Source organism: Carya illinoinensis, chromosome 4, assembly GCF_018687715.1.
Source record: "Carya illinoinensis cultivar Pawnee chromosome 4, C.illinoinensisPawnee_v1, whole genome shotgun sequence".
In the NCBI taxonomy this organism is placed as follows: Eukaryota; Viridiplantae; Streptophyta; class Magnoliopsida; order Fagales; family Juglandaceae; genus Carya; species Carya illinoinensis.
Genome location: NC_056755.1, coordinates 12138241 through 12282419, shown reverse-complemented (window position 1 = coordinate 12282419; position 144179 = coordinate 12138241). Strand labels below are relative to the sequence as shown.

The window sequence follows — 144179 nt, the reverse complement described above, 5'->3', positions numbered from 1 at the left end:
TGGACCAGATAGCACTGGCCCTAGTTTCTCAGTGGGAGAACCAGGGTTCAATCTCCCTCTCCATTAAAAAATAAAAAGAGAGAGAGAGAGATATATATATAAATTCATTCAAGAATATAGGGTTTTTGCGATCAATTCATTTCCATGCCAATAGATTTTGACACTAAAACTGATTTTTTGCATCCAACTTACACTCATCGAAAGTTTCCGTTGCTAAAGATAATTTTCAGGAAAATGAACAGTCTAGCATCATGTGCATCCAAAATGTGGTCCTTTTTCGTCAATTTTGGCTCTACGTAAAAAATATGCCTCATCATCGTACTGTAAGCGGCAATTCAAATTCGACCCAATTTAAAATTGTAAAATTGCAACAATACATATTGTCGTTTTTGCAACGGTTATTTTCGACACAATAAAATTATAGGGTTTTTGTGACTAAATCATTTTCGTCCCTACAGAAATTGACACTAATACATGATTTTTTGCATCCACCTTAAACTCATCACAAGTTTCTGTCGCTAAAGGTGAGATTGGGACAATGAACAGTTGTTTTTATTTTTGTGGCTACAATTTGGTCCTTTCGCTTCATTTTTAAGTTGATGCAAAAAACTATTTGCACCATATTCATACCGTAAGCGTTGATTTGAATCTGCCACAATATTATAACTGAACAAAGCATTCCCTATTAAATGCCTATCACAAGCCATTGCCCACAGCCCATGTAGTTCATCATAGCTCCACCCAAGACCGTCTAGTGTGCCTCAGCCATGCCCAACCACAAAGTCGTGGCCCAAGTTATGAGTCGCACCTTGAACTCTCTCTAATCTATCTCTTAGTATAGCTCTTTCTCTTTCTTTCCCTTTTATGGCCAATTAGATTTATTTGATTATTTGGTATTGGAATGATGTACATGGGCAGTATACATGATTAGTAGGTTTTATAATTTAGGTAAATGGGAGTGTGAAGTGGAGTGCTGTGAATGGTTGCTATGTGTTGAAGTGTGTTATGTATTGAATTGACTAGTACTGAAGATTGGAAACCATGTATATGATGATGTTTATATCGGTTTGAGATTTGTAAAGATATGTGATTAATTAGTTTTGTTGTGCATTATTGAGTTTAAATGGATGATGAATTGAATATATGTGTTGTATTTATTGTTAATAGGCCTACTGATTGAATATATATATATAGTGATTGTGAAGTGTTGGTATTTAAATGGAGTTGTAAGTAAAGCATGGAGATTGTGAAGTATGGACTTGTGTTGGTTTGTTTTGTATGGATTTTAAATGAACTATAAATTTAGTATGTGTATTTTGTGTTGGGTGTTGCATATTGAGTTTAATTGGATGACAAATTGATATGTGTGTTCTATTCATTGTTGATAGGCTTATTGATTGAGAATAGTATTTGTGAAGTGATGGGGATTAATGGACAGCTTATGATATGATTGCATTAGTTTGTCATTTATTGAGTTAAGTGATAGTGATATATGGACTGAGTATGAGTAGGTGTATGGATTTTAATAGAATTTGCATATTTGTGTTTAAAGCGATATTTCTTACAGAGTAATGCTACATACAGTATTGGAGTGTGCAAATGCCGCGCAATCGTTTTGAAAAATAGTGGGATTCACGATTAAAAAGTTAGTTTTTTTTATGTGGGTCCCTATTAATTCACTTTTTTTTAAAAGACTACGCAGCACTTGCACAATCATGACTGTAAGTATCAGTTCTCTTTCTTGCATTTTATGCTTGTGTGAAGTATATATGATTTATGGTTGTAAGATGGTATAATTTTGGAGATGTACGAATGCTATTGCATAGATTAAAAGTTGTATAAAGATATTTTGAAAGACTGGATAGACTTTTGTATATTAATATGTTGGTTATGATAAACTATGAGGAAGTGATATATTGATTGGGAACTTGTGTAGATGTATAAATGATATTGACATATTTTATGCATGAAATGTGTAGGTTTCAATAACCTATGAAAAATTGAGGTGGTGATTGAAAACTTGTTATGGAGTATGTGTGCTTATGTTGAGTTGTAATTGAGAATATGTATGTATTACCAAGAGGCTTGTAAGTTGGGTAAAGAGTTTGTAAATGTTGGATGGATTGAAGCTTTCAATTTCTTTCTAAACTAATGCTTTCACATATCTGTAGGGCTATTAAAGGGTCTAGTAATCCTTCAATATCTACACTAGTTGTAATTTCCTTTGTGCACTAGTTGTAATCTTTCATCCTAGATAGTTTGAGCACTGAATCACTATGATCTTAGTATATTTGTAATCTCTCTCTGTCTCCTCATTCGGTTGAGCTTGTGATGTAGCTAAAGTATAGTTAAATCACAAACACTTTGATATAGCTAAAGTATAGTTGAATGTGTTTATAATCTGTCTCCCTCCACATTCAGTTGAGTTTCTAGAATGAATGTTTTGCACAAAAAGTCTAATTTTGCCCCAAACATGATGGAAGAACTTGCAATTTTATATAAAATATGCTACCTCAATATGTTTTTGCTACTATTTTTACCTAAATTTTGAAATACGTTCTGGTTGAGACATTGGAAAAGAATATTTTAGTACTAGTACGTTTCGGTATACTATTTCAGGATAAATATTAAATGGATAAATTATATATATATATATATACACACACGCACACATAGAAATTATATTCCAAAATAACATCTTAAAAATATACATAGTGAGAAACTCAAAAATTAAAAACACAACGCTAAATGGAATTGAATAAAGTGGAGAGTTTGTTCACCAAAACACTAAGTTGTCATTACTTCCCAAGCCAACATCAGAACATAATGTTATGGAAACTGATAGTATGACTACCAAATATGCCAATCAAATGTGCCCATTCATATTTTTTAATTTTTTAATTTTTTTCTTAATGATTAAAGAAGTGACTATTAGTAAATTTATATAATTTTTTTAGTTTTTTCTTAATGGTTAAGGATGTTAATTTAAAGAATTCTTAAAGAAAAAAAAGAAAATAAAAAATAAAAAATAAAAAACTCATTTGTACTAATGTGCACATTTGATTGGCACATTTAGTACACACCCTAACATTATCTTAATGTTATATGCAACAAAATGTCAAAAACTTGCATGTAATAAAATGTCAGAAACTTGCACGAAAGAAAAAAAAAATACACAAATGTTAAGGAGAATAAATAAAAATCAAGAGGCGTGATTGCATTGCTTTAAGGCTAATTGGTTTTTAGCCTTTTGGGGGTTTTTAAGAAATTTCACACGGTAATCATGTAATGGGGAAGAAAATGAGGGTAGTTGGGCCATAAAAATACCATTTTATCCCTATTTGTTTAGTTAATTTACAAAAAAACTATTGATTTAACTTTATTCACCTGTTCTTGGTAATTTTGGACTTAAGTCATCATTCTAATTGAAATATTGAAATCCAGTCGAAATGAACCAAAACAAGCTGGAATGGTTGAAATTTGATTTGGTATTTAACAATGACCTACCCCATGCCAGTTACTGTTTCCATACAAAACATTAATCCGGCCATTCTAAGTGAAACGAAATGGATTTCAAAATTTTGGTTCTTACTATTATACCTGGTTTGAGGTTTATCATTTTTGGTTTCCAACATTTCTATGTGTCTTTATAGGGTTTGAATTCCTTCATTGTTGTATGGTAATTGATCTCTCTTGTTATTATAGCTATTACTTAGAGTAGCTGCGACCACAATTTGGAGGGGTTCAAAGGTTACTGTGGCTTAAGGAAGAAATTACTTAACATATGGGGAAGGCTTCAAAAGTTAGGTTCTTTGACAATTAAGCTTGTGATTGTGAATGTGAAAAGTAAGCTTGGTTTGGTAAATGTGCTTTAATTTAATTTCTTTTCTCTATATAGCTGCATAAATGTGCTAGCTAGCTTGTAACGTGCTTTTTTTAACCACTAGTACAGCTCTCCCCATGTGGAAAACTTTGGGGGTAGTCATGGATCTCTACTGAGGTGTGCATTCATCAGCTTTCTATCTTCATTAACTTTAGAATCCAATTACAATTGTTTTACATGGTTTTATGATTCATATCTGCAGATAGCAACATAGTTTATTTATATTTTTTTCCTAAAACGTCTATATATATATATATGTTTATAAGCAACTGTTACGTAAAGGAATCGTATGGTATATATATATTTTGCATGAGGTATATAAGATTGTTGCTAGATAGCTAGCTTGCTACGTAAAATAGTAATGATTATAAAATAGTCATACGATCTTGATCAGTATCATATTTATAATTTTATTTAAAATGATGGTCCACTTCAGCATACTACATATATATATATATATATCAACAAACATTTAATTAATTTAAACCTTGTTATATTAATTTAAAAGAGAAACAAACAAGGCATGCATGTATCATGCATGAGAAAAAAAACCAGAAAAACTGGCAGAATATTTAGCCGATTTCATGTTTTCGGCCGATTTCATATTTAGCCGATTATTTGATCAGATTAAAACAAAAGAAATTGAGATGCTATGGGCTAATTTGGGCCCATCTTTAACCTACTCCATTTACTTCCTCTAAGTGTATTAAAGATATGGGCCAAGTTTTTTTAAGCCATAGAAAAAAGGCTTTTGACCAAATTCATACATTTCTTTTAGTGAAAAATAAGGGCATTTTCAATGACTCATATATAATAAGAGCATTCTTAATGGCTCATTAGGTAAAAGATTTTATAAAATACAAGTTACTACAGTAACCCGCTACATATAATAGATATTGTTCATCCTTCAAATAATTTTTTTATTATTTATACTTCATTTACTCCCTCATTTCCTTTTCCTTTTTTTACATTTCAATACAAATTCTTTTTATTGTTCATCATTTAAAACATCTCTATTTTATTTTTTTCTAAAAAAATCTTGAAAATATTATTTATCCAATTTTTTCATATTTGATTTTATTTTTTATTTTTATTTAACTTATATAATTTTATTTTGTGTTTATATGACTGAATTATATTACATTATATATAATAATATATTGTAAATATAAAAAATATATATGGATATTCAAATTTATTGGTAGAAAGGAAATGTTTAAAAAAATATTATTTAAATGAATAAAGAAAAAATAGATAAATTAATGTATGACCTATTGTAAAAGTCAATATGTAAAATATAAAAAGTAAGTTTTGGTAATGTATTTTAAAGAATATGATGAAAGAACCATTGAGAGTGCTCTAACACAAGCTTGATACAAATATAATATTGGACGTTGAGGTGATTATATTTTCCAAAAGCATAAAGCTGCTATATATGCCGCCTAGATGGTACCATATGGCAAAAAAATTTGTTTTTTATTATGTGATTAAAGAAGTGATTTTAAATGTATTGATATATTTTTTTATTTTTTAAAAATATTTAAATATATTAAAAAATATGAAAAGAAAACTTAAAAAATAAAGGCCTGAGCGGCACGCCAAAATGATGTGTGCATGCATGGGCATATTCACGAGTCCATATGGATCCTCTCTTACAAGAAACCCTTAAATTCATCATATATAGAAAAGAAAGAGAGAAAAATTATTCTCCATTCAAGCAAAAGACCAACAAACTTATAACCCATGTATATTGAAGGATCTTGGAAAATGTGAAAGATCCAAATACAAGCCCCAATCCATGCATTTGCACAATCTAGCAGCTTTAAATTCAATTTCAATTATGAGCTCAAACCTTAGTTGCAAAACCAATGTGCAAGTTTGGGTTAAGCTCATTGCCTGGTCATGATGAAAATCATAATGCAAGCTAGCTAGCTAATTATCATTTTCGTTAGTTTCCAAATCGACGAGGATGATTTGCAGGAAGTAAAGTGAAAGGGTACGCGGCACAATTTTCCATTCAGAACAAGCGCCAACTTCCCAATGAGAAATAGAACCAGAAGAAAAGACGAAGTCTTTTTGAGTTTTCATTTAGCATTGTTGACTTTTGTGTCTTTTTGTAATCCCACACCGGTGGGAAATAAGAAAGAAGCAAATGTTTGGGGTTATAAATAAGAGGCTTAGCCTCTTAGTTTAAGTGCACCAGTTGAAAGCTTATCTAGTAACTTTTGACTTTAGTTAAATTCCTCTATTAACCTTTTGGAAAAGGGGAAGAGGTGTAAAGTTAAAGTTTTACTAGTGAGGTAGCTTTGTAGGTGTGGTGAGGAGAAAAATTATGTGATTGTAACAATTTTTCACATAGTGAATTTTCTTCTCTGGATCTGGTGGTTTTTCTCATGTTTAGGAGTTTCCACGTAAAATCTTGTGTTATTATTATTTCTCTATTTTTCTTGTTACTCCTGCAAAGGGTAGATCCTGGGGGGGTGAATTTGGGAGGTCCAAATTTCTAACAATTGGTATCAGAGCCACTAGGTTCTTTTTGTGGGGTAGAGCTTTGGTGTGGTAGTGTAGATACGTACAGTCTAAGGAGGTTCTGTCTAGGAGATTGGAAATTTTAAGTGTGTCCATTGTGACCCTCCAATCTTTCCTGGGAACTAAATTAGTGAGGTACTATTCATTTCTACAGTAAATTCATCAAAGCAATGTCAGGAAGTAGGCCTTCAAATCTTGTCAAATTTGAAGTGGAGAAATTTGATGGGAGAATCAATTTTGGCTTGTGGCAAGTACAAGTCAAGGATGTCTTGATTCAATCAGGATTATACAAGACCTTGAAGGGCAGACCAACACATGAAGTTAGCACTGGTACTAGTATGACTGGTGAAAGTAGCAGATTTAAAATGAGCGATGAAGATTGGGAGAATCTAGATTTGAGAACAGCAAGTGCAATACGTCTGTGCCTGGCCAAAAATGTTCTTGCAAATGTGCATGGAATATCTACGGCAAAGAAACTCTGGGAAAAACTTGAAGAGTTGTATCAGACAAAGGGCGTCTCAAATCGTGTGTACCTGAAGGAGCAGTTTCATACACTGCGGATGAGTGAAGGTACAACTATTTCAGATCATTTAAGTGTTCTCAATGGCATTGTCGCTGAGCTAGAAGCTATTGGAGTTAAAATTGATGATGAGGATCAAGCCTTGAGACTCATCTGGTCTCTTCCACCTTCCTATGAGCACATGAAACCTATTTTGATACATGGGAAGGAGAAAATAATTTTTTCAAAGGTTACCAGTAAAATATTTTCTTAAGAGAGAAGACTAAGTAGTGAAAGTAATGTTCCACTTGAGAACTTAGCGATGGTAGCAGCTGGAAATGGAAAGATGAAAAACTCCATGAAGAAAAAAGTAGTCTGCTGGGGGTGTGGACAATCTGGGCACGTCAAGAAAAATTGTCCAAGAGCTGGAGCAGGTTCGGCAAGTGGTTCCAAGTCAGTAAATGGAGATACTGATATTGATGCTAATATTGTGTCTCTCTCTATGGAAGATTTTGATCTTTAAAAGGAGACATGTACATCCTCATGGCATGCCGCTAATTCCTAAAGTTGCCATGATAGAGGATGTGTTAATATTAGCGGGTCCACAAGTTTGCACACAGGCATTGGTTTGGCATTGATGCAGGGTGTGTGGTGGAAATTCATGTCGATAGCTGATGAACTTCCAGGAGAGCCAAACGTGGAAGTTACACCATAATTTTCAGCAAGATTGTTTTTCGACATGGGCCGAAGTGAAATGCTTGGAATTGGTTTATTCTGAGTGGGTATGATTTTATGGTAAAGCATGATAGCGGAAGCTATGAAGATCTTCATTGAGGTGAAGTTTGGCTGTGGAACCAGTCAAAGTCACAAGGTGGAGATTGTTGACTTTTGTGTCTTTTTGTAATCCCACACCGGTGGGAAATAAGAAAGAAGCAAATGTTTGGGGTTATAAATAAGAGGCTTAGCCTCTTAGTTTAAGTGCACCAGTTGAAAGCTTATCTAGTAACTTTTGACTTTAGTTAAATTCCTCTATTAACCTTTTGTAAAAGGGGAAGAGGTGTAAAGTTAAAGTTTTACTAGTGAGGTAGCTTTGTAGGTGTGGTGAGGAGAAAAATTGTGTGATTGTAACAATTTTTCACATAGTGAATTTTCTTTTCTGGGTCTGGTGGTTTTTCTCCTGTTTAGGAGTTTCTACGTAAAATCTTGTGTTATTATTATTTCTCTATTTTTCTTGTTACTCCTGCAAAGGGTAAATCCTAGGGGGGGTGAATTTGAGAGGTCCAAATTCCCAACAAGCATTTTCACGAAAATATAGCTAATCATAAACAGCAATGTGTAAGATAGGAGAAAAGCGTACCTTAAATTAAGTATTGCACTAATGTGTAAAATAGCATCGTACGTACTCTTCTACCTGCATGTTGAAACAAAACTTCCAAGCACCGTTACGTTTTTCTTTTCTTTTCTTTTTTCTGAAGTACCTTATATGAAGATAAGTGATTGTATATTGTTATGAATCCTTCCTCACTAATACAGTACTACTTAATGTCAATAAGAAATAGTGTAGAAATGATGGAATCGAAGATACTCATACGACTCAATAGTTTTAGATAATACAAGGGGTATTCAAGGTATTCAAAACCTCCATGACATAACAACAAAAACCTTTAGAAAAGTCTGAAATGCTAAATCCCTTCTCAAGCATGGGTTTTAACAACCTCTAATGAAAATTATCAACTAGCCCTGCGCTACTATAGTCTTTAACATAAAGTAAAACTACATCATATCAAACAAAAGAATTACATCTTAAACATAAATAGAACCTAGGTCGTTTGGCAAAAGAGAAATTGCACCGTTTTTACTCCAATCAACCCGATGTCTTCTTTAAGATTAGTAAATGGTATCGTCTGCAAAGTGATAAAGTCTCCTTCCCTCCTCTAGCTGGGTTCCTAACAAACCCCCCTCTTAAAGCACCTTGTCCACAAAGGACTGTAATACTTCAACACTTCCCTAGAATTATTTAGTGGAAGGTTCTCAAAAACCACAACACTCTTAACAACAACAAGATAATCGAAATTTGGCTCCTCACAATTATCAATTAATGAAGTCAATGCAATCCCCCCAATGGTCCATTCTTTAATCGGAGCAGCCAAATTCCCAACCGATGATATCAACCCAGTTTTCCCATCTTGAAGGAGAGCTCCAGCAAAGTAACCCAATGCATAGCAGTAGCTAGAATCAAAGTTAATTGGCAAACCACATCTCCCTTCGTACCCGAAAAAAAGTGGGATTTTCCTTTTAATTGTCTTTTATATGCACATTATTGTTTCCTCTTCTCCAACTCAATCTCAGCCCTTTGAATAAGAATTTTCTTGGTTTCAATTTTAGCAACCTAGACATTTCCATGAGGATCTCTTTCAAGCATCAATTGTTCCTATATTGCTTGAGGTAAAAGGTCAAAAAACTGTGAGATTGATTTGTCAATTTCTTTTCCCACAACCACGTTCATCCACAATATCTTGGGCCAAAATCTCATTCAGTTCTGCGATAAGATGTTGCACCTTGGGAATAAAATAAATCAGTCCTTCATGAATAAGAATAACTCCATAGTTATAACCAAGTTCTGCATGTTTACAGAGAACATCTCCCTCAACTTGTCCAGTTGCACTAAGCCAAAGATCAAGCTGATTGTATTCCACATTGATCACCATAGTCCTCCCATCAGCATGAGTAAGTTTTGTAATTTCTCCAATAGCTTCTTTTTCTCTGCATGGCACAACAAGAAAGTTAACATGGTATTGTTTGGTAGAACTTACACCTAAAGATGTTGGAATTTCCTTGAACAGAAGCCCATTTGTACGTTGCCATGGCCATGAGGTTTTGTCTGAATTCTGTATTTGTTACGGGGTTCAACTGCAAGCCTGGCATCATTATCATCCAAGCATGCGAACTTATCCTGTTTTAAAAGTTTTCCTTGCATAGGTTCCATTCCAAAATATGAATTTGATTCTAAAAGCTCTATGGTGCCTGCATGTGTGTCATCTTCAAAAGAAATTTCAATAGGGTAAATTGATGGAAAATATCCGAAAGTCCTAAATGATTCTAATGACATAATAAAATTGGAAAGTAATAGGAACCTGGTCTTGGAGGACATATGAGAAATGTCAGGATTTTTTCCAAACATTTTATCGAACAACTCCCCAACAACATATTCCTGCCTTGTTCCTTCGATTAACACAATAACTATATGTCCATTTTCCTTAAGTCACTCTTCAACAAATTCAAAAAATCCACCTCGACTCTCCAAATAGAATGTGGATTTGGAATCACACAACAATCCACATCTCAACTTACAAAGTTGCATACATGTCAAAGAAATCATTGTATCTACCCATAAGCTTAACCATTCCAACTCTATTTTCCACACTTTCGACCTCCACTTATGCAGCATTAATGGCCCTTTAAGCTTCTTCAACGATAGTGTCAAAACCAAAAGATTTGTCTATGACAGCAATGTCATTATCAATTATCTTTGAAATCCTAGCAGCTGCCACTTGAAGGTCACTTTTCTCAATTGCCTTGAAAAATAAATCTACTCTCTTCTGGGTTCCATCACCCCCAATAATATACACCTAATTTAGTTCCTAGTCCTCATTGTTTCCAACTGTCTTGTTGGTATCATGGCCTCCTCGTGAAATTCAAAGGTAGATGGAGATCAAGGAAGGTGAGAGGAAGACCCACTGGAAACACTATATTAGAATTAACTCATGGTTGAAAATTAATTTAAGAGAAAATTGTATGTCACCAAAATGAGTGGCAATTGTGGTTGTGCCGTCGGGGAGCTTGACTAAGTGATTAACATGAGTGATATTGTGTGTAAAAAAATTGGAGTTACAAACCATATGGTTTGTGGCCCCAGTGTCGAGAATCCATTGTGCAGATTGAGTATTTATGCTCTTATGTGTTAAGAAACAAAGACTTTTATCAGACATGGTGGGAGAATCTGAATGGAGAGTTTGAACTTGGTTTGCTGCTGCAGTCATGTTGTTGATGGTGAAGGATGGTTGGAGTAAGGCAAGAAGTTTGCTATACTGCTCCTGAGTAATAGGTGAGCCATTATGGATCTGCTCCTACTCAAGAGAAACAATGTTAGCAATAGATTTGGATTTGGGGCCATTTTTACGGTTTGGAGGATAACCATTCAACCAATAACATTTGTTTTTGGTATGGCCTGGAATGCGACAATGATAGCAGATTGGAAGGTTTAAATTAGCCTTGAAACATCACTTAAGAGAATGCCCAAAAATATTGCCGTGACAGCAGTATAAACGATCCTTGCGTGAGGACCGTGGATCTGGTCCCCGTGTGGCCATCACAACTGGTGCTGGTACAAAGTGGAGTTGCCGACGTCTCTCTTCTTGTTGAATAAGAGAAAAAACACGGTTTAAAGATGGAAGTGGGTCAAATAGAAGAATTTGAGCATGTATGGCATCATAAGAATCCTGCAGTCCCATTAAGAACTGCATGACCTTGTGACGATGATGGTACTCCATGAGAGTCTTGACAAATCCATACATCGAGTTCATCTCAATAACCTTTAAGTTTATTGTAGTAAATACTCATAGAATCAACATCCTGAATTAAGGAGGAAATGGCCTTCGTGAGCTGGAAGATGCTAGGAGCATTTTGTATAGAGAAGTGTTCATGGAGATCACTCCATATGTCGGCTACTGAGATCTAACCATCGAGAAATCCAAGCTTATTTTTTATGTTCAAAGCTATATGAATGGAGCGAGCCCAGGAACCAACAGAGAGCAAGCATTCTCATCAGGGTGAATGAAATACGGACTAATTGGGTGATGAGGATTGTTCTCAGATTTGGGGTTATTAGGGTTGGGCATGGCGGAATGAGTTGGAGAGCTTGGAGGAGATTGGCTCATGAGTCAATGACGTCGTGGCTATGGGTTTTTGTGGTCTTCTTCTACGCATGAGGTATGAATTTCCAAGAACAGAGAGTTTGAGGAATGAAAAAAAAAAAATATTCGAAGACTTCTAAGAATGGACAAGGAAATCGATTTCAAAAATTGGATTTTTTGGGAACGGATAAAGGATTGTAGAGAAGTTGGCGGTCAAGGGCAAACGAGGATGGTGAGTATCAGAGATCCTGAAATTCGCCACCACCAGGATCATATGCCCTCTCTCTCGCGCATGCCAAAGTGCACCCAAATAACAAATTATCATCATCTCTCACTCTCTTCTGCCTCCCACTAACTCAGTCTTGCAACTGAATGAAGGTGTGTTTGACGACTAATTTTTCTTGAAGCAGCACATCCCCATCGAAATGAACACCATCCCAGGTCCCGCTTCTTAATTAAGTCTGGGATCCTTTACGAAGATAGATCTGTGGAAGACCACGAAAGTTTATTTCATAGGTGATGTCTCCTGAGTATTGATCTTGAACACTCTTCCAAGAATTCAAAAATCAGTTCTAGTTTTGAGATTTCTCTCCTAGGTTGACAGTGGCGAAATCTTCTCGTGGCTTCAAGGAACTACTACAAGCAGAGAGATAGGAACATTCTCCCTCTTCAATCAAACATCATTTTTTTTCTTCATGCACTATCGAATTTTGTGTTTCTTCTGCTAAATCTGCAGCTACTTCCTTCCCTTATTTGAATTTTTCTAAGCCATTCGTCACTCCTCATGTCTAGAATGAGATACTCATCTTCAAATATCATCGTCTCTATCAACGTAACATCATCTTCCAAAAGAACCTCTCCCTACCATAATTTTTGTTGCTCTAATGGGTATATATTTCTTCCATACGCATACTCAATGTTCAACTTTAGAATGGTATAGGATGGTTCCACCAAAATCTTTAAACTTTTACCATTCACAGACTTCACTATGAGAACCCTTTCTCCAAGCTCTCTAAATTTTTCATCATAAAGTAAGTGCAAGATAATCGTTTTGGAAACAAGTTTGTCGATCTGCATTACTCAAGTCAGCCATGAGAATCGGTCGCTCTAGATACCACTTGTTATGGATCCTTCCTCACTAATACAGTATTACTTAATGTCAATAAAAAATAGAGTAGAAATTATGCAAGATACTCATGAGATTCAATAGTTTCAGATAATAAATACAAGGGGTATTCAGGATACCCAAAACCTACATGAGAGAATAGCAAAAACCTTCAGAAAATTCTAGAATGGTAAACCCCTTCTCAAGCGTGGGTTTTAACATCCAATAAAAATTACCAACTAGCCCTACACTACTATAGTCTTTAATATAAAGTAAAACTACATCGTATCAAATAAAAGAACTACATCTTAAACACAAGTAAAAACTAGGCCATTTGGCAAAAGAGCAACTGCACCGTTTTTACTCCAGCCAACCCAACGTAGTCTTTAAGATTATTAAATGGTGTCGTCTGCAAAGTGATAAACCCTCCTTCCCTCCTCTAACTGGGTTCCTAACATATATGTTATAGATGATGGATCGTCATTACCTAGGTTGGTGTAGCATGAATATGTGAGTCGTAGTTTGGATAATAAGATGAGATAAAATGATTTTAGATAAAAGTTAAATAAAATATTATTTTTTTAATATTTTTATTATTTTAAAATTTAAAAAATTTGAATTATTTATTACATTTTGTGTAAAAATTTAGAAAAATTATAATAATAATATGAGATGAAATGAAATATTTTATGTATCTAAACTAAGCCTGATTTGGTTGGTAGTGAAATAGACATACTTAAGTAGAGTTAAACTTGGAGAAAGAGGGAAAAAAAATGCTGCTTGCAAATCTGTTCACTTGGAGTGGAAAATAGAAGGATCATCTCAGATCTTGAATATATCAGATTATTGAATATATTAGATTAATTGATTGGAATATGCTTTTAATTGATTTGTAATGTGCTACGTACTGAACCCAGATTTGGAGTAGGTAAGAAAGAAATTTGAATATAGAACACCCGAAATGGATAACAGGGGTCCTTGCTCTGTTTTTTTTTTTTTTTTTTTTCCCTCCTCCAAGCTCGTCTTTGATCTTCGGTGGAAACACGTATTGATTTGAACGCAATACCTATTACATTTTTTGCTCAGATCTTAATGGTTGAAGTCCAATAAACTGATTCAAAACATATTTTAGAGGAAAATGCTACTCTTCCCGCTAGGGTACCCTGCTGAGATTTTTTTTTAATTTTTTATTTAGTGAATAAGAAAATATTTTTTAATGATATTGTGAATATTTTTATTTAGAAGTATTAAAAAAATATATTTATAAAAAAGTAAAATATATATATCTCTCTATAATAATAAGCGTCTATCGCGCTTCTACAAAAATGAACAGTGAATTGTTGCATTCCGTTTCTTTCTTCCGTTTTTATTATATAGTTACTTTTTTAACCTTTTGTTTTCTTCCTTTGTGTCCGTTTATATAAGGATGTTTTAGTCTTTCGTGAGACTGTGTCAGTGATATTCAGAAGAATTTCAGACCAGACAAATCTTTCATTCTCAGCTTCATATTCCTCCCAAGTTCTCTCTCTAAACTCAGACCCATCCTCTATTCTCTCCCTCTATCTCACGACTCTCGATTTCTCTTCGTCTTGCTGAAACCCAAAACACCAAAACTGTGAAATTTTAAAATTTTTGAGATTTGCTTGGTTGGCTGCTAATGGGAGGGGTAGAGATAGGCTTCTGGAGAGATTTCAGAGTGAAAACAACCTATCCCAGTACGAGCAACCTCAGGAGGGCGGCTCCAAGGTTCAGAACACTGTCAACGTCAATAACAATAACACTGTCGACGTCAACCTCAGGATGAAAATGGACGAAGAGATTTACGGACTTAACCATGGCAGAGGTCTCTTGGGTCCCCTAAGAAAGCCCTCTCCAGACACCATCTCCGTGAAGAACGACTCCAACGCTGATGTTGGAATTTTCTAACCAGTCGCTTTCCCACCAGCAGTTGCAAATGCAAGCCAGTCAAGTAAGCTTTTATTTATTGTGCTTTCTTAGCATTACGGGTAGCTTGTTTATTCAGAACTTAAAAGCTTACAAATCTATCAATTGTTGATGGGATCTATATTACTACCGACAGTTTCAGCAGTTCAGGGACCAACAAATGTTGAAGCATCATGGTTCGGCGGCTTGGGATGCACAATTGAAAGCGACTGCACGATACCAACAGCGGCAGACCCAGCATATGGTACTAAACTGGGGTAGAAACAGCGAGTTCGTTGGAGGCCGAAACGGTCGTCCTCTAGGTTTGTCAGCATCTGCATGGCCCCCTCTGCAGCCGGCTTAGCAAAAGCACCCGCAGCAGCGTCAGCAAAATGGCTCTGGCATGAGAGCTGTATTTTCTTGGAAATCCTGGTGGTAAAAAGGAATGCGCCGGTACCGGTGTGTTCTTGCTTCGTCGCGTTGATTGTCCATCTAAACAGTAGTGTGTAGAGACGTGCAGGGCCTTGATTTCAACTGACGGTGGTGCGGGGATCGATGAATTTGCTTTAGTAACGTGACAGGGACATATGGCATCATAGAATTGACCCCATCAACCTAACATTGACGTTTCATCCTCAATCATAAAATATATATTTGTATTTTAAGTAAACAGTATCTTCTATTGATTAAATTATATTTTTAAATCCATATTAAATAGATAAGATATAACTCATTCAATCATTTAAATTTATTAAGCAGATGATTTATTAATTTTTATGTTGTGCGGACTTTTTTGAGGATACTGGTCTTTAATTTCAATGTTAGTAGTTAGGATGGGACGAGTGGTTTTTTTATAATGATGTTACATCAAATTTCATAATGGCAGTATATATATATATATATATATATATTGGCTTGATATTTTATAGGTTAGAGATATATTCCTGTTAATGCCACATGCATTCGATCCACAGTAATCGTCTTTGCTTTCTCATCTAAAATAGTAATTTCAGTACTAAATAATATTCTTATCTCACTCTTATCCTTATCTCGACGTTCCTTTATCACACAATAAATGGTGTTGGCATAGTACTAGACTTAAAAGTAGCACAACTCATTTAAAATATAAAATAATAAATCAATTAACATGTTTTTTTATTGACACACCACATAAAAATATTGACATATTGATCTACTTAAATAAAAAAATATATATTTGTTTTTTGAATTTTTTATTAATATATATAATAAATCCTAAGCTTGGTAAATGGGGGTATGTGGTATATAAATCCTATGTATATATAGCCCCATGGTCGGGAGCTGCACGTAATTTCTCAAACCAATCATGACTCATATCAATCTGGTTTTACCCCGACAATATCTATCCTGCTTGTACACACAAGATATGAATGTTCCTTTGCTTTTGATATTTTCACTATAAAGACTTCTTAAAATAATCCATGATAAGTTTCAAAATAATCCATGATATGTAAAAGCATTATTCTCATGCAAAAAATATGTTACATATAGATATAATAATAGTTATAAAAATATGGAATCATTATCATGATCGATGTTGAATCATTATCATGATCGATGTTGAATTATTGCACTACGTACGTACTGGCCTACCTTATAGGAAACAAACATGAAAAGCGACAAAAATTCATCAAATCAAGTTTTGATTTGACAGGGTGATAGGACGTCTGGATGATTAAGAATAACAGGCACCTTAAAACGGTCTTTATGGCTCATTTGTGTTCACTTCTAACTTGGTCTCGCATAGCTGATTCAGTTTTTGTTTCAGAAGGTACGTATTTCCTTAGTTTTATTTCTTTTTTTATGGTAAGGAAAATCTGCCTACACATAATCTGTCTGTGTATATATATGTATATATATAATACAATTAAAACTTACAATGTCTTTTGTGTCTAAACAGGAATTGTCCTCATCAAGAGATCTAAATATATAAAAGACTCTCTATTGTTCATTTCAAGACCTGTAAGTGCCTTTATATATATATATATATTATATCTCTTTTTGCTGGTCCCTACTTATAATTTTTTTGTGGATCCTTGCTTTGAATGGCAAATTAATTTTGAGAAATATTTTATTCAAGAATTTTGATATGTGATATCGATCTATGCTTTTTATAAGTTCCATTTTCATGGTATTTTTCCATTTCATGTGTTATTTTCTTATCTTCATTTCATTGTTGATTTAAAGTATAAATAATTTGGTTGTATGTATTTTTCAACATATGAATCAACGAAATTGTTTATAGCATTTAAAATGCATCATGGAGGTATGGATTTCACATTAAGCAATTATTATTTATTTATTTAATTTTGGTTGTGTGGAACAGTATCCAACTTTTGGAAGAATCATTTGCTTTGTTAACATAATGAGTAGTGGTAAGCTTGTGTTAATAAGTTATGTAGCATTTGTTTTGAAATAGTAATATTAGTTTTGTAAAAGTTAAGTTTGGAGACTATTTTTTGAAGATTAAAGAAAACAACGGGCGGAGAATATCCCGTATAAAGATTTACCAGAAGAGAAAAAGGATGAACTCCGTAGAAAACGGAGAGAAATATATGCTAAAAAAAGGCATCTAGCAGCGATTCCCTCCAATTAAAAGATTCAACTTCGTTTGATGGTGATCAACTAACTATATCAATTGATGAACGTTCAAATGATGATGTCCAACATATAAACATCATTCAAGACTTTACTGTTCTACAAAAGGTGTCAAAGAGATAACGGATTTTCCATTCTGATATTGACATCGGTGAACTGATTTCATCTCATGAAGTATGTGTTCCTCCTGGTGTAAATCTTTGTGTGGTTGATTCAGAGGCAACTTCATCATTAAACAATGTGACAGATCGTTCAAATTGTCCGAGTCATTCTATGGATTTTCTGACACGTAAATCAGGAAATACATACATAGATGAAACAATTGTCTCTAATCAGTTTCTGATTCAACAGGTTTTCCTGAAATTATTTTGTCATCTTTCGTATTCAAACATCCTTATGTTCTTTTTCATTGAAATTTGGGAACATTCTATTCAAATAGGCTCCATGTGTTGTTCAGGAACAGTCAAGTTTTGAAACAAGTATATCGCCACCTTGTAGGGGTAAGAAACCATTATAATTATATTATTCATTTTTCTGATTCCATTCTCAACTCTTGTCACTCTTCCAGTAGTGTCTTTGATCAAATCATTCAAAAAACAATCGATGAGTTTACACCTATTGTCTTATATTCACTTTTGAACTCAATAGGTGAGGGGCATCGCCGCTCTGCTGGACTTAGGCAATTATTACAAGTCGTACCATCTGAAGCATATTCTTTGCCGTATGTGCCTTGTTGCAGACATTGTAAAGCAAAGCAATTCTATCATGAAACAAACGGATTTTGTTGTGCTGATGGGACAATTTCTTTGGCTACAAATGCCGTTCCTAATCAACTTTATGATCTTTTCACCTCTAACACAGATGAATCTGCGCATTTTAAGACCTATGTTCGGACTTATAATAACAAGTTCGCGTTTACATCCTTTGGAGTTAAATTCGATGAAGACAAAAAAATCTCGGAAATGATTGAGACAAAGCCAATTATACTTGGAACCAAAATAAGAGTTGGTTCTTATAATGGTATTTTTAATAATTAACAATCTTATATTTTCTTTTACATTGTATATACTTGCATTAATTATAATGCCTATTTCTAATGAAGGATTATCTCTATCATCATGTCCGAAAAGTAAATTTATAATCAATTTTATTATTCCTGAGGCAACTTCATTACAAGAGTGGTAATCATTACAAATAAGTCATTATTTGTTTCATACAATTTGAATATTGAAATTTTCATATTTTTATTTCTTATTTTGTATTTGTTTTTATGAATTTTAAGGGCAGCGATTAATGATTTATTACTCAAGAGTATTATTGCAAAAAGGTTGACACACCCATCTACATCTCTATCTTCTGTTGGTATTCGAGAAATAATCAAGAATTGTGATGTTGCTGAATTCATCAAAAGTTTGCAACCCATGGCAGTAAAATCCTATTCTTAGTAACAGATTCAAATATTTATACAATCAATTCTTCTAAAAAATTGTCTCTAATGTAATGCAGAAAACAAAATTTTAGATAAAGGCGAAGATAATTGTGGTTGATTTGCGCCAGATATTTTTTTACATGTCATGTATTGGCTGTAATAAAGGAACTGGATATGATTAAAATGATACATTCCTTTGTTACCATTGCAAACACGAAAGCATTTCCCAACCACGGTATGTATCTTTCAAATCTTTTGTTTGATAATTTATGTAATAGATTTAATGTATAGTTTTTATTGATTCTAACTTAAAATGATATTTCCAACAAATTTATAGCTGCCGAGCATATGTTGAACTCGACGATAGTACAGGAAGACTATCTGCTGTTATGTTTGGTGAAGTTGTAGAAGAAGCATTCGGTTGTTCTGCAGTTGAGCTTATGAATCATACTGGAGATGTACATCTTCTTATTTTCCATTCGCTTTATTGTTGCGAGTAAAAAAATCTATTTCAAAATTTTTAACATATTTAATACATTATCTATAAATACATTGAGGTTTATATTAAAAAAACTTTTAAAAGTAAATTATAACAAAAATCGTTGAAATTGATTTTTATATACTTGTCTATTATGTCAATTTTATTTTTATTTATAAGATGCATAGTAATTTAATTAAAAACATTGCATTCAAAAATTTGTGTTAATGTAGAAGACATAAATTTATAGAATATAAGTTATTTAAATTTTTATTAATTATGCAATTATAATTAAAAATTCCCTTTGCAGGAACATTTGTCATATATAGAAAATCTTGTGGCACAAGTTTCATAGAAAGAATGGAAGATTGAACTTTTTGTAGACCTTGATCGACTCAACCAAAAGCAGTTCAAGAATTTCAATATCGTCTCTATTGATGCTGTACAGGATGACACAAAATGATGGATCAGAATAAAAACATCAAAGGACTCATATATATATATTTTTATCATTTTGTGTTGATTTAGCAGTGAAGGTTGCACATCAGACTTTCAACCATGGTCCATGTCTTTGGGTGCCACAATCTATTATTGTTGTAGAAGACAACTTGTTATGTTCCAATTTCTAAGACATACAGATGTTTTAATACAATTGCTATATTTTTCTTTTATACTATTATTTGCTTTCATGGAAAAGTTTTACATTTATAGTTTGCCTCCACTAGGCAAATGTCCCTTGGACGTTTTAATTCTACTAGTATATATAAAATACACTAACAAAAGCTCCAACAGAAGCTCGCAGTAGAGCCACCCTATTTTAGAGGGGAGACAAAGATAGCATATGTACATGTCAAACTGATGTCAAACAAGTGACAATTTGACAACTACAGGCAGAAGCATGGACTGGACGTCGACGCAAGCCAAAATAAAGTGACTCACCTAATAGTGGTTCTTCTACGGGCAGTCAAGTTGGTGCACACTCTGCTCACCTCCGCTAACGTGGCAGGGCATTTTTATAAATTGGCAAAAAAAACAAAACAAAACAAAACAAGCAATCTGCACTTGAGGGAGAATAAGACGTTTGGGATCGATCCTGTAGCTTGCTTGCCCGCTTGTTTGAACCAGATTGTTTTGACGAAACCAGCTTGTTCTGATGAGTTTTGCTACATACAAATACAGTTGTGCACTAATCTGTATATTAATACTAATTTATTCATACTTAAAATTTAAATTAATACTATTTTCAATAAAATTTACTTTTTGATCAATCACATCACATTGGTACACAGATTAGTGCACAATTATACTTGTAACTATATTTTTTCTTCTGGCATAGTTTTCTGGGTGATGTACTCATACATAGTTGGCGAAGCTTCTAGTATAATTTTGAGAAGAGTGTTCTTGGAGATACAGAGAAATAGAAAAGTAACAGGTTTTTCTTTTTTTTTCTTTGTATTCTTTTCTTTAACATGCCTGTTTTGCATGTTTTCACTCCCTTTTCTCCTCTTTTTTTTTTTTTTAGCAATTTCATATTTTCATAACTAATATATGTTGTAGGCTATAAGTCCTGGTACAAAAGGGTGTAGATGTCGTATGGCAAAACACGAAGCACAAATACAATTTTTTTAAGCAATATTTGGAGGCTTGTTCTCCTGCCCCTTGCCGGAAGTGATCAATTCTCCCTCTTTCTCTTTACTTCGTTTTAATTTTCCTGCTTTCAGCTCGATAGGAACTGTGGGTTTCTCTCAATTGGTATCTGTGCCATGCAAGGTGAAATAGGGCGTAGTGGTGCAGCGTGCAGTGTATTGAGTATAAAAGGTGCAACAAAGGAACTATGTTACCTTGGGAATCTGAGGGGGAGTGCCATGGGGTGAAGGAAGAATGAGCTTATGAGGGAATGGGGAAGGAGGAGAAGGGTTGGGGAAGAAGGGGAAGGGTGGAAACCCCCGGTTTTAATTTGGTCTTCAATTTTGTCTCCCACTAAAAGCAATCCGCACCACTTCATTAAACTCATTCCATATCAACACCGGGTGTGCAAGGGGTGCCCAAATTTGACTACGAATATAGTTTTCCCACCTAACTGATGAGTGTCTGTGCTTTTTTTTTTTTTTTTTTTTTTGCCAATTTCATTGAAACCAGATCGCATCTGTAAATAAATTTACCTTTGATCGAATCCAGGTCTACCATGATCGATTTCCAACATCTACTTCTTTAATTAGAACTCTCAAAACAAACTGGCAAGATTCCCATCCACAAGGCCAAAAATAGTCGATTCAAGAGTCATCCAATTGACTATAATGGGGCATGCATGCTTTTCTATCCTAGTCAGCACCAGAAAGTAGTGGGAAAGATCAGATTAAGAGATACTTGAATAAGAGGCAAATACCGGGCAGCAGATCTTGATCGACTTTTTATGTTCTTGCTTCCTAATCTCAAATATATAGTTGAAGCCAGTAACTTTACCATTTATTTCACACGACATATGATAGGAGGATTGTTTAACTTGTCACTCCTAATCACTTGGCCTGCGTGAACTATTATGCAGCCATTATAGTAAGGGAAAATGCCTCAACAACGAGGGGGAAAGGGAACTAAGAAGGACGAGGCTACAAGGAAGAAGGACGAGGCCGTATACAAGGTAACAGGTCAAGCTTACTTCCCATGATTCCTATGTGCCAAACAGATAAACAATGAAACTACCCAAATTTCTATATTAAAAAAAAAAAAAAAAAAAAAACACTAAAAGTTGAGGGTGGTTGGAGGAAACACATTAGTACATTGTACTATGAAGAATATGACAATTATACAAAAAACTAATGAGGAAAAGAAAAATATTGCAGCACTGAAAGGAAATCGTATCCCTTGCGATGCTACAAGCTCAAGCAGATTTCTCAGCTTCTGCTGCTGCTTCTTCCTCTTGCAACTTCTTCAAGGACGGAGGCGGTCTGACAACAATGCTTTTCTTCCATTTCCGGTCCAACTTTCTTGATAGCCTCTTGTTAATTCCCTCCTCAATCTCTCTTTCCCGTTTAATAGTAAGCATACGAGCAATCTATTATTGATGCCAGCCACCATATCAGCATAATACAAAACTTAAAAAGGTAATTAGCAAGCATAGAGTTAAGTCCAGAAAACAACATTTAGAATTTCACAGGCAGGCGCAGAAACCATTCTCTAAGAGGAAAGCTTATTCAATCAACAAGCTGCAGCTGAGTTGGATGATCTCAAATCAACAACACCCCCCCTACAAACTAGCATGAAGGTTTGCAAGGTTTAAGTAAAACATACTATTGGGTCTACTATCACATCAGGTTTCCTTACATAAGTGCGAAGGCATGCTTTTTATCCATTAAAAACATTGTACACCTGCTTAAATGTTCAGATTATATACACATGAACTTATCTGCAAGAGTAAATCAAACATTCGCCCACCTGTAACATATGCATGATTAGAGGAGTCATTACACATCCAGATGACTCACTACCATTCTCTTGGTAATATATTCACATAATACCAATCTCATTCACTAACTAGTCCTCACCTCCCAATGAAATTCCCAATATATACATGTACACAGATGTATGGTCAACTGTTAGGATTTGAACCCATGCCATAAGACTTCACCATGCAAAGATATTATAGAGATCGCATATAAGACCTATCACATTAATAGTGCATCAACAAAATTAACTGATCCCACCATGAAGTGGCCAAGAGACAGATTCAAACAGAAAACTGAAGCTTCAAGAATTGCATAATTTAACCTGCAACAGATGACCCACGAATTTTAACCTACCTGTGAGAGTAAAAATGTTCATTACAACTATATGAAGCCATAATGCATCGCTAAAGCTTTTTCAGCCAATCACAACTCCTTTTGTTTTTCTTTTCACAATGTGAACTAGAAACATTCAAAAGTAAAACAGTCCAAGTTATCCTATCAAACTTGGGGTTATTACCGATTATTCACTCCCAAATCCTGCCCCCACAACCTAATATTGTCGACTAATTACACTCAAACTAACTAAGAATCCAGAACCTAATTAATTCTCTTTTTGACATAAAAGAACATTTTCAGCTCATTCATCAGAGCTTAATCTAGGCGATTCCTCCTACATGCCATAAACCATATTATTACTGATATCAAAGTCTCCTAAGATCAGTGAAGTAAAGTAACAAACACCACATTTCCCGCAATATCGAAAGCCAATATCATCTTTCACCAAAAAGCATCAATCTATAATAAGTCGAGTCATCTCGTTCTTGCACAACAGCATTTTTACCCTGGTGTATGCATCTGATAGTTAGAAGATTACGAAAGTCCCATAAAAATATAATTGCCCATCTCTTCTCAATTAGCGAATTTGTTCATCGCTAAAAACTTCGATTTACGGGAAACCACACCTATAGAGCCAAAAAGAACCTTATTTTGAAAAAAGAACAAAAAAAAAAGGTTTTAAAATTTCAACAAGGCAAACTCAAACCAAAAAATCCAGTCACCGTTGAGAGGAAATAAGACGGGGACGAAAGGGAAAGTACCCTTTTGCGCATGCGACGGAACTCGCTGGACTTGAACTCGTTGCGGGCGGACTTCTGCAGGCGAAGCATGAGGAGCTCTCCCTTGAGGTCGACCACTTCTTCGTTGATTTCTTCCGTGGTCTTGGCCCTAATTTCATTCATTTCCTCCTCTCGCTTCGCCATCATCACTACCGAGGATGAAGGGTTTCGGAACGATGCCGTCTGAGGAGGCACGCGAATGGTGCTAATGTGCTGGATTTTAGCACCATTGAAGGAGGATTTGAAGATTGGAAAACGAGGTTGCGAAGAGAAGCTGATCGACGAAGAGGAAGCAATTGGGAGGCTCAACATCTTGTTCTTTCTAGCTACGTTCTGTCTGGAGGCTCAACATCCTTTCTGGATAAGGCCTCAATATTTGCTTTTTCCTTCTTACTTTTCTCTCTCTCTCTCTCTTCCCTAATTTTTTTTAATTTTAATTTTTATAATATTTGATTTTCTTGAGAAAAATACGACAATTTTCCACCGCGGACTGAACCATTTTTCCCTTCTTATTTCGAACCTTTATTTGTAGCTCGTTTTTCTTGAGAAATAATTTTTCCGCCTTGCTTAATCATGTATTTTGGTCAATGTAGGAGGTCGTTTTCTCTTCTGAATCCTTTTCTCTTTACTCAGTATCCAACATCAACTTCCTTCCATTTCCTTTGTCAGTAGTTTCAGCTCCTCCATTTCTCCTCCAATTTGGCTAATATAAGAATTTATCTATTGTTGTAAACCATGTTATATTGTATGACCACATTTAGTCGTCGTAATTGACCAAGTTGTAGTCGTCAATTAAGACTTTTATACCCCTATATATGTGGGTGTTTCTAAGTTCAGAATATAAATCAATAAGAATGGCTCTCTATCATTCTCTCTCTATCTTCGAAACTCTCTCTTTTCTCATTCAGTTTATAACACGTTATCAGCACGATTCTCGTGATTTTCCTCCTCTCTCCCAACTCCATTTTCTTCCTCGGAAAAAGTGGAAGTTGGAGGTGAAACTGCAAGCCGAAATATATATTGAACACGGAGAGGGAGAAAACTTTATCCTATTGAATTATGCATCTGCAATTGATTCAAAGTAAATCTAGCTATGCGCAGATTTTCCCGTTGTGATGGAACCCGTGCACTGACCGATCAGATCTGCCGATCGGTTTTGACCCATCCAATACTACCTCGACTGCACCTCCTTTCTTCCTACCGAATCGATCTGCTGACGATCGCAGCCATGGCAAACTATCTGGATTACGATATTTATGACTTGGAGCTGACCGAGGTGCATACCAACTCGGACCTGAGGAAGCTGCTGTCAGCCTGCTGATGAAGATGATTTCCAGCTGAGGTCAATAGAACGGATCTGTGAAACCAGCCTCACACTATGCCCTCAACCTCTAGGAACCACGAGATTTTCAGATCACCGAACGACGTCGTTGCAAATCCACGATCGAGAATGTCTAATTTCAGTGGCGATGAAACGGCAACATTCTTCGGCTTCCTCGGCGTATCAGCGGCCCTTGTTTTCTCCTGTATGGGAAATTCCTATGGGATTTGGAGAGCAGAAGCGGCTTACTCATCACCTGCAGGTCATGGGTCCCACCGGAATCCAACGTTCAGTTCATGAACGGCAGGAGCAGCGTCTAGAAGTTCTCCACGACGCATTCTGCTGACAGTTGACCGTGTCGTTTCTTCTGAATCTGGCAACATCGACGAGGCTCTTCTCACATTCCGTCCGGCGACCTCAAGATGGAGAACCAAAGATCTTGTTTTCTATTTTTAGCGAAGAGGCTCATTGACGAGAACAACGGGGTGGGTCTTGAGGTTTTGCAGGAAGTAAACCATCTTCCAAGGAGGAATTTGCTCAGCCCCTCGTCGACTCAAATTCCCTTCAAGAATCACATCGTGAAGGAACACGACATGAACGGACTCCAGCTAAAGAAAAAAAAAAAAAAAGTATGCAGATCACCATAGCGTTCAATCAAGAAACTCCGGCATGATTCTTGGTTCATGAGTTTTGTCAATTTTGACAGTAGAGGTTTGTCGGCAGCATTTGGACAAAGAAAAAGAAAAAGTCAGCAAATGGGGCGTTTGTTGATGAAAAATAAATAAATAAATAAATTTTTAAATGATAAAAGTCATAAAGGGTTGCTGGAAGAAGCCGCCTATTATGACTTCCACGAAGGACTCAGAACGGCTACCTACTTCGTTTTATTTTTCTCTCTTATAATATTATTATCTTGACAAATGCAGGGTGTAAAAGCTTTTTAGCAGGCGGCTAGCTGGATAAATTAGATTTTTCTTGAAAACTTTAGAACCAAAAGTGGAGTTGGTAACACACGTAAAAAGGCCCTCGTGATTATGTGAGGTGAGCTGGTTTCTATCAGGAAAAGAATTTGGGTCATGAATTCTCTCAAGTCCAAAATAATGGCTGTGAAAGGAAGCATCTTTGAAGAAGTTTGAAAAAGGAGCCAACTTGCTTTTGGTATTATACGGAGTCCACTTATTTTTGGAATTACTACATGAAGCCTTCCTCTGTATACTAAATACGATATTGAATCCAGTTTATTCTCGAGGAGATGAAGGATGAGTTCAATCAACGACAATTTTTTTAATTGGCATAACATGTTTGACTAATAGTTTCTATTAGTTTTCTGACAGGAGTCATGCTTCGTGATCTTTTTCGATCTCAGTAATTTTCACAATACACGAAAGTTCTGATGATACTGAAGATAGTAGTCTTCAACTTCAAGTAAGTTTTTAATATATTATTACTGAGATGAATATTAATGATTATATTCATTATTATTACTTGATAAATTCTATGTTTATTCACATAGTTTATATACAAGTTTTATTTATTTATACTTATTATGAATTATTGATGATATGATTTATCTTAGAATGGAAATTGAGCATTCCTGAAGGATCGCCCTAAATTAATAATTTTATTGAGTATCTTGTAGTTTAAATAAGTGATACTTGTACCAAAAGCTCATTATGATTTATGCACCTGAAGTTGCATAATTGAAATTATGGAAAGAATATATATTTGAATGAACGTCTCGAATGTGCTCCTGAAATAGCAATATCGAGTATGCTCCTGAAGTAGCAATATGAAATGCAAACGTTCACAATATATTCTAAATTTATATCTGGTCTTTCAGTGACTGAGCAAAATAATGAGTTTTTGATAAGAAATCATTAGTCACGTCCTACTAGTTCTACATCATTCCCTGAAGTGAATGATAATGAATTTATATCATTCTATTCCCTGAAGTGAAAAGAATGATGCGTTTCATTTAAAGAAACTAAGAGATTGGACGTGATAATGAATATCTTTTCGGGCCAGAAGCTCGTATTGGAAAAGCTGTAAGCTTTCTCTTTGAGATGATATTATACAATTATTGAATCAAATATTATGATGCATCAAAAGGTGATATGATTCAAAATATTTGTATCATTTATGGTTATCTTGATCATCCAAAATCAATTACGATAAGTCGAATGATTTTCATATGGACGTCCATAAAAGAACCAGAAGATTCTTTTACTATAAAGTCTTACCACCAGAAGTGGAAAGAAAAATTTGCTTGAAGCAAATAAGATGAAATAATTCAACGTTATCTTGATTATCATAAGTGAACCAGAAGTTCAGATGATAATTAAATTATGGATGCAATAAGATAAAAATGTCTCATATTCTAGCTGCTAAAATCTCAGCGAGGACTGAAGTCCTTGAAGAACAATTAAGAAATTCAGCAGTCTAATGAACATAAGACATGTCTAAAGGCATTTGAGACGTATTGATACAAAAGATAGAGCATCTCAAAAGAGAAAAGCACAAATAATTTGGTGCTCCTGAAGAGGCCATACCCACAAAACAAGCAATAAAGTCCATCCAGATTTTCTGTATAAAATTCTCCTATATAAACTCTTGAAGAGTACAAATCTCCTGGAGAGTGCCTCCTGGAGAGGTTTTTCATGAAAATATCTTCCCTTGAAGAGGGACAGGTACCTGAAAATAACGAGATCTCGTTACATTTCATGAATAATGGAGAAATTATGGATAGAAATAAAATCGTTGTCGACAACGTATTTCCATATGAGATGGCAATTGACATTACCTGAAGTAATGATGAAAGTGAATCAAGAATCTTCGAAGAATACGACGTAAAATATTGGCCAATTTTGAAAGAAACAATTCCTGCAGAATTGATTCACTAGTAAAATATGATGCATCGGGACTTATAGTCCAAACACCTAAAGAGGTGATGCTTGTTGAATGTCAGTGGGTATTTATGGAAAGGAAATAAAAATGTGATATATAAATCACGAGTCAGTTTCTCAATTCCTGCAGAATTGATATCACTAAGTAAAATGTGATAAATATGGATTTGAAGTCCAAACACGTAAAGAGGTGATTTTTGTTAAATATCCGTAGATATTTATATACATGATATAAAAAGCCTGAAGCTTTTAATATGAAAATGTGATGTAGAAATCACAAGTTAGTTTCTCAAAGAAACAATATTGATATGATTTTAAAGTGGTTGAAATCATATTGAGATTTTTATTAGCTTGAAAGTTACCGAAAGTTTGGATATGCATGATTAACTGCATATTTATATGGATCATTGGATCATGATATATATATATATATGAAAATCCCTGAAGGATAGAAAATGTCTGAAGCTTCTAATATGAATACATCTGGAAATATGTATTCTATCAAGTTTCAAAGATCCTTATATGATCTAAAGCAATCCAAATGCAAATGGAAACAAGCTATTATTGCAGTTTATATATATGATTTAAATTTCATTGAGGCTCCAGAAGAGCTCATGAAAACTGCACATATTTGAAATACAAATCTAAAACCCTTGCGGCTTCAAGGGGAAGATGGATGATGTTATTAGTCATGAAATACCATCTTTTAATATAATTAGTATTTCAGATTCATATTATGGGTTTGATATGAAGTGTGCATTATTAAAGAAGAAATAAAATGAAGCACACAGAATATCTACCAGAAGATAGAAACACAAATATGAATATTTATGAAATATTATTTTATTATCTTGAAGCAAGAATTACAAAAATTTGAGATACTTTGCCTCATTCTTCAAACGCTCTTGTTATTCAAGAATCTGCATGGCATCCCTATCTAAAGGGGTGGGCAATCGAAAAGAAGATTTAAGCAAGGATTTTAAATTCCTATTCTCTTTCTTTATTGATTCTATCTTCATGTTGGACTCCAGAAGAAGTCGCTGAAGTATAGCAATATTCTCGTGGAGATTGTCAACTCCACAAGTCCTGGATTGCAGTCATTGAGAAAATGCGACAATGAATTATGAGTATCGGGTACCGAGACTCACAAGCTCATAGATAACTTCATTATCTGACCTACGAGTCAGATCATTATATTGCATGATAGCACCTGTGGTAGAAGCAGGAACAGCTGATGAACGAGGTGCAGAATACCTCATATATTGACCCTGAGAAGATTGTTGAGCCATTGCAGAGAGAAATTGCAGGATAAGAATGCAGAAAGAGATTGCAGAGTAAAACTGCAGTATGATTACAGAAAAGTGAAGAAGATGAGATGCGAATGAAGATGAGCTGAATATCTCTTTTATAGAGAAAATTATGATACAGCATCTCTCGTGAAGCAAGAGAAAAGAGATGGAATATAGCTTCATAGCTCTGCGGCGTCTGACAGCACGCCTGACACCTACAGAAGAGTTGAAAATCTGCGATGCTTGTCTGATCTTAAAAGGCTAGCCACCGTTTTTATTAAAAAATGAGGTTAGCGGTTTAATGTTGATGAATTCTCCACTAACTGTGTTATTTACAAGAACTCCAGAAGAGTACAACTCCAGAAGAGTAGTGATGAGCAGAAAGATCCAGTTGTGATTATTTTATCAACATGGATTAAGTCCACAGTTAGTTGAATGTACAGATGCGAGTTATCTTTCAAATACACACAAGAAGATCATTGCAATTCATGAGAAGAAAGTTGAAATTGATATCAAGAAGGTACGGTCAAATAAAAATCTGGAAGATTTATTCACTAAAGCACTACCAACTGCAACGTTTAAGAAGATTATGCAGAACATTGGAATGCGGAGGTTTGAAGACCTGTTATCATGCACTTTTCAGGGGAAGTAATGTCTTGAAGACTTGTGCTGATTGTACTCTTTTTCCTTCGCTAAGGTTTTATCCCACTGGGTTTTCCTTTGCAAGGTTTTAATGAGGCAATCCTAAAGCACTCGGCGATACACATGAATACTATACTCTTTTTCCTTTGCCATTGGTTTTTTCCCACAGGGTTTTTCCTTGGCAAGGTTTTAACGAGGCATATTCTTTAAATATGGTCATCCAAAGGGGAAGTGTTTTAAACCATGTTATATTGTTTGACCACATTTAGTCATCGTAATTGACCAAGTCGTAGTCGTCAATTAAGACTTTTATACCCCTATATATATGGGTGTTTCTAAGTTCAGAATATAAATCAATAAGAATGGCTCTCTATCATTCTCTCTCTATCTTCGAAACTCTCTCTTTTCTCATTCAGTTTATAACATCTATTAGTATTTTTTTAACTTATTTCCTTATTTTCCATCCATAGCACTAAAAAGCACCAATCTACTGTGTACCAACCTCCTACAACCAGCACTCCAGCTACTGATCTATCGAACAGTCAAAGAAACCTACTTAAAAGGGCAGCACGTGAGTTTCACACACGGACGTCATGCGCAGCACCACTAGAATCAGTGCTTCAGATCTGACCACTGCATTTTTTCCTAGTGTGGACCACACGCGCCACCACAATCAGTGAAGGTCCTATGTCAGCGCATGGACACGTCCTCCAGTTGCTACGTTTCTATGTTTCTACTTTCCCTAACCGATAATCAAGATAAAGTGGTTATGGAAGACTCCTACAGCCAGTTTAGACAAACAAGCTGTAGCACACACCATCTCACTGCAACTTTTTAGTCGTAGTTTAATAGTCTATTTATCATACTATTCTAAAACTATTTCAAGCGGATTCCCCTTACTGGGAAATGGGTGAGAACCAGTTTTTTACCCTAGATCCATCTTTTATATTTTCACTAGTATTGTATTTGTTTGTTTTGGGATGATTGTTGGGGACTCTCACCTCATTGAATCTTTTATCATGTAATCCTCAATTTATCTATGAATCTGCTTGCTTAGAAAAAAATATATATATTTTTTAATTTTATATAATAAGTAGGATTTTGATTTTACTGAAAAAATATCTATAAAATCTAATTTTTTTTAAGTTATTAAAGTCCGGCTTTTGGAATTAATCATATTAATGCGAAATTGTGTATTTTTCATATAAATTCGTAGATTTTTTTCCTACTAATTCAGTGTTTTCTTAGATTTTTCCATACTTTTTCTCTCTGGTTGAATTCTTTTAAATTTTCTAGTATTTTAAGTTTCATTATTAATCCATCACAGAGACAAGTATGTACGGTTTGGATAATGATATGAGATGATATAGTTTTAAATATAAATTGAAAGTTGAATAAAATATTATTAAAATATTATTTTTTTAATATTATTATTGTTTTGAGATTTGAAAATTTTGAATTGTTTATTATATATTAGGTAGGAATTTGAGAAAATTGTATTAATGAAATGAGATAAAATATTTTTACTATCCAAACTGGCCTTATAATTCTATCAAATGTTATTAGATCACTTTGCACAAACTAAGATATTCGCAAAAGGGTCTTAATTAAAAAATAATTTTAAAATGTGTAACATATCAAATATATATATATATATATATTGGAAAAACCTCATTAATTAATAAGCCTTTGCTATACAAAGGAAATAAACAATTAGGAAGGTCCTCTATGTCAACTATACAATCTGTTACACTTAAAGCATCATTCCCTAACTTGTGGGCAATTGAATTGCCTTCATGATATATGTGACTACAAAAACAATTCTCATATCTGGCCATGGTTGCTTGAATGTCTAAGATGATCATTCCAAAACAATTTTCGTCCTGTTTCTTCTTTTCGACAGTATTGATAATAATCTTGGAGTCACCTTCTAACATTGTCTTCTTCATTCCTAGTTCAATCCCAAAACTGATTGCCTTAAGTGCTGTTGTTGCCTCTACTAGGAGTGGATATGGAAATGCAACTTGTTTCTTTCTCAAAATTGCCAAAAAAATCTCCTTCCTTGTCTCTTATTGCAACTCCTATCCCTATTTTACACTACTGTGAGTCAATGCCACATTCCATTTTATTTTACAATAAGCTTGAGGTGGACATTCCTAGGTAACCCTCCTATTGTTTGCAGTTAAATTCCAAGCATCCTCTTCTAAGTTTGTGTTAGATAGTTCTATCAGCATATTTTTCACTTTGTGCAACACAGTCTTAGGATCATTAAGAGTGTTCTTAAAAACAAATTCATTCATTCTCCACCATATGTTCCAGAGAATTAGAGTTAGTTCAATCATCTCTTGCTGTTTGAGCTTCTTGAACATGTCCTGCAGGAGATCCTTAAAACTGTTATATGATACATTTGTTTTCTGAACTGTCCTTAAACTTTGGCTTAGAATATCAGTTGCAAAGACACACTCCCAAAGTATATGTTCAGTTGTTTCTTGTTCCCTGAGACACGTAGGACATCTTGAATCTTGCAGGATCTTCTTCTGGCATAAATTGACCTTAGTAGGCAAAATATTTGAACAAGCTTTCCACAAAAAATTCTTGGTTGCTAGAGGTATTGACATCTTCCACATTCTGGTCAATTCTTCTCGAGGGGTAAACTTTTTTTAAGTTTGGCCTTGTTTCCTTTCTTGCAATTCCCTTTGTAAGTGATAAGCACTTTTAACTGTAAACTCTCCCTTTGCATTGCCTCTCCATATCAACTTGTCTTGCTGATCAGATTGACTAATTGGGACTTGAGTTATAAGACCAACTTCTGTGCTATTAAAAACTGCTTGAATTACCTAAGTGTTCCATTCTTTAATATATGGATGAATAAGAGCCTCCACTTTAGCATTTTTCCCCATTATATTATAGCCAGATTGAGGTTTACATAATATAGGTTAAGGCAACCAAGAATCTTTCCAAATTCTGATAGATTTACCATTTCCAATTCTCCACATTGTGCCTTCTTGAAGTAGTTCTCTGGCAGCTAATAAACTTTTCCATATGTAAGATGGGTTGCTTTCAAGTTTAGCTTTGAAAAAATCTGAATGAGGATAATATTTCTGCCCCTAAAACTCTTGATGCCAGAGAATATGGATTTTTTTTATCATCCTCCAACGTTGTTTTGCTAACAAAGCTAGGTTAAAGTTTTCAAATTCTCTAAAATCAAGTCCCCCTATCTCTTTAGACTTTCTCATTTTAGACCAACTTATCCAACTCAACTTCCTCTCTTGGTTTACTTGACCTTGCCAATAACTTCTCATCAAGCTGTTTAACTATTTCAGCAAGCCCGTAGGAAGTTTAAAGACTCCCATTGAATATGTAGAAATGGCTTGTATATCTGACTTAATCAATCTTTCCTTTCATGCTTGTGATAATAACTTCAACTTTCAATTGCTCAATTTCTCACATACTTTGTCTAGTATTGCTTTGAAATTCTTGCTCCTCGATCTGCCTATCAAAGCTGGGAGGCCAGGATATTTATCGTTGGAGCTCGTAATTCTGACCCCTACAATACTTGTGATGATATCCCGTGTAGGTAACTTTGTGTTTTTGCTAAAATAGAGAGAAGATTTTTCTTTATTTAACCTCTGGCCTGATGCAATCTCATATTGACTTATAAGATAAAGCAACCCGCTTCATTCCAAATATGATGCTTTGCAAAATAACAAACTGTCATTTGCAAAAAATAGATGATTTATATGAACTTGTCCTTTGCCTAGTGGTATTCTAGTTATCATTTTTTTTTTCTTCTGCCTTTTTAAGCATTTAACTTAAAAGCTTTAGAACACAAGGTAAATAGATAGGGTGACAGTGGGTCACCCTATCTAATACCTCTAGTTGGATTAAAAGCTAGTTGTGGCGTTCCATTCAATAGTAGAGAATATGAGACTGTAGTAACACAATTGAGAATGAAGGCAATCCATCTCCTATTAAAGCCCATCCTTGCCATCATAGATTCAAGAAAACTCCACTTCAACCTGTCATAGGTCTTGCTCATATCCAACTTGAGAGCCATATATCCAGTTTTTCCCTTCATCTTACACTACATGGAATGCAAGGCTTCAAATGCAACTACTATATTATCAGCAATTAATCTCCTTGGGACAAATGCACTCTAAGTTGGGGAGATGATTTTTGGTATGATGGTCTTCAATCTATTAGCAAGAACTTTGGCCATTACTTTGTATAACACATTACACAAACTAATGAGCCTAAATTCTGTGACAGTTGAAGGATTTTTAGTTTTTGGAATTAAGACTATGAAAGTCTTATTGATAGAACTATCCCACCTATTGGTATTCAAAGCCTTTGTTACTGCTTCACATAGCTCCTTGCCTATGGTATCCCAGTACTGTTGAAAGAATCCAGTTGAAAAGCCATAAGGGCCAAGAGAACCGAAGGGTTTCATATTAAATATTGCTTCTTTTACCTTTGAGAACACAAATTCTGTTGAAAGCATATTGTTCATCTCATCTATGATCAGTTGGCATGTCCTCCACACATTGTTACTGACCTAATGGGTGAGAAGTAGCATACATATTAGTGAAAAATTCTTGAAAGATATGATTGATAGCCTATGGTTTTGTATGAATATGCCCCTTTCCATCATTAATACTGTGTATAGAATTATTCTTCTTTCTATGATCACACATGTGGAAATATTTGGTATTTCGATGCCCATTTTTTAGCCATTTCTGTTTTGATATGTGTTTCCACTTTAAATCTTCTTGCTCCAATTTCAAATTCACATTTCTTTGAATTTTCTTGATTTCCTCTTGGTCAGCTCCTATGTTCCTTTCTTGTAGATGTTTAACTTTGTTGAGCTGTTTTTCAATTGTTTCTTTGGACAAGTGCTTTTGTCTTCTATTCCAGTTAATTAACTGACTTAGTTAATTAACTGACTTTTACATCTGTCTAGTTTGTTTAAGACTTTTGTTATTGTGTGTCTAGTGCTGTTATTTCCATTCCATGCTCTACTAACCATTGCCTTACAGTCATTATTAAGGCTCAAACTCAGTTCATATCTGAAAATGCTGACTTTTCTTCTTACTAAATACGTCTGAGAGATCAGTTTTGTGAGGAAAGGACTATGATTTGAAGAGCATGCTGCTAGAGTGGTTACAGTAATGTCTTGAAAACTATTAATACATTCAGTATTAGCAAGCACTCTATCTAACGTCTCCTTAGTAAATTCACTCTCTTCTCTATTATTAAACCAAGTATGTTTGTTGCCAATATATCCCATGCCATTTAAGTCACTATCTTGTAATTCTCATTTAAAATCCTCCATTTGAGCAAAATGTCTGATATTTCCCCCATGTTTTTCATGTTGATGAAGGATTTCATTAAAATCTCCCATGTATAACCATGGTTTGTAATCTAAAGGTTTTAAAACCCTTAACAATTGCTAGTTTCCTTCCCTTTTAGCAACTACTAGATTGCCATAAAATCCTGTGTGTCCAAACCTTCCTAATTTGTGGATCAGTTACTCTGACTGAAATACGTGAGTATGTGTGAGAGCTAACCTCAATGTCAAAACTAGAATGCCACATCATTGCCAACCCTCCACTACCTCCCTTACTATTCACTGTGAAACTTTTGTCAAATCCTATTTTGTTTCTAATACTTTCAATCCTTTCCCTTGTGCTTTTTGTTTCAATAAAGAAAAGGATTTATGGGTACTTTTGCATCACCATGAAGTGAACCTCTCTAACTGTATGGGGGTTTCCAAGCTCTCGACAGTTCCATGTAAGGCATCTTATTGCTGCTAGTGGGGCTGTTGAGCAGCCTCCACCATAGATTCCTTAGTTATACTCCTTTCAGGATTGAGTCCTTTTTTGAATTTCTTATTTAAACATTGCTTATATTTACTGTCTAACTTCTCATTTTCTCTTTTTCTGCCACTTGGATCATTTGTTCCAATCTCTTCACTCTCCATTTCATTTGGTCTTTGTAAATTAGTAGATCTTACATTTCTTTTCCAACTCAGTTTTTTTGGTGATAAATCCACTGTGTTGGGAGAATGCTATCTCAAATAAACAAGCTAAGTGTCTGATAGTGAGTTGATAATTGATAGTTTGAGTAGCTTGACTACTGAGATTAGTATTCAAATCTCCCTGAACTTTTTTAGTGAATTTTTTCTCAGTCAATACAGCTCTCTTCTAGTTTTTAAGTTGGTCAACTAGTCTGTTATACTCCAATTGAGATATTTGTTTCCCCAACTGCTAGATCAATTTGGTGATGATAGTTTTCTTGAAGATTTAGAAAAGGTACCATGATTGCCTCCTCCTGAGGAATTTTCTCATAATATAAAGTGAAAAGGCCCCTACTATATTGTCCCTTTTCATTTCTTTGAACCTAAGGCTAACTTTTATTTCCCTTGCCCCTATTCTTTTGTCACCATTGCCCATCATTGTGATAGCTGTAGCCCTTAATCACTGTCCATATTGTGATCACCTCTTGTGTTAGTTCTACTCCTTTCCATTGCACAACTCCCATTTACATGTTGAATTATGCCACGCTGAAAATAAAATAAAGGTAATCTTTCGTATTTGAAGTCAACATTGTTTTCCTTCTATTCTAACCAGTTTCCCTTAAGGTAAAGGTTTTATAGTATCCACGTTAACCCTGATTCTTAGGTATTTTTCCCACCCTACCCCATCCTCATCCACATCCATAATTAAGATTTCCCCTATAGATGACCCAATTCTTTCCCCACCTTTATATGTCATAGCTGCTAAGGGCAAATTATGAAGTTAAATCCAAAAAGGCTCATGAGAGAAACTCACCACACTAGGAGGATTATTGATGTCAAAAGGTTGTATACAGACTAAGTTTTTGTCAAAAGTTCTTGGTCTTTCATTGATGACACGTTCTATGTCCACTGCTTTTTGGAATTCCACTAAAAATTTGTGGTGCCCTATCTCATTCAAACTTATAAACCCTTTGGGGTTCCATACTTTTGTCATGCTTTAAAAGCGTTCTTGTTAAGATTCTTTTCCATCAAAATTAAAAGAAGAAGGCATCTCTGTGCTTTGGCAGTAGCTCGTTTTGTTTCTTCTTCTGTTAAGGCTACCACTTCTTTATCTGTTTTAATTAGAGTAAGAGTTTTGCTATATACAAGTAAAGTTACGTACTAATATAGGTATCAATACCGATTCCTTCATATTTAAAATTTAAATTAGCACGGTTTTCAATAAAATCTACTTTTTTATCAATTATATTAAATTGATGTACATATTAATGTACAATTATGTTTACAATTAGATTTTTCCTTAGAGTAAAACCTTTCTAAAGCCTTGCCAATTCATCTGCCATGTCTGTAGCATAAAATTGCTAATCAAAAAAATGTGTTGATTGCAAAAAAAAAAAAACTACCCACTGCCTCACCATTCTAAGAAGTAAAGGACATATTCCTTACCCGACAAGGAAAGGACATACTTCCACAGCTCAATGGAATGAATAACGTTATAATATACTTACGTGTACTTGTATAAAATTATAATGAAATTAGGAAATGATATTCCTACCAATAAAATTCATAGTTAAAGTGTATTGATTGTATTTTTTTTACCCAACAATTAAGAAAATATTTTTTAATAAGTTTATAATTTTTTTTTAAAATTATTTAGAGTTTAAAAAAATATTTGAAAAAACATACACTATCAATGACTTTTCTTGTATGTGGACAATGCTAAATGTGGACCCCAAATATGCATATTAGTATAAATGAGTTTATTTTTATTTTTATTTTCTTTTTTAAGTATTTTTTAAACATTCTTAATCACTAAAAAAATATAAATATAAATTTACTAATAGTAGAGTTGTACACCAAACCAAGAAACCGACCTCCACCAATGAAAACCGATCGTCAGAACCAGTCGAAACCGGCAAAGAATCGATTGGCGGGTGAGTTAAATATATAGAAACCGATATCGGTTGGTTCGGTTTCGGTTTTCCTGTGTGAAAAACCGTTGAACCAGCCAACCGGTTCTTATATATATTTTTTCTTTTTATACATATATAGAAACGACGCTGTTTTAGTTAAATGAGTGAAACGAAGTTGTTTTGGGCTCTTTAAAACTGGAAAAAAAAAAAAAAAAAAGTGAACAACGCCTTTTGGCTTTGTTGTTTCATATTAGGGTAAAACCCCCATTCTCTTTTCTTCCTTGCTGCCACTATCAGTCTCAATGTAGTCTTCGATTCTTTGCACTCGTAGTCTCTCTCTGACCTATGCTCTGTCTCTCTCTCTCTCTCTCTCTCTCTCTCTCTCTCACTCAAATGCTCTATTCTCTCTCATCTCTATATTACCTTGTATATAAGATTCATAAAAATACAACGTTGATTAATGTGCATATAAGATTCCTAACAATCTCTTCAGTGACTCAGCCACCACCTCCTCGCCTCCTCTCTCACAAGGCAGGAAATGGGTTCTCTATGAGTGAGACAAGACTTATTTTTGTTTATTTATTTAATTTTTTTGTTGAGTTTTGTTGGTTGTTTGGTGAATCTGTAAGTGAGTTTTGTGAATTTGATAAAGTGTTTTGTAGATTTGGTTGGTGAAATGGAACGAGGGAACCGATTCTTAAACTGTCGAACCGATCGACGCTGATCGATCGAATTCTGGCCGATTCTCTTTCCCCGTATCGATTGGTTTTAGTCGAGAAGAGTAATTTTTTCATGTGTCAATGGGGTTTGTGTTGGGACCGAAACCAACGCCGATCCCTTCAATGTTTATCTAACTAATAGTCATTTATTTAATTATTAAATATAATAAAAATAAATAAATAAAATAAAAATATATGAATAGAGGCTAGACACATTTTTAATAAACATATTTAAAAATCATTCTATCATTTTCTAATAAAAAATATGGAAATCTGTAATACCATTTTCCGGTGTCACCCGATCAACGAGTCAAAATTTCAAATATTGCGTATTTTATCCAATCGTATCTTATCTTATAATTTTTTTAATTTCTTTTAAATATGGTCTTTTAATTCACTAGAGTTTTCCTCCTTCGTTTTCTTCGTCTCCTCTCTCTCTCGAAAGTCGAAACCCTCATTTCCCTCTCCGGTCGGAACCAAACAAACACCGGAAACCATCCTAACTAACTTCCTGAAGAAAACCCTAAAGATTCCAACGGATAAACTCTGAATGATTCACCGCAACTCCTGGATGGTGCGAGAATCTTTGATTTGAACCGGGTAGAGGATCTGATCATCTGAGTTCAGAAGTCATTGGTATTTTACGCGCGCTAATGGGTGCTGCGGGCTCCAAGCTCGAGAAGGCTCTCGGCGACCAGTTCCCCGAAGGTGAGCGCTACTTCGGCCTCGAGAATTTCGGCAACACTTGCTATTGTAACAGCGTCTTGCAGGTTTGGTTCCGTTACGTCCAATTTCTTAATTATTCGATTTTTTCCTTTTTTCTTTTTCCTTGTATTTAAATTTGTTATCGGGGTTTTAATTTCCGATTAATATTTAAATTTGAAGGTATATGAATTGTGTTGTGTGGAAGATGTTAATTGTCGTTAACTGAGCCTCGATTACTCATGTTTAGTGGGGTTTCATAAATAACCTTTTTGATATATTATTAACTTTATTTTGGGAATTTGACTTCTTGTATGTTTGCTTGTGATTGCTTATTTTTGCGATTGTTGGTGTTACATTTAATTGTGGCTGTGTAGCTGAAATCATCAACTAGTCTAGCAAGGGTATGGTTTGTTGAAGTGGTCATAATAGGCGCCAGTATCATATGGCAGTATGGAGGGTCTGGGTCTGAATGTATGCAACAAACGTTTACTTTGGGAAGTTGTAGTGAAAAAGGAAAGACAGAAAGAAAAGAAACCTTGAAGTTGTTTCAATCTGTAGGAGTAGTATCAAAATGTGTAAATACTTACAGAAGTATCAAAATATCTAAATACTTATAAAAGTATCAAAATGTGTAAATATGCGTTTGCTTTATATTTTCGTTTATTTATTTTTTGCTATTTATTTTGGGCTCTTGTTCCTGTGATCTTGAGCGTTGGCTTGAACTGTGCTTAAGGCACTCACAGAAATTTTCTGGTTTCTTGAAACACAGTCCAAATAAGATGAAAATCATTTGCCTGCACCTTTGTCATCTATGTGGGGTCTTCAGTAAGAAATATTTTAGCTACAAAGAGATTACGTAAAAGTAAACTGACAAACTGACATGGCTTGATGTGATACGTCAAATTGTAAAATTATTTTTATAGTAAAATAGATCTAACGAATCGCATAAAGTCACATTAGTTTGTGAGTTTACTTTTGTGTAATCTCTTTGTAGCTATAGTACTTCTCTATGTTTATTAGTGGTAGTTTCTCTAAGATCTACGTTGTTTTGCCATTTCATGAGTTCTTGAAAGTGTTAGCACAAGCTTGGGGATTGAGATAATATAAGAATTTTATTAATAGTAGTAAGATAGTTTGTGAATAGTAGTGAGATAGTTTGAGTTAATGATTTTTTGGGTTTTAGGAAAAGAGAGAGAAAAAGTCTAATAAAAAATATTATAAAGTTAAAATATTGTTAGAATATAGTTTTTTAATATTATTTTTGTTTGGGGATTTGAAAAAGTTAAATTATTTATTATTTTTTGTTTGAAAGTTTGAGAAATGTGTAATGATTAGTTTGAAAGTATTTGGGAAAGAGATGGGATGAGATAAAATGAGAATTTTGGAATGGAACTTTTTCCAAACAAGCCCTTAATATACGATACAATAAACGTTTACTCAATTTTATTATAGGTAGTAACTTTGTCATTATAAAATTTAGAAATGAAAGGTGAGTAAATATTATGCTTGTCATCCACATAAGTCAATGCACCTCCTTTCTTTAAGCATGAGATCAGTTTCATACAATTTAGGACACAAAGCACTGCATTGTTGAGTTGAGTCCACTACTCTATTTTATTTTATCTTGTATTCTAAGCAATATACCTTATTGTATTTGCTTTGTGCCTCGCTTTCATTATGAGTATTGTTAAGAATATAATACAACTAATTAAATTTACCTCGTCCCATCAGTTTAAATTTTTGGGACAAGTAGTGACTTCACATGGTATTAGAGCATAAGTCTTGTATTCGAACCCTGACTCTATACTCTACTCCATTTAATCAAATATTCAACTTGGTAGGCCACCCATTGAGGGGGAGTCTAGCCCATACGTGAAGGGAAGTGTTAACAAATAATTAAATCTACCTCTTCTTATCAGTTTAAGTTTTTGGGACAAGTGGTACTTTCACAAAGACCATATCTAATTTTTTTCACAATTTAAACTAACTTATGCGAATAATTTTACAATGTGCGATAGCTTTGCACTTCCAAGATGGAGCTATGAGTCAGTTAAAAGGCTGTCGCCACACATTACATGAATTGGAATGATTACACTCTTATGGTGTTCTACATACCACAATTTTTTCATATATGTGTTATGCACAATATCAATGACCTTAATATTTTTTTTTTATAAGTAGAAGTATTATATATTAAAAGGAGTAACCAAATACATTGAATGTATACAAGAAAACTCCTAGCCCATAACAAAGAGCCCCTATTACCCAAAAAAGCCTGTGAAAAACAACACAAAATACACTAATCCCAAAACAACCCAACATACCCAAAAATTACATTGAACCTCAACCCCTTGTTTCTTGTAGAACTAATACCCAAGCCAAACCCCAACCCCAGCCCCAATCCCTTGTGTTTCCCGTCTTCACATGGCCCTCCCTTTAGACTTCCCTCTACTTGAGCTACCTTCCTTAACATCATAGTTGATTGCCCAAAAAAGACGTTGTAACTCCCTTTTTTCTTGAAACTTTTGGTTTCAAGCGCGTGGCTTAGTTCATTGAATTGGTCTTCACATCCTCCATGTGAAATCCCCATGAAAGGCAAAATCTCGTTAACTTTAGGCAGAATCCAATCCACTATTGGAGGAGGAGAGACCAAGGGAGCAACATTATCCTCAGACACATTATCCAACTGCATTCCCAATTCTAGACTTTCCTCAATGTAATGCACCAACAACAAGTCTCATACCTCCTCATCGACTCCATTGTTTCTTTCCATCCCCATTGGAGCTTTTGGGATGACAGCAAGTCCCTTCACTTCTTGTGACCCTATACGTGCCACTTCAGTGGATCCTACATCTCCTTTACCATTTTCCTTCAACTCTGACCTGGGAGCCATAGTTTTTTCGGGCAAGGGTGTAACACCGCCTAACTGTTTATCCTGTGTTACCTAATGCAAATGACATTCCATTACTGCATTCTCTACACCAACACCTGACGTAGACCCCACTTCAAATAACCTATATTTTCTTTTGACCCGCCACGCTCTCCTAGATTTGGTTATAGGGACAGGGCCGAATTCGATCTTCCGTTTTCCTTTATATGAATTTAAAGGATTTGGGCCTATCTTAGTCTTGTTTCTAACAACCCTGTTGCCTCCAGCTGAAAGCATGATTATTTTCGTAGACAAAAAAGCTATCACTGCCTTCAACTCGATAAGTTGGGTTTCCATATCCTTTAGAGATTTTTGCATTACTTCAAGCTGGTTCTGAGCTTGCGTGATCGGCAGACCACTTTCACCGTTCCCCACTCTGAGCCACAAAAGCATGACGCATCTTTAGAGCTGCCGTATATGATCGCCTTGCCACCATGGATGTACTTGGGTCTTTGATGTTCTCATTTTTCTTTTGGTTTTCCTTCCTTGACCCATCAAAGAGCAAATCCACGGCTTTGCGTAATTCCACAGCAAACTTCTCCCAACCCTGTGCTTCGTGCCCTTCAGGAATTACTACAACACTCTGCTGGCCTCCTCCACCATATTCGGTGACAGTTAGATACCAACCATGCTTGTTGGAGCATCGTTGAGCCATGAATTCTCTGTAACCTTCGTGCAAGTGTTTTGTAAAATCTGAATTTCTCCTTGCCTTTAATGTTGCTCCCACCATAGCTACTAGCCCCTCCAAGTTTCTGGCAAAAACTCAAAAGCCTTCGATTCCATCCAAAAATGCACAATTTGATCCATATTGATTCAACTTCAAAAGCAAGGGCTTTCCAAGCTGAAAGGCTTCATTATGTTGAAAAAGGCTACGGGAACAATGATTGCGAAATACCAGTCACAAGAAGGAAACATTGATTGTGAAATGCCCTTTGAGAGGTCGCCGGTGTTCATCGATAAGTTCTATGGAAGCCAACAGGGTCGCCGCTCCTGACAAATCTTGGAAAAAAAAGCCCACCCCCCCCCCCCCTCCCCAACACCACCAAAAAAAAAAAAAAAAGTCGCCGGAGAATAGGCCAACATCGGAGGCCAGCGAAGAGGTTGCTGAGACCCATCGCACTTTTCTTAAGGTAACGTAGACACAAAGACGCCAGTGGCTCCATCAAGAACGCTGGTGTGAAAGCCAGGTAGAGGCGAAGCAAAAAACCTAGGTTGCCGGAAGGATATTCGGCGCCGGATACCCTTCAGTGACGTCGCTGGTGTCCGCCGATCCTAACTGTGTTGGACATGTGTTAGCACTCACCAAACATGTGACGACAGCAGCTCCTCTAGGGTTCTCTCTCTCTCTTAAGCAAACAAAACTATTTTCAGGTTGAAGGCTTGCATCTGCGTCTCCATTAATTTTTTTAAAAAGAATTAATAAGAGAATTTTATTACCAAGAATAGGCATAGCCCAAGTACACATGGAGTATATAAGAGAAAACACCTAAATACACACTAGAAGCTGAAAACAACTAAAGAAATCAAGAAGATTATCTCCATTCAATACAAGAGCCTTAGCCCAAAATCTCAAGGTACTAAAGAAAAACTCTCGAAGTTCTCCCATCGAGCATGCTCTATCTTCAAAGCATCGCCCATTCATCTCTAATAGGGGTGTAATCGGTCTAGTTCAGGATCACGGAACAAAAATTTCAGTCCATCATTTTTCCAGACCAGACCGAATCGATTACTCCTAAGGACTGGACCGGACCATTAGCTGTTGGTCCAATCGGTCCATATGAGCTAGGAACATTTTTTCTTCTTTTCATCTTTTGGTAGATAAATTAATGCAAAAAATTAATTAAATTAGTAAAATCAAGATTAAGTAAGCTCTTTAATGTGGATTATGTAATTAACTCTTTTTTTTTTTTTTGGTTTTGGTAATCAAGAAATTTTATTTATAAGAATAGGCAAAGCCCAAGTACACAGGGAGTATACATGAGAATTACCTAACTAGAGTTTACAACTGATAATAGAAAGTCATGGACATTTAGTTCATTACAAACAATGGCCCCCACCCATGAAAACAATGTTTTAAAGGGAAAGAAAAAAAAAAAAAAAAAAAAAAAAACTTTCAGCTCCTCCATCGTTCTCTCGTGGTTTCCGTTCGAAGCTTCTATCATTTAGCTCTCTCCAAATACACCAACACAGATATATAGGGACCATTTTCCAGATTGCTCCAACTTGTGAGTTACCTCAAAGACCTCTCCAGCTTGCTAGAAAATTCACCAAGCTAAGGGGCATGACCCACGATAATCCAAGTCCTGTAAAAAAAAAATCATCCCACATGGTCTTGGCCACATCACAATGTAGGAATAGATGGTCGACCGATCCACCATCTTTCTCCCACATGCAACACTAGTCTAACACCATTACCCAACATTTACTTAGGTTATCTGTGGTGAGAATTTTGCCCAATGCTGCTGGCCAAACAAAAAAAGTTGCTTTTGAAGGAGGTTTCGTATGCCAAATACTCATTAAAAAATAATTAATTATAATTATATTTATGATGTTAATAGTTACTAACTTAGTACTTTAGTAGAGTATTATCTACATATAATAACATATGTTATCGTATGATTTATCATATGATATATTAGTTAATTGATAACATATATTATTTTACATTTTATATGATCAATGGTGATAGATTAGAAAATATTACATAATTAACTTATACAACTACTTTATAAATAATATTTTATATATTTAAAAAATTTATATGTAAGTGATTTGGTTTGTTTCGGTCCAAAAACACCACACCTTGGGACCGGACCGAAAACTTAATTTTGGAGACACCATGGACCGAGGCCAATTAGGGGTGAATTTGGTCCGGTTCAGTCTGGTCAGTTTTTCCGGTTCAGACCGAAAAATTTTCACCCCTACTCTTCAACCATAAGCACCATATCAAGCACAAAGGAATCATCTTCCATATAGCAGCAATACATTGTCTCCCCGCAAAACCTTTCCAACATGCAAAGAGATCCACCACTTGCTTAGGCATCACCCAAGCAATACCCGTCCCACCAAAAATCTCATTCCACAAAGTCTTAGCCACCTCACAATGAAGAAAAAGATGGTTAACAGATTCACCATTAAAAAAAATTAAGTTCATTTTTTCATTTTTCCATTTATTAAATTTTGCCAGTTTCCAAATTGATATCCTTATTGATATTTCTTTTAATATATCTGTCTATATAATCCTGTGTTTGGACTTTTATATAGCTATTTATATAATTAAAGTATTAGTACATTTTAATATCCTTGGAAGATTCGCACCCAACAGCTTTCAAGTAGACATTCCTACTGTATTTACGCATATCCAAGGTGGTCAACAGGCAATATGAATGTTGTCATATAGACTTGGTGAATACTTGCTATTGACATATGACGTGTTACTGTTAATGATGGGTGGATGGAGAACTTTGATTATTTTTTATGTTCATTTTGTGATGGTACTCCAAAAATGTCATCCTTTTTTTGGTTCTTGTTTGCGCATGCAGGCACTTTATTTTTGCGTCCCATTTCGTGAACAACTGCTAGAGTATTATGCAAATAACAAAAACATTGGTGATGCAGAAGAAAATCTGTTAACATGCTTAGCAGACCTATTTTCGCAGGTAAATATCTAGCTCCTGTACACACGCGCCCGTGCACACACACACACTCTCATGCACAGTAGATATATGGATATCAAAAGGTTTGGTTTTGGGATTGTATGACATTTATCCGTGCTTGTGTGTGACTTTAGCAATAAACCAGTCTAGAGCATTGTTTCTTGAGAATGGTCCAAGAAGTCTCCAATATGTATTGTTTGAAATAGTTGGTCTCAAGACCAATTACCAGTTGGTTTCTTTATGATTTTATATGAATAAATTATCTAAAGGCCTGGCTCAGTTTAAATAGTAAGTCATCAATAACAATAGACTGACATCACAATCGAGGAATCTTTATTGTGTTCGCTTCAAATATTGCGATTTCTTCAATGTTTTCAGATTGCAGGTTTTGGATATCCTCTTCTACCCTAATTGTATTATTTGTTACTGGACTGATGATTTAGAGAGATCAAAGAATATCTTCCACCTATCTTATTTTTGGGTAGACAATCTATCCGTTGATTAGTTCTGCTACATCAGGCACTGTTTGTATATATACTTATACTTCATTGGCAGGTTTTACTGTTGAATCTTTCCTCCTTCTGCGATAGTCTAGCATCTCCTTCATTGTAATATCTATATTTGTAGAACAGATTCCAATGGAGTCTTCTGGGTTATCACTCTATGGTTTTTGTGTGATCATGCATTTGTTAGGTATTTTTGCTTCTCATTTTTTTAGTCTCAACTGCAGTTTAGGAATCCTTGGTCTCTCTTTCTCTTCGGCTTCTCTGGTTCTATTAGGATCTTATCCCCCTTCTCCCTTGTGCAAAACAGGAGTCTCTCTATTGATGCTGTGGCATATAATAGATATCTATATATATATATTTCCTTGTTAATATTTCCGGCCATGATAGTGGGGGCATTAGTTCATTTTTCCCTTTGTGTAGATAAGTTCGCAGAAGAAGAAAACAGGTGTCATTGCTCCAAAGCGTTTTGTACAGAGACTGAAGAAACAAAATGAGCTTTTCCGTAGCTACATGCACCAGGTATGCATATAATTGTACTTTTTTTTCTTTGAGTGAGTATAGGTGGGGAACAGGATCTCATATTCCTTAGAACAGAGAACTTCTTGCTCTTTATAGTGATTCCAAAGGGCTCCAATTGTATTATTGACTAGCCATTTGGAGTATGAGCCCAAATGTGGTTTAAACCTTCCTTGGGTTGTTACAACTTTTGGCTGTCAGGCAGAATTATCTTTGGCTGGGGAAAGTGACAGTTAACAAAATTTAGTCTTTCGTTGACTTAAGAAAATTAAAGGAATTCTTGCCGAGGGCCTGTGCACCCCCGAGATTAGTCAGGACGTTGTTTCCGGACACCCGGTGCCAATCAAAAGAAAAAAGAAAAGAAAATTACAGGAATTTGAGATTTGTTTTCAACCAACTATGACTGAAATAAGTAGAGTAGTAATAAAAACTGTCATCACTTGTTAAGTGCTCGAGGATTGGCTTTGTGAAAATGGATGGGTGCTGTTAGTGCGACTATGCTGGGGATTGTCATTGATACATCAAACTTCTTTATCTTGCTCAAAAGGAAGTGCCTTTGATGCTTCATTCACATTGCTAGGTTATCTCCTCTCCTATTCAATGCAAAAACAAATGTTGGCTAGATGTTTACACAAGTGATCTCCCTCCTATGACAGGGTTTTTTTTTTTCCTGTTACAGAAATGGAAGGATGAATGCGCCCACACACACACACACACATGCATACACACACACTTATGAACAGGCACATACTTCACTAAATCTAGAGTGTGGAGCGTTTCTGAAGATGTCTACTCCCTCTTTTTAATTTCAAGTGCTTATAAAACAAAGTTTCTGGAGAACAGTTTGGACAAGTTTGAGTTGTTTGTATACAGAGCATCCCTTGGGAATAATAGTGTTTGATGTGGTGTATTTGGTAGGAAAGTAAGGCCTGAACCTTTGTAGATTGTGAGAGGACAATATCAGAATTAACAGCCATTTTTTTCAACTCTTTATATTTGTATGGTGGCGCACAATAGCTTCCATTCCTGTAGCTTTCTAGATTTCTTGGAATTGTTTTCTTCATCACCTAGTTGAGTGTTTCCTATTGTATATGCCCTATGTATTTGGGTTTGTGCCCATCTACACTGTGAATAAATGTCCTTAATTATAAAATAAAAAATAAAAAATAGAGCATGCTTGGTGGTGCCCTGTTACAGGAATGACTAGTTGGATTTTCAGCTTTCAGATCTTGGTTTACAATAGTTGCAATCTAATATTAATTGGACTGTGAGGTTCAGATAGCCATCTGAGGATATGGTAAATATAGAATTTGAAGTGTATTTGGGTTGTACACTGGGATCCATCGTGTGTACCTCATAAAGGCTGCTGTTCCTTGAAGTTCACACAAATTTTAGAGAATGAAGAACAGTCTTATTTTCTATTATTTATTATCAAATAGAAGAATAGTCCTCATTGCCACCTTCCCAAAGCCCATTAACACACTAACTTCATACATTGACCCGGAATACCATTTGGCTTCAAAGGCTGACTGTGTACGTACTTTGAATGGTGAAAAATGCGACAGTAGTCGAAGTGATTATGAATCTTTGCATAAATCTAATCTATCTCACAAACTTAGAAATGGCAAAAAGTTTCCATTTAATAAGTGCTAGAAAATTCTTCTCCCAAAAAAAAAAAAAAAAGGTGCTAGAAACTTGCCGTTGTTAAACAAAATAACTGGCAGCCATGTGCAGAAGCTTGATTGTAGATTTTGCATATTGGCAAAAACTATTATCATAAAGTAATTAGAAAAAAAAAAACTATTATCCTAAAGCAAGTTTCTTCTTCCCAGATACTCGAAATGGCATTCGGGGCTTCCATACATGTTTTTCCTATGTAAAGGTTTGCGAATGTAGTCTTGTATAAGCACTTTTAGTTATAATACATTTTAAGCTTCAAGACAATGCTTAATAAATGACAATACACAATATTTCAGAACTAGATGTTCCCTTTTCTTCACAATGGTAGTGGTGCGTCTCTGCTAAATCTTTATTATCAATGATTCAAGTATGATGTTACCTGTATCTTGATTGATGTTCTCCCATTTTTTCTGGTCTAATACAAAATTTATAGGACCAAGTATATCTTCCGTTGTACAGACACATTTTCTCATTTTCTGTAGGATGCCCATGAATTTCTGAATTTTTTGCTGAATGAGCTCGTTGACATATTGGAGAAAGAGGCCCAAGCTGCAAAAAGTGATCCGGAAACATCGTCACCTTCTGATAAAGCTGCAAATGGGCCAAAAAATGTTCAGGCTAATGGTCCTCAAAAAGACCCTTTAGTTACCTGGGTGCACAGAAATTTTCAGGTGACTTCGCTCTGCCATTTCATATATATATATATATATATATGTTTATGCTGTTGAATTGATCATCAACTCATGCAAATGATAGGTTGGGATTCACTGTTTTGGGTATTGGTCCAATTCTTGATATCTAGGCGTTATCTTTCCCTGTTATACCGTAAGAGAGAAAAATGGAGTAGGACATTGATGTGTCTCTGCTGATGTATTTGAGTAACAGGATTTTAGTTCCTCTTAATGCATTGTTTGGCAGTGATGATGTAGATACCTTTTGTTCCTGCGCCTTGTAAAATATTTTTTGTGGATTCTCATAATATATTTTGGCTGTTTGAGTCAGGGAATACTCACCAATGAAACGAGGTGCCTGAGATGTGAGACAGTGACAGCAAGGGATGAAACATTCTTTGACTTGAGCCTTGATATTGAACAGAATAGTTCAATTACAAGCTGTTTGAAAAACTTCAGCTCAACAGAGACATTGAATGCAGAGGACAAATTTTTTTGTGACAAATGCTGTAGGTGGGTAGCTTTTAAAGCTCGATTTTACCTATAAAAAGAGATTTCCATTTCTTCTTATTAGTTTATACAATATTAGCTTTGAATACATGTGATATGGAGAATTTTGAATTAGAGTTTTATCATACTATTGTATATTTTGGCTGCTATTCAGCTAGTCACCAAGTGATTGCTTAAGTCTTAGTTCTGTGATGATTGTAGAAGTGATTATATGTGCACCCAATGCTGAAGCACTCCAAAATGGAATAGCCATCATTATAAAAAAGTTCTATTGATTAGATTTTATGGTACGTGCACATTAATAGTTTTGTATTGACTGCTTATTTATTGCAGTGCCAATAAATTGATGAGTTTCATGAGATTGTTTCACGGGTGAAGAAAGAGACAGATTTTTGTTTTGATAAGTTGAAAATAATGAATCTCTCTTTTTCTGTTACAAATATATCCCCACTGTCACCGCAAAGCTTCATCTCTTCTATATGCTAAACCATCATCCACTTGCTTCTCTGGGTGGGTGATATAGGAAAGATTATATTGGCATCCTATGGCAATGTATTCTTTGATGGCTGTATTATGTAGTGCTTTGTGTATTCCAACTGCTATGTCCTGTGCAGCCACCCACTAGTTCTTCTTGGATGAATTATTTATACCATATTGAGCAATGCTCTACCGTTTTACACTATAAGCTTCTAGAGGTTTTTTGGCAGGAAAAGAGAGGTCAGCCAAAAGAGCTAAGAAACATTGTAAATCCATTCTTTATATTTTAGTTTTGTCCAGTGGTAACTGAAAGTGGACCTCATTATCACATGCAGTTTGCAAGAAGCGCAGAAGAGGATGAAGATAAAGAAGCCACCTCACATATTAGTCATCCATCTGAAGCGTTTTAAATACATTGAGCAGCTGGGTCGCTACAAGAAGCTGTCTTACCGGGTCGTCTTCCCACTTGAGCTGAAGCTGAGCAACACGATGGAAGATGCAGATTCTGAGTATTCCCTGTTTGCAGTAGTTGTCCATGTTGGAAGTGGGCCCAACCATGGGCACTATGTCAGCCTTGTGAAAAGCCATAACCATTGGCTATTTTTTGATGATGAAAATGTGGAGATGATTGATGAGTCTGTTGTGCAGACATTCTTCGGGTCAGCACAGGAATTTTCAAGTAACACAGATCATGGGTACATTTTATTCTATGAGAGTCTGGGAAATGGTAACAAAAGTTAAGAAGAGGGGCGTTGAATTTACCAAAGGTTAGATATTTTAATTATTTGGACTCATTTTCTCCTGTCTTTTTTTTTTTCCCCTATTCCCCCCTTTTTCGACCTATGGGAAGGAGATGTCAAATATCAATGAGATGTTATGGGTTATGAAAAAAATATATACTTAGGTGGTTGCCATGTACAGTGGATGGTGGAAGCACACTGTCCTTTTTTGGTTTTTTCACAATAAGAAGAGAAGAGCAGTGTATATGATGTGAGAGAACTTGAAAGAGAAGTTTGTATTCTTCATGATTGAGATCGCGTTTAATCATCATCATAGAAATGCAATGCGATTGGAACTGCTCGCAACTATTATATAACATTGTTCACTTTTATTTTCCCTTTTATGAGTTATGTTGTTGGAGGCAAACAGTGGTAGTGATATTTGGCCATCACAATACTTACTTCCCAAAGAAGAAAGTGTTGGCCGTAACAGGAAGCTAAGAATTCTAAATGGTTTTGTGCATTTAAGTTTAGGTTATCTTCTATTCTTTCAGTATACTTATTGTTTTTCTTATTTTTGGATTGGGGGCGATCACCCTTGAGTGCTCAGTCTCACGGAGTATAAAAACTGGAAGAAATTCTTAAAATTGCTGACTTCCCAATCTTGGGCCGCCCTAGTGAAGTTCACATTCCACTGGAATAAATCCAAAACCTTTTGATTAGCTTTGCTACTGAAGCTTCTTTCTCATATGCAAGTATGATGAACACTGCAGTCTGCAGGGAATAAGTCCCTAAGAGCTCTATTGCCACACCATGTCATGCCAGAATTTAGTTCTTGAGCCATTTTCCATCACAATGCTAGTATGACGAGCAAAGACTCCCCTCCATAACAGAAAGCCAAGCCCGGATGGGAAAGGAATAGATTTCAGTTTATGTTAAAGCTGAATCAGGAAGGGAAAGGAATGGAAGAATACATGGGAAGGAATTTAGGAGTACTGCCTAAGAAAAGATCTTTTGGTGTGAATTTATTTGGATGCTTTGGCCCTATTTACTGTCCAATTTTATCATGTTTTGATGCTTTAGCCTAAGTCAATATATTTGAATGGTGAATTGAGATTCAGAAACTGTAGCCATTCAAAAGCCCCTAGAAAATTTTTATTCAACCCCTAACCATTCTTGAAACATTTAAAAAGCTAATTGAGTTAAAATACTTATCTCAGATCTGTTTATTCCTCCCTACAAGCTACAGATTTCGATCACTGTATTTTTATTTTATTTTATTTTTTTGGTCCCCTTTTATTTGCTTTGGTTACTTCATATTAGCCCGGTTGCATTATAAGATTGAATTATTCTACAGAGCCATACATGTGATTTGTTATTTCAAAAATAATAATAGCAAAGTCATAAAAAAGTAACGAAAAAACGTAGACAATACCGGTCCAATTTTAACAGAGAATGAACCAGAGGCTTGATAGATTTACTTTGCTGTAGGCCTGTAAATGTGTATATCCTAAAAGAGGCATGCTACACAGTAGTCTCACACCCAACACATTAATATTTTTAAAAATGTAAAATGAAATAGGGTAAAATAGTAAAATTATATTTTTTTAATAGTGTGAAAAAGTGTGAGCTGCTGTGTAGAATTTTTCTATCCTAAAATGCTTCCAGATTGATCAATGTATCATCATCAAAATTAGCCCATCATAAAAAGGTATATGATGACGTATACTGGAATATACCAGCAAACTCCATCCTGTTTAAACAATGGAAATTACATTCCTAGTCTCGAGATTAGGCTTAGTTTGTTTTCACAACCCATATCAATTTATCTTATTTTATTTAATCATTATAATTTTTCTTTTTAAATTCTCACACAAAATAAAATAAATAATTCAACTTTTTCAAATTCTAAAATAAAAATAATATTAAAAAAATATATTCTAATAATATTATATTTAACTTTTAATTTTAATTTTAATTTCAACTCATATCATCTTTTCTATAAAAGCAAACGAGTTCTAAGGGCTTACTAGAACAACAATGGAAGTAGAAGTACAATGTGTATGTGTGGAAGGATTGATTGCTTTGTGTGTGTGTTTTTTTAAAGGCGTTGTTTACTTGGTAAAGATATCTTATAAATTTATAAAACTTATAAATTAATATGACATGCAATCGTACATCAGATTATAAAACTCTTTTCAACTTTATAATAGATCGATGATTTTTGTATGCAAACCTAACCCTCCTATGAATAGAAAAAACGAATCTCACCATTGATGCCGGTTGAAATAGATATATTTTAAAATTCATTATCTTTTTAAAAAGCATACATTCTTTAATTTATATTGAGCATATTATATCTACTAGTCAAGGTGCAACGTGCGATACACGTTTGCTTCGTTGGGTTGTTTACTTGTTTAGTTAAGTTTCAAAAATTTGATAGTAAAAATATTACATAAATATAAACAACAAAATAACTTCTAAATTTTTTTTTTCTTTTGGTGTCATTCTAGCTCAGGGCCATATTGGATAGAACCGATGGAAATAACATTAAAGTTTTTGCATTTTTGTTGGTTGAATATTTTTTGATCTGCAGCAAGTTGAATCATCCATTGTTTTTCTGAAACTTCTGATACCATTTTTTGTATGAATGATAAATGTTACTGTGTTAAATATTTAGTAAAATTAGATGATTAATAAATGTATAAATAATTTATTTTTTTGTTAATGATTTAAAAAAAATTCCTAAATTAATTGAGAGCACCCATCAAAAAAAATATAAAAACTTTTTAGGTGTTAATCTTGGGGACAAATTAATTTTCCTTCAATTATTAACAGTTAATTACATACACAACTTTCATTTTTTTGTCAATTAGTGTATATAAAAAGATATTTTCGCATTGGACGATCACAACGTAACATAACATTCTAACTTGTAGTCCGCTGAAAAAACCTTAAACTTTCACGTACAATATGAAAAATTGTTTAACACAGTTGTTATGTTTGTATTAAATCCGAAATTTGTGTTATGTAAAACATAAAATTTTCTTTACAAGATTTAGGAGATTAATATTTTTTAATAATTTTTAAATAATAAAACTAAAATTTAACGGTGCAATAAAAATGAAAAAATTATGATTTAAGATTGCTAAGAAAAGTGAAAATGTAATACAAGGAGTTGCGATGGGTTACAAATAGCGTTAACAACATTTTTTTAATGTCCTTTTTGTTAAATTATCTTAAATTGTTGTAAGTATTTTAAAAAATATATCAAAATTCTATTTAAAAACTATATCAAATTTCTAATAATAAAAAACAGTATTTTTGCAAGTAATAAAAAACACTTTTTTAAAAAACACAAGTGATAGACGCTTGGTTTTTTAATCTGAACTCAATATAATTGAATAAAAAAGACACCGAGAACATTCATTCATTATAAGACATTTAAAATTAAAACAGTTCAAATTGATATTCACATATATTAAAACAGTTCAAATTGATATTTATTTTTTATTCTTAAAACAAAAGAATGTTCTACATGATTTATATATTTACTTTATAATTTAACTCTTATGATTATAAAAGTAACTTTCTTACCGTCGAAAAGTACAATGATAACAAAATGGTTTTCATATGAATATTTATTTTCTTGTAACGGAGGAATGTTCTCAGTGTCTTTTGTTACCCAATTATAACTGTACATGTATATTAAAACGGTTAAAAATGATATTTACTTAATTTTCTTATAACGGAAGAATGCTCTAAATGTTTTATGTATTTACATTATAATTTAACTTTTTTGATTATAAAGTAAACTTTCTTATACTCAAAAATTTGAAATTTGTTTTACGACCAAAAAAAAGAGTGATCTTTTATTACAAGATAATTGAATTTATTGATCATTAGTTTTAAAAATTCACAAAAAGAGATAGTCAATTTATGAATTAACAACATATAATAAAAACTTTCTTATACTCAAAAATTTGAAATTTGTTTTGCGACCAAAAAAAAGAGTGATCTTTTATTATAAGATAATTGAATTTATTGATCATTAGTTTTAAAAATTCACAAAAAGAGATAGTCCATTTATGAATTAACAACATATAATAAAAACTAAGGTATCAAATCATAGGCAACAAAATAATTATAGAACAAAAATCACAAAAATATTTACACAAAGGTAATGTTACAAAAACTAATTTAACAAAATATTACTAAAATTACAACACTCTCACTAAGGTGTACAAAATAATGCCTAAAATAATTATACTCTATGCAAACAATTAGGAGATGAACAACAGAGCAAATAGAAAATTTGAACACATGACTTCCATGAATAATATACATAAAAAAGAAAAACAATAAAAAACGCATCACTATATTTTTTAGTTTTATGTGCAGATCTTTCATTGAGATCAACATTCTAGCGAAAGCTTTAAAATTCATATTGCAATAAAAAATTAGAGAAAGATATGCCGACTTTAAAATGCATGTTAAGAAATTAAAGCTCCAAAAAAAAAAAACCTTATTAGCTGAAAGAAGAATCTTAACTTTTAAAAAACTAAAGCATATAACTTTTTTTTATTGTTATTTTTTTTGGATACGAGCAAATCTAATCCCTATTTTTATTGCTATGTTTTCATATATTTTTTCTTCATTTAAATTAATATTTTTATTGTTATGTTTTCATTTATTCTAGGTATTTTTTAAATTTTTTTAAAAATATAAAGTAAAAATGATAAATAACAACATTCAATTAATAGAATAAAAAAGAGATTTTATGCATCATTTTACGTCATATCAAATATAAATTTTAATATTATTTTTTATTTTATTTTATTTTTATTAGATTAATTTAACTACTGAATAAGATAATAAGTAAAAATATTTAAAATAAATAAATAAATTATATTTGACCCTAGATGACGTGTAGCAAAAGCATCTCTCATTACACCCACCCGTAGAGTCTAATCTACTTTCCATCATTTCAATCTATAAAAAAAAAAAAATAGCTGTATTTTCAATAAAAGAGTATAGTGATCGACAGTCATAAAATAGTGTAAAAAGTGATAGTGATCGACAGTCATAAAATAGTGTAAAATAGTGATCGACAGTCTGGATTCCACTCATGACCTGCACGCAGTATTTTTTTTTCTAAAAAGTTTCTTTCTTTTAGTTAAAAGTACCGTAAACGCCCCCCCTCTTTGAGAGTCTTCTTCCCTGCCCCCTTATCTGTGTCTCCATTTCTCTCGCTCTCTCTCTCCTCTGGCGCCCCTGCTGTTCTCTCCCCCCCTCCGAGAGTCTACTTTCCTGCCCCCCTTCTGTTCCCTCTCTCTGTTTCTTCTTCCCCGCCCCCCCTTCTTCTCCTCTTACATCTTTTTTGTTTATTTTTTCTTTTTTACCGCTGACCATCGCCACGTTTATCATGCCTGGCTGGTGACAACCACTCTTCCCTCACAGCCTCTCTGTCATTGCCTTTGAAGAAAAGGGTAAATTTCTAAAATTTTATTTTTGAAGGAGTTTTTTTTTTTTTTGGTTTCTTGGTTGCATGTTAAATTTGGTTTTCTTTCTTGCTGGGGTGTTTTTTGAATTTTTTTTTTTTGGTTCATCCCCTTTCTTTTCTGTCGATGGAATCTTAATGTCAAGAGCAGTTTCACGTTTGTTTCACCATCTCGTGTGTATTAAGACACTTTGTTTGAGTTTTTTTTTTCTTTTCTAATGGATATTTTTGAGTTTCTGGGTTGGATCTGTTGTTTGTTGGGTCTCTGTTTGCCTCTGAGATCTATTTTTTTTGTTGGGTCGTGACACTGGGACCGCCAAGCCGTGTGGTAGGGAGGAATTGTGGTTGGGTGTATTTCGTGTGTATTTTTTTTGGTGTATTTCGTCTGCGTGCATTTTTTGGGTGTATTTTTCTTTTTTCTTTTGCAATTGATGTATATTAGGTTTCTATTTTTCACATCTACAGAGCAATTTTTTTTAATCCGATAGTTATTTTTTTCAAAAATTTTGGAACAACTGGGTTTTCTTTTTTCACTCTCACTGCATTTTTTTTTTTTTGTGTTCTCAGCACATACGAACAAATCAGAAGATGGAATTTGTATGATGAGTTTGATTTTTTTGTTGGGTTTACTCTCCTGTAAAAACATATGTGAATACGCAAATATAGTTTTTATCTTCTTTCCATTTTTTTTTGCTGTGATCTATATGCATATCATCTAATTAGATACCGAAACAAATTCATTCATACAATACAATTAATTCTTACAATATTGAGAAAAACAATAAGAACGTACCTACAACTGCTGAGTATCGAGTAACTTCGTTCAGATATATATATATTTTTTAAGTTAGAATACAGAGAGTAGTGAGCAGAAGTGAGTAGAGAGCAGAGCACAACACACGGAATGAAAGAAATATCAACATTTATATTTCAGTTCGATTCAATTTGTCAGATAAAGTGATAAGCATTAACCGTAAAAAAACATTAACATCAAGTCGGCAAAGCAAAACGATACCAAGGACAACGAGCTGAACAATAAAATTAAGGGGTAAAATTGGAAATAAAATAAGAAAAAGCAAATCAGTCAGCAGGAAGGCAAAAAGACTGAAATATCTGTCGGTAAAACAAAAGTAAAATGCAAACTACTGTAATTGCCAAATAAAACTAAGGGTAAAATGGAAAATAAAATATTTATTGTTCCTAATACTGTAGCTTGCGGATTGCCGCTTATACTATCACTATAGATATATTAAAGGTGTTACAACCAAAATAATGACATCTTTTTTGCGATTAGAATCAACTACGTATTAGAGTACTAGCATCAGATTGACTACCCATCAATCAAATTTTGCCTAACATCACACTTCTTGTCTTTTATCTATCTTACTCAAAATCTAATCTTAGAGCATTAGCAATAATCTAGCCAAAGTCATATATAAAATTTAGCTAGAAGTACATGTTTTGCATAAAATCAAAGCTATTCAAAACCCACATTGGATTAGCCAAAATAATAATGTAATATTATTTTTTTAATAATAATTTTTTTAATTTTTTTTTTCATATTTTGTAACTACACTAACCATATGTTAATTAATAAATTAATTTTTACTTAAATTATTGTTTTCCAAATTATTTTTTTTTTGTCAACCTAATTATCAAACAAACACATTTTGCCAACCTTTCTTCTACCCAATAATCATATCTACAATTTTTTAAACCAACAAATACATTTTGTCAACCTTTCTTCTACCCAACAAGTACATCTACAATTTTTTAAACCAACAAACACATTATGTCAACATTTCTTCTACCCAACAATCACATCTACAATTCTTGAAACTAACAAACATTTCCACAAGCTCTTATTCTCTATCCAAAAATCACATCTACAATTCTAAAAACTAACAAACACATTTTGCGAACATGCACAATATCCAACAATCACATCTACAATTCTTGAAACCAACAAACACATTTTGTCAACTTGTTTAGTTTGTAGCTAATAGTCTCGGATTAAGCCCTATAAATAGATCTATCTTCTAACTACTTCCCACTCATCAAAACCCAATCTTTCTTCTCCCAATTCTTCAAATTTTCTTCCCCCAATTTCATATGGATCCCTTTTGGAGTATTGGTCATATTGTATATAACAATTATTCTGATCATGAGTTCAATATGACTAAAGCAATGGCCCTAGAACGAGAATGACGTGTAGCCGAGGGTGCATCTACTTCATGTCATCGTAATCCTCAACATTGTATATTCATCATACATGATTTATTGGAAGGTCATGAATACCTTTGAAATGATTACTTTGCTGAGCCACCAACATATCGCCCAATTTCTTTTAGGAGGAGCTTTTGAATGAGTCGTGATCTATTTTTTCGCATGCATTCTGCAGTTAAAGTTTATGATGATTATTTTGTCTAAAAGAGATACACCAGTGGAAGGCTTGGATTGTCTTCCCTTCAGAATATGACTGCAGTGATTAGGATGCTTGCATATGTGGTAATGGCAAATCTTATGGATGAATATGTCAGAATTGGAGAAAGCACCGCATGGTTGAGTATGAAGAAATTTGTTAAGGCGATCATGTCAATTTTTGGAAGTAAGTACTTAAGTTCTTCAAACAGCAGTGCTATAGCGAGATTATTAGATGTCGGACAAAAGCTTGAGTTTCTAGGAATATTGGATAGCATTAATTGTATGCATTGAAAATTGAAGAACTGTCATTATGCTTAGAAATGTGTTGCCCAGATGACTAACACAAGAGGGGGGGTGAATTGAGTTGTATTAAAAAAAATAACAATTATAAATCAAATATATAATATAAAATATAAATAAAATATGAAATAACAATAAATATAAAGAGTAAGGGTAAGAGAGAAGCAAACTCAGTATGTTAACGAGGTTCGGCCCCACTGCCTACGTCCTCGCCTCAAGCTACCCCTTGAGGATTCCCAAATTCACTATTCAACCTCCTTCAGGTAGAGATAGAAACATATTACACCTTTGAACAACACCGCTACAAAGGATCCGTGTAGAACACCCTCTACACTTGCAATCACCTTACACGTGGTGATTCAACTATTCCCCGTGTAAAATACTTTCTACACACACAAGGGTTATACACACCCTTTTTCTGATACAAGAGCTGATAGTGGGTAGGTTATCAGAAAACACTCCTCAATGAGTGAAATAAGAACAATACAGTGCAAACTATATCTCTCAAAATGAACAAGGATTAAGGCTCAATGCTTAGAGAAGAGAGAATGAAAACTTTGAATGAATGTTGTATGCTCTTGGTGTTGTAAATGTGAAGCTCTCAAATGATCTATTTATAGGCATATGAGACTTCATATTCAAATTTAAAAAGATTCACATGTCAAAGACAACATCATTCACTTTTTCAAAAAATTCAAATAAAAGGTTCTTCTTTTTCAATTGTCAAAGACAACATCATTCACTTTTTCAAAAAAATAAAACCTAATCTTTTACTTTTGGCATATGACAAAATGAGCACACTTTTCTTTACAAAAAATTCAAACCTAATCTTTTACTTTTTGTATATGACAAAATGAGCACACTTTACTTTTCAAAATTTTCAAACAAAATCATCTACCTTTTGTATAAGTCTAAAAAAGCATCAATCACTTTTGAAAATATTCAAATAAAACATGCACATGTGAAAGATGACAATCAATCATCTTTAATATTTTCAAAGTTTAACCCTTTAATCAAGGCATGCACATGTAAAAGATGACAATCAATCATCTTTCAAAATTTTCAAATTTAATTTTCAAAAATATTCATGTACATGTTGAAAATGTATTTTAATGTTTTATGATAAAATATTAATTTTGAGCATTAATCCTAATTTCGAATTTTGAAGAGATTTACAACATTACTCTATAATTTTAATGTGAACTTGTTCCCTTCTTGCTCATGCTTGTTTTCTTGATGTGCTTGACTCCATTGTGTAGACAACTTGAACTTGAGACTTCTTTATTCTTTGAATTCATTTGTTATCATCAAAATCCATGTGTAAATATATAATTACACAAAACTTGAAATCTTGGGTTCAACAAAATGTATGTACTCCAGTCACGTAAATGAACTAAATATTATTTTGGAGGTTGTTGCATCTTACGATCTTTGGATATAACATATATATATATTTTTTTTGCTTGGGTCTCATAACGACATCATCATACTCGATCGATCTTCTATTTTTGTTACGTTGGCCGAAGGTCGTACTCCTCCGTGCAACTACATAATCAATGGTCACAAATATACAATGCGATCTTCTCTTACTGATGGTATATATCCTTTGTGGACAACATTAGTGAAAATAATTTCTACTCCATAAGAAAAAAAGAAAAAATATTTCGCTGCTTTCCAAGAGTCTACAAGGAAAAATGTGGAGCGTGCCTTTGGAATACTCCAATGTAGATTTACAATTATGCGTGGACTTACTAGGTATTTCTAGCTTGAAGTTCTAAAAGACATTATGTACGTATGTATTATCTTGCACAATATGATTGTTGAAGATAAACATCATCTATATCTTGAGGATGACCAATTCATTTACGAACCAATGGATGATACACCAAATGAGCTAATTTCAAGAGATAATATACTTTTAAGAAATTGTAATTTTTAAGGAGTCAGACAACTTGAATACCAACTAGACAGCTATGTATAAAATTGTCTAGCCTCCAGCCATGAGCATATAGTAATCGTAATAAAACTTTCCAGCTAGAGAGTGAGCAATGAGGAGTAGATTATAGAAATTGGCGGTAGAACTTGTAAATTTCCAAGACGTAAACACAGATTATGTAAACACACAGATTATAGCAATTGGAGTAGCTATTTCCAATATAAGAACTAATATATAATATGTATATAGGTACAGGAAAAATGACAATAAGCCGCTAAGAAAAATACACATAATCTCTAAAGGCTACTAATATATTATATTTCCAAGGAAAAATGAGTAAGAAAAGCACTAGTATACAATGGGACAACATAGGTAGCGGCAATTAGTAAGCCACTAAGAAGAACTTTGTCATGACAATATAAACATAAAGTCATTCAAGGCCTTACTAACGCGCAATAAGGAAATAGTACAATTTTCTAGTCATTTTGATATGATCCGCTACAAATAGGTAATTTTTAGTTGCCTTCAATCTCTAATGTAGGTTAATAACACTGATGTTGAGGGCAGGGTTACATTAGAAGATGCTTTTGTATATGCTTGTAACCAAGGTGATGAGAAGGTAATACTTATATGAATTAGATAATTTCAAGAAACATGATATATATATTATAAAATTGTGCTCTCATCCTTTTTCAAAGGGAAAAAAATAGTGGTTTGCTGCCCTCTGGTTTTTGTTGCAGAAAACAAAGTTGAGTCAAATTTCTATTTCAGAAAAAAGAAAAAAAAAAGTAAAAAAGAATGACATTTCTGACTAATATCAACTATATAAAATTGTGCTTAATACCACCAAACACCCTTTAAACAAAGTTTAAAAAGCCAAGCAATGGGCCTAAAATGGCCCAGAAACTGTTTCTGGGCCATTTTGGGCCCATAAAATTAGATGTCAAAAAAAGGTTAAAAAACTAGATTAAAAAACAAAGTTACAAGAATAAAAATAATATATACATGATACAAATTTACTAATTTAGAGTAAATGAACTATTGAAGTACTACTACAGATTACTAGTCTATTACCTAATAAACTAATAATAATAACTAAGCTATTACAAAATTTTAGGCTAAATAATTATAAAATTATAAATATAAAAGTGTTCAAGGAACACTGTATCAATATTACAAATCACTAAATACAAAATACGTACAAATAATTCAAATTTCAAAATTTCAAAGATACTGAGAAAGCTGTTTGAGTATTTGACTATGACATTTGGGGCGGCCCGAGCAGGTAGTCTTTTTATTGACTCATTGAGATTTGAGGCTTGAGCTACACATATTCATATTGTACAATAAAAAAATTATATAAATACATCAAAATCAACAAATGGCATACAAATTACAAATTGTACAAACCTATGGGCTATGGCAAATGGCAAATTGGCAATGGTGGGTCTTTTAACATGAAGTTAGACTGCAACGGAGGTAGACGTTGTCCGAGTCGTCTTATGTGTTGTTATAACAATTAATACTAAAATTAATACCAATGAAATTGTAATGAATATAAATAAATCAAAATAATAAAATGAAAACAATAATTACCAAGTGATCCATGTCTAGGTTGATCACCACCCTCCTCCTCATCGGTCTCTTTAAAATCTAAAACATCCGGAATATGAATATCATTTCCCATCGTCCAGCTCTATGTGCATATTAATAGCTCCACAGTTATAGGAGACAATGAACTGTAGAAAGGATTTAATATGCGTCCTCCAGTACTAAAGGTTGACTTTGAGGCAACGTTGCTAATAGAGATGACCAAAATACATCGGGCTATCTCAGAAAAGATGTGATATTTCTTTGTTGCCGCCTTCCACCATCCTAATATATCATAATCATTATCATGTTGAAGAAGATCGCCTGAAAAATAGTTGTCTAACTCCGACTTCACATCTGTAGATTGACGGACTAGTATGAGATTTTGTGAGAGGGTCTTAATCCACACCAATCTACATTTCTTTGTTGCCCTGGTGTCTGGAGGAAGTGTTTAGGTAGGTGTAGGTGTAGTAGATGCAATACCATCCTTAATCATAGTAAACTCATCATACAATTTAATAAGGATATCTCGGGCCATATTACCAATAAGATCAGCCTATGCCTGATCGTGCACAAATCTCAAACGATATACCATGCCATCAATTTTTAGATGGGGATCAAGAATAACAACCATATATAACAAAATATTTAGTCTATTCAAATCTCCACAATACTTGTCATATTTGACCCTCATGGTCAATGCCATCTCCCTCATCTGTAGATTGGAACTCATACACATGTCGTCTGATTCTTCTTTCACCCTACACATTTGTTGACAAAACTCATGGGATGTAGGGCACAAAGAATTAGATAACTTCAACGTGATCCCGTAAAAAAGTCAGATAAAATCAACAAAAGTATAAACTACCTCCCAATCATCATTATTAGGCTTTTATAATCCCTCATGCTCATCAAAGTGTTTGACATATTAAATGTTTTCATCACCTAATAATTAAAAGGCCACCTCCAACATCAAGAAGGTTGAGTTCCATCTGGTAGGAACATTAGTACAAAAACCATTCTTCGATGTTATGCCAGCAGTCTTTGCAACAATCTTAAATTTTTCCAATTTAGAAGGAGAAGATCTTACAAATTTCACAGCCATTTTAACTCGTGCAACTTAGTCATTAACATCTTTCAACCTCTCAGTCACAATTAAATTCAAGATATATGCGGCACATCTAGCATGCAAATATTCACCACCCAAGATTGTGTTATTTATCTCTCTAAGATAAGTTTTCAGATATCCCAAAGCGGTATCATTAGATGAGACATTATCAACCGAAATTGTCAAAACCTGTGCCAACCCTCACTCCTTTATTGCTGCCTCCAAGGCCTTCCCAATTGTCTCACCCTTTTGATTGATTATTTGACAAAACTTAATAATCTTTTGTGAAAGATCTAATCAGAATCAACAAAATGTATAGTCAAAGACATGCAATTTATATTTTGGACGGAAGTCCAAGTATTGGTGGTGATATAAACTACCAAACCCACTAATTGACCCCTCAAAACATTTTTATCTTTTCTCTACATTTTTTTAATATCTTTTACCATAGTATGGCAAGAAGGAAACGTAAATCTAAGTTTCAATTCTTAGATGAGTTTTTGGAACCCTCTCCCTTCCACAAACTAAAAAAGTAGCTTGTCTATGATAATCATATGAGCTAACTTCCTTCTACACTCATCGAGATTATATTTCGTAAACTCCTTCAACATTCGACCCCTATTACTCCCATCCGCCTATTTTTTAGTCCAATATATAGTCTAGATTGACTCTTCTCCTTTAAGGATCTTAATATTAGACTCTTCTTGTATTATTTCTCTAAATTGACCTTTTAACTGAGATGTACCATATTTTCTATAATGACATCAATATATTTTTCCACAATGATTACATTTTGCTTGGGGGTTATTGGGGTCACCACCATATAGTTTGGTAAAGTGAGACCAAATTATGGAAACAAGTTTCTTGCCCTGTGTGGGCTTGGGGGCGGGGCAAGGTGTACTCCCCTTAGGGGTTGAAGAAGGGTTAGGTTCTGAGGTAGGGGTACTGATAGATGCAGGGGTATTGATAGGGGTAAGAGAGTTATTATTGAAATTCCTTTGAGAAGACATTCATGATTTTCAACACAATAAAAAATTAGAAAATCAAGCAAAACAAGACATAAAAAAATCATAATAATACACCAGACATGAAACAATAAGGTAAAGTGCAAAGCCAACACAAGACATACAAAAACGCAATAATACACCAAACAATTAAAAAAAAAAATTCTAGTTCTAAGAGTTTTAAAAGAAAGAACAAAATTTTAGCTAAATGTATTAAAAGAAACAAAAAGAAAAAGTGTCATCAAAGATTTAAAACCATTCTCTTTCTAAAAAAAATAAATCAAAGAACTCTAATGATTTAGGGGTTTCCATTGAAATCCTAAATTGAAATTTTAGGGGTTTCAATTTATTTAAGATTTCGGATTAAACTTCTAAATTGATTTAGGATTAAACTTCTAAATTGATTTAGGGGTTTCAATTTAAGGTTTCGAATTGGAATCCTAAAAATTAAGGTCCAAATCTGAAACTCTTAAATTGAAGTTTCAATTGAAACCCCTAAATCAATTTAGGATTTCGGATTGGAACTCTAAATTGATTTAAGGGTTTCAATTGAAACTCCTAAATAAATTGATTTATGGGTTTCAGATTGCTAAATTGATTTAGGAACCCTAAAAATTAGGGTCCAAATCCAAAATTCCTAAATTGATTTAGGGGTTTCGATTGAAATCCTTGAAACCCCTAAATCAATTTAGGGTTTCGATTGGAACCCTAAATTGATTTAGGGGTTTCAATGGGTTTCAATTTGGGGTTTTGGATTTGGGTCCTAAACTAATTTAAGGTTGCAAATTTGAAAACTTACAAACAACCAACGAAAAAAAATAAAATAAATCAAACAATCGGATGCATAGTGCACACAATCACAATCAACGGACAACAATTCGTTCAAACACATGCACAATCACAATCCACAACACACAAATTCACAATCATTCTCATCCTCCATCTTCGATTCAACCCATCATTCCTCCAATCTCCAATCCAAAACTCCAAAAAAAAAAAAAATGGAGAAATCGAGATCCGGAGTCTTACCTTTGGCACAACAAAACACGGAGCGACGACGAGTCTCAAAGAGTTTTCAAATGTCGTGCGAGAGAGAGAGAAAGAAGAGATCAAGAGAGAAATTAGGAGATAGAGACAGAGAAAGCATGAGAGAGTCTGAGAGATAGAGAGAGACTTCGAAAAGGCTAAAAGGGCCAATGGGGGGTCTCTCGGGGGCATGGGCGGGGGTGGTGCGAACGGGGCGGTGCAGCAAGGTGCGGGGCTCGCTGCCCACCCCTATCCCACCCTAACTTAAGCTTTTTCTCCATTTCAACTTCGAGAGGAGGTGATGCAGTAGGGATAGGTGCCAGAATATTACTACCGCTAAATGCAATAAACTCATCAAAGAATCTTTTAAGGGTTTCCCGTACTCTTACCATAATATGATCCATCCATGACTTTTTGTTCAATGCCAATCTATATATCATGTCATCAATTTTCTATTGGGAGTCAAGAACAATAATCACATATAGGAAAATGTTTAACCTACTCAAATCCCCCTAATACTTGTCATACTTAGTCTAAATGTTCATTGCCATTTCCAGCAGCCTAGTTTGGTCGCCCCCGCACATGTCATATAATTGTTCTTTTACTTTGCGTACTTGTTGATAAAATTCTTTGGATGTAAGGTACAAAGAATTGAAAATGATAGTCGTGACCTCGTAGAGAAACTTACAAAATTTTACAATATCTCAACAACTACCCAATCATCATCATGAGGCTTGCCCAATCCTCTATCATCATTAAAATGATTGACATATTGTATGTCCTCACCTAATAATTTAAAGTCCTTTTAAACTCATCGGTCGTCTTTAACTTCAAGAAGGTTGAGTTCCATCTTGTAAAGACAACAATACACAACCCATTCTTGCATTTAACATCCGCAACCATTACAACAACCTTGAATTTATCAAGCTGTGCTCATTTCTAACCCCTGCAACAGAATCATGAACATTTTTCAAACTGTCGGTCACGAAAAGATTTAAAATATGTGCAACACATCTCACATGTAAATACTCACCACTCATAATTGTTTTATTGTCCTCTCCAAGCCTATTCTTAAGATACACTAAAGTGGTATCATTAGAAGAGGCATTGTCAACTGTTACAGCAACAACCTGCTCTAATCCCCACTCATGTATTGTGGCCTCCAAGGCCTTCCCAATGGTCTCACTCTTTTGATTGGAAATTTGAAAAAACTTAAAATTTGTTTGATTTAATTGCCAATCACAATCTACAAAATGTGAAGTCAAGATATATAATTAAAATTTTGGACTAAGGTCCATGTATTGGTCATGACGCAAACTCTCTAACCCCTTAATTGGTTTATCCACAATTCTTTATCTACACCGTGAAGTTTTATAATATATATCCTTCACCATTGTGTGGCGAGAAGGAAAATCAAACCTAGATTTCAAGTACTTAAAATATTCTTGGAAGCCTTCACCCTCCATGTACAAACTAAAAGTATAGCTTATCTACTATCACCATATGAGCTAGATATCTTCCAAACTCCTCCGGATCATGCTTTGTATATCCATTCAAAGTTCCCTTACACCTAGTCACCATTTTTTAAGTCCAATTTCAATTCTAGATTGACTCTTTTCTTATAAAGAACATCTAATTAGACTCTTTTTGTACTGTTCTTCTAAATTGACATTTAATTGGAATGTACATATCTCCTTTAGAGACGTCCAACACTTTACCACAATGGTTACTGTTTACAACGTGTTTCACACCCTGGCTGGTTCATCGCACCTATGATAGCGACCTGCGAAATAACAACAAGTAAGGGCTCGGGGTGGGTTTGTGACACCTCCAATGCCAAAGTCAGCGTAAAATTTTATGGTAGAGAATTGAGAGAGAAAGAAATGAATGAGCCAAAGAAGAAGAAGAAGAAGATCCCCCTTACCTAAGCTAGGAGGTGGGTTTGTATACCCAGTTGTGGTGGTCCCCTCATTACTACTTTCGAGTTGTTTGTGTATTGTACTAGACGCCATGCCCCTAGCAGGGCAACTACCTGCTACCTCAGTGGCTATGTTGCCGCATTAAATACTGGCGTGTCCTTTTCAGGTATGCTCCTTGTATCAGGTGGTATAATGCGTCCATTATCCTAATTCCTGGACAAATGTGTGGCTCCAACCATCATCATTGCTTATGACTGTCCATGTACAATTAATGTGGCGTGATCTCCTCCAAGGTGTGTGGACAGTGGTACGTGTTGTGTTGTTCTGATGGTCCTTTTATTCCTAACGCATATCTCGCGGGCTAGGCCCAGGTCTTCTTTTATGATTCACGTAGAGTTGGGTTGCGCGCGCCTTAGGAGGGGCCAGAGCCTTCAAGGTTAGGAACTCGCCTGGCCTGCCAAGAGTAAATACCCTTCACAATTACACTTAACTTATGGGTTATTGGAGTCACCCTTTAATTTGGTGAAGTGAGACTACATAATTGAAACTGGTTTCTTATTTGGTGGGCCCATGGGTGTAGGGGTAGGGGTAAGGTCAGGGGTAAGGGTAGTGGTAGGGGGTAGGTAGGGCCATGAGAGTTAGCACTAACTCTAGTGGTTGGATTTGACTTCCTATCCATTCTCGATGACTGACAAAAGCTTGACATGATGGATGGAATGATGCAAAAATCACAATACAATTTCGTAAAATCATACAGTCATCAATGCAAAGGAGTTTCAATATTAAAACCCCTAAAATAAATTGCAAAATTGAATTAGGCGTTTTAGTTTCCTAATATAATTTAGGGGTTTAGATTGAATCCCTAGATACTCAATAACAAACCACACAATCACATAAATCTTCACAGCACACAATTCACAATCCCATCCTCCAACTCTATTAATCAATCACATCCTTCACATCAACACACAATTCGAAATAAACCTAAAAAAATGGCTCTGGATCGAGGATACTTACAAAATGTTGGAGAGGATGCTCGACAATGAGAGAGAGAGAGAGAGAGAGAGAGAGAGAGAGAGAGAGAGAGAGAGAGAGAGAGAGAGAGAGAGAGAGAGAGAGAGAGAGAGAGAGAGAGGGTATAAGAGAGAGGGACGATATTCAGAAAGAGAGATATGGCAAAATGGGAGGGGGGGAGTTTAATGTTTTAGGAAAATAGCGTCGTTTTGGATTTCTCCAATACGATGTCATTTTATTATCAATATATATATTTTTAAATATATATTTTTTGTTGTCAGTATATATTTTTTAAATACATGTGTGTGTGTGTGTATATATATATATGCATGCGGGGTGGGGTAGGGGAAAGGCGAGCGAGGGCCAAGATGCAAGTGGGGTACCTCGCCCCTGCATCTAGCAGACAAGGTCGTCGGGCCGTTAGGCAAGGACAGGGTGGGGCGTGTTGGCAAGGGGTGGGGCTTTGCTACCCTTTCTCCCACGGTGCACCCCTAGAACGAGGATGCCCCTATCCAACCCTCTCATTTGGGGGGGGGGGGGGGGGGGGGGGGCGGGGGGACGGTTTGTGCCCTCAAATCTCATCACCATTTTTCATGCGCAAGTGTCCCTATCCAGATGCTGAGATGCGAATTGACCCCAAGGTTGTTCGCCCCATCTCGCCCACTACTCACCTATGACGAAACACAATAAGAAAACAACAACAAAATCTCAAACTAACCCATATTTTTCACCAAATCCATAGATCTATCCCTAAAATCCACAAATCCATTATCCAACAACAATTACACATAGTTATAAACATAGATTGAAAAAATTCATCTTAAAAAAATCGGTCGGAACCAACTTGGGCCCTATCCCTCGACAACCACAACGGGACCCTTCTCGACCCTGTTAAACAGGGGAAGGAAATAAAAGCATAAAAAGTAAGATGATTGATAAATAGTGTTATCCAAATATGTTGAACTTTTTGGGCTTATCATAGCTAAAAGGTTTGATTAGGGGTGTAAAAATTAACCTGAAAACCATGAAAACCGGACCAGACCGGTGGAATTGGTCCAGTATTGGATTGGTGTGGTCCGGGACTTATTCCCTTAGTTCCAAAACCGGCCGATACTGGTCCGATTCGAGTTCTATACTTTTTAGGATTGGACCAGACAACATAGAACTGGGACCAGACCAGTTTGCTATATTATATATTTTAAATTAATTTATTTTATTATTATTATATATAAGATAATGTTAATATAATTTATAACATAAAATTTTAATCTTAAACATGAAAATTTATTTGATCATATGCTTTAATCATAAAATATATATTAATAATATTTTATGACCTAATAAATTTTCAATATATTCTTTTTGATAAGTACATTAGTAAATTAGTAATACTAATATACATTACTATATAATGTTATTAATTACAATTTACATTTTAGGGCCAAATACTAATAGTCTAATACTATATTACTGTTAGTAATATATTTTAAGTTTATATATAAATTATTATATAAATCATTATACTAAATAATTATATATGAAATAATGATATAGTAATACTAATTATATCACTAACAATCATATAGTTATAATAAATTAAAATCACTATAACAAATACTAATATATAGTTATTCTAATAACTATACCTAATACTAATATATATACTAATACTATTAAAATCGGAAAACCGGACTAGAACAGGTAAAATTGGAGGTACCGGTTTTCAAAAATGCAAAATCAGTGCATACTGGTTTGGTCCTAAATTTTATCTAAAACTAGACTAAATTGGACCGGTTACACCCAAGATCTAGTTTAACTAGGTATTTAAGTGGCCTAGGACTCTTTTGGTATTACAGATAGAAAATGTTCTTTTGTTCTTAATAATTATTGGTATTAAGAACAAGAGTCCAGCTACCCAAAAGCCTTGTTATTTTGCACACCTTGCACACTCGGTGATATGGCATTGTTTTATATTAGAGATGCTTGACATATTCACAGGATAAAGGAAGGAATGGATCACAATTAAGGAGGTAATCGCATGGCATTTCCTCGGGCATAACATTTCTTTCTCTTCTCCTGCACTAAATATCTTTGTAATCTCAGAAGGAAATTTGTTTCCTGGCCTTTCTGAATCGAATCCACAATGTAACTAAGGCTTAAATTCATTCTTCAAAGTTTTTGTTACTTAAGAGTCTAGAATTTATATGGAACCTTAGGTTTTTCTGTACAATAAAAACAGTTTGGATCAGCGTTATTTGCATTGATCAGTTGTAAAAAGTTTCTTCTACGTATACACTAAAACAAAGACCAATTTTAATACACTAAAACAAATCAGAATTTTAATCGACTAAAATAAAGGGGAATAAGGACGCGGGGGGGGGGGGGGGGGGGGGGGGGGGGGGGGAATGGGGGGGTGGCGCCGGGGTTGGTGGGGTGTGGTGAAGTGAAGAATGAAATATGAAATATGTATTTAAGTATAAAGGTAAAAAAGTAAAATAAGTGTTTCAAGTCGCGTGCAAGAACTGGGCTGGTGTTTAGACTCTATAAGAATAAGAGTGGTGCTAGAGTCACCAAGACTATTTATCGACTACGCAGCGAATGCCTTGTTTTTTTTTTCATGACTTTTTTTCGTTCATTTTTTTATATTCTAAAATATATATATATATATATATATATATATATTTAAAAAAAAATTACTTAATCACTAAGTTTGAAAAAAAAAAAAAAAAACATCTAATACCCACTGAATGCAGTGTTTTTTTTATGATTTTTTTTTCTCATTCATTTTTTTATATTCTAAAAGATATATATATTTTAATAAGAGTCTAAGTGGTAATCTGAACCACTAGAACTAAATTCATCATCATCCGAAGATGTAGGAGATCCATGTTCGAGTAAACGAAACAGATCTTCTTGATCAACGGCATTGATTTTTAACTCATTAAGTTTTTTCTTAAAACCTTGTGACTTTTTTGTATACTTATTTGCATAATATCCAGGTTGACCATAATTAAAACATGTTTCCTTTGCAGGGTTTTTTGAAACCTTTTTATGAAATTGTTTCTTTCTTGAAACTGGTTTTAAAACATGTTTTTTGTAAAACTCATCACGGGATTTATTATAGTTCCTGCGAGATTTTGAAAACTTTTTAAAACTTTTTTTATACTATCTGAATGGAGTAATAGGAGGAAGGCTAAATTGTTCACTAAAGTTTCCCATTTCATATTTGCCTTTTTTCTATCATTCATCTGTTGTGCAAGCATTCTTTGATAATTGCACATACTAATACCAAGTTTCTGAATAATACTTATGATATCACCATAAGTATAATTATCATAATTCAGATAACCTGAAATATCAATAAGTGAATCCTTTAAGTATAACATGAGACATAAAAATATCTTTATACCAACGATAATCAGACATTTTATTGCATCGCAAATTATTAAAATAATCAGAAATTCTATTGGTGAATAGGTCTTGCTTTTGTTGGAATTAATCTTTCAGAAAAATCTTTAACATAAGGTAAAAAAACAACATGTTTTTTCCTATGCCAAAAGACATTGGGAAGATCCGAGCAAACTTTAAAAATCAAAATTTTTTGAAAATCTTCAAATTTTGATTTAAGCAATGAATCATGTAATTATCAGAAACACGTTTGAACTTGATTTCTTATTTAAGAAAGTCTAAATGTTTTCTTTTAGCAGAAAGCAAACATACAGATCTTCACTTAAAAAAATTTACTTAATCACTAAGTTCAAAAAAAAAAAAAAAAAAAAACATTCGGTAGAGCATTTCTCATATGGGACTGCTACGCCTACTGCTGGGTGTTACGCCTACCGCTGGGAGCTCTTGTTAGGCTATTTTCTTTTAACATCATTTTTTTACACTTTTTAAAATTTTTAAGAAAAGAAAAATTACAATATTATTAAATAATAATTTCTTAACTACTAAGAAAAGAAAAAAAAAAAAAAGGATCGGTAAGGTCATCGGTATCCCCAGCATTTTCCTTTCTCATAAGAACAAACGTATCGGTCATCCAGTGTAATTATTGATATTCATCGAAACTAAGGGTTCCAAAAACGAAAAGAACAGAAAATAAAGCCCCCGCAGAGAACGGAGTCAGCCGCTGCGTTTTTCCCTCCCAGAAAAGGAAGAGACCAGCGAGCGGGAGTGAGAGCAAGGGAAGCAAGAGAGCGAGATGGCTGTAGCTGGACCAGGGCAGCTGAACGTGGAGGAGTACCCTTCGTGGGGGTCCCGAAGCGTCGACTGTTTCGAGAAATTGGAGCAGATCGGCGAAGGCACCTACGGGTCTGTCCCCTCCACTCAATATTTTTTTATGAGTATCTCCACACATAATTCTCTTCTTGTTGATTTATTTTTTTCTTATTTTCTTGGCTCGTTCTCTTACGCGAGAGAAAGTTTTGCCTTGGTTGTTTTTTAGTTGGAGTCATGGATCCGGCAGTGGTGCTTTTTTGGGTTTGCGGCCCTCGGGTTCTCTTATTTGAAATATGTCACCTGATGATTTTTGTGGATTCTCGGATTTTTATTTGGTGGGTTCATAGTTAATAGTGGAACAAGCTTTTTTTTTTTTTTCTCAAAAAAAAAAAAAAAAAAAAATAGACGAAGAGTTTTCTCGACAAGGTATAATTTTTTTGGTCAGTTCTATAGGCTTGCGAGATCGTATCTTATTTTTCAATTGGGATGCTGTTTGTGGTAAAAACTAGTATGGATAATTGATTCATTGGGGTTTATCTCGTTGTTTGAAGGTTGAAGCCCCCCTTATTTGGAAAAATTGTGGGTTTTTCTTATAAAGAGCTTTAAGCATTCTCGATTTCTCATTTTTGAGCCTCATTGGCTTCCTTTCTGTATAGTTTAAGGTTATGTTTGTTTCATTTATTTGCTTATCAGTTCATTACTTAATAAAACAAAAATATTTGCTTATGACTTTAGCATTCGGGTTTTTTTCCTTTTCGTAGTGGGGTTCTATTAGTTACTACTTAAAGCGATCATTGTTGTTCAATCCCTAATGAATGTAACTACAAATTTTTGTGAAGGCTTTTGCTTCTCTAGGAGGGTTCGGGCATTAAAACTGTAAAGCCATTCGAGTTTTTATTTTTATTTTTATTTTTTTTATTGGCACCGGTTGTCCGAGAACAGCGTCCCAACTAATCCCAGGGGTCATTAGAATTGTTCTTGTTTCCGTTTTTTATGGGATACTAGTGCCTTCCAGATTTTTTTTTTTATAAGTACTAGTGCCTTCCAGATGTAGAGTACAACATATATGAAGTAGTTAGATGGTGCCACATATCTGGAGCACTGCATTGATAATTCTGGCCACACTTGATTTGGACCAGACATAGTGTAATGACCCAGTGTAATAACCTCGAAAAGATTAATAAATTTGAATTTTCCCCTGAATCACTTATATAGCTCAATTTCACCTAGTAAGCAGCCAATGTGAGGCTTAGCACGCATGACTGCCTTTATAACCTAGCTACCATGTGAGTTATTCATATTCTCAATGTGGACTAGGATGTTACATGCCACATTCATATTCTCAATTCATCTTATAGGAAGTAGTTAGATGGTGCCACATTTTTGACGCACAGCTTTGTAAACTGTATCAACAACTGATTATGTTACTGTAAACATGACAGATTCTTTTCGGTTGGTAAGGCAAAGAAAACATTAATGGAGTTGGACACAATACTTGATTATCTCATTTTTCTTTGGAAGATTTTGATAGTAACTTAAATAGCTGTTAGCCTGATATTTGTCGATAAAAAATGGAGATTTGATGATATCTACTGTGAGATGCGACAGGGAAGGCAATTACAGATGTTTCAAGTTTTTCATTTTGTTTCCTAGTTTTTCTTTCTATTGTCTCTACGTGCTAGAGGATCAATTGAATATTTGAGCATGTGTGTTTTTGCAGTCAAGTTTACATGGCCAGAGAAATCAGAACTGGGGAAATTGTTGCTTTGAAAAAGATACGCATGGACAATGAAAAAGAAGGGGTAATTTCTTGTTCCATTTACTATTTCTTCTTCATTTTTGATAAGTACTTACTATTTCTTCGTATCTATGTCAATTATTGCCCACCAAAGAACATATAGGTGTGTGTGCAGTGAAGCATACAGATTCATGATTATTTGAATAATTTGTTGGGCATGTTTTGCTGTATGCAGTTTCCTATAACTGCCATTCGAGAAATTAAAATTTTGAAGAAGCTTCATCATGAAAACGTTATTAAGCTGAAAGAGATTGTGACCTCTCCAGGTACTTTGATTTTCTCAGCTTTGAGGAACTCCATCTTCAATAGATTCTCAGCAAAAATATTAAACTGATTTTGTTGATCCCTTCTCTATTTTGCCTTTGTCTTCAAGGTCCTGAGACAGATGAGCAAGGGAATCAAGGTGAGAGAGCTGTTGTATGCTTTCCAGATAAGTGGGTTCTATTAGTTATTTTTTCTTGCTTGTCATCCCTCTTATTTCCTTATGGTTGTACATGTGGTTAAAGGTGTCCTGGTACCTACATTCTAGAATAGATGGTAATTTCTAACATCATTATATGTTTTTTGGAACTACAGATGGTAATAAGTTTAAGGGAGGCATCTACATGGTTTTTGATTACATGGACCATGACTTGACTGGTCTTGCTGATCGTCCTGGGCTGAGATTTACAGTTCCCCAGATCAAAGTAATTTGTGTTTGAAATTTAAAGGAGTTTATGCGTTTTGTAACCAAACACCTAATGCATAAAAATTTACTGATATATATTTCTTTATCCAGTGTTATATGAAGCAGTTATTGACTGGGCTCCATTATTGTCATGTTAATCAAGTTCTTCATCGGGACATTAAAGGTGATTTCACTGTGTTTTCAGTTAAAATAAAAATATTTTTCCATACTGTTGTTAATTATTATTATTATAATTTTTATTTATTTTTCATTTTTGTGATCGGGGCTGGGCAATATTGGACTAATGCCTTTCTTGCAGGTTCTAATCTTTTGATAGATAATGAGGGAAATTTGAAGCTAGCAGACTTTGGGCTTGCACGATCATTTTCTACTGACCACACTGGGAATCTTACCAATCGTGTTATTACTTTGTGGTATAGGTAAATATTTAATTTCAGTCACTTATAAAAAAAAATTAAATTAAATTCAGTCAGTGAGTGTGATTCTCCCTAAACCGAGCCTGTGATATTTCCAAGATTATCCTCATTTTCCGTTAATTTTTTTGAGCATCCCAATTTCCATTTAGTTGGTTCAGACTGGTATGATTTGGGCAGGCCACCAGAGTTGCTGCTAGGAGCTACAAAGTATGGTCCAGCTGTTGATATGTGGTCTGTTGGTTGCATTTTTGCTGAGCTTTTGAATGGAAAACCGATCTTGCCTGGGAAAAACGAGGTTAGATATGTTCACAGATATATTTTTTATTTTTTTGGGTTCTGATAATTGGTATGCAAGAGTTCTGATGTGCATATGCAGCCTCATTCTGGTTTTGCATTCAGTATTGTTGGTGGTGTAAAATAGGAGTGAATACGACTGTTTTGGATTGCAGCAACCTGCCTTTTCAACTTGAATTTTCCTTTTCTTCCTTTTTCCTTGAGAGAGATGATTTTGGGAGGGATCTAGTTTCAAATCCCCCCAAGTCTAAGGTTCCAACCTCCTTGGGTGCAAACAATCTTTAGGGGCCATCGGACTGGTGGATTTTCCCCTTGAATTACCCAAGGTGCACTTGCAAGAAACTCCTTGTCAAGGGCTTATGCACCCTTAGGATTAGTTGGGATGCTGTTCCCGAACATCTGGTGCCAATCAAAAAAAGGGACCTAGTTTCAAACAGTAATTTATGCTGTGAAAGGTTAAATTCCAGAATATTTCGTCAAAAGTACTCTTTTTTTTTTTTAATTTTATTTTTATTTTTCTATGCCGGGGAACCTCTTCGAGGCAAAGGGCTCTTTGGACCCAACCCTGCAGAGTAAACCCTAGTCCCGTACACATCACCTTCGGAAGTTTCGTGTAGCGAAACTGGTTAAATCGCTGGCTCTTCACCACAGGGTGTGGCCCCAAAGGATTGTTTGCACTCATGAGGTGCTGAACCTTGGATCTTGAAGGGAGTAACACCCTAAGACCAAGGCCTTCACCACTTGGGCCAACCTCTTGAGGTTTAAAATACATATTAGCTTGGGGGTTTATGAGCCTGAGGAAAAGGCTTCTAATAATAGAACGGGGCCATAGGTTCTCCTTGTGTTTGCTCTATTTCCAGTGTACAAGAGAGAGGAAAGAAGTTTTTTGAGAGAGCTGCAAATTTTCCTTTTATGTTGGAACTTTCTTTGTTCAGCTTGGGTTAAATGATTGGTTTTTCCAGTACAAAAGCTATGCTGACAAATCCAAATGACAGTCTAGTTAGAGTGGAGATCTACTCATGCTCCATTACATAATAAATTTTACAGCCCTAAGAGCATTCACATTGGTTTAGGCATATGCATATGCAAAATCACATCTTTTGGAGATCCAATTTACCATACAAGCAAAATTTTCACATTGACTTATGCAAATTTGAGACAAAATAATAATAAAATATTATTATTTTAATTTTTTTTTTTTGCTTTTTTTTTAATAGGATTTGATATTCAAATATGTAAAATATTTAAGTAAAATATTTTTTGGGGAGTGAATGAGTAAAATATGTAGTAAAATATTTAAAGGTAAAATATGTAGAAAGAGAGTGGGAGGAGAGAAAAAGAATGAATAAAATATGTTTTGGAGAGTGAATAGTAGATCTTTAAACATGTAAAGGTACTGTTCATAGTTATGCAAATATTTGAAGATGCATAATCCAATGTAGATGAATTTAGGCTCATATTATGCAAATATGACTTTGCATATGCATATGCATAGACCAATGTGAATGCTCTGCCGCTTACAGAACTTATCTATCCATATCCAGCTAAGCCTCGAGTTGTTTCAAGAAGCTAAACACTCAAGCTGCAGTTAACGATGACTTGATTACAATTAAGTATGAAGTTGGGCTATGCTTACTTTTCTCATTAATAAAGTTCTTCTTTACTGATAAAAAAACAAAACCCAAACCATCTTGTGTACGTGGGCTATGCCTATCTCTTTCGATAATATCGTTTACTTATAAAGAAAAAAAAAAACCAAAATGGTGTATGAAGTTTCTGGTTCATAGACGAAAACTTATTAGAACATTGCAAAATTTTGAGAAACCTTCAAAGAATTGACCGTAGATGAGATTAAATATGATACATTTCATTACACATCTGTGTCTAGTTATTCTGAAATAAATAGTTTTTGATTTATACCTGTTGAAAATAATAATTCACAATTGTTCTAGCCTGAGCAACTGAACAAGATATTTGAGCTTTGTGGATCCCCTGATGAGATCAACTGGCCTGGTGTTTCAAAGATGCCATGGTACAATAATTTCAAGCCATCAAGGCCCATGAAGAGACGTATCAGAGAGGTTTTCAGACAGTAAGTAAACATGGATTTATCTTTTGCATAAAAGAACAATGGTAAAGAAGATATTGGAATACTTAATTTCTAAGTCAAATTTTTGTAATTTTATTTGGTTTACAGTTTTGACCGCCATGCACTAGATTTGCTGGACAGCATGTTAACTCTGAACCCAGATAAGGTAACAATGAATCTGGATTATGACATGATTCTTCCCTCATTATAGTTACTGGTGTTTTAAATATGTACTATTTAATTTTCAATATAATTTTGTACATTTGCTTCAAATATTTGTTTACCACTTTTCATTTTGGGACTTAAAAATCCTTTTTGTACTTTAAATACTTGATCTTTCATATAAACCCATTGAAGCTTTTGGATTTGTTTTGACATATATGGTGAGCATACATTGACAAGTAATATGCAATCTAAACAGATGGAAACATTATTATAGAATCATTTGGCCATTCTATCTTTTCTTTGGGAATGGTCACGAAGTTTTTTGTATTTTATTCATGGGTTGAGCATGCTTATAAAGTAGATATAGGTATAAACCCTAGAGGAAGAATATTAGTACCGGTTCTGCATTCACTAGTACTGGGATAAGGAAGCCAGCTTTTCCTGACATGCTAAATTATATATGTAACACCTCATTATTACCTTTATTGTGCTTCTCGCATCCATGTTTCTCTCTATTAATGAGTAACACCTCACTATTACCTTTATTGTGCTTCTCGCATCCATGTTTCTTTCTCTATTAATGAGTAACACCTCACTATTACCTTTATTGTGCTTCTCGCCTCCCTGTGTTTCCTTCTCTATTAATGATCCCTTGTTTATGTAGAGAATATCTGCTCAGGATGCCCTAGTTGCAGAGTATTTTTGGAATGATCCTTTACCTTGCGACCCCAAGAGGTATGATTCCCATCTTTAAATTATCTCATAGGAGTTCTAAGATAACTTCATACACTTCACTCAAATAAAAAAAAAAAAAATGCAAAGAACAGCCTTGTACCCAATGTATAGGCATTTGTGGTATGCCACCCGTGGCAAACAATTGTTTGTTATATTTTCTCATGCTTGCATGGACATGTCCCTTTGTGCCTGCACGCCTCAAGGAATTTCCAGATTTCTGCTTATCAAAAGCTGTAGGCTCTTTTTTGATAAGTAATATGTTGGACAATGTCTATGTTTGGATCATGTAGCCTGCCCAAGTATGAATCATCGCATGAGTTTCAGACGAAGAAAAAAAGGCAGCAGCAACGTCAAAATGAAGAGACAGCGAAGCGACAGAAGTTGCAGCACCCTCAGCAGCATGCCCGTTTGCCTCCCATTCAACAGCATACTGGGCAAGCTCATCCTTCTCATTGGCATGGGCCTAATCATCCCATCAACAATGCACAGCCTCCCGTGTCTACTGGGCCTAGTCATCACCAATATGGAAGGCCCCGTGGCCCTCCTGGAGGTCCAAATAGGTACCCTCCAAGTGCAAATCAGAGTGGAGGGTATAACCAAAACCGTGGGGCCCAAGTTGGAAGCTACAGTGGTGGGCCATATCCATCGCAAGGACGAGGACCACCGTATGGTGGGAGTGGCATGCCTGCCCCCAGTCAAAGAGGAGCTGCGAGCGGTTATGGAGTTGGCCCGCCAAATTATTCCCAAAGTGGTCAATTTGGAGGTTCAGCTGGTGGTAGAGGTCCAAACCCGTTGGGTGGCAATCGAAATCAACAGTATGGTTGGCAGCAATAACAGTCGAGAGGAGATTTGAACTGAATGGATATGGTTCAGTCGGAATATAGAAACCAGGGTGAAGATGGCCTCGGCTCGTATGCAAGGTAGACCTGATCAACTTTTGTGTGTCTAGAACGCATTTGGTTAGTCATTAATTGTTTCATAAGCTTTTAAATGATGTATATCTTTCTCTTTAGGGAGACTTTCATATTCCCTCGTTGCATTAGTTGCATGAAGCTGTAAAGATGGTGAGAATTATAGAAGTAAATTTGTATGACATTATTTTTCCACCGGGTGTTTTGTCAAGACAATATCAAACTCTGTTTATTCCATTTCTTCATTTAGAATTTCTTTTCCTTCGCAGAGTCCATTTCAGTTTTTACTTTTCAGCAAGATTTCTGTCAGAGATTCTATACTTGCGTAATGGGGAAATAATGAAGGTTGGGGTGGTATTGGTCCGGTAGCCATGAACCCACTAGTCAATATATAATGAAGCTGTCGTTTTTATTTAAAGCCCGATATATTTTTATTTCAACTTATGGTTAATCGTACGGTCAATGTTAATGCTCCCAGTGCATGGTTCCTTTTAGGGAAGAAGCACCACTAGATTGAGAAGTTGGTAATTTGAAAAGGAAAAAAAAAAGTAATAAATATTAGGGACAAGCATTTTGTAAAAAATAAAGTTTCACATTTTTTTTTTATGGTAGGATTTCCTTTTTTTTTTATAAAAGGTATTTGTTTTAATCTCGTACATGTTGAATTTGTATATATCATTATTAAAAAAAGAAGGTAACAATTTATGTCGTGCTTAGGTGTGTACAGTACAGTGTATTTGAATGGGACCAAGCCTACTATTCTAACTTTTATGTTTATTTTATGAAACCCAACAAAACTAGTCAATTTAGCTCGAACTATGTTGATCAGATTAGGTTGAAATACGTGGAATTTCTTGTGCCACAACTGATCCATTCCATTTAAATGGGTGCGCCCACACGTACTCACAAAAGATCAAAGAAAAACGTGTAGACGACAATCCTCTGCCTGACTCTTTCGAGTCTCCATCCAGACAATATAGGGAGTCCACTGAAAGCTCCGAATAGGGAAATTTGTTTTAATTTTTTGTTTTTAAATATTTTTTTAAATTCATTAAAATTTTTAAATAAATAAATAAATAACATAAATTCATTAAAAAATATACGAAATAAAAAAAAAATTATAAAAAGGAGTCGGTGGCCGGTCACCGTCGGTGATCAATGATAGACTAAGCAATTTCCTTCCTCAATGATAGACTTGCTTTATCTAACTTTATGCAGCTTCAGCTATATGATATCAACAACACAAATGAATCAATCAATTCAGCTTGAATTACGGTGAACGAATTAGGTTGAAATACATGGAGAATATGTTCCCCACAATTATTATGCCACGAGCGAACTGCAATATTCAAGCTGATCTCAGCAGTTAATAATTAAAAAGAAGATAAAGGTTATCTGACCGACAGATCATGATCAATCAGCCTGCCTTATATAATTTTGATATATAATATTAGGTTATAATATTAGATATGGAAAATAATAGATAAAAATTTTGAGATGAGATGAGAAGATTTTAGATGAATGATAAAAGTTGAATAAAATATTATTAGAATATTATTTTTTAATATTATTATTATCTTAAAATTAGAAAAAGTTGAGTTATTTATTATATTTTATATATGTAAAAATTTTTAAAAATTATAATAATAAAATGATATGATAATTTTTTCATATCCAAACGCCAATTAATTTTACATTAATATTATATTTTAAATGAGTGACATTTGTGTAAATTAGACGATCATTATTCACAACCTCCAGATCGAAAAGAGAAAAGGATGTCACTCCATTTCATTAATTATAATTACATTGGTACACACGTGCGTACTCACAAAACAACGTCCATTAGAAACACATAACTAAACGTGGAAAATCATGCAGACTTTTACGCTTCTCTTGGTAGCTTAAATTGCTCAATGATAGACTTGCTATCCAATCCCTTGCTTAAAAAGTTTTTTTGGAACTCCAGCACTGTGAATTTCCGGTAAAGACGAGGTTTTTCTGCAGATACTAGTTCTTCCAGTGGTCCAAAGTACTCAGAATCTCCCCGATTCCCCACGTTAAAGAATATCACTACTGAGATTCGAGGCTCCTTGCATGGATTAGCCAAAACACGATGCTCCACGCTTGTGTAATTGTCGTTGGAGATTATCTGCCAAATATATATAGAAATCTAGCTCAAATATATATATATATATATATATATATTTCTTCAAGTTTCAAGAACCGCCCTGCACGACAAAACCTTCAACAAATATGCATGATGTTGTGAATTTAAGTGACAGTTTGCTCAAGAAATTATTAGATCAGTTCATTGATGAAATGAACAAACATGTTTTTGTGACTGAGTTACGGAAAAATGATATATTTACTTGGATGAAGTCGCCAATGTTGATGGTCAAAGCTCCAGGGATGGGTTCCACGTTCACCCACTCATCGCCATGCTTTACTTGCAATCCCGCCACTTGGTTCTGCAACAACACCGTCAACCCGGAATCTGTGTGAGATGTGATCCCCACCGTCAGATCTGGGCGTGGACAGTACGGATAGCAGTGGCCCACGAGCGCTTTACCGCCCAAAAACCCCAGCTCCTTGAACCTTCCAGCCTCCACTCCCAACCCTTCAGACAGTAACTCGAACAAAGCCTCAGCCACCTTTGTTGCATGCGATTCCCATGCAAGCACCTCTTTCCTACAGATCTCCGGGATCTCCTCCTCCTTTGCTCGTACTTTCTCAGGCGACAACCACACCAGGAGGGAGTCATGCCAGGTGGCTGCCTTGGCTCGGTACAAGTCGTTGTTGGTCGCATACATGACGCCCTCCGACTCTTGACGCTTATAGTGCTTGGCCCTCACCTCCTGAGGCTGGTCGTGGAAGGCTCCGATCGCGTTTATCGTTTCGTCGAGGACAGAGACCGGTACGCCATGGTTGATCACTTGGAAGAAGCCCCATGTGGCCGTTGCTTCTTTGATTTCAGCAACAAGTTTCTGTCGTTCGAGGGGGGAGTACTTCAAATGGGCTAGATCGATTACCGGTATGCTTTTTGTGGTGCAAGCTTGAGAGGGTTTCTTGAGATCGGAGATGGTCTCCGGTGGGTGAACGAAGAAGCGGGGGATTGAGATGATGCCGGAGTCGGCGAGTCCCTTGACACCCACCTTGGATTCGTCGAATTCCTTGACTTCTTTCATACGGTCGTAGGTGGAAGTAACACCAGCGGCGACGTCTGCCATGTTCTTCAATTATATGCGTTTGTACGTTTTTCGGTCTGATCCGTTAATAACCGTAGAGTACAACGCTTCTAGCTGAATAATTTTCGTTATGCATCAATGTATGGCCTGCTTATATATATACTAGTGAAGTAAGGGCAACGTGTTGCACGTATAACCAGTTGAGAAAATAAATATTTATAATTTCATATTATCTTATAAAAATATAATTATTATATAGCATTAATGTATGAAATAGAAATATTAATATGATGAAAAATAAATTGACAGTAAGAGAAATCTATGGCCTAAAACATTTTAGTTAACTATAGGTAAAATTTTATTCATGTAAAAAAATGATTTTGTTTCAGTGCCATTTTTGTTAACGGCAAACAGTTTTATTAATTTTTTTTAACCACAATACAAATGACCAATTGCAAATAATTTTTTTTATTAATCTATTTCATTTCTCAAAGACACTATAGGAAATAACAAAAATCAAAAAATTAATTGACTTTACATTCTCACACTTCTCAAAATAAAATATTAATAATGATATATTATATTTTAAAATTATTATGAAATTATAATTTAATTCCTTATGAAAGTTTTTTTATTATACTACCCCAACTATTATTATTATTATTATTATTATTATTGATAGGAAGAAATCTTCATTAATTATAAACTCAAGGAGTTACAAAGAACCCTTGTCAATCCAAACAATTTCGGAGATAGGCATATAGCAATCACATCCTCCCACATCACTACATCATCTACATGTCAAATATAACGAGCTAACCCATGGGCAGCCTCATTATCTAATCTATGGACATGTTGACCAGTACATAAGTTAAACAATTCTCATAAGATTCTTGGTTTCCTGCAGCACATGAAATAAAATAGAAAAAGAAGCAACTGTTTCATCTTGAATAACTACCCTTGATCATCATCAGACAGTTACTCTCAATAACAAACTAAGTAATTCCTCGTTGCAAGCAAAATTGTAACCCTCTTAATAGTTAAAGTCAAATGTGTATGTTATATTTTAGTTATTTAAAGTCAAAGGCACGGGAGCTCATTACACTACAACAAATATGGCTTTTAGTGACAGATTATAAATAGTGACAGTTTCCAAATTATGACTAAAACGTATTTACTGTGACGGTTTGTGAGAACTGTCACTAAATGTTGGGCAAGAATTTTAAAACATTTGGACGTTTCACATAATACGTTCGCACGTCACAATAACGTTCGAATGTTATGTATATTGACGTGCGAACGTAAAAATTTTAGCGCGAACGTTTGAACGTTTAAAACTAATTACGTGCGAATGTTAATATATTAGCGCCAATGTTCGAACGTTAAAGTGATAAGGTTCGAACGTTATATGTTAATTTGCATAAATTAACTATAATATATATTTTTTTAATAGTAAGGTTGAGTAACGTTATTTTAAAAAAAATTAAGAGTAGAAATTAAGCTACACAATACATACATTAAATATTTGTGTCCATTATATATGTCGAAAATAAAAAATAAAATATGATAAATTTTTACAAATCACTTTCAGAACTGCTGGTTTACAAAAGATCGAAATTCCTCAGTCAATGTCTCAACCTTATTGTTTAGCACATCTACATGATGTGCAAGATGTGCGACAGCCTGATCTATATGCGCAATCTATCTATTGATCTGTCAGTCTATATGCGTCTTCATATCTGTCATCATTGCATCAACCCAAGCAGGTCGCACATCCCTAGCAGATGTAACTCCTGGCTGCTGACTAGTACTCGCCGACGGGCGAGTAACATCGGCCCCAGACTTAGTCGGGGGAACAAGATCTGGCGTAGGACCAGACTGACGCCGAGCTGAGCCTCTCCCTTGTCCAATGCTCCGGCAGTGTGTGGTTATGTCGATAGGGCTCATCTGGTTTATCATCATCTCCTCCGCCTGGAGTGGCACTCCCCGGGCTAGTAATAAGCGGCTGATGATGACTCTGTACAGGAGATTATCCGTGGTAACGATGCTGGCCTCGTAACGGATCCGCTCAAATATAACAAGGGGCAAGTCAATGGGCTCACCACATGCTAAGCAAATCAGGAACTGTGCACGAGCCCCACTGAATGTGCTCTTATGTGCCACCGAGTCTACGTTTGTTGCAACAAAAATGTGCAACATGCGAAAGAAAGGCAGCGGCTGATTCTGGCTGAAGGAGTTCAGCCTATCGAGCTTCGTGCGGTCCACGCCAGTGAGGATGTAGAAATCCTGGTCCCGCTCATCATCACCAACCTCAGCAGCAATAGGATCGCCCTCGGGTCGATCTTCTTCATGACTGGGCATAAACTCAACAGGGCCCGAAGATGAAACAGAACCGGCTGGATCTGCCTCGAATATGCCCGAGGAAAATGCAGCTGCTGTGTCACTAGCCTGAGCAGCTGTCGACTCAGGTAGTATACGCGGAATCTAGAGTAAGTCGGCAATAACATCCGCCGAGAACTGAAACTGTACACCGTGTACACTGAGAGTATGGGATGATGCATCGTTAGGCATGGTGGCCATCCCAATGTAAAACTCTCGAACCATTAAGGGGTAAATCTTTCCTCTCAATGTGCATATGGGGCCCCAGCCTCTGGTGACGAAGACGTCTCTCAGCGTCTTTTGCTCCCAGCTGAGCTCATCAAACTCATTAATGAGGATTTCTCGTTCCCCCATAACAGTTCATGCCCCCAGTCAAGCAATGTCCGGATTGCCTCCATCCCTCCCTCGCTTCCATGTCGTCATATACTGAGCAATATCCTAAAAATTAAAAAAAATATATAAGTTATAATAGTTAAAAAAAATGATTAGAATCACAGATACATACATATTATGACATATATGGATTATACAGAAAATTAAAATATCATCCTTATAAATTTACATAATTTTGGCAGTAAAATTTTTAAATAATTTCACTTTTTCAATATCTAAAATAATAATAATAATAAAAAGAAACAATATAAAAATATTTTAATAGGAAACGTTCGAACGTTATTGAAAGTACGTTCGCACGTTAAAATTAAAACTGTCGCGTCCGAATTTACAAAGATGATACGTTCTGACATTTTATCGAACGTATCATTCAAATGTTAGATAAAAACGTACGAATGAGTTCATTACGTCCGAACGTATGATATAAACGTTCCGACATAATGAATTTGAACCGTAATACGTTCGGACGTTCTTACTAGCCGAAGAAGACCAACGGTTTACGTTCGAACATTTTATCCAACGTTCTGTTAAAGCGTTAGATAAAAATGTTCGCACGTAAAAATAATATGTTCGCACGTTACAATTTAACGTGTGAACGTAAAGAATACTAAAGGTCACACGTTCGGATGTTGTGTCGTGACGTCCGAACGTTACGACACGGAATCGCTGAGTCGACTCAGCCATTACCGAAAGCTTCAAAAGGCATGTTTCGAAGCCAAAAACAACCAAAATAAGCATCTACTAACAGTGGGGAATGTTTCTACGGTCCTATTTTATCAATTTACTGCGAATGGTGGCTGGAAATGCAATGAACAATAACCGGCCTACGGTGGGTTTCGAATTTTTGAAACCCACCGATTAAAATGGTACTAAATAGAAGAGGGAGAGGGCACATTACCTTTTAGTGACGATTGCGGTGGCGTATGACGATGGTTGCGGCGGCGTGCGTGGCGGAGAGGAAGAGAGAGTGAGAGTTTTAGTGAATGTTATGGCCTGGAAACCATTGTGCCTGACTTTATATATAGTTAACGTTCGAACATTAATTAATTAACGTTCGAACGTTTCGTCTACATGCGAACGTTATGTATTATACATTCAGACTTAGAATCATACGTGCGAATGTATAACGTATACGTTCGGACGTTATATTAACATGCGAACATATAACGTATAGGTTCGGACGTTAATCAATACGTCCGAACGTTTGAATTATAACATTCGAACGTTTGTTACACTATATATTATATTATATATATTATATAATATATTAATATAATATATATTATATTATCTATATATTACTATATAATATTATACATAATATAACTAGTAGTATATTATATCTATAATATATTTACTATATAATATATTATACTATATTATATAGTTATTATATATAGATAACATACTATATAATACTCATACTATATTATAGACTATAATATAGATAATATATTATATAATACTTATACTATATTATCTAATAACTATATTACTTTAATATAGTTATTAGATATACTATAATATGTACTATTATACTAGTATAATATACAATTTTTCCTATATAATATATTATAATATACTTGTTATAACTATAATATATAATATACTTATTATATTATAGTTATAATATAATATATATTTTATATTATTAGTTAATATAAAGTAATAATATATATATAGTACGTTCTTATATAATACTTATGTTATATATATTATAATTGGTACAAATGATATATTAATTAATATTGTATAATTTATAATTTAATATATAAATATATTATGAGGAATATACTAAATTCTAATATGTAAATAATAATATTTACGTTCGAACCTTCATGTGTAACGTTCGGACGTTATAATAAATTCGGAGGAAAATTTCCCGCTGAAACCAAATGTAAACAGTACGTTCGAACGTTTATCTTAACGTTCGAATGTTATAGTCGAATACGTAGGCTGGAGAATCATACGTGCGAACGTACTGTATAATTGCTGGGCGGGATAATTATATGTTCGAACATTACTGCGTGAACGTTTGCATGAAAAATTAAACGTTCGAACGTTCATTAATGAACATCCGAACGTTAATTGCATAACAAGCAAAATATAAAACTTTCACGCACGGGAAAGCAGATTCATTTATGCTTTCCTCTGTGCGTGTTAGAGTGAGAGACAGAGAAAGCTTTAGAGAGAGGGAGCTGAGAAGTGGAAACAGACGGAGAGACAGAGAGAGTTTTAGAGAGAGGGAGAGAAGAAGTTGAGGGTTATAGTGAGAGAGAGTTTGCAAATGTATAGTTTTAAGCATTAAGGTAAAAAAAAATCTCATTTTTTATTTGTAATTTACATGATAGTTGTCAATGTTTTTTATATATATATTTAACTAACTAGTATTGTGTATTTTTTGAAGGATCATTTGTTGTGAATTATTGAAAATTAGTGATTTTTGAAGAGGAATTTCTTTAAAGCATAAGGTATATATACTAAACTCTATTGTTACATTTTATTGTGGATTTAATTTGTGATATGAATTGTGTTGTTTGAATGAATTAAAATGAAAAATTATTGTTATTGAATATGTTTATTCTTAATGTGATAATGTTTTAGTATAGTGTATGTTTTTGAATAATAATTATTTGTAAATTTATGTGTCTATTTTAGTAATATGAGAGAGATTAAAGAATATATATAACAATTGCGTGGAAAATAAATAGTGATTATTTGTGTAAAAATAAAAATAAATAGTATATAATTTATAATAACGATAATTATAAATTATAATATTACGATTAAAACTATTATCTATATAATTAGTTAAATAAACAATATAATAAATTAGATATATTACTAAGTATCAATTATAAGGCATAACTATATAGTATATATAGGGAAATTCGTATTACTAAAATTATAATATAAATAAGTATTTATATTATATATTAACAATTATTAATATATAATTATTATAAAATAATAATTCCTAAAAATCTAATAGCTCAATAATAATAAATATTTTACCTAATAATATATACTATAGTGTTATTAGTATCAATCCCTAATAATAATTATCATGTAATGTATAGTATTAAAGAAGGATTCATAAGAAATAGATAAGTAATTATAATAATAATTACTTATTTAATAATTATAATTATTATAATAATTATAATAATTTTGGCAATAATAGTAATAATTATATAATAACTTATAACAATTAAGTGTTATCAATATATAGTATAACTAGTAATTATAATCTAATTTACTATATATTATATTAAATACAAAATAAATAAGTAAAAATTGTTATTTTATGCTATATAATAACAAATAAAATATAAGTGTTATCAGTAACTTATAATGGTAATTATAAGATATTTTATAGTAGTGTTATATATTATATAGCTGATAATAAGTATAATTTGTTATTATGAATTATATAAGTTTACAAATAATTTCTAAGTGTTATCAATCATTAATAATATAAATATTATTAGTACATTGGGATAATTCAAACAATGTGCGCTAAATTATTTGTAAACTGTTTTGTTAGATATTGTATAACATTGCATAAATAATCTTAGACCCGTTTGGGAATTAGTGTATATTTAGGTGTACATTAATTCCTGAATTGTCCAGTGTGGACAGTTTGAGATTATATTATCTGTATTGCACATAAACGTTATTCCTACTTTGAACGTTTAGTATGAAGTTTCGGTGTCTTCCTCATCTGTTCTTCGGGTATACTGTTCTTAGGGTCATAATCCCTATATGTGAACAGGTATACTTGGAGAACTATGGGGAAGTGCTGCCGAAATTTTTACTAACGTTCAAAGTAGTAGAGTGACGGGACTTGTGCAATATGGAGAATATAACCTCGAATGGGATAGGACCAACTACCTTGAGAAAGAGTACTTTGAACATGATGTATCATGACATGCATGTGTATTTAACTCTTATACGTGTTACTAAAAAATTAGATGTTTTTAGAAATGGATAAAAGTTGGATGTGTCTATGCGATAGACTTGGAAAAGATTACATACCCTATGCGCGTGGAGTAAGGGCCTTCATTGATTTTGCAAAGATCTCTGCTGATAGTCGTGGTTACATTAAGTGTCCATGTCGAGGTTGTAAAAATTTGTGTGTGATAGGATTAGATGAAGCTGAAAGTCATATATTTGTGAACGGTATGGATTTGGGGTATACTCGATGGGTACTGCATGGTGAGCCGTATGCAGAATCAGCGGATGACTTATTCAGTCAGCGGAAAAATTTGCGGCATGTGGATGATGATTATGAGCGAGATGAGATGGAGGAGATGTTGAGTGACATTGGAGCTGAGATGTTTATGGATGAGGTTGACGAAAATGGCTCAAGTGGGTGACGGAATGATTCAGATAATTTTCTAGAAATGTGGGAAGATGCAAAGCGCGAGCTTTATCCAGGCTGTACAAAACATTCTAAAATGTCGTTTATTGTGCAGTTGCTTCACATAAAGTCATTGTGTGGAATGTCAACCAAAGCAATTAACATGGTATTAGACTTATTTAACGAAGTGCTTCCCGAAGGATCTGTATTGCCGAAGAACTTTTATGAAGCGAAACAGTTGAGAAAGGGATTAGGGTTTGAGTATAAGTCCATACATGCATGCAAGAATGATTGTGTTTTATTTTGGAATGAGAACGAGGAGAAACAATCATGTCCGGTATGCGGAGAGTCGAGGTGGAAGGATAAGAAAAGCGTGCCAGTTAAAGTATTGCGATATTTCTCATTGAAACCCCGGTTGCAAAGATTATACATGTGTAAGAAAATAGCTCACGATATGAAGTGGCACAGAGAAAAGAGTTCAAAATGATGGATTTATGAGGCACCCTGCTGACTCACTTTCATGGCAATCTTTCGATAATCAGTATCCAGAGTTTGGGATAGAAGCAAGGAACGTGTGCCTCGGACTCACAACTGATGGATTCAACCCTTTTGGAAATATGAGTACAAGTTATAGCACTTGGCCTGTAGTGTTGATTCCGTACAATCTTCCACCATGGAGGTGCATGAATGTGCCCAACTTTTTGTTAATTTTACTTATCCCCGGCCCGAGATCACTTGAGAATGACATTGACGTATATTTGCAGCCGTTGATTGAAGAGTTGAAAGAGTTATGGGAAGCAGACGTCAGAACTTATGATGCATCCACATCAACAACTTTTCAGATGCAAGCTGCGGTAATGTGGACGATAAATGACTTTCCGGCATATGGGAATCTTTCCGGCTGGAGTACTAAAGGAAAGTTAGTGTGTCCGACGTGTAATAAAGAAACTACTAGTGAGTGGTTAAAATATTCTCAAAAGTTGTGTTTCATGGGTCATCGACGTTATCTACCAACAAATCATGCATGGAGAACAGAATCCGCTAAATTTGATGGGCGAGTAGAAGATAGAATTACGCCAAATGAGTTGTCTGGGGAAGAGATCCTGGAACAATTGGTACATGTGGCAGCGAACAATTTTGGCAAAGGTCGGGGAAAGAACAAGAGAAAACGAGGCGTAACAGAATTGAATTGGACAAAGCGTAGTATTTTTTTTGAGTTGCCGTATTGGTCGTTCTACATGTTGCGACATAGTTTGGATGTAATGCATATTAAGAAGAATATTTGTGATAATATACTGGATACATTGATGAGCATTAATAAAAAGACGAAAGATACGATTAAGACAAAGAAAGATCTTGAGAGAATGGAAATTAAACATAATTTGCATTTACGAGTGGAGGGTGAAAGGGTGGTCATGCCGCATGCATGTTTTACAATGACAAGGGAGGAGAGGATGGACTTCTGCAAATGGTTGCAAGGTGTGAAGTTGCCAGATGGTTATGCTTCAAATATCAGTAGATATGTAAGCCACAATGACTGGAAAATTGGCGGATTAAAAAGTCATGACTGTCACGTATTTTTACAGAAGTTATTACCGGTGGAAATTCGTGGGAAGCTAACATCTGCTGTACGTGTTACCATAATTGAACTGTGTATGTTTTTTAAGGATTTGTGTGCTCGGGTAGTGAATCGAGATATGCTGCAGAAACTGGAAGAAGACATTGCTACTATACTATGTAAATTTGAGCAAATCTTTCCACTGTCATTTTTTGATGTCTTGGTTCATTTAGCAATACATTTACCCCGGAAGATCATGTTGGGTGGACCGGTACAGTTTCGTTGGATGTATCCAGTTGAAAGATATTTAGGTTGACTGAAGTGCACTATTAGGAATAAATCCAGAGCTGAGGGTTCAATAGTAGAGGCCTATATACACGATGAATGGTTAACATTTTGCTCTTTATATCTTTGTGGTGTTGAGACACGATTTGTTCGTCAAGAACGAAATCCTGATCTTGCTGCTCCGCCTCCTCGTGAGCTATCAGTGTTTTCTCAGAATGTACGACCTTTGGGTGCACAAACGGGTTACGATTTACTTGATATAGAGTTGGATAAAGTTCGGTGGTATGTGCTAAATAATTGTCAGGAGATTGATCACTATCTCAGGTATGTCATTGTACAAGGTTTAAATAATTCTAAAGATAATGAGGTTAACTTTAACTATTGTTATGTAAAATAATATGATAAATTATACTATACAGTGAGCACATGGACAAACTTAAGATGGAAGGTGTCGAGGATATAGTGGCAAGACACGAGTCAGAATTTTCTGGATGGTTTGAACAACGTGTATGAACTAAACTCTATAAGATATGTTACATGATGAAAGTTTTAACTCTAGTTAATATTTAATAAATGACATTATTTAAATTGTTAGATATTGGAACAAGGTTCTCGTGATCCCGGATCAGTCTCTTTTGAATTGTATGCATTGGCCCGTGGTCCATCAAATAGAGTACTTCGATACACTGCATGCACAGTTCGAGATTATAGATTCCATACTCTGAACCGTGAACGTAATAGAAAAACTCAAAACTGTGGTATCTTGGTCGAGGGGAGTCATGGAACAGATGATATTGATTATTATGGTGTTATTCATGATATTATCGGATTGAAATATCTGGGTGGGTCTATAACATATGTCTTTAAATGTGATTGGTAAGATATAGGCAGTGGTCGGGATTCGATATATAGGGATAATCATTTTACGAGTGTCAATACTGCATCTAAATGGTACAAAGATGATCCATTCGTACTGGCTTGTCAAGCTACTCAAATCTATTACTTGATTGATCTAATGAAAAGTGCTGATGAAGATAGTGGAGAGATAACTTGGCGAGTTGTACAAAAATTTGTCCCTCTAAATATATATGAAGTAGGAACGAGTATAGATTACGATAATAGCGGAGATGAAGATGACACTCCAAATGTAGAGGCCTACCAGGAAGATAGAGGAGGGGGTATTAACTTATTTGTTGACCTCGGTGCACTCGAGTTGCTCCCCTTATGTAGAGATGACGTTCCACTCATCCATCTTGACCCGTCTTCATTAAATTATCATTCAATTGAAGAAAGTAAGAAAAGTACAGAAGAAGAGTCAGAAGAAGAAGACGAACAAGAATCCGGGGGGGGAAGTGGATAAGGATGACGAAGAAGAGCTTGATGATGATGACGAAGATGTTATACAGAGAGATTCTAAAACAAACATGGAAATACATCTGAAGATGAAGACTAAAAGTACTAAAAAGTTTATTCATATACAACCATTATAGAATTTTATAATAAATATAAATTTATTCTAATAATATTTTTTTGTTATATATAATCATTTCCAAGTATGCCGCCAAAAAGATAAAGGAGAAATGTGCCTCCTCCACCGAGTTCAAGTCCTGAACCCATTGAGGACTCCCCACCTGAGGAGTCCGTTCCCGAAGATGAAGTTAACATTACAGAGAACGATGCACAGTCGACACCTACCGGTAAGGAATGTTTACGTTAATACTATATATAATCAAGAGGTTTGTTTCAATAAATAATATATATAACCTTCAAAATTATACTATCATCTATTAGTTGATGCATCTGCTCATCGCGGTCGTGGCTATACACGCGGGATCTCACTTGAGAAAAATCGAAGGCATGGTAAACTGAAAATCACAATTCCTAATAATTCCATTGGAGGAGTGAATGATAGTGCAGCAGTGCTTTCCTCCTATATTGGCACAGTAGTTCGAGCTTACGCTCCATTTTATGTGCGCTCCTGGAGAGATGTGCCGAATGAGATTAAGGAACATATTCGGAGTCGTGTGCTGGTGAGTTTACTTATTATATCATTTTTTTCACCTACATTAGTTTATCATATTTTTAACGTAATTAATTTATAATTAGGATGAATTTGACCTCGACTTTGGTCGTAGCGAGGATTTGAGAACTGTGAATGAGTTAATGGCTACACTATTCCAACGTCACAAGGGACGATGTCATGACTATTTCAAGAAATTTAAGACGTTTGAAGAGGCTGCACAGTGCCCTTTCCAGCAGATGAAATTAGACGACTGGATAAAGTGTTATGATCTTTTTGCCTCTAGAATATTAGGTATTCTAGATTTATTTTCTATAATTATTTACATTTATATTTGTTGTTTATATTATATGTATGTACATATATTACAATTAACGGTGGGAATTATTTTTATAGCACTTAAGTTCTACAAATGCAAATAATAGATCTGCTCTGACTATTCATCATCGTGCTGGTTCAAGATCATTCCATCGTGTTGCTAAAAAAATGATAATTAATAAACGCAATAATTCATATTTTTTCTTATTATTCTCTTGTATAAGTACTAACATTGTCTTTTTCAAATTGCTAATGTCGTTTTCTTAGAAACGTGATGATCCTAAAAACTTTTCCCTCATTCATGTCTATGCTGCTGCTCACACTAATGAACATAGTGAGCGAATGGATTCTGCAGCTGCAATTAATTATGTAAGCGGTGTTCCTTTTGTTAAATAAATTATGTAACATGTGATTAAATTATTTTTTATTTGTATTTCTTTTAATATGTTACTTATTGTGTGTTTTGATCTTTCAAACTGCAGGAAAAAATGATGGAGATGCAGTCAGCTTCTGGGGAATTCTCTCCTAGTGACTTGGACATTTTTACACAGGTGCTTGGGCCCAACTCTAGTATGGCAAGAGGTTTGGGATGATCTTTCAAGCATTCCGATTCATCTTTCTCAACCTCATCGACATCACAAATTAATAATCTTACTAAAGATTTAGAAGCTGCACGACGCGAGAATGAGTATATGAGGTCTAGACAGCAAGAGTTTGAGTTCCTCTTAGAGCGACAGTCTCATTTAGAGACGCGTTTGCAGGACCGACAAAGAGAACAGGAGGAAAGAATCCGTAGTGAGATCTAAGAGCAAGTGCAGCGGGAGATGATGCTGCAAATGGAGCGTGTTATGTCATTGCAACAGAATCGTGCTGGGCGGGAGATGAATTTTATTTGTGTATTACGTTTTTAACATCTAATTTGAAAACAGTTTCAAACAATGTTGGTTGTGAAATATGTACTGTAATATGAAACAATTGGTTTGTTTATTAAGTGGATGAGTTTAGCATTTCTGATATGTACGTTCGAATGTAAATAAAATACGTTTCAACAGTATTACACGTTCGAAAATACGTTCAAACGTAACCATATAAAATAGTAACAAAACGTTCGAATGTTTAAACCCAAGTTAAAAAAACGTTCGAATGTCAAAAAAGTTTAACGTTCCAAACATCCGAACGCACACTTTACGTTCGAACTCTACTCTCTTAACATTCGAATTAACATCCGAACGTTATGATACAAACGTTCAGACATTATTTCATTTTCGTTGGATTCGAGATTCGAACGTAACGTTCGCACGATTAAACGTTTGAACGTTTACATTATACGTTCGAACTATAATCAACAAACGTTACCTTTTCTCGTTCGGATGTCAGCTGGTCTTTTTTATGTTCAAAAATAATATTTTACCTTCGAACGTAATTTTCTGTGACAGATTCTAACCGTCACAGAAAATGATACGTTCGAACGTTATTTCAAACGGCACATCCCCAACCGTCACTAAAAATATGTTTAGTGACGCTTGTACAGTAAACTGTCACCAAATGTAATCCATAACGCATATTACGTGACAGTGGTGGTGATGGTCAGAAACCATTACCAAATATATTTTGTGACGTTTTTTTCATTTCTTGTGATAGTTTCATCTGTCACTAAAACCTATTTTTGTTGTAGTGCTACAAGAGAATTGGTTTTTTGAGACAAAAAATTTGGTCTCAAAAAATCTGAATTTCATCCCTAAAAATTTTTGGAGATGAAAATTTTTTGTCTCTATTTTTTTTCAGAAAGTCCGTCTCAGAAAATTTTTGGAGATAAAAATTGATTTTCGTCTCCAAAAAGTACTTTTATGGATGAAATTAGGCGGAACCAGTCGAAATCGTTCAAACGAAAATTTGTTTTTGAGACAAAAAAATGTTGTCTTAGAATCAAGTTCGAATGAAAAAAATCCTGTTCGAACAACATGAAATATTAATTCGAACCAGTAACCATATCTGACTAAGGCTGTTCGAACCAACACATTTTAAGTGACTTTTGTTTGAACAAAAATATTAACTGTTCGAACAGACAATCTATTATGAAAATCTTCTGTTTGAACGGAGTTTTGAAAAATAACATTATTCGAATGAGTATTTAATTGTTCGAATGAACGCACGGATTGTTTTTTCCAATACGTTCAAATGGATTTTTTTTTTGTTTGAATGGATATGTTTTTGTTCGAATATATGCATAAATGATAATTTACCATTCGAACGGGTTATTTGAAGTTCGAATGGTATTGATCAAATAAAATGAAATTTAATTAAAAAGAACATACTAATACAAATTGTAATCTATATACATCAATTGTTCAAATGTTTACAAACATTATAAATAAAGGCAATTAAAAAAATTAATGAATTATGATTGTGGTGGTAGTGGTGGCTTAGGATTTTGGGACATTATTGACTGAAATTGTTCAAACATTTTTTGGTTATTTAATTGTAGCATCTCTTCTAATCTTGCCTCTAAATTTGCTGCTTGATCTAATTGGGTCCGCAACTCTTTTTTCTTTGACCTCAATCGTTCTATCTCAATTGTAGGTTCCTCTAGCCTCTTGGTCTTGTCGTCATTCGATCTGACAGTGTTTTTAAGAGATATCATCTTGTCCTACAAAAAGAAAAACATTAAAATTAGTATAAGTAACAAAAATATATTTAGATAATAGAATTAATAAACTTAAACTTACAAAAATATATTTACCCACTTTCCTTACTTTCTCTATGCAGACATCTATCGTAATGCCTCTAACTCGGCGCTGGTTTACAATAGCTATATATACAAAAATTAAAACATATATTTTAATTAAATTATTTTATTTAAAAGATATACAGTGATAAAATACCTTGTTTTGGTTCTAGTGATGTTTGCAGGTGAATCACACGAGGAGTTAGTAAGTGGTGGGGATGGCTCACATATTCTTTTGCGTTTAGGAGGCATATCTGTTTAAAATTATAATAAATGTATAAAATGAAGTATTAATCTATTTAATTAGAATACTTAAATATTTTTAATTATACATTATAATTATTTAATTAAATATTGTATAAGTATATTCCATCATGTTAATCATCTTAATTAGAATACTTAAATATTTTCAAATATTTAAGTATAATTTTTAATTAATTCTTTTATAATTATATTTTAACTAATTAATATATTTAATTAGAGTACATAAATATTTTCAATAATTCATTATAATTATTTAATTAAATATTTTATAAGAGTATTTAGAGTATTAATTTATTTAATTAGAGCACTTAAATATTTTCAAATATTTAATTATAATTTTTTAATTAATTATTTTATAATTAAATAATTAATATATTTAATTAGAGTACTTAAATATTTTCAATAATTCATTATAATTACTGAATTAAATATTTTATAAGAATATTTAGAGTATTAATCTATTTAATTAGAGAACTTAAATATTTTCACTAATACATTATAATTCTTTAATTAAATAATGTATAATTATATTTTAAGTATTAATCTATTTAATTACAGTACTTAAATATTTACAATTATACATTATAATTGCATTTTATAATTACATTATAAATATCTATTTAATTGGTACTATTCGAACAAACACTCAAACTGTTCGAAGGGAATTCTGGTCAAGTCAGATTCCGTTCGAACGGAGAAAATTCAATTTGAATGGTATTCAGAATGTTTGAATGGGACCAAGTCATAAACTAGTCACGAAACAGAGCAAAAAATTGAACCACAAAATACAATTTTCACATACACTGCAGCATCTTTCAATACAATACATTGAAAACTATATGATTATCCCTAAATATGATTATTAAATAATTTAGAAAACTATAAAACTTACTTCTAATTTTTGCAATCCAATAAAAATATCAATCCACAATACCTATATATGCATAAAACACATTAAACCGTTGTTCTATCCCAACAAATAGATGCAACAAATATCAAGATACTTGTAAACGAAAATCGGAATGAAAAATAACAAAAAAAACCATATTACCTCTCGTCCTTATCTTTTCTCTCTTAAGAATCTCTTATCTCTCACTTGTTTCAAGCTCTCTCTCTCCACAACACTCTCTCAAGGCCTCTCTCATGCTCTCTCTCCCTTTTTCAAACTTCAATCCGAGTGAAAATGAAGTGAAATGATCGGGGTTAATAATATGTAAATTTAGGTTTGAACTGATATTTTAGCAGTTTGAATGCAAAAATTCAAAAAACCACTAATTTTTCCCACAATATTTTCCCGTTCGAACTAATAACATAAGCGTTCGAACAAAAAAAAATAGAATATTTTCCAGCATATACCGATAATTTGGCGCGAATTTTCCCTCCAAACAAAAAAAATTCGTTTGAACATACTTTATCTCTATTCGAACTAGTTTATATTCGTTCGAACAGATAATTCTAGAAATATATAAATATACACATAATATTTTCAATATTATTATTAGTATATGCAAAAATTATATACACTATATAATACTAAGTGTCACTAATAGCATAATACTAAGTTTCTTACCTGTCTATAATATTAAGTATTACTAATAGTATAATATTTTATTTAGTATCACTAATAGTGTTATACTTATAACTAGTATCACTATAAGTATAATACTAAGTGATATTATAGTATAGATAGCATAAATATATGAAAACTAATAGTATTATAATACTTTATAATATATTCTAAGTACTTGATTTATTCTAATATACAAACTAAATATATTAGGTATATGTATTTTATACTTATATTTAATGCAATGTTTTACTATATACTTAGTATATTACTTTATAATGCAATGCTTTATACAATACTATTTTATACTCATCTAATGCATAATATATATACTAGTTACTTACAATATATATAAGTAACTAATTAAATACTCTATACTATATAATATAGATATCTAATATATATTATATATATACTATATTATATATACTAGTCCAGAAATTTTTTATTAGTACTAATATTAGTATTATATACTAGTATTAGTAATATAAAACGTATTGTTTTACCTCTTGTACTTATATATATATATATATATATATTATGAATTATTATATAATTCATTCGAACTTATACCCTTTCCGTTCGAACTTATACCATTTCCATTCGAACAAAATTATGTTATATATGCTGCGATACAATTTCTTCTCCGACCCTATTTTGTTGTTTTGGGGCCAAATGACACAAAAGTAATCGGTAGAAATGATGGGGTTTTACTCCTAAATCATTTCTACCGATTAAAATCTTGGATTATGGTGAAAAACTAGTTTGTAGATTTGGGACTAAGTCGACTCAGCCATGTCTGTTTGACTCAGTTCCATTCAAATGAACCTAAATTCCATTTGAATGAAATTCAAGACCATTCGAATGGAATTTATTGTCATTCGAATGGAATAGAAGTTCATTTGAATGACTTTAAATTCTATTCGAATGGACTTTAACGTCATTCGAATGAAATTTTCGGCTATTCAAATTGAATTTTAATCATTCGAACTAAAGATGATATTTGGCAGCCCTTATTGTTATTTATATTGAGGGACTTCATTCAACAAATCATGGAGAAGTTTAAGGACCTGGAAGGACGCTTACATACCTTACGGGAGGATTTTGATTTACTTAATAAATAGATATTGTTAGTTATTATTTTACTTTTTTTTTTGTTGTATAGAACGTCTAACTCTTTTTGGGATGTAATTAATATATGGTTTTTATTTTTAGTGTTTGCTAACCTCTTTATTGTTAATTATATTTTATTCTCATTATACTTAATGTTCACGATAATTGAAAAAATGACACTATCTTTAAAATCATATTTATTTAACTAAAATATTTTTAAATTAATTACATAAAATTAATTTATGAATTCGTAAATATTTTAATTCATTGTAAATCATAATATATAATATATAGACATTTTTATTTACTTTGAAACTGATAAAAAATTAATATAAAAAATATGTATTATTACAATTTTAACAATATATCTTTTCAATTAAATAATACCGTTCGAACAAGGTAATACTCATTCGAACTAATTATTTTGCATTAGAATAGATTAATTATCTGTTTGAATTAAATTTTATTAGTTTGAACGGTTTAGATTTTTGGAGACGATCTAATTCGTCTCAGAATCTCTGGTTTGAACTAATATGTATTAATTCGAACGGATTTATAAGGTTCTCCATGTTTTGAGATGAAATTTAAATTTTGTCTCTGAAAAGTAGTTTTAGGGACGAAAATTATTTCGTCCCTAACAAATTTCATCCCTAAAAATTAAATTTCTTGTAGTGGCTAGACCAAAGACTTCCGACAAGCACAAACCATATACGATAGCACGTGGACCCATTGTTTGAAATACAAGGCAAGCTGCTGTTTTTCCAGGTCATAGAGACTAGTGACTTAGTTTAGTACTATCAGAGGCAGTACTACATTCTCGAATTCCTCATTGTATTTACTACCTAGTGGCTGCGTATATTTATACACTTTACAAGAGAATTAAATCAGTTACAACGGTATAAAAAATAACAAAAATGTAAACCTATTCTAGAATATTCTATGACTTAGGTAAAATAGAAGATATTTTGCTAATACGCCCCCTCGAGTTTAGTGGGGTATTTACAACAGTGAGACTCATTCCAAAACTAATAAATCTATTTGAAACAAGTGGTTTAGTGAGTATATAAGCTAGCTGATCCTTGGATGAACAAAAAGAAACTTTGAGAGTATTTGCAACTACTCTATCACATACAAAATGATAGTCTATATCCATGTTTTTTGTTCTAAAATGGTAGACTAGATTTGCTGAAAGATATGTTGCCCAGATGATGTCACACACCATAGAATTGGTGGTTGTGAGAGGAAGATGCCAAGTTTTCGAAGCATAGTTTGGAGCCAAATGAACTCAATAGCTGTAGAGGCAAGGGACTTGTACTCTTCTTCAGTGCTGGATCTGGCCATTGTCTTTTGTTTCTTAGAGTTCCAAGCAATAAGATGCTGACCAAGAAACATGCAGGACCCACCAGTAGATCGTCTGTAATCGTGGCAACCTGCCAAATCAGCATCTGTATAGGCCTGAAGAGTGAACTTGGAGACTAATTTAAAAAATAGTCCATGGTTGAGTGTGGTCTTGAGGTATCGAAGGATTCTTTTTTAACAGCAGACCAATGAGGCACTTTACGAAAGCGCATAAACTAACATACTTTGTTCACAATAAAAGCTATGTCAAGCTGAGTCATGGACATATATTGTAATCCACCTACAATATTCTAAATAAGGTAGGATCACGAAATTCAAGAGCATCAAACTGAGACAGCATAAGAGAAATTACCATAGGAGATGACATAGGTTAGGCATTAAGCATATTGCTTTGGGTCATCAAATCCTTAATATACTTTCTTTGAGATAAGAAAATGCCAGAATCTGAATAATCAATTTCAATCCCAAGAAAGTATGACAATCTACCAAGGTCTTTGACAAGAAAAGCATTGGCTAGTTTAGATATGAGAGAATCGATGGCTTCAAGTTTAGATGATGTAATGACCATATCATCAACATAAATCAACTGAAAAATATGTAAGTCACCATTATTCAAAATAAACAAGAAGGGATTTGCTTGCGAAGCAGAGAAGCCATACCCAGTAAGCCAAGTACTTAACTGTGCAAACCAAGCTTGGGGAGCCTGTTTAAGGCCATGAATGGCCTTGTTGAGTTTATGCACATAATGTGAAAACTTAAGATTGATAAAGCCTTGAGGCTACTGCATGAAAATTGTGTCAGTCAGATAATAATGTAAAAATACATTTTGAATATCAATTTGGCATAAAGGCCAACCATGTTAACTGCAATAGAGAGAATCAGTAGAATAGTAGTCGATTTAACGACTAGACTGAACGTATCACCATGGTCTAAGCTAAACTGTTGGTGGTAGCCCTTGGCTACTAATTGAGCTTTTCTTCTAGCAAAAGACCCATCAGAGTTCAACTTAGTTTTATATACCCAAAGATAGCCAACAAAGTTAAAGGAAGGATGAGGAGATACTAGAGTCCATGTATTCGTACTAATCAAAGCATTAAATTCATGAGACATAGCATCATACCAATTAGGGTACTTAGAGGCAACGGTGAAGATGGAGGGTTCATCTAGAACCACCACGGTGGTGCTAAGACAGTGATGCTACGGGTAAGAGACCATACCATCGGCAGTGTGTCGAGGATGCAAAGAGTTGGTGTGACTCCAAGTGATGATAGGAGATTGAGGAGGAATTAGAGAGGTAGAGAGAGGCCTATTTGTGTGGGGATTCGGTTGGGAAGGAGATGAGATAGGGAGAGAATTCATGGTGGCGACTGGAGATGAGTTAGGGTTTTTTGAGGAGACAGGGGAAGAAATCGAAGATGAGATAGGTTTTTATGAGGTAACAGGACGTGGTGAGATAATAGGGGAGGGCTGATGAGCAGATCGTGGGCCTAGACTTGGGCCTGGGCCGAGAATAGAAGAATGAAAAAGAGGAAGAAAAATGTGAGTTTGGGCTTGGACCGTGGAATTGGTGCTGGACTTATCAGTGGAGTAGGAATAGAAGCCTCATCAAAGAGGACATCTCTTGAGATGTAGATGCATTTGGAGATGGGTTCAAAACATTTGTAGCCCTTATGGGTGGGACTGTAGCCCAGAAAAATACAAGAAATTGATCATAATTTAATTTGTGTTTGTTATAAGGACAAAGGTTGGGCCAACATTGACACTCAAAGACTTTTAGAAAGGTGTAGTCCGGATCTCTATTATAGACTTTGAAGTGTGGGGATTTGTTGTTTAAGATTTTTGAAGGAAGCAAATTAATTAAATAAACAGATGTTTCAAAGGCTTCAACCCAAAAGGAGAGGGAAAGAGAAGAATGGGCTAGTAGAGCAAGCTCAATTTCTACAATATGTCAATGTTTTCGTTCTACTAGTCCATTTTGTTAATGGGCATACGGACATGAGAATTGGTGATTAATACTAAGTTTGATGCATTGTGAGGTCATGGGCTTATATTCGACCGCACCATCAGTTTGAAAAGTAAGTAATTTAGTATTGAAAAGCTGTTCAATAAATGATAGAAAGGTAGTGAAAATTTGTTGAACATTGGATTTTAATTTTAATGGGAAGAACCATGTGTAACGAGTGAAATTATCTATAAAAGAAACATAGTAGCTATAGCCATTGTTGGAAATAACACGAGATGGGCCCCACAAAGAAGCACTAACTATCTGTAAGGGCCGAGTAGAATTAGGCCCATGTGATACATATGGAAGCTGATGGCTCTTCACAAGAGGACACGTAGAGCATTTTGAAGTAGAGTGTTTTGGTAAAACAGGCAAACAACTGGAGTGCACCACTTTGGAGATAGTTTCGAGTGATGGGTAGCCAAGGCGTTGATGCCATTAGGAAAAAGAAGTTCACTAGCCAAAATGAGTGGAGACTAAGGAAGAGGACGATGAGTTTATTGCTAGAGGGAACACATAAAGCCCATTACGGGTGGGTCCGGTGAGGAGGCATTTCCCTATTTGAGTGTCCTTCACAATGAAATGGGTGGCATGAAACTCAAAGAAACTTGAGTTATGAAGACAAAATTGAAGAACAGAGACAAGGTTTTTAGAGATATCAGGTACATGAAAAAGATAACGTAATTGAAAGAAAAAAGAGTTTAATATAAGAGATGTATTCTGAATGGGGAGGCACGATCCATTACCGATGCGTACTATGTCCTTACCAGAGTAGGGTTCACTGGATATGTTGAGTTGCTGAGATCATGGGTAAGGTGGTGGGTGCCACCAGAGTCAGGGTACCAAGTTAGGTCAGAGTAGGAGTTGGATGTGGTAAACTGGGCAGCGAATGATTGAGAGTCAATGTATGAGCTGGGTGTGGTAAAATGGGCAGAGAGGACTGTGGAGGGTCTAGTTGGTATGAGTGGTCAAATCTATGATGACACTGTAGGGCAACATGGCCTTGTTTTTGGAAAACTTGACATGTTGGTTGTTGGATACCAGGTGTTTAAGGAAAGGAACTAGAAGGAGAGCGACCACCACCACACCCAGTAAATCTTCCTCTACTTTGGCCCTATCGACAACCGCGAGAGGGACCATGACCTATCTGATCATGGCCTCCGTAAGATCTATAGTTAGCAGAAAACTTAGAATGTGATTTGAGGGAATGAGAGAGTCGACTTTCATGAATCAAAAGTAATTGATAGAATTCATTTGAAGAAAGGGAGTCAGATTTAGTGGTAATGGAGGTTATGAATGACTCGTAAGCTGGTCCAAGACCAACGAGCAAGTGGGTAACAAATTCCTTGTATGGAAATTGGTTGCTAGTGGCAGCAAGTGTATCATTAAGATGGCAAACCTTGCCAAAGTAGTCAGAGATTGAGTTGAAAACGGACTTGGAACTCCTTTGCTTGAGAGTGTGAAGCAAAAATAGTATGAAGAGAGTCCTCGAGAGCACGAGTAGTAGTTGCTGTAAAATATGACCAACAATTGAATCAGAGAAGGAGGAGAAGAGAACACTGAGTACAAGCTGGTCAGTTCTTGTCCAGGTAAGAAATTTTGGGTTTGTTTTGGGAGGAGTCTCTGTTCCAGAGGTTAGGAATCGGTTAGGGCAAGGAATGGTTCCATCTACATATCCATAGTGACCTTGTCCTCTAAGGTATGTAGAGATCTGAACCTTCCAAAGGAGAAAATTTTCAGTTGTGAGTTTAATGGTGATTACGTGTGAGAATGAAAAATAATGGAGGAAGGTGGCTGTAGAAGGGAGGAAGAAACATGCGTAGCAATGGATCAAGGAGACTATTAGTCGAGTAACTCTGATACCATGTTAGAGGCACTGCATTCCTAAATTTCTTATTGTATTTACTATGTAGTGGCTATGTATATTTATACACTTTACAAGAGAATCAAATCAGTTACAAGGGTATCAAAAATAATAGAAATGTAAACCTATTCTAGAATATTTTATGACTTAGGTAAAACAAAAGATATTGTGCTAATAAGTACGTCTGCAACAACCTCACTTTAACTTCTAATCAAGTTATAATTTTATTTGTACACCTATGCATTGTCAATTTCTCGTGCTTACTTTAAGTCCATCCTTCATTGTAAAACCTTCATTTCGATATTAATATAGAATCATTCTACTTATTATCTCTACACATTACACACTACACATAGTTTATTTTTATTTTTTATATTTCTTATAACAAATATGTGGTGTATGGATGATAAGTAAAACAACTCAATTAATTTAACAATACTAAAATAAAATAAAAAATAATATTAAAATATGTAAAGTATATAGTGTGGGATTAAAATATGTAAAATATGTAAAATAATAACAAAATGATGCCCAACATAAATTTTATTTTCTGAAGAAATATTTTATTTCATTAAAATTTTACGAAGAATTATTCATCAATTTGCAAGAAAAAAAAAAGATTATAGGCTATTTGTGATAAAAATTGTACATGGACTAAGTTTTGAACACCCCCCCCCCCCCCCCCCCCAATTTTATCCCTCTATTTTTCTCGTTGTCCAATTTTCTCCTTCTAATTGGTTTGTTTTATTCGAATTTTAACATTTTGTCTCTATTTGACTGGGGATTTCTGATTTGGGTCTTATCGATTTCATCCAAATCTGACTGAGTATAGTCTTAGTTCTTCTCGATGATTTGGTTCTTAGAGGACTGAACTGACTCCTCATTTGTTGGCTTTTACATAATAGAATAGATATACAGTATGGTGATGTGATGTGTTATCAGGATGAGCAAGTGTGTTAGCAGGTTGATAGGAGGGGAGCAAGCTTGAGTTCAGCGATGTTATTCCCTTGAATAATTTCAGAGCACACACACAAATCTTCTCTCACGTTCTCGACTCCCTCCCTCCTAAATTCTCTCTCTCAACCCAGACCCCCTTCTCTCTCCCTCTTTGTTTCTCCGTTTCTCCCGTCTCTTGGTCGCCACCACCCACAAAGTACTGTCCAAACTTCACTGCCAGCCACCAACTAATAGCCATGGGACTGCCTTGCACCACCTAGGGTTTCTAAGTCATCTTTTAATCGTGAGCAAGAGTGAGAAAATCTACAACAATGGGGAGGTACAGGAACCGTATCAGAAGCTGCAACCCTCGTCATGATCCTAGAGACGACCGTGTGCCCCTCCTCTCAGCCTGACAAACACCAAAATCACAAATAGAAGCCCTTCGACAACAACAATGCCGACGAAGATGAGGAGCATCCCCTAAACAAAGACAGCGATTGTGTGTAGATTTTTTATTTATTTCATTTCTCTATTTTTTGGATTTTTCTTCTCCAATTTTTCTTTGTTGGATGGAAATTTGGTTATTGGATTTCTGTTTGTCAAAATGGAGCTTTTTTTTGTTGGGTTTCTCGATTGGTTGGATGTGAAATTTTTTGTTCTTTCTTCTAGGTGTGGTTTTAGATTTTTTTGTCTCATTTCTTTTCTCTCGATGGGATTTGAATCTGAACGGCAGCCTAAGATTTTTTTTTTTTTTTTCCCTTCTATCGTGTTGTTAATCTAGATCTAAGTTGAAGAACAGGTTCAACACGGTAAGAATAAATCTTCCATAACATTGAGGTTGGCAACTTGCTACGGTGGTTTATTGTGGTGTGCTTGAGGCCTGGAGGTTTATGGTTTTTGCCATGAGAATACGTTAAAGGACCAAACAGGGAGAAAATGAGAAAGTGAGGGATTAAAAAGGAAAAAAAATGGCGATTTATTTTTTTTTCTCCCCCACGCGGCACTCAATAGAGTTATATATATATTAAACTAAGAAATAGATGTGAGTTACTAAATGTATGTAGTACGTTTGATTATAAAGTTATTTTATTATTATAAAATAGATCTATAACATCATATATAGTTATGTCAATTTATGAATTTACGAAATTTATTAATGAGAAATTCTACTCGTAGGCCGGTTTGGGCACATACACCACACACTTTAATGATGTGGCAAACCCGGTTTATTTGAAAACGGTCTAATCCCAAAAGAGAATCGAGTTCCTCTGCTCCCCCCTCCCCTCCCTCCTCCTCTGTGAGTTTCTTTGCTCTCCCCCCTTCTTCTTCCGAATTCTTCTTTTCCCCTCTTAAAACCGATTCATTTTTCTCTTCTCGTCGACTCTGCTCTCCTTCGTCGGATTAAGCGAGAACATTCGCTGCAAAGAGAAGCCGTGCAAACCCAGTGACAATAAAGTCGCAATCTCAGACTGAAAAAATAGAATAGCAATCGGTGGAAGAAACAGAAAGAAAAATTAAATGAAACACAGAGGAAAATATGGAATCCGGTCAAAAACAAAACAGAAGGAAATTCTAATCGAAAGAGTGAAAAATATCCCAGTGTTGAAGGGATTCCAACAAGTAAAGGGATTTAAAAATGCTGATGACCGCACTAGATCTAACACGTAATCATCACTCTAGGCAACTTTTTCCAGTTTTTAACTCCTTGGTGTGCTTTCCCTTGCTTTGATTTGTTAATTTTTTTTTTTAAATTCTAGGGGCTTGTATTCTCCTAGATCGTATTTTTTTGGTTTAGAGAGTTTTTATAACCGCTGCTTCATCAAAGCAAACATGCCATTTGACTTTCCTTGGTCGATTGGAGTTCTGTGAAAGACTGTAGAGACGTACTGCAACACCGTCGGAGGGGTACTGAATCGTGGAAACGTGGGGAGGAGAAATTCAAATCAGATGCTTTGTGGAAAAAGTGAAAACGTGGGAAGTAGAGAATCAGAAAGAAGAGAAAACAATTATGCTACATACCACCGGGGCGTAACCCCGCCGCGTCCCCGTGAATGACGTGGCAACTGCCACGTCAGCCGAAAAAAAAAAAAAAAAAAAAAAAAAAAAAAAAAAAAAAAAAAAAGAGAAAAAGGCTGAAGAAAGCAGAGAACGCGGGATTAGACATTTTTGAGGTAAGTTTGAAGAGAAGTGGGGAGAGGCCAAACCGGAAGCTCCCATCGCCGAACCGGAAGCTCCCATCGCCGAACCGGAAGCTCCCATCGCCGACAAGCTGAACCCTTCATTCATCTGTGCAGTCATCTGTATTTGTGAATAAGTAAGAGAACGGTGAAGAAAACTGTGCAGGATCTGAAAACCCCAAGCTCGCAGACGTTGCCGAGGAGGTTGAACTGCTTTTTAGCCTGTTGTTTCATCTGCATTTGTGGGTAAGAGAACGGTTTTAACTGGTTTTTAGTTGTTGTTACACATTTTCTGGTTTAACAGGATAGTATCAACTGCATAATATTCTTTCTAAGCTCTTTCAAACTAGATATACCAATCATTCTTCGGATAAAAGGCCAAAAAAAAAAAAAGGTTAATGTTTTGAGTATTTTTTCCTGCAAGGTCCATCATGGTACAATGCTACTACAATCCAGGATAAGTAAGAACATCGTATAAAAGTAGATACATATTCGTGCACTTGTATGAATGGCATCTCCAAGTTTTAAAAATTAAGTATACCCACAAGGAAAATTCCGACTTAATTAATTAATTATTTATTTTGATTAAGTTAGTTTTCTTTAGTCCAAAAAACAATTTGGAAAGATTAAACTTGATAGCATCAGTTATTTTAACGAGACTTGATTTTGAATCGATGTATTAATCTTAAAAAATTCTATTTAAAATTTCCTCTAAATTTGTAATCGAGGATTGTTTGATTTGTATCCCGGTAATGATATATATGGAAGCTCCTTGCAGATTGCTTGTGTGCAATCGATTGTAGAAATGCACATTCTCTGTCTATCTATCCATGAACTTAATTTCTTGCTTTTCATGCTATCAAATATGAAATTGAAGGCCATTCATAGTCATTTTTCGCTTTAATTTTTTATTTTGTTAACCTGTTTCGAGTATTTATAGATGAATAATGAGAGGGATAAGCTCGAAATATGTCAGGTTTGCGTAAGTCTTTTGTAAAAAACCTATTTGAATCTTGTATATATATATATATATAATTTTTTTTTTTGAATAATTGAATCTTGTATATTTGAAGATTGTATATATCATTATTCAGTAAACTGCACTTTAACCGGGGATGTATCTAGCATTATTGTTAGGCTTTTCCTTAGAATTTGTAATGAAATTGAGGGTCACAGAAGTTTGAGGCTCTGTTATTAATTTGTAACGTTTTTGAGGCTCTGTAATGAATTTGACAGTTGTGGCTCATATCAAATGAGAGGTATTTTGGTGAACACCAGTATCTAGACTACTGAATTGGCAAACCAACAATAACCTTTTGTTCGTATCATGAAAACATACATCAAAAGATGAGAAAGGAAAATAATTACCACTTGGATATTTAACAATATGTTCATCAACATCAACACTTGGAAGGCTGAAGCCTGCTCTAGTCAAAAGATTACCTGCATCCCGCACCTAAACAAGATAATCTGAGAATGTCCAATAGGGCCTGTAATTGACATATATTTCTCATTTTATGTTTCTTACTCTATTATTTTGAAATAGAATTCTCAAAATAAAAATAAAAAATTATCAGCATTTTTTGCTGGAGTGGGTTATGATAAATTTTGAGCATTTTTTTTAGAGTGGGTTATGATAAATTGAGCATTTTTTTTAGAGTGGGTTATGATAAATGTTGAGAATTTTTTTTAGAGTGGGTTATGATAAATTGAGTATTTTTTTTAGAGTGGGTTATGATAAATTTTGAGCATTGGTAAGACTAGTGAGTTAAGACTGGGAGAGCTGGGGTTTGTACTGGTGAGTTAGTACTGAACGCGTATTAATTAGTTAAGAAAGTTTTGATTTGGCCCCTAGTAACTATGAAGAATCTAAGCAAGTACAAATAACCTAAATAGCATTCAAAGTTCATTTGATTAAATGCCTTTAAAAAGCATTCAAAGTTCATATTTATGTTGAATTACTTAATCCTGGTTGTAGTTCTATTATATTTTCTCAGCATGGGAAACGAGAAAGAACAGCCAACTACATGTCCATCATCTAGCTCAAATCCTCCATCGGAGGTATGTATGTTATATAATTGTGCACTTCAATAACATTGGTACTGTTGATATTTCTTGTTTGAAAATATATAAATAACTTTATCTAATAATGTTAGGCCATACCATCAACCACGCAAAACATTCCACCTTACATGGCTGGTTACTTTGGACCAGTGCCTACGTGGTCACCAACTTTTCTACCATATCCGGCTGGTAACCAATATCCAATCAACATACAGGTAGTGATAACTTGTAGCGGATTTTTTCTTAATAAGTTGTCTTTTTTGCAACTATTACAAAAATAAGGTGCCTTAATTGCAGAATGTGGTATTGATGAGCTTTGGTTAATTTGTTGCAGAATTCTGGTTACGGATTTCAAGGAATCATGGAACCTCCGACTCCTATCAGTAATACAAGCTCTGCCACGAGCAAGATATTTGGTTCAGAACCCGATAATAGAGCTGATGGTGTGGAATCTGAAGCGCCTTGTGGATCTCCTATAGTTGAACAGCGTACTGAGGAACAACCAAATCATACGGAATCTAATAGTGGCAGTCCCTTGAAATCTCAAAATGTCGAAGTGGTTGATGATGATACGATTGAGGAGCCAAAGTCGGGAATGGAGTTTAATTCCCTTGAAGAGCTATTATGTTATTATAAGGAGTACGGTAAGAAATGCGGGTTTGGGGTGATGACAAAACGGACTGATAGGGGAGAAGATGACTCTGTTAGATACGTCACTCTTTGTTGTGCCCGAGGTGGGAAGGCCCGGAATAGGACGTTGAATGTTGCCAAGCCACGTCCAACAGGAAAGACAGAATGTAAGGCAAGGATTAATGCCTTAAAGCAAGATGGAGTGCTGAGGTTGACGACTGTTCATAATATCCATAACCATGGCCTCAGTCCGAAGAAATCTCGCTTCTTTCGATGTAATAGAGAAGTTAGTGAGGCCGTAAAAAGGGTCCTAGATACGAATGATCAAGCTGGCATCCGAGCGAGTAAGAGTTATGGATCTCTCGTTGTTGGAGCGGGTGGATTCGAGAATCTCCCCTTTCTCGAAAAGGATTGTCGCAATTATATTGACAAGGCAAGACATCTACGACTTGGCGCCGGTGGTGCTGGAGCGCTTCGACAGTATTTCTTACGGATGCAATATAAAAATCCTGAATTTTTTTATATGATGGACATAGATGATGACGGGAGGTTAAAGAACGTCTTTTGGTCAGACCCCCGTAGTAGAGCAGCGTACCAATATTTCGGCGATGTGGTGACATTCGACACCACATACCTAACAAATCGATATGGGATGCCCTTTGCACCATTTGTTGGTGTAAACCACCATGGGCAGTCAATTCTGTTGGGAGCCGGCTTGATTTCTAGTGAGGATACCGAGACATTTGTGTGGTTATTTGAGACATGGTTGCAATGCATGGATGGTATCGCTCCGAAAGCAATTATCACTGATCAAGATAGAGCGATGAAAAATGCAATCGCTCTTGTCTTTCCAAATACCCGGCACAGATTTTGTCTTTGGCATATACTGAAGAAAGTTCCCGAGAAACTTGGCTCATATGGTTCCTACAAAACTGGGATGAAAAGTGCCTTGATGAAATGTGTATATGACACCCAACGTGTTGATGAGTTTGAAAAGTGTTGGGATGAGTTGATTACCACTTACAACTTGCATGAGAATGCGTGGTTGCAGAGCCTTTACGTTGAGCGTGAACATTGGGTACCGGCATATTTGAAGGAGTGTTTTTGGGCTGGAATGAGTACAACGCAGCGAAGCGAGAGCCTGAATGCATTCTTTGACGGTTATGTACATTCTAGGACAAACTTAAAGGAGTTTGTAGACCAATTTGATAACGCGTTGAAAAAGAAGATTGAGAAAGAAAATCTCGCAGACTTCCAGTCATTTAATGTCACAATCCCCCTCATATCTCGATCTCCGATTGAAAAGAGGTTCCAAGAGTTGTACACGATGCTGAAGTTCAAGGAAGTTCAGCAGCAAATCAACGGCATCATTGACTTGAATCCGAAGTTACATAAAAGTGATGGTGCATTAAAGACATATATGGTTGAGGATGAAGTAGCTTTGGAGGAGTTCACTAAGTTGGTTCGGCATTTTGTGGACTTTAGTGAGGATGATGCAGTTGCAAAGTGCTCTTGTGGTTTATTTGAGATGAGAGGGATATTGTGTCGGCACATCTTGGCTGTATTCAGGTGTAACGATATTAGACATTTGCCGGAAATATACATTGTAGATCGATGGAGGAAGGATATTAAAAGGCGATACACATTAATCCACAGTAGCTATGATGAAGGGGACCAACGGCCCGATGCTAATAGATATTCAAGTCTTTTAAGTATTTGTTATCAGATGATTACTCATGCAGCTGGTTCGAGAAAGCATACTGAGGATGCGAGAAGTAAGTTAACTGCCATGATTGAGCTGTATCGTGCCAATGAAGAACCCCCATCTTTCACTCAACTTGGTTCTAATGTGGATCCTACGGCAAATGACACTACCGTCGGATGTTCTGGAGAAGTACACAGTCCACGGGTTGTGCGAGGTAAAGACAGACCTCCATCTCTAAGGAGAGCATCCAGGATGGAGATAGATATGCGGAAAGCAAAAGCAAAGACAAAGAAACAACCGGCAAAGGGGAAGCGTAAAGAGGTGAAAATATTTTAGGTTATTCGAGTCTTCCAGTCATTATTATTAAATATAAGTTCACTAATAATGTTTATATGTTTGTTAATTAGCGGGATGGAGAAGATACCCAGTCCGTGGATAAAGGAGATACACCTGTTGCGAAAGTATGCAGGAGTTTATTTGGCCCTTCTGAGATCGATCTCTCCAATGTTGGACACATGCAGGTATATTAATTAGTAATTATTTATTAATAAGTTTATAGGCGCGGCTGTATATTTACCATTGATTTCTATTAGGCTATTCCAAGAGGTGTGGGTATAGACATTAGTACAACACAGGCCCAAGAAATAGTGATGCAGAGTCAAGAAAGCGTAAGTGGATTTGTGAACTTCATACCCGAGTTCTCTATATTAATATTTATTAGTACGCTTAATAAATATGTTTGCAATTATTTACAGATGCAAGTTGAGTTGGATGGATCACAATATGGCATCAACTTTGGGTTGGACGACACACAACCGTTGCAATGAGAATATTGTAGATTTGTATTGAATATTTGTATTGAATATTTGTATTTGGATTTAATCTATTTTGGTATATTCCAAGTTTAGAGTTCTCTATGCTATTGGCAATTTTTTATTGCAGCTTGTTTGTCAAGTTATTAATTATATGTTGGATGGTACAAAAATATATGTTGGATATTCCACTTGTGTAAGCTGGAGGGAAGAAGTTAGTACATTACGTTGGTGTTGGTGCAGGTGGCAGGATGAAGTTTTTCTGTTCCCTTACACCTGCAGCAGGAAGGATATTAAGTATTTTTCTAAGGTTTTGTTCTTTAATGCCATTTATGGGAGTGATCTAAAGTATTAAGATTGGTCAAGTTTGTACTTTATCATCTAATTCTCAGCTTTGGGTTGCAGCTTTGGTTTCGAGATTAATTATTAATAATATTTCTTTTGCCTCTTAATTTATTGAAGACCAATTTTTGAAACTTTTTATTTCTCACATTCAAGTAGGAAGAATGTGTTCTGGATTATTAACTTTAGGAGATGTAGAATGTGGTGCACAGGTTTTCAGAATGTGTTGGTATATTTTATTGTTCACTTTTCCCTCTATCATTTGCACGTAAAAGAGGCAAGAGTGTTGGATACCATGGGCAGTCAATATTGAGTGGGACTGGGATGAGCCTATATTCGCTCAGATTTTGTCTTTGGGGTGGGAATGGTTCATTTTGGCTTTATTTGCAAAGGAATGGGGAACGCTAATTGTGTTAATTGTGTATTTATGTGCATTTGTTAATTACCTTTCTCGAGTACGTGCACTGATTTGGTTCTGCAGCACAAATCAATTCTGACTAACAGACACTAAAATGGGAGTTATTTACATGCAGCAGTTTTTTAAGGGACAGTGAGGTACACCTGATCTCGCAGACTTCAAAGAACCTTGCAAGATACCTATAATTTCCAATGAAAAATATAACAAATAATGATCAATATAATGCTGTACAGTTTCCAATATAAATAACCTTTCCCTCCATCAATTTCATTCCAACCAAGCATTTGTACCAAAAAGAACATCTTCTATTCTTTGCCACAGAAACAAGTACCCAGCAGTCTTAAATTACATTCATCACCTCAGAGTTACATAACAAGGATTTCTATTCCACCAAAATATACAACACTAGTTAACAACAATCCCCCATTCACTTATATAACACAAGGTAAAATGCATGTACAAATACAAAACAACAGTAAATCCAAAATAGCGTGCACAACCCCCTTCTTCTAGCTTCTTGTGCATTAAGCACCAATTCCTTTTGCGTAACCTCGTCGCTTTTATTGGACAGCACCATGCTTACCCTCTCGAGGCGATCCACTATCTTATGTAGCTCAATCTTCCTCTTTTCCAGCATCTGAAGTATGTTCTCTACGTCTTTCTCTTTCTTTAACAGTTCATCAATTCTTTCTTGTTGTTGTAGCTCAATCACTTCATTACCATCCAACCACTTGAAGAACTTACAATATGGTAAGCCCTGCTCAAAATATACATATATTAGAAAAGAGGAACTGTACAGTTTATTCATGCTCATTAAGCACCAAAATATATTAGGCAACTTGTGTTATTGTAGTTACCTGGGTATTATACTTTGCACACCCTAAGAAGGGTCTTCTTGGATTTTTTGTAGTAGTTGACCATTTCAATGTGGCTTCCAACTCGCAGAAGCACAATTCTTTTTCCAAACGTAGTTTGGGAAAAGATGATGAAGATATTGATGAAGATGATTTTGACATTCTAAGATGAACCCCCATAAAACAATTGAATAACAGTTGAATAATGATGGAATAATTATGTAAGAACGGGAAGTTTTGATAGATTAATGAAGAGCAGCAAGTTTACAAAGTATTATTGATAATAAAATTAGTCTTAAATTTTCAACTTTTTTTAATGAAGGGAAGTTAATGAAAGAGGATTATAGTTCTACATCATTGCGATAAAAAAAGAACCTGCTATGAGCACTAATGTAGACCAATTTAATATACACATTGTCAAAATTATTGTACATTTACATAACCAAGAACCTACTTGGTTGTTGAACAAAGTTGTTTTTTTTGGTAAAAATTGTTGTACATCTCACCAACAACTGAACGACCATTCAAGTGCACATTTATAATTGAGATTCAATAATCACTAAACAGGAAAACTAAGGATAAACAATCCAATCAACAACCTTGCAGCCTTGAAGTGCAACTAAGGAAAAACCAACAACTGAATTACATTCAAGTGCACATTTACCTAACCTCGAATTGTTAGTAAACGTAATTCGATTCAAGGTAGAGTTATGACACTTTAATATAGGAACACTAATTGCCTAAAGCCTGAGAATCGAAATGAAGATATAATATTAATAATATAGGAACACTTTAATATAGGAACACTTCAATCGGTTTACCTAATGTTGAAGGCAGTACACCATCGTAAAAGTCACAATGTGGTGCAGCTATGATACTTGATAGCCAAACCGTATCTCTATTAACTGTCTCTATTCTTAGATTATAGAATATTCACTACTCTTAATTCCTTCACTTCTTTATTTTTTTTGGACTAATGTAACGTCATTTTCTCCAAATTTTCCAAGCAGCCTGTAGCCCTAAGTATTAGAAGCACTCATCTCAAACAGAACAGAGAACCGAGATAATATTCACTAAAATTACTATGAACAAACCATAAAAACACAAACATTAGACTCATCAGCAATCAAACCCAAACGAGCAGAAAATAAATAAATAGAGCTACAACCAACCATTTAAAACTACAGCAGCTTATAAAATCTCAATCCGCCAATAATACCCAAAACTCATCAGCAATCAAACCCAACCGAGAAGAAAATAAATATATAGAAAAACGTTAAAACAAACCAAAACCATTTGAAAGAAATGCAAATGGTCGTGCCTTATAAGATCTCCAGCCCAGATTCGTGCCTTGAGGGTCGTGGGTTCGTGTCCTGTCACGGCCTCAGGGGTTTGCGTGTCACGGCCTCATCTCTCTGGGAGGACGACGGGGAGAGGGAGGGCGAGTGGGTTTTAGGGTTCGTGTGGGTTAGGGTTCGGTTCGGTTAGGGTTTGTTTGGTTTAGATTGGGACGATGAGAAAGGAGAGATTAGAGGGAGATGAGAGGGTTAGGGTTCGGTTCGGTTAGGGTTTGTGTGGGTTAGCTTAGAGGGAGATGAGAGGGTTCGGTTCGGTTAGGGTTTGTGTGGATCAGAGGGAGATGAGAGGGTTAGAGTTCGTGTGAGATGGAGATGAGGGTTAGGGCTTGTGTGGATCAGAGGGAGATGAGAGGGTTAGGGTTCGCATTCGTGGGAGATGAGAGGGACGAGAGAGATGGGTGAGAGGGACGAGAGAGAAGAGAGAGATGAGAGAAAGCCGAGACCCCGGGAATGTTTAGATTTAGATCTGTGCACTCAATGTAAACGGCGTCGTTTACATTATGTTGCCACGTAGGCAACGGGGACGCAACGGGGACGCACCCCGGGAACGTTTAGAATTTTCGAATGAACACACGTTTTACTGTAGAGAGAGAAAAAAATAAAAAAAATAAAGCCACGTCACTGGTGTGTGGTGTTGGAGACTTGAGGGGCAGATGAGTAGACTTTCTCTTTATTAATAGTTGTAGCAAAATCTTTGCACGGAAGAAGACATAAAATGGTGCAAGAAGAAATAAAATTTTGTACTGTTCATACTAAAAATTGGAAGAGTTGTTGATCACCTACTAAATTATATAATTTTCAAGTCATTATACTCGTCATAACACGCTTTAACGTGTTCAAGTCATTATATAATTTTCAAGCTTTGAAAATAGGGATAAAATAAATTTTAAAACAAAAAAAAAAAAGAAAACCAAAAAAAAAAAAAAACGTATCAAAGTCAAAAGTCGGAATTCCGGCACCGATCGAAAATCCGACTACCGAGAGGAATCGGGATTCCGATTCCGAACGGAATTCGGAATTCGGAATTCCGTCCGAACGGAATCGAACTCCGATTCCTCTCGAAATCGGAATCGGAGCTCGATTTCGACTCCGACAAAAGTCGGAGTCGGAAGTCGAAATTCCGATTCCGACTCCGTCGGAATCGGAGCACAGCCCTAACCTACTGATCTCAAAAAGTGAACCGGTGAGAATAATAAGTTGTTAAAATATAAAATATATAATAAAATTTACTGTTCCTTTCCTCTTATTTAATCTTTGTAATAAGTGTTGATTTTATATAAAATTAAATTAAAAGTTTTGAGTTCGAGTTTACGATTCTACAGTCTATCCTCATTTAATTACATATTTTAAATATTTAACCCACTTGTTAGTTTAAACGTTTAGAACAAGTGACATTTCAAGAATCCTTATATATAATCAAAGTGGAAGTGTAATGCATGCACACTAGCTAGCTAAATACACTTGAGGGAATTAATTTCTTTATTAATTAGTGGTAGTGTTAACTAAGAACATTTATCAAATTTGAGTACCAGAAGTTATACTCCTCAAAATAATTATAATCTTTTTATCATTTTCTGATATTAAAATAATTTATTATTTCTTTATCAATTATTTGATACCAAAGAAATAATAAAAGGATGATGAATATATATATATATATATAGACGATGAAAAGCATTTTTCAACTATAATAAATGGTGACATAAAGTTCCCTCTTCCCACATAATTTCACGTGCTTAATATTAAAAGAACACGAGATTATTAATAATGTAGTATGAGTTTTGTTATATATAAGTAGAGTTACGAATTAATTTATGTATTAATATTAATTTATTTATTATTAAAATTTAAATTAATATTATTTTTAATAAAATTTATTTTTTGATCAATTATAATATATTAATACATAGATTAATATATAATTATATTTATAATTATATTTTTCCATATATTATATAGTGGCAACGCGTGAATCGAGCGCAGAAATTGCTTCTTTATTCTCTGCTATTGCGTACTAATCTTTCCGCTGCATGCATTATTAATTCCTATATAAATATATTATATATATATATATATAAGTGTTCTAAATATGTTCCGTACTCTGTATATGCGTCTCAATAATCGCGTCTCTGACACTTTAATTACAAAAACAGCACGTTATAAGGCTGCTCATAAACGGACACAAGGACAGAAATCACCTGTTGGATGTAGTTTTTACTTTTTCCAAGTCTAGGCCGCTCGGTGTGATTACGTACGTAGGGTTTTTATTCAAAGTTAGGTTGCATATGAGGAATAATGAGGTTGCAAATTCATTCTGACGCATGTTGATAGGTGTGCAGCATATAATATAGATTCGTGTTAAGATTAGATCTTGTAATGCCTCGATCAAATCTCAACGTTAGATCAGATCTTGTAATGCCTCGATCAAATCTCAAATACGGTAGTCTAACCGGTTCGATTTTGAATATATTTTAAAATTTTATTAGTATATACTAATTTATTTATATATGGTTACAATATATGATCAAATGTATAGAAATATATTTATATAAAAATATATATTATAATTTATTATACTATAAAATGTATTTATCATTAATATATATAGTTTATGTTAATAACATATGATCAAATGTTCTTGTTTAAGATTAAAATTTTATGTTATAAAATTAAATTTTTTAATAATAATGTTATATTAAACCTTATATTAATTTTACGTTATTAGATTATTATTATACATGAACAATAGGATTTCAAGATTTGTTGCTATATTATTTAGTAATTTAATATATAATATAAAATTATTTTATATATAATTATATATATTATATATATAAATGATATAAAAACTATTTTATATAATATATATATGAATCGGTCTAGTGTTAAAATAAAAAAAAAAAAGAAAAAATATAAGAACTGTGTAATTGATGTAGGGATAAAGGAGTGATATAACACGAAAATCAAGTGGGTGGGGAGTGGCCCAGAACTGCATCTGTGAAATGAACGACGCTTGGGAAACAGCTACCTTCCATCTGATCACAAAGGGTGCAAGATCGATCCGTGCTAGTACTTTGCCCAGCAATAACTCGAGTCTCGAGACTTTCAGGTACTTAGGAGGCCGGGAAGAATATGAGTTTTGCTATATATATATATAAAAAAAATTGTGCATTAATTATATATTAATATTAATTTATTCATATTTAAAATTTAAATTAATATTATTTTTAATAAAATTTAATTTTTGACCAATCACATCATATTGATACATAAATTAATACAATATTTGTAACTATAATTTTTTAAAAAATATTATTATCTGGACAATGCTAGGTTCAAGAAAAGTGTTCCTATATTGTACTGATATTGTAAATTATATTTTTTTATTATTTCTTTTTAATTTCTTTTTAAAAAAATTTAAAAATTAAAATTCACAAACTCATTAAAAAATACTTTTTTAATCATTAAATTTTAAAAAAAAAAATCCGTTAGTTTTGGGGCATCCGTACCATTGTCGGTGGCCAAGCATTTTCCTTGTTATTTTGCTGAGCAATGTTATATACAATCGTGAAATTATAAATACCGCGCAATCGTTTAGAAAAAGAGTAGGGTCCATAATTAAAAAGTCAGTTTTTTTTATGTGGGTCTTATATTAATTTATTTTTTTTAAAACGATTGCATACCGCTTACATAACTACGATTATAAATATCATTTCTCTATTTTGCTACGAAAGTCTCAGCTGAGCTTTGGTCCCCGTGACTCCCCTGTCTATTATTAAAGTGTGTCCTAACTGAGGGTCTGAATCATCCGTTTCTTACTCACGTAGAGCATTTCAAAACCCAACATGCTGGTCCCGTACTTGTTACGTAGGAAATTCAAGCCTAGCTACCTCACTACGTACACAATGTGGATAGGATGTGTATACCTGAAATAAACGGGTTTAGATCATTACAGTGGACCAAAAAAACCAACAGCCCAGTAGACCATATTAAATATTGTAACATTCGCATATTATGTTTATATTTTTTTTTAAATGAGTAATGTATATCTACCTACAGTTTTTTTTTTTTTAAAAAATAAAGACAATCATAAAAAGTAGTTTTTTAAATAGATTTAATTTTTAAAAAAAATTAAAATAATATTTACAATCTTAAGATATATAAATCTAAAAAAAATAAAATTTACCCATCATTAAAATTTGATAAATGATACTTGCAGTCGTTAGTATGCAAACACCAGCCATTCATTTTTTAAAAAATAAATAAATACTAAATTTATATGAAAAAAATTAACTTTTTAATAATAAATCTTTTTTTAAATAATTATATAATCTTTACGATTGTATATAGCAGTCATTAGGGCTCTAAACGAACAGAGCCGCTCATAAACAATTCAAGATCGACTCATATAAATTTGACTCGAATTCGGTTCATTTAATAAATGAGTTGATCGTGAACACTAATATTGGTTCGAATATTAAACGAGTAAAACTCATTCGATTCGGTTTAGGCTCGTGAACAATATTCGTCTTCCTGTGTTTCCTGTGAACAATCTTTGATTCGATTCAATTCGGTTTATGAGTAACACCTCACTATTACCTTTATTGTGCTTCTCGCCTCCCTGTGTTTCCTTCTCTATTAATGATCCCTTATTTATGTAGAGAATATCTGCTCAGGATGCCCTAGTCGCAGAGTATTTTTGGAATGATCCTTTACCTTGCGACCCCAAGAGGTATGATTCCCATCTTTAAATTATCTCATAGGAGTTCTAAGATAACTTCATACATTTCACTCAAATAAAAAATAATAATAATGCAAAGAACAGCCTTGTACCCAAATGTATAGGCATTTGTGATATGCCACCCGTGGCAAACAATTGTTTGTTATCTTTTCTCATGCTTGCATGGACATGTCCCTTTGTGCCTGCACGCCTCAAGGAATTTCCAGATTTCTGCTTATCAAACAGCTGTAGGCTCTTTTTTGATAAGTAATATGTTGGACAATGTCTATGTTTGGATCATGTAGCCTGCCCAAGTATGAATCATCACATGAGTTTCAGACGAAGAAAAAAAGGCAGCAGCAACGTCAAAATGAAGAGACAGCGAAGCGACAGAAGTTGCAGCACCCTCAGCAGCATGCCCGTTTGCCTCCCATTCAACAGCATACTGGGCAAGCTCATCCTTCTCATTGGCATGGGCCTAATCATCCCATCAACAATGCACAGCCTCCCGTGTCTACTGGGCCTAGTCATCACCAATATGGAAGGCCCCGTGGCCCTCCTGGAGGTCCAAATAGGTACCCTCCAAGTGCAAATCAGAGTGGAGGGTATAACCAAAACCGTGGGGCCCAAGTTGGAAGCTACAGTGGTGGGCCATATCCATCGCAAGGACGAGGACCACCTTATGGTGGGAGTGGCATGCCTACCCCCAGTCAAAGAGGAGCTGCGAGCGGTTATGGAGTTGGCCCGCCAAATTATTCCCAAACTGGTCAATTTGGAGGTTCAGCTGGTGGTAGAGGTCCAAACCCGTTGGGTGGCAATCGAAATCAACAGTATGGTTGGCAGCAATAACAGTCGAGAGGAGATTTGAAGTTTGAACTGAATGGATATGGTTCAGTCGGAATATAGAAACCAGGGTGAAGATGGCCTCGGCTCGTATGCAAGGTAGACCTGATCAACTTTTGTGATGTCTAGAACGCATTTGGTTAGTCATTAATTGTTTCATAAGCTTTTAAATGATGTATATCTTTCTCTTTAGGGAGACTTTCATATTCCCTCTTTGCATTAGTTGCATGAAGCTGTAAAGATGGTGAGAATTATAGAAGTAAATTTGTATGACATTATTTTTCCACCGGGTGTTTTGTCAAGACAATATCAAACTCTGTTTATTCCATTTCTTCATTTAGAATTTCTTTTCCTTCGCAGAGTCCATTGCAGTTTTTACTTTTCAGCAAGATCTCTGTCAGAGATTCTATACTTGCGTAATGGGGAAATAATGAAGGTTGGGGTGGTATTGGTCCGGTAGCCATGAACCCACTAGTCAATATATAATGAAGCTGTCGTTTTTATTTAAAGCCCGATATATTTTTATTTCAACTTATGGTTAATCGTACGGTCAATGTTAATGCTCCCCGTGCATATTTCCTTTTAGGGAAGAAGCACCGCTACATTGAGAAGTTGGTAATTTGAAAAGGAAAAAAAAAAGTAATAAATATTAGGGACAAGCATTTTGTAAAAAGGTAGAATATTTCATAAAGAAAAAATAAAGTTTTTCACATTTTTTTTTAATGGTAGGATTTACTTTTTTATAAGTAAAAGGTCTTTGTTTTAATCTCGTACATGTTGAATTTGTATATATCATTATTAAAAAAAGAAGGTAACAATTTATGCCGTGCTTAGGTGTGTACAGTGTATTTGAATGGGACCAAGCCTAATATTCTAACTTTTATGTTTATTCTATTAAACCCAACAAAACTAATCAATTTAGTTCGAACTATATTGATCAGATTAGGTTGAAATACGTGGAACAACTGATCCATTCCATTTAAATGGGTGCGCGCACACGTACTCACAAAAGAACAAAGAAAAACGTGTAGACGACAATCATCTGCCTGACGCTTTTGAGTCTCTATCCAGACAATATTCCTCCGTGGACGGTGCTACTCTCGCATATAGGGAGTCCACTAAAAGTTCCGAATAGGGAAATTTGTTTTAATTTTTTGTTTTTAAATATTTTTTTAATTCATTAAAAAAATTTTAAAAAATAAATAAATAACATAAATTTATTAAAAAAATATTTACTTAATTATTAAGTAAAAATCAAAAAAATTAAAAATTAAAAATTAAAAAAAGGAGTCTATGGTCACCATCGGTGACCGATCACCCTATGTGAACTAAGCAATTTCCTTCCTCAATGACAGACTTGCTTTATCTAACTTTATGCAACTTCATCTATATGACATCCAACAACACAAATGAATCAATCAATTCAGCTTGAATTACGGTGAACGAATTAGGTTCAATATTTTCCATACACTCAGATTATTATTAGATCATGCCTGACGTCGTCCATACTCAATCACGAATGTTGCAAGTGGATATCAAGCTGATCTCAGCAGTTAATAATTAAAAAGAAGATAAAGGTTATCTGACCGACAGATCATGATCAATTAGCCTGCCTTATATAATTTTGACATATAATATTAGGTTATATTAGAGATGGAAAATAAGAGACAAATTTTGATATCAGATGAGAAGATTTTAGATAAATGATAAAAATTGAATAAAATATTATTAAAATATTATTATTATTATTATTATTATTATTTTAAAATTAAAAAAATTAAATTATTTATTATATTTTATATATATATAAATTTTAAAAAATTATAATAATAAAATGATATGAAATTTTTTTCATATCCAAACGTCAATTAATTTTACATTAGAATAATGCTATATACCATATCCCAATCTCACTTACATTCCACTACATATGAACCACTCCATTTTATTAACTATAATTGAATAATGTTATATATCACACTATCATCCTATTTGTATCCCATTATATATGATGTAACGCATTTATCACTATTTAATGATAAAGAAACATATAATAAATGATCATTCAATAGTGATAAATGTGCCACATCAATCATAATGAGATGAAAATATGTATAAAGTTTTCCATAATAATTACATAGATACACAAAACAACGTCCATTAGAAACACATAACTAAACGTAGAAAATCATGCCGACTTTTACGCTTCTCTCGGTAGCTTAAATTGCTCAATGATTGACTTGCTATCCAATCCCTTGCTGTAAAAGTTTTTTTGGAGGTCCTGCACTGTGAATTTCCGGTAAAGACGCGGTTTTTCTGCAGATACTAGTTCTTCCAGCGGTCCAAAGTACTCAGAATCGCCTCGATTCCCCACTTTAAAGAACATCACTATTGAGATTCGAGGCTCCTTGCATGGATTAGCCAAAACACGATGCTCCACGCTTATGTAATTGTCGTTGGAGATTATCTGCCAAATATATATAGAAATCTAGCTCAAATATATATATTTCTTCAAGTTTTAAAAACCGCCCTGCACGACAAACCGGCCTTTAACAAATATGCATGATGTTGTGACTTTAAGTGAGAGTTTGCTCAAGAAATTATTAGATCAGTTCATTGATGAAATGAACAAACATGTTTTTGTGACTGAGTTACGGAAAAATGATATATTTACTTGGATGGAGTCGCCAATGTTGATGGTCAAAGCTCCAGGGATGGGTTTCACGTTCACCCACTCATCGCCATGCTTTACTTGCAATCCCGCCACCTGGTTCTGCAACAACACCGTCAACCCGGAATCTGTGTGAGATGTGATCCCCAACGTCAGATCTGGGCGTGGACAGTACGGATAGCAGTGGCCCACGAGCGCTTTACCGCCCAAAAACCCCAGCTCCTTGAACCTTCCAGCCTCCACTCCCAACCCTTCAGACAGTAACTCGAACAAAGCCTCAGCCACCTTTGTTGCATGCGATTCCCATGCAAGCACCTCTTTCCTACAGATCTCCGGGATTTCCTCCTCCTTTGCTCGTACTTTCTCGGGCGACAACCACACCGCGAGCGAGTCATGCCAGGTGGCTGCCTTGGCTCGGTACAAGTCGTTGTTGGTCGCATACATGACTCCCTGCGAGTCTTGACGCTTATAGTGCTTGGCCCTGACCTCCTGAGGCTGGTCGTGGAAGGCTCTGATCGCGTTTATCGTTTCGTCGAGGACAGAGACCGGTACGCCATGGTTGATCACTTGGAAGAAGCCCCATGTGGCCGTTGCTTCTTTGATTTCAGCAACAAGTTTCTGTCGTTCGAGGGGGGAGTACTTCAAATGGGCTAGATCGATTACCGGTATGCTTTTTGTGGTGCAAGCTTGAGAGGGTTTCTTGAGGTCGGAGATAGTCTCCGGTGGGTGAACGAAGAAGCGGGGGATTGAGGTGATGCCGGAGTCGGCGAGTCCCTTGACACCCACCTTGGATTCGTCGAATTCCTTGACTTCTTTCATACGGTCGTAGGTGGAAGTAACACCAGCGGCGACGTCTGCCATGTTCTTCAATTATATGTGTTGGTACGTTTTTCGGTCTCCGTTAATAACTGTAGAGTACAACGCTTCTAGCTGAATAATTTTCGTTATGCATCAATGTATGGCCTGCTTATATATATACTAGTAAAGCTGTAAGGGCAACGTGTTGCACGTGTAACCAGTTGAGAAAATAAATATTTATAATTTCATATTCTCTTATAAAAATATAATTATTATATAGCATTAATGTATGAAATAGAAATATTAATATGATAAAAAATAAATTGACAATAAGAGAAATATATGGTCTAAAACATTTTAGTTAAAATAGGTAAAATTTTATTCATGTAAAAAAATGACGTCGTTTCAGTGCCATTTTGATTAATTAATGACAAACAGTTTTATTAATTTTTTTTAACCACAATACAAATGATCAATTGCAAATAATTTTATTAAATATTTTTTAAAAAACATTTATTAATCTATTTCATTTCTCAAAGACAGTAGTACTATATAGGAAATAACAAAAAAGAAAAAATTAATTGATTTTACATTCTCACACTTCTCAAAGTAAAATATTAATAATGATATATTATATTTTAAATTTATTATGAAATTATAATTTAATTCCCTATGAAAGTTTTTTATTATACTAACCCACCTATTATTATTATTATTATTATTATTATTATTATTATTATTATTATTATTATTGATAGGAAGAAATCTTCATTATAAACTCAAAGAGTTACAGATTAAGAACCCTTGTCAATCCAAACAATTTGGGAGATAGGCATAGCAATCACATCCTCCCAGGTCACTACATCATCTACATGTCAAATATAACGAGCTAACCCATGGGCGGCCTCATTACCTAATCTATGGACATGTTGAATAGTACATAAGTTAAACCTTCTCATAAGATTCTTGGTTTCTTGCAACACATGAAATAAAACAGAAAAAGAAGCAATTGTTTCATCTTGAATAGCTAGCCTTGATCATCATCAAACAGTCACTATCAAGAACAAGCTGAGTAATCCCCCGTTGCAAGCAGAATTGTAACCCTCTTAATAGTTAAAGTCAAATGTGTATATTGTATATTAGTTATTTATAGAATAAACATATAACATTTCAATTTTAAAAATCTAAACTACAGCACTAAGGCTTTATTTCAATAGTTAAAGTGTTTCATCTCATCTTATTTCATCATCACAATTTTTTCAAATTTTCATACAAAATATAATAAACAATTCAACATTTTCAATTCCTAAAATAATCATAATAATATTAAGAAATAATATTCTAAAAATATTTTATTTAATTTTCATCTCAATTCATCTTAACACATTATTCAAACGGCACATAAGTGTACTTAACTATTCAATTAAAATTTTCAAACTGTTCGTTTTCACTTTTAATAATAATTAGTTTGAAATTAATGCATGGAAGCATAAAAAAAAATGACAATAAAATTAATGCGTGCAATTTAAACTTATGAAATGAAAAAAAAAAAGAAAAAAGAAAAAAGGATGTCGGTTGGTTATTTGTAAGTGTCGAGGAGAAAAAAAAAAAAGTTACAAATTTGTATCATTTTGTAAATTATTTGTAGTTGATGGCAACGTTTGAAAAATTAAAAGGCACGAGAGCTAGACCAAAGACTTCCTACAAGCGCAAACCATATACAATAGCACGTGGATCCATTGTTTGAAATACAAGGCAAACTGCTGCCTTTTCCAGGTCAAAGAGAATAGTGACTTAGTTGATCAGTACTGTTAGATGCAGTACTGCATTCTTGAATTCCTCATTATATTTAGTGGCTGTGTATATTTATACAAAAATATAAGGGTATCAAAAATAACATAAATGTAAACCTATTCTAGAATATTCTGTGACTTAATTAGGTTAAAAAAAAGATATTGTGCTAATACGCCCCCTCGAGTCTAGAGGGATATCTACAACAGTGAGACTCATTCTAAGAATAATAAATCTATCTGAAACAAGTGGTTTAGTGAGTACATAAGCTAACTGATCCTTGGATGAACAAAAAGAAACTTTGAGAGTATTTGCAGTACTCTATCACGTACAAAATGGTAGTATATATCCATGTGTTTTGTTTTGGAATGGTAGACTAGATTTGCTGAAAGATATGTTGTCTCGATGTAGTCACACCATAGAATTGGTGGTTGTGAGAGGAAGATGCCAAGTTCTCGAAGCATAGTTTGGAGCCAAATTAACTCAATAGCTGTAGAGGCAAGGGACTTGTACTCTGCATCAGTGCTGGATCTGGCCACTGTCCTTTGTTTCTTAGAGCTCCAAGAAATAAGATGTTGACCAAGAAACACGTAGGACCCACCAATAGATTGTCTATCATTGTGGCAACATGCCCAATCAACATCTGTATAGGCCTAAAGAGTGAACTTGGAGACTAATTTAAAAAATAGTCAATGGCTGAGTGTGATCTTGAGGTACTGAAGGATCTTTTTAATAGCAAACCAGTGGGGCACTTTAGGATAATGCATAAACTGACATACTTTATTCACAACAAAAGCTATGTTAGGCCGAGTCATGGATAGGTATTGTAATCCACCTACAATACTTCTAAATAAGGTAGGATCACTAAATTTAGGAGCATCAAACTGAGATAGCTTAAGAGAAGTTACCATAGGAGATGTCGTAGGTTTGGCATTAAGCATATTGCTTTGGGTCAGCAAATCCTCAATATACTTTCTTTGGGATAAGAAAATGCCAGAATCTGAATAATCAATTTCAAGCCTGAGAAAGTATGACAATCTAGCAAGGTCTTTGATAGGAAAAACATTGGCTAGTTCAGATATGAGAGAATCGATGGCTTCAAGTTTAGATGATGTAATGACCATATCATCAACATAAATAAACAGAAAAATGTGTAAGTCGCCATTATTCAGAATAAACAAGGAGGGGTCAGCTTGAGAAGCAGAGAAGCCATACCCAGTAAGCAAAGTACTCAATTGTGCAAACCAAGCTCAGGGAGCCTATTTGAGGCCATAAATGGCCTTGTTGAGTTTACACACATAGTATAGAAACTTAGGATTGATAAAGCCTTGAGGCTGCTGCATGAAAATTGTGTCAATCAAAGAACAATGTAAAAATACATTTTCAAGGTCAATTTGATGTAAAAGCCAGCCATGTGTAACTGCAATAGAGAGAATCAGTAGAATAGTAGTCGATTTAACAACTAGACTGAATGTCTCACCATAGTCTAAGCCAAACTGTTGGTGGTAGTCCTTGGCTACTAATCGAGCTTTTCTTCTAGCAAAAGACCCATCAGAGTTCAACTTAGTTTTATATACCCAAAGATAGCCAACAAAGTTAAAGGAAGGATGATGAGTTACTAAAGTCCATGTATTCGTACTAATCAAAATATTAAATTCATAAGACATAGCATCATATTAGTTAGGGTACTTAGAGGCAACGATGAAGATGGAGGGTTCATCTAGAACCACCACGGTGGTGCTGAGACAGTGATGCAATGAGTAAGGGACCGCGCCATCGGTAGTGTGTCGAGGATGCAAAGAGTTGGTGTGACTCCAAGTGATGATAGGAGATTGAGGAGGAATTGGAGAGGTAGAGAGAGGTCTATTTGTGTGGGGATTCGGTTGGGAAGGAGATGAGATAGGGAGAGAAGTCGTGGTGGCGGCTGGAGATGAGTTAGGGTTTTTTGAGGACCAGGGGAAGAAATCGAAGATGAGCTAGGTTTTATGAGGTAACAGGACGTGGTGAGATAATAGGGGAGGGCTGATGAGCAGATCAGTTTGGGCCTGGACCGTGGAAGTGGTGTTGGACTTATCAGTGGAGTAGGAAAAGAAGCCTCATCAAAGAGGACATCTCTTGAGATGTAGATGCATTTGGAGATGGGCTCAAAACATTTGTTGCCCTTATGGGTGGGATTGTAGCCCAGAAAAATACAAGAAATTGATCGGTAATTTAATTTGTGCTTGTTATAAGGAATAAGGTTGGGCCAACATTGACACCCAAAGACTTTTAAAAAGGTGTAGTCCGGATATCTATTATAGACTTTGAAGTGTGGGGATTTATGTTTAAAACTTTTGAATGAAGCAAATTAATTAAATAAACAGATGTTTCAAAGGCTTCAACCTAAAAGGAGAGAGGAAGAGAAGAATGGGTTAGTAAAGCAAGCCCAGTTTCTACAATATGTCGATGTTTTCGTTCTACTAGTCCATTTTGTTGATGAGCATACGGACATAAAAATCGGTGATTAATACCGAGTTTGATACATTGTAAGGTCATGGGCTTAAATTTGACCTCACCATCAGTTTGAAGAGTAAGTAATTTAGTATTGAAAAGTTGTTCGATAAAGGATCGAAAGGTAGTGAAAATTTGCTAAACATCGGATTTTAATTTTAATGGGAAGAACCATGTGTAACGAGTGAAATGATCTATAAAAGAAACATAGTATCTATAGCCATTGTTGGAAATAACAGGAGATGGGCCCCACAAATCAGCACTAACTACCTCTAAGGGCCAAGTAGAATTAGGCCCATGTGATACATATGGAAGCTGATGGCTCTTTACAAGAGGACACGTTGAGCATTTGGAAGTAAAATGTTTTGGTAAAACAGGCAAATAGCTGGAGTGCACCACTTTGGAGATTTTTGAGTGATGGGTAGCCGAGGTGTTGATGCCATTAGGAAAAAGAAGTTCATTCGCCAAAATGAGTGGAGATTGAGGAAGAGGACGATGAGTTTATTGCCGAAGGGAACACATAGAGCCCATTACGGGTGGGTTCGGTGAAGAGGCATTTCCCTATCTAAGTGTCCTTCACAAAGAAATGGGTGGCATGAAACCCAAAGAAACATGAGTTATGAAGACAAAATTGAAGAGCAAAGACAAGGTTTTTGGAGATATCAGGTACATGAAAAAGATTACATAATTGAAAGAAAGAAGAGTTTAAGATAAGAGATGAGTCACTAGTATTCTGAATGGGGAGGCACGATCCATCACCGATGTGTACTGTGTTCTTACCAAAGTAGGGTTCACTAGATATGTTGAGGTTGCTGAGGTCATGGGTCAGGTGATAGGTGGCACCAAAGTCAGGGTACCAGGTTGGGTTGGAGTAGGAGTTGGGTATGGTAAACTGGGCAGAGAAGGACTGAGAGTCAAGGTATGAGCTAGGTGCGATAAAATGGGAAGAGAAGGATTGTGGAGGGTCTAGTTGGTATGAGTGGTCGAATCTGTGATGACATTGTAGGGCAACATGGCCTTGTTTTTGACAAACTTGACAGTTGGTCGTTGGATACCAGGTGTTTAAGGAAAGGAACCAGAGGTGCACCCAATAAATCTTCCTCTGCTTTGGCCTTGTCGACAACCACAAGAGGGACCATGACCTCTCTGATCATGGCCTCTGTAAAAGCTATAGTTAGCAGAAAACTTAGAGTGTGATTTGAGGGAATGAGAGAGTCGACTTTCATGAATCAAAAGTAATTGATAGAATTCATTTGAAGAAAGGGAATAAGATTTAGTGGTAATAGAGGTTATGAATGACTCATAACTAGTCCAAGACCAGTGAGCAAGTGGGTAACAAATTCCTTGTCTGGAAATGGGTTGCCAGTGGCGGCAAGTGTATCAGTAAGATGGCAAACCTTGCCAAAGAAGTTAGAGATTGATTGATCTCCTTTAGACAAATTGGTGTGTTGAAAAAGCACTTGGAATTCCTTTGCTTGAGAATGTGAAGCAAAAATAGTATGAAGAAAGTCCCAAAGAGCACGAGCAGTAGTTGCTGTAAAACATGACCAACAATTGAATCAGAGAGGGAGGAGAAGAGAACATTGAGTACAAGCTAGTCAGTTCTTGTCCAGGTAAGAAATTCTGGATTTTTTTTTTGGAGGAGTTTTGGTTCCAAATGGTAGGAATCGATTAGGGCAAGGAATTATTCCATCTACATATCCATAGAGACCTTGTCCTCTAAGGTATGTAGAGATCTTAACCTTCCAAAGGAGAAAATTCTCAGTTGTGAGTTTAATGGTGACTACGTGTGAGAATGAAGAAATAATGGAGGAAGGTGGCTGTAAGAGGGAGGAAGAAACATGTGTAGCAATGGATCAAGGAGACTACTAGCCAAGCTACTCTGATACCATGTTAGAGGCATTGCATTCCTAAATTTCTCATTGTATTTACTATGTAGTGCCTATGTATATTTATACACTTTACAAGAGAATCAAATCAGTTACAATGGTATCAAAAATAATAGAAATGTAAACCTATTTTAGAATATTCTATGACTTATGTAAAACAAAAGATATTGTGCTAATAAATACGTCTCCAAGAACCTGACTTTAACTTCTAATCAAGTTATAATTTTATTTGTACACTTATGCATTGTCAATTTCTTCGTGCTCACTTTAAGTTCATCGTTCATTATAAAACCTCCATTTCGATATTAAAATAGAATCATTCTACATGTTACACACCACACATATTTTAACTTTTTATTTTTTATTTTTCTTATAACAAATGTGGTATATGGATAATAAGTAGAACAATTCAATTAATTTAACAATACTAAAATAAAATAAAAAAATAATATTAAAATATGTAAAGTATATAGTGTGGGATTAAAATATGTAAAGTATGTAAATTAATAACAAAATGCTGCCCAACATAAATTTTATTTTTTGAAGAAATATTTGATTTCATAAAAATTTTACGAAGAATTAGTCATCAATTTGCAAGGAAAAAAAGACTATAGGCTATTTGTGATAAAAATTTTACATGAACTAAGTTTTGAAAGCCCATACTCAAATGGCCACGTTTTCACCCCCCTTCCCATTTTATCCCTCTATTTTTCTCGTTTTCCATTTTTCTTTTTCTAATTGGTTTGTTTTATTCACATTTCAACATTTTGTCCATGTTTGACTGATTGTGGGGATTTCTGATTTGGGGTCTTATCAATTTCATCCAAATCTAACAAAGTATAGTCTTAGTTCTTCTCTCTCTTTCCTAAGTATGAATGATTTAGATCTTAGAGGACCAAACCGACTTCTCATTTGTTGGCTTTTACATAATAGAATAGATATACAATATGGTGATGTGATGTGTTATCAGGATGAGTAGGTGTGTTGGCAAGTTGATAGGAGGGGAGCAGGCTAGAGTTCTGTGATGTTATTCCCTTGAATAATTTCAACGAAAAGTCTAAATGCAGGAACAACGAAGGTCTCCCCACAAACGGCATCCTACGTGGAGTCAAACACACCATTTTATTTATTCTAAAACGGTGCGTTTGGTTAAAGTTTGATGCCGTGTAAATTACAAATACGAAACGGTGCGTTTGGTATTTCGTAGGGGACACCATGCTCTCCCTCCCCTTCCCTCTCATTCCCAACCCTAACCCTCCCTCCCCTTCCCTGCCTCCTTGAGATCCCGTCCCCAACCCTCACCCTAAACGATGGCAACAAGGTGCGTAATTCACTACTCCACTTTTTATCTTTGCACGAGGTACAGTGAATAAAAGACTAATTTTCATCAGAGGCTGCTTTGTGGAAATGGGGAGGTTGATTTCTCTTTATGAATTTTCCAAAGCAGAATATTCCATGGATAGGCACGAAACCATAATAGCTGATGTTTCTATTTCTTTCCATTCTTACCTGTATTTTTGTTTGGACACGAGTCAATGAATTGCTCTTTTTGGATGTCTACTTGTTTTGCTCTTTAACCATGAACCAGAGAGAGCCGTATATTGATAAAATTAAATGCAAAGGTAGTTATATTGATAAAAATTTTGAAGTCTGTGTCTGTGTTTAGATGCAGAATTTTATAGATTGGCAGGGAGCGAGTGTGCATCTCAAGCATTATCGGCTGGGGCAAGAATGAAAGAAGGTTGCCACATAAATCGTAGTTTACTTACTCATAAATCGTAGTTTACTTACTCTGGGAACCGTTATTCGCAAATTAAGGTAGTCTTCTTCTTTGTTAACAATTTTCTCCTGCAAAATCATTTGCCAGTAGAATTTTCTAACCTATCATCAATTAGGGTGGGTGTGGCTATTTGTTAGTTACTGATCGTGTCTATTTCACTCCGTGTAGAACACTGTTATAAATAGTAAGCTTTAGTGCAGTTCTATATTTGTATTGAGTTGCTATCACAAAAATTGAAGCTTGGTTGCTTCTACCACGATGTTTAGGATGTTGCTTGTAGTGAGAATTCTTTCGAGACATTAATTCTAGAACACAATATCTTGTAATGTTATTGTCTCCAAATATTTTGCTTGTTACTTGTTAGATGCTACACTGTGCACTATGATGAAGATAAATTGTAAAAAATATTGGAAGGGTAGTGACTAGTTTCTCTCTACAGGTAAAATCTAAGCAACCTTAATGCCCTGTGAGAACTACATATTACCTTGTTCATTTATCACTAGTTTGTCAGATGCATAGACACTCAAATCTTGTTCCCACATCATTGGTTCATCTCTCTCTCTCTCTCTCTCTCTCTCTGGATGGGTATTTGTGCACATGTGAGCTATTTTGCTTATTTTTCTGCGTTTCTTGAGTTATTTGGTGATTGACAGATATAGTGGTAATTATATTATTTCTAGCTTCATAATCTCGTAATATGATTGTATGCAGTAAGGGAAGACATGGACACATCAATTACATAGATTCTAAGCTGGAGTTATTTTCGCAATGAGTTCTGCTGCAATGTCCAATATGAAAATTGATTTGCCTTTGTACTAGGGAATTTCTTTGCTTTAACTTGAAAATTGGAAACAAAGAAAAAGCCTCATTGTTTTGCAACTAGACATTAAGCAATTACAAAGCTTACATATGCATGCGTGCAGTTGCCTTATTTTCACTACAATGATAAAGAGTAAAAAGCTTACATTTCGCCTTTATTTGACCAATAATAATACATGTTGTATCTTCTTGCAAACCAGCTGTCATGTTCCAAACCTATAGTCCTATATATTCATCAGGGAAAAGAATTAAGGATGTTATCATCAGTTTCTTCAGCATCACTTGTTAATAGCACATTGAGTACTGTTCCAATATGCAGCTGTGGGAAAGAAGCTGTACTTAGAATATCAAATACTCCAAGAAATCCTGGACGAGCATTCTTTGGATGTCCATTGTACAACAAAGAGGTAAATGCAATTAATTGTACTTGTTTGTTTCTATTTACATATTAATGTTTAGTTAAAAATTGTGACATTTGACATACTTAATTATTGATGTGACACACAAGGGTTACCACATTACAAATATTTCAAGTGGGCAGATAGTAGTGAATACAAAAAGCAAGCTCTTGGAAAGAGAGAAGTAGAAATATTAAGGAAAGATGAAGAACTTAAAAAGAGAGAAGAAGAGATTGACAAGAGGGAGTTGGCACTCCACAACGATGAAGCCCAGCTTCGTAGGCAAGAAGCCAACATGCGGCATGTAACAGCCCGCTAGAAATTTAATTGTGAAATTTCTATTAGTTTTAGGAACCTCGTGAAGACCCCATAAGTTTTCACGAATCCATTAATCGTATAGGTTTTTGTCTAACTACATAGTTAGTGTTATTATTTACTATGGTATCAGAAGTGTGTTTTGATTATTGGAGATAGTTAGAAGTGTTAAAATGTATTATGGTTTGTGCCATTCGACTCAGAGGGTTATTTAAGGTCTTATGGCGCAATAACACTTTTTCATAATTTCGGACGAAACGTCTGTTCAAAACTGTAGATATTATTGGATAAAAATATCTTAAGCTAATTTTGTGGATATTATTGGATAAAAATATTTTAAGCTAATTTCGTGAATATTATTGGGTAAAATATCTTGAGCTGATTTTTATAGATATTATTAGATAAAAATATCTTAAGCTGATTTTTTGGATAGAGATCTCTTGAGCTGATTTTTATAGATATTTTTTAGTAGGAGAAACCTACACTCAACTCTCACTCCAGCCTCATCCTCTTCTATATCTCTTCCATAAGTATCTCCAGCCACCCCCCCACGAAATTATCTCATTTATACTATCCATTAAAAGAATACCAAACACTCTCTCTCGGACAGCTTTTAGGAGTTCTTTTGCACACTCATTTCGAAGCTCTTGTAAATGTTTTATCATAAAGTCTCCTTCATATAAGTTGTTCCTTTTTTAGTCTAGTTTATGTGAATATCTTACTTGTCTCATTTGAAGATCATTTGATCAGTCAAATATTGTGTAAACTATAGACAGGTCATTCTGGGAGATAAACTGAAGAATATGTTATAGTTTGGAGTTTTTGACCAAGCTAATGGATAGATATTGGTCCAAAATTTTTATGGAGCATTGTTAACATGTGTATATGATTATTGGTTGAGGATTTTTACATGATTAAAGGTTTTGATGAAAGATTTTCTTAGATTTAAAAACTTAGAAACTGGAAGAGGAAAAACAGTTTCTGTTTTGAGATAACTCTTTGGTGGTCTAAACCTATTCCAATGACTTTGATAATTTTATTGGAGGATCCTAAGTATCTTATATACATGTTATATTATTATTTTGAAGATATTTGATATTATTTTCAAAGATATGAAATTTTATGCAAAGAGATATTCAAATAAGCCAAAGTATGGATGTTCTCGGCTAAATCTATATTTTGGTTAATTTTTAACCATGTGATCTTGAATTAGAAGCTTATATATGTTTTAGGACATCTTTTTAAACCATGTGATGGTTTAGTTTGAATATCACATCTTTATAAGTCATAGATCAAAAGGTTAATCAAAACAAGTTAGAAACAAAAATCAATGGAAATAGCGTATGGGAATTTCGGCCCTATGGAGTTTTAATAGTTGTGATTAGTTTTAAATTTTTCTAAATTAATATTTGAGTTGAAGATAAAAATCACATGAAGCATGTAAATTTTGGTGACTTTTGGAGTTAGTATGCAAAATCCTTAAGTTATGGGTAAAACGGTCATTTTCCTACATGTAGAGAGTAAAATGGAAATTTTACTCTTTAAGTTAGTATTTTCCATATTTCAAGTTATTAGTGATTTTGGTGCTAACTTTTAGAATCACTAATTACAGTTCTTCGTGATTGCGCTTAAGGTTTTATAAGAAACGCGGAGATCGAGATAAGTTAGCTTTTAACTTACTAGCAGTCTACTGTGTATGTGTGCTAAGTAAAGGAACTACAGTGTATGTATGTGTGTTATCATATATGTCATGCCATGCCAAGTATCACGTAATTGTCTATTATACAGAATTTATTCTGTCATCAATTTTTATCTGTTACATAATATATTTTGTCATGTATTACTGTACCTTACAAGTACGTCATGCTAAGTATGCCATCTATTACATGTATGTCAAGTCATGTAATATTCACTGTTGCAAGTATGTCATATTAAATATATTGTCTATTATATGTTATGACATGTTACGAAATGTTTCTATCTCAAGTTGGTCATGTATTTCAAGTTATATTCAAGTCACGTTATGTTACGTCAAGGCTTCAGTCCTTTCGTATTCCAGTCACGTTTCATCTTGAATACATTCAGTTTCGTGGGGTCCACAACATCTGTGGCACACGAAGTATGGGGTCACAGCAATTGTGACGTGTAGAATACATGGGGTCACAACAACTGTGGAGTATGTATTTACACGTAGAATACATGGGGCCACAACAACTGTGGAGTATGTATTTAACTGCATTGTGATGTGTAGAATACATGGGGCCACAACAACTGTGGAGTATGTATTTACACGTAGAATACATGGGGCCACAACAACTGTGGAGTATGTATTTTTCATGTTAAGTCAAGTTTGTATAGAATACATGGGGCCACAACAACTGTGGAGTATGTATTTTTCATGTTAAGTCAAGTTTGTATAGAATACATGGGGCCACAACAACTGTGGAGTATGTATTTACACGTAGAATACATGGAGCCACAACAACTGTGGAGTATGTATTTTTCATGTTAAGTCAAGTTTCAGAACAAGTTCATGATAAGTCAAGTTTCATATCACGTTCATGTTAAGTCAAGTTTCAAAACAAGTTCATGATAAGTTAAGTTTCATATCATGTTCATGTTAATTCAAGTTTCCGAGCAAGTTCATGCTAAGTCAAGTTTCAGATCAAGTTCATGTCAAGTCAAGTTCAGTTCATGTTTCAATTTAAGTTATGTCAATTATGCTATGTTGTACGCTAAGTTATGCTTTAATTACTTATGAATTTGATTATGCATTTATGCTTTTACTGTAATCCATGCATCATTAGCTTGTGTGGAAGTTTTTTTGTTAACCTACTGAGATTTATAATCAAATCTCACTTTAGTAGTCCCAACTACCATTCCCCTCGAATGGTAGATCTTGTTACAGGACCTGAAGGAGAATCAGGAGCTGATCAACTAGACACAGTTGACTAAGCGACGGTGCGACTTCAATGTTAATATAGTAGTTAACGTAAATTACTACTTGTACGATGGAGTTGCATCTCTAGTACTTTTTGGATCATAACCATTTTGGACTAGTGTTGTGATCTTAGTTGTTCAATGGGTCTTTATGTATGAAGTATGTTTTAAGCATTTGGGATATTTTCAATTTGGTGCATAGTAAAAAAAAAATTATCCACTGCGAATATTGCATAATTGTACATTGTTTGATTCAAACAAGTCATTATTTCTATTAATTGTAGTAGTGCTTGAGAATTCAGATTGGAAGCTGAATTGTTACCCTAGTGGTAATAGTAACAATTTTCATTAGAAGTATTATTGTTCATACCAATGCAGATATAGAATACCTGTTAATAATATGAGAAAGGATATTTAAGATTGATGAATAGTATTCCACATATTTGGAAAATTGGCTGATTAGTATCGGGTACCGAGACTCACAAGCTCGTAGATAAGTTCATTATCTGACTTATTAGTCAGATCATTATTGGATTGCATTATAGCACCTACAGAAGAAGCAGAAACAATTGGTGAACGAGGTGCAGAATACCTCATGTATTGGTAATGAGAATATTGCTGAGCCATTGCAAAGTGAGAAAGCAGAAAGAGATTGCAGAGTAAGAATGCAGAATAATTTCAGAAAAGTGAAGAAGATGAGATGCGAAAGAATATGAACTGAATAATTCTTTTATAGAGAAAATTATGACGAATCATCTCTCATGAAACATTTCTCTACAAGAGACAAGAGCAATGTAGTATCATAGTTACGGTGTCTGACAACTACAGAAGAACAAAGTAGTGTCATAGCTATGCGGCGCCTGACAACTACAGAAAAGTAATGTAGTATCATAGCTGCGGCGCCTGACAACTACAAAAGAGCAAAGTAGTGTCATAGTTATGCGGCGCCTGACAACTACAGAAGTCATATAAAAATCATGCGGATCAGAATTGTCTGGTCTAAAACAAAGGGCCACCGATTTTAAAAAGAGAGAGAGAGAGAGAGAGAGAGAGAGAGAGAGAGGTTAACGGCTTAATTTTGATGAATTCTCTACTAACTATGGTATTTACAAGAACACTTAAAGTATATCGCCTATGTTTTTCTAAAGAAGAGTTTCAGAAGATTATTTACTTGAAGTTTTAGGTTGGAGAGTGTGTCGATACAACTTGGCCAACCTTGTGGAAAGAAGTATAATATAATTGTTGATTAAAGTAAGAGAGTTAAGGAATGACATAATCTCAAAGGCAAATATATACGGGATAGATACCAGATTGGTAAGCAACACATATTCCTTAACTTGTTATTTCTTACTTATTTCAATTTCGAGGACGAAATCTTTTTTTTAGGAGGGGAGATTGTAACAGCCCGCTAGAAATTCAATTGTGAAATTTCTATTAGTTTTAGGAATCTCGTGAAAACCCCATAAGTTTTCACCAATCCATTAATCGTATAGGTTTTTCTCTAACTACATAGTTAGTGTTATTATTTACTATGGTATCAGAAGTGTGTTTTGATTATTGGAGATAGTTAGAAGTGTTAAAATGTATTATGGTTTGTGCCATTAGACTCGTAGGGTCATTAGACTCGTAGGGTTATTTAAGGTCTTATGACACAATAACATTTTTTCATAATTTCGGGCGAAACGTCTGTTCAAAATTGTAGATATTATTGGATAAAAATATCTTAAGCTAATTTTGTGGATATTTTTGGATAAAAATATTTTAAACTAATTTCGTGGATATTATTGGATAAAAATATCTTCAGCTGATTTTTATAGATATTATTAGATAAAAATATCTTAAGCTGATTTTTTAGATAGAGATATCTTGAGCTGATTTTTATAGATATTTTTGAGTAGGAGAAACCTACACTCAACTCTCACTCCAGCCTCATCCTCTTCTATATCTCTTCCATAAGTATCTCCAGCCACCCCCCCACGAAATTATCTCATTTATACTTTCCATTAAAAGAATACCAAACACTCTCTCTCAGACAGCTTTTAGGAGTTCTTTTGATCACTCATTTCAAAACTTTTTTAAGTGTTTTATCATAAAGTCTCTTTCATATAAGTTGTTCCTTTTTTAGTCTAGTTTACGTGGATATCTTATTTGTCTCATTTGAAGATCATTTGGTTAGTCAAATATTGTGTAAACTATAGAGAGGTCATTCTGGGAGATAAACTAAAGAATATATTATAGTTTGGAGTTTTTGACCAAGCTAATGGATAGATATTGGTCCAAAATTTTTATGGAGTATTTTTAACATGTGTATATGATTATTGGTTGAGGCTTTTTACATGATTAAAGGTTTTGATGAAATATTTTCTTAGATTTAGAAACTTAGAAACTGGAAGAGGAAAAACAGTTTATGTTTTGAGAAAGTTTAACTCTTTGGTAGTCTAAACCTATTCCAATGAATTTGATAATTTTATTAGAGGATCCTAAGCATCTTATATACATGTTATATTATTATTTTGAAGATATTTGATGTTATTTTCAAAGATATGAAATTTTATGCAAAGAGATATTCAAATAAGCCAAAGTGCGGACGTTCTTGGCTAAATTTATGTTTTGGTTAATTTTTAACCATGTGATCTTGAATTAGAAGCTTATACATGTTTTAGGACATCTTTTTAAACCATGTGATGATTTAGTTTGAAGATCACATCTCTATAAGTTATAGATCAAAAGGTTAATCAAAACAAGTTAGAAACAAAAATCAATGGAAATAGCATATGGGAATTTCGGCCCTATGTAGTTTTAATAGTTGTGATTAGTTTTAAATTTTTCTAAATTGATTTTTGAGTTGAAGATAAAATTTACATGAGGCATGTAAATTTTGGTGACTTTTGGAGTTAGTATGCAAAATCCTTAAGTTATGAGTAAAACAGTCATTTTCCTACATGTAGAGAGTAAAATGGAAATTTTACTCTTTAAGTTAGTATTTTCCATATTTCAAGTTATTAGTGATTTTGGTGCTAACTTTTAGAATCACTAATTACAGTTCTTCGTGATCGCGCTTGAGGTTTTATAAGAAATGCGGAGATCGAGGTAAGTTAGCTTTTAACTTACTAGCAGTCTAATGTGTATGTGTGCTAAGTAAAGGAACTACAGTGTATGTATGTGTATTATCATATATGTCATGCCATGCCAAGTATCACGTAATTGTCTATTATACAGAATTTATTCTGTCATCAATTTTTATCTGTTACATAATATATTCTGTCATGTATTACTGTATCTTACAAGTACGTCATGCTAAGTATGTCATCTATTACATGTATGTCAAGTCATGTAATATTCACTGTTGCAAGTATGTCATATTAAATATATTGTCTATTATATGTTATGTCATGTTACGAAATGTTTCTATTTCAAGTTGGTCATATATTTCAAGTTATGTTCAAGTCACGTTATGTTACGTCAGGGCTTCAGTCCTTTCGTATTCCAGTCACGTTTCATCTTGAGTACATTCAGTTTCGTGGGGTCCACAACATCTGTGGCACACGAAGTATAAGGTCACAGTAATTGTGACGCATACACTACGTGAGACACAGCAATTGTGACGTGTAGAATACATGAGGTCACAACAACTGTGGAGTATGTATTTACACGTAGAATACATTGGGCCATAACAACTGTGGAGTATGTATTTAACTGCATTGTGATGTGTAGAATACATGGGGCCACAACAACTGTGGAGTACGTATTTACACGTAGAATACATGGGGCCACAACAACTGTGGAGTATGTATTTTTCATGTTAAGTCAAGTTTGTATAGAATACATGGGGCCACAACAACTGTGGAATACGTATTTACACGTAGAATACATGGGGCCACAACAACTGTAGAGTATGTATTTTTCATGTTAAGTCAAGTTTGTATAGAATACATGGGGCCACAACAACTGTGGAGTATATATTTACACGTAGAATACATGGAGCCACAACAACTGTGGAGTATGTATTTTTCATGTTAAGTCAAGTTTCAGAACAAGTTCATGATAAGTCAAGTTTCATATCACGTTCATGTTAAGTCAAGTTTCAAAACAAGTTCATGATAAGTTAAGTTTCATATCATGTTCATGTTAATTCAAGTTTCCGAGCAAGTTCATGCTAAGTCAAGTTTCAGATTAAGTTCATGTCAAGTCAAGTTCAATTCATGTTTCAATTTAAGTTATGTCAATTATGCTATGTTGTACGTCAAGTTATGCTTTAATTACTTATGAATTTGATTATGCATTTATGCTTTTACTGTCGTCCATGCATCATTAGCTTGTGTGGAAGTTTTTTTGTTAACTTACTGAGATTTGTAATCAAATCTCACTTTGGTAGTCCCAACTACCATTCTCCCCGAATGGTAAATCTTGTTACAGGACCTGAAGGAGAATCAGGAGCTGATCAACTAGACACAGTTGACTAAGCGACGGTGCGACATCAATGTTAATATAGTAGTTAACGTAAATTACTACTTGTACGATGGAGTTGCATCTCTAGTACTTTTTAGATCATAACCATTCTAGACTAGTGTTGTGATCTTAGTTGTTCAATGGGTATTTATGTATGAAGTATATTTTAAGCATTTAGGATATTTTCAATTTGGTGCATAGTAAGAAAAAAATTATCCGCTGCGAATATTGCATAATGTTAGATGCATGTTAGGAATATTGCATCTTATATGTCATGAACGGGAGCAGGTAACATTGTGTTGCATGTCTTGACGCTTTAAATGTCCATCTGATCCCAAACGGAATTTAGGGGCATCACACGGCATGCACAAACACTACTTCGTGGGCAATGGCTAATGTCCATAGTTATTTATTTGTAGTTGATACACTCAAAGTGATGAACACGTTGTATTTGTATTTGATAGGAACTTAGCGTTTGTAAGTCTAGACTTTAATGAATGTACTTGAGATTTTATTTGTAAAAAGTCTAGACTGTTTTTGTTCTTTAATGTTGAACTGCTTATTAACAAAGTTGGTTATTGTCTCACAGTTTTTGAGCCTTTTTGGGATTTTTTAGCATGAAACAGAAACTATTCACCGTGCAGAAATTCGCTACTGCATATTTCTAAAAAATCTGCATATAAACTGAGAACTTCTGCTCATTCTACACGTGTGCTACAAAAACAATGGAGTGCTGCATTATTGGTTCATAGTGGAAAAATCTGCATTATGCATGTGGTGGAAACTTGTCATTTCACTCAAAAAAACTACTGCATTATGCATGTGGTGGAAAAAATCTGCTGCATATAAACTTTAAAGGTTAACTAAAAAACTGATGCATTATGCATGTGGTGGAAAAAATCTACTGCATTATGGATTTAAAAGGTTAACTAAAAAACTTGCCATTTCACTCAAAAAGTTGCTGCATTATGCATGTGGTGGAAAAAATCTACTGCATTATGGATTTAAAAGGTTAACTAAAAAACTTGTCATTTTACTTAAAAAAACTGATGCATTATGCATGTGGTGGAAAAAATTTACTGCATTATGGATTTAAAAAGTTAACTAAAAAACTTGTCATTTCACTCAAAAAGTGACCAAAAAACTTACTCTACATTATGGACTTAAAAAGTGAACCAAAAAACTTGTCATTTCACTCAAAAAAATTGTTGCATTATGCATGTGGTGGAAAAAATCTGCTGCATATAAACTTTAAAGGTTAACTAAAAAACTGCTGCATTATGCATGTGGTGGAAAAAATATGTTGCATTATGGATTT

The 144179-nt window shown here is 34.5% G+C and overlaps 5 protein-coding genes across 8 annotated transcripts; 2 read left to right on the top strand and 3 right to left on the bottom strand.

Annotated features, from left to right (window-relative positions):
* Positions 1–22152: 22152 nt before the first annotated feature.
* LOC122308296 (50S ribosomal protein L29, chloroplastic) lies at positions 22153–24325 on the bottom strand. Its single transcript, XM_043121543.1, has 2 exons — positions 23937–24325; positions 22153–22448 (listed from the first exon to the last, which is right to left on the bottom strand). The coding sequence occupies exons 1-2, from the start codon at positions 24264–24266 to the stop codon at positions 22275–22277; spliced, it is 504 nt and encodes a 167-aa protein (XP_042977477.1). The 5' UTR covers positions 24267–24325; the 3' UTR covers positions 22153–22274.
* Positions 24326–39148: 14823 nt separating this feature from the next.
* LOC122307313 (ubiquitin carboxyl-terminal hydrolase 3-like) lies at positions 39149–51503 on the top strand. The gene is made up of 6 exons (XM_043120122.1): positions 39149–39527; positions 45934–46050; positions 46974–47072; positions 49232–49420; positions 49752–49933; positions 50743–51503. Exons 1-6 carry the CDS (start codon positions 39411–39413, stop codon positions 51146–51148), a joined length of 1110 nt encoding a protein of 369 aa, XP_042976056.1. The 5' UTR covers positions 39149–39410; the 3' UTR covers positions 51149–51503.
* Positions 51504–72980: 21477 nt separating this feature from the next.
* Positions 72981–122849, top strand: LOC122307239 (cyclin-dependent kinase C-1-like). Of its 4 annotated transcripts, none has more exons than XM_043119976.1 (12): positions 72981–73258; positions 74886–74967; positions 75139–75229; positions 75337–75393; positions 75540–75649; positions 75742–75814; positions 75950–76070; positions 76245–76362; positions 78314–78453; positions 78559–78616; positions 79280–79350; positions 121984–122849. In XM_043119976.1, the coding sequence occupies exons 1-12, from the start codon at positions 73149–73151 to the stop codon at positions 122525–122527; spliced, it is 1575 nt and encodes a 524-aa protein (XP_042975910.1). In that variant the 5' UTR covers positions 72981–73148; the 3' UTR covers positions 122528–122849. The 4 variants fall into 4 exon arrangements, with proteins under 4 accessions (XP_042975910.1, XP_042975909.1, XP_042975911.1 ...); XM_043119975.1 differs by lacking the exon at positions 121984–122849 and adding an exon at positions 79641–80498 and having other exon boundaries at positions 72984–73258; XM_043119977.1 differs by lacking the exon at positions 121984–122849 and adding an exon at positions 79641–80498 and having other exon boundaries at positions 72985–73258; positions 75337–75366.
* On the bottom strand, positions 82026–83584 carry LOC122307240 (1-aminocyclopropane-1-carboxylate oxidase homolog 6-like). The gene is made up of 2 exons (XM_043119979.1): positions 82634–83584; positions 82026–82413 (listed from the first exon to the last, which is right to left on the bottom strand). Exons 1-2 carry the CDS (start codon positions 83489–83491, stop codon positions 82147–82149), a joined length of 1125 nt encoding a protein of 374 aa, XP_042975913.1. The 5' UTR covers positions 83492–83584; the 3' UTR covers positions 82026–82146.
* A 1703-nt stretch (positions 122850–124552) lies between the features above and the next one.
* On the bottom strand, positions 124553–126149 carry LOC122306868 (1-aminocyclopropane-1-carboxylate oxidase homolog 6-like). Its single transcript, XM_043119398.1, has 2 exons — positions 125196–126149; positions 124553–124988 (listed from the first exon to the last, which is right to left on the bottom strand). Exons 1-2 carry the CDS (start codon positions 126051–126053, stop codon positions 124722–124724), a joined length of 1125 nt encoding a protein of 374 aa, XP_042975332.1. The 5' UTR covers positions 126054–126149; the 3' UTR covers positions 124553–124721.
* Positions 126150–144179: the final 18030 nt, after the last annotated feature.

Coding starts and splice junctions, on each gene's coding strand:
- LOC122307239 (XM_043119976.1), top strand. CDS start 73,149: ATGGCTGTAGCTGGACCAGGGCAGCTGAACGTGGAGGAGTACCCTTCG. Junction 76,071..76,244: donor GTTATTACTTTGTGGTATAG/GTAAATATTTAA, acceptor TGATTTGGGCAG/GCCACCAGAGTTGCTGCTAG. Junction 78,617..79,279: donor TAACTCTGAACCCAGATAAG/GTAACAATGAAT, acceptor TTGTTTATGTAG/AGAATATCTGCTCAGGATGC.
- LOC122307313 (XM_043120122.1), top strand. CDS start 39,411: ATGGGTGCTGCGGGCTCCAAGCTCGAGAAGGCTCTCGGCGACCAGTTC. Junction 39,528..45,933: donor ATTGTAACAGCGTCTTGCAG/GTTTGGTTCCGT, acceptor TTGCGCATGCAG/GCACTTTATTTTTGCGTCCC. Junction 49,934..50,742: donor TTTTGTGACAAATGCTGTAG/GTGGGTAGCTTT, acceptor TATCACATGCAG/TTTGCAAGAAGCGCAGAAGA.
- LOC122306868 (XM_043119398.1), bottom strand. CDS start 126,053: ATGGCAGACGTCGCCGCTGGTGTTACTTCCACCTACGACCGTATGAAA. Junction 124,989..125,195: donor ACATTGGCGACTCCATCCAA/GTAAATATATCA, acceptor TATATTTGGCAG/ATAATCTCCAACGACAATTA.
- LOC122308296 (XM_043121543.1), bottom strand. CDS start 24,266: ATGTTGAGCCTCCCAATTGCTTCCTCTTCGTCGATCAGCTTCTCTTCG. Junction 22,449..23,936: donor TCCGTCGCATGCGCAAAAGG/GTACTTTCCCTT, acceptor CATCAATAATAG/ATTGCTCGTATGCTTACTAT.
- LOC122307240 (XM_043119979.1), bottom strand. CDS start 83,491: ATGGCAGACGTCGCCGCTGGTGTTACTTCCACCTACGACCGTATGAAA. Junction 82,414..82,633: donor ACATTGGCGACTTCATCCAA/GTAAATATATCA, acceptor TATATTTGGCAG/ATAATCTCCAACGACAATTA.